The 144,179-nt window shown below is 39.1% G+C and overlaps 1 protein-coding gene across 1 annotated transcript; it reads left to right on the forward strand.

The window, feature by feature from the left end:
• Nucleotides 1–28,857: 28,857 nt before the first annotated feature.
• On the forward strand, nt 28,858–108,497 carry TLK1 (tousled like kinase 1). The gene is made up of 21 exons (XM_014073601.2): nt 28,858–29,539; nt 61,701–61,819; nt 63,072–63,143; nt 70,442–70,517; nt 71,616–71,662; nt 75,523–75,609; nt 77,258–77,347; nt 79,195–79,287; nt 79,625–79,735; nt 80,433–80,569; nt 81,296–81,484; nt 83,315–83,381; nt 88,609–88,706; nt 90,032–90,113; nt 95,245–95,336; nt 95,429–95,518; nt 95,643–95,812; nt 98,636–98,771; nt 102,906–103,017; nt 103,423–103,530; nt 106,668–108,497. Exons 1-21 carry the CDS (start codon nt 29,344–29,346, stop codon nt 106,842–106,844), a joined length of 2,349 nt encoding a protein of 782 aa, XP_013929076.2. The 5' UTR covers nt 28,858–29,343; the 3' UTR covers nt 106,845–108,497.
• The last annotated feature ends 35,682 nt before the right edge of the window (nt 108,498–144,179 follow it).

The following is a 144,179-nucleotide window of genomic DNA, read 5'->3' on the forward strand; positions in this document are numbered from 1 at the left end:
AAAGCCCTTCTAGCTAAGCCATCAACGATATTGATTTTCAACCTTTCTATCCTGTTTGTTTTTTTTAACCACAAGACACCCCAAGTTTACAAAATTAAAAGCCAAATCAGAAACTTCAGTTAAACCGGAAGAGCATAAGCATCAGAGAAAAGCCACAATATGGGATGAAAAATGTTATTATTGAAGCTTCACTTCCAGGAAGTGGGATATAAAAACTTGTGCAATCTATCTGCAAGCAATTTTTTTTTGGCCAGCCTAGGGCGTTACGAATTTTGATGGGCAGCTGAGAAGGAGGATCTACTGATAGTTTCTCTCTAGCAGCAAGCTTCTTAAGGATTCCTTCCCAGCATTTCATCCTAGTCCTTGCATCAATTGATATACTGCTTGCTTTATCAAAAACATCTGACAAAGTATAGTTTGACAACTATCAGGCTTAATGAAAAGGAACCACTGGGTTGATCAAGATACCTTTCCAACCATTAAAAATACAAAGCATCAATAAAGGATCCCAACTGGAAGAAAGAGTGAGGTGGGCAGTCCTACCTGATTCTTCACTATCGACTTCAGGAGTCTCTACTATAGCTACTATAGCTCCAGAGCAGTTTTTCTTAAACTGGTACCATCAGAGGTGGGTTGCTGCCGGTTCGACCTGGATCAGCCGAACTCGTAGTAGCAGTGGTGGGAAGCTCCACCCACCCACCTGGATGCTTCTGCGCATGCACAGAAGTGTTGCACCTGCGCACTCACAAGCGTGCACAGGAGCGCTGCCAAACTGGTAGTAAAAAAATTGGGAACCCACCTCTGGGTACCATCCATATGCTTTAGACCAGGGCTGCGGTTGGATGCATCATGTGCTGGCCACGCCCACACCTGGTTTAGCAAAGGGGGGAAAAGTCACGATATGTCACGTGACATCACCGTGACACCATGAGTTTGACACCCCTGCTTTAAATGATAACGCTGGAGCTCCTTGGCTATGACAACTATAATTAATTTCAACATGAAGGTAATGTATTTTCCAAAGAAATCAATTCACTAATTATCTAGACTTAAATAATAAAATAACAAAAGGGAATGATCTCATCCTAACATATATCCCAATTATGAGGTCAGACAGGTCCAGATCCTAACGGATTGAGAGATTGAAGCCTACTAACTGTAAAGTCATAAGATGGTTTGTTTGATTTGGCTTAGTACGTTATGTTGTCCCAGGTATTAGATTATAATGAATGGCCTATATCTTCCACATGTATCAGATTTTTATGCTTTACACAGTGAAATATGGTATAATTTCAACTTGTGGTTTAGGATGATGTGCAAATCCAACTACTGTATATAGGGTAAAATTACTGTTGGATTCATATATCACACTAATCTATAGTTTGGGCAATCAATTTGCTTAATGCACAGTTGTCTGGAATATTACACCATGGTAAGCCTTAAACCAAGAGTTATAAACCACAAAAAGGGCAATACAATATGCTAATGTAAAACCAAAGAAAACTTATTACAGTTTAATGTGATGTATGATACAGATCCGTATGTGCATAAGAATCCATTGAAGCGCCAGTTTGGGCTAGTGCTTAAGGCACCAGGCTAGAAACCAGGCGATGTGAGTTCTAGTCCTAATTTAGGTTGAGTTACTTTGGGCCAGTCCATCTCTCTTAACCCAACCTACTTCACAGATTGCTGTTGTTGAGAAAAGAAGAAATAGTAGATATGTTCGCAGCCTTGAGTTATTTATAAAAAATAATGAAGGCAGGATATACAAATAAATAAGCAAACAAACAAACATAAATCTGGTAATGCAGTAGTATTTTAAGCTGTCCTTCCTTTCCTTTTTCTTCCTTTGCTGAGGAATGATCTTGCAAAAAAAGGCCCATCACAGCTTATAAAACTGCAGCTGATAAAAGTCTGGTATAATGTAGCAACAGCAGGATGATCTAACACCCTCCTCCCCCTCCCATCCCTAGAAACACAAATTCTGCACTTTTTCTATATTCCCATTAATCAGTGAGAAAAGGGATTCTAGAACTAATTTTAAAAGAGCTCAAATAAAGCCTGAATAATTTGCATTTAGAGAGAGTGGTCCTTTTGGTTTAATTGGGTTTACTGAATCCATTTTAGATGTTGGCGATTGCTGTACGGATTGAACCTCTGCAGTCCTTTCCCCAAATGAAAGAGTAACCCTTGGAAACTAGTTGGCATGTAATACATTTCAATGCAGCATAATAGGGCAGTCGTGCAGGACTCTGAACTGAATGCGACACATTTCCTTAGTCATTCGCTTGTAGCTGTAATGACCATCTTACCTTAGCTGGGATTCCAGGCGGATTCAACATTTGATACAACATGTATTAATAGATTTCTTCTCTACCTAAGAAGGGGTCTGAATACGGTGCTTAAGAATATAGTTAACCTTTACATTCTGCAGCTAAAGGAAATTGGTTTGCGTATGTAGAGAGATCTTGTTTAATTAGGACCTCTGACAGCAGCTGTCACAAAAGGCTTGAAGGACAAGCCAGCCAGGAGCTTTATTGTTCTTCAACGACAACAAAGCAGACACAGGGAATATTTGACACTAGATTCTCCTGCAATTCTGCGACAGCCGAGTTCAATGCCACCTAGTAGTGACTAAACTATGTGATGCAGGGTGCTTTCAAGGGGGAAACTCCTCGTGTTATCATTGTGCAATTATTCTTTCAGACTTTTCGGAGATTCTTGGACAAAGGTTGAGCCGATGCCCTGCTACCTTCCACATTTAGAGTCAGATCTTGCTCTAACCCTGGCATAAATGAGGACATCCCATCCCAACCTTTAGGGCAACTTAAGAAAAGCAAGGCAGGATAGTTGTTCAGTCATGTGAGGCTAGACAATGTGTGTTTTCCTGCCAAATGGATTTCTGAGGGATAAGAAAAGAAAGAGAAAAAAGATGGAAGATGTAGGAAAATATCAGATGTTAGAAACCTATTATCCCACCTCTTTAAATTAAAGTCTGAGGCACTATTCGTTAAACAGTTTTAATTTTACGGCGTTTCTAAAATCTGTTATTTTGATTATACATTCTAGCTTTGATAGACCTCATTAATTGACAATGTAATAAATTAGACTTAATGAGAAAGGAAGGAATTATTGATTATAGAGGCTAGTCAACTCTCAATGACTCTGAATGGCTTACCTCATAAAAGTAGGGAGCAATCGAATGAGAGGGAAAAAAAATAAGTATATCTGGAACAGGCAATCCAACACATCAAAAGAAAACTAACGGAGGCTCAACAATCATTCCTGGGACCAAAACCAGGTTTTCAAAGATTTGTAAAACAGTTGCAGGGTGGAAATTGCATGGCTCTCTGGGGAGTTGATGTTCCACAAGGCAGGCACCATGACAGAGAAGATGTACTTCTTAGGTCCCGACAGATTATACTGTTAATTGAAGGGTCTTGCAGCACAATTTGTAGGGGGAGGACAGAGAAAAATGGTCTTTTGTACCTAGGCCCTATGCCATGAAGGATTTATAGGTGATAATCAACACCTTTAATTGCATCTAAAAGCTTAAAAAGGAATAATGCCACACAGTATGCCTATCACTGCTTGCTGTGGTTTCTGAGCGGTATCCAAAGCAGCCCCCATGTAGAGTGCATTACAGCAGTCCATCCGTGAGATCCATTTGTGAGGTCACCAAGGCATGAATGACTGCCTGAAGGACCTCTTACTCTAGGAATAGGTGCAACGAGCACACTAGATGGACCTGAGCAAAGACCCTCATGGTCACAAGTGTCATTCTGCTCACTAAAAAGATCTAGGTCTTCGGTGAATACAGAACTTGTTTGTTTGTTTGTTTGTAGTTTATTTATAGACCGCCCTTTTCCCTGAGGGGACTCAGGGCGGCTTACAATCAAAAAAAGGAAAGGGAGTGTAGGACAATACAAAAAAAAGAAATGTGCACAAAGTAAATTAGACAATAAAACTCAACATTCACTCAGCATTCGGGAGGGGCAAAATAAGATTATCCCCAGGCCTGACGGGTTAGCCAGTTCTTGAGGGCTGTACGGAAGGCCTGGACGGTGGTGAGGGTACGAATCTCCACGGGGAGATTGTTCCATAGTGTCGGAGCCGCAACAGAGAAGGCTCTCCTCCGAGTAATCGCCAGTCGGCACTGACTGGCGGATGGAATACAGAGGAGGCCAACTCTATGCGATCTGATGGGACGCAGGGAGGTAATTGGCAGAAGGCGGTCTCTCAAATAGCCAGATCCACTACCATGGAGCGCTTTATAGGTGGTGAGTAAGACCTTGAAGTGCACCCGGAGACCAACAGGTAGCCAGTGCAGCTCACGGAGGATCGGTGTTATGTGGGCGAACCGTGGTGCGCCCACGATCACTCGCGCGGCCGCATTCTGGACTAGCTGAAGTCTTCGGATGCTCTTCAAGGGCAGCCCCATGTAGAGCACATTACAGTATTCCAGCCTAGAGATCACAAGGGCTCGAGTGACTGTTGTGAGGGCCTCCCGATTCAGGTAGGGCCGCAACTGGCGCACCAGGCGAACCTGGGCAAATGCCCCCCTGGTCACAGCTGAGAGATGGTGGTCAAAAGTTAGCTGTGAATCCAGGAGGACTCCCAAGTTGCGGGCCCTTTCTGAGGGGTTTAAATTTTGTCCCCCCAGCCTGAGTGATGGTATGGTGGTCAAATTTTTGGGAGGGAAACACAACAGCCACTCGGTCTTGTCTGGGTTGAGTATCAGCTTGCTCGCTCTCATCCAGTCTTTAACGGCTTCCAGTCCCCGGTTCATCACGTCCACCGCTTCATTGAGTTGGCACGGGGCGGACAGATACAACTGTGTATCGTCCGCATATTGGTGATATTTTATCCCGTGCCTTCGGATGATCTCGCCCAGCGGTTTCATGTAAATGTTGAATAGTAGGGGGGATAGGACCGACCCTTGCGGCACCCCATAGGTTAGGGGCCTCAGGGACGATCTCTGCCCCCCCACTAACACCGACTGCGACCTGTCCGAGAGATAGGAGGAGAACCACTGCAAGACAGTGCCGCCCACCCCTATCTCCCGCAGTCGTCGCAGAAGGATACCATGGTCGATGGTATCGAAAGCCGCTGAGAGGTCCAGGAGAACTAGGATGGAAGCATGGCCTCCATCCCTAGCTCTCCAGAGATCATCAGTCAATGCGACCAAAGCGGTTTCTGTGCTGTAACCGGGTCTGAAGCCAGACTGGAAGGGGTCAAGATAGTTAGCTTCCTCCAAGGTACGCTGAAGCTGGAGAGCCACCACCTTCTCAACAACCTTCCCTACAAAGGGAAGGTTGGAGACTGGACGATAGTTATTAAGAATAGCTGGATCCAGAGACGGCTTCTTCAGGAGGGGTCTCACCACCGCTGTCTTAAGCGCGGTGGGAAAGTACCCCTCCCGAAGAGAAGCGGTAACAACTGCCTGGATCCAGCCTCGTGTCACCTCACTGCTGTTGGCAACCAGCCAGGAGGGACACGGGTCCAGTATGCAGGTGGAGGCACTCACAGCTCGCATAGCCTTGTCCACATCCCCAGAGGCAACTTCCTGAAACTCAACCCAGAGATGGTTTGCCAAGTTTTCTCCTTGTGTCTCAGCTGGATCTACTGGGGTGGAGTCCAGGTCCGCTCGAAACCGGGCAACTTTGTCCGCCAAGAACTGGACATATTCCTCAGCCTTACCCTGTAAGGAGTCCCCCGTCTCCCTCCTATTTAGGAGGGAGCGGGTTATCCTAAACAGGGCGGCTGGGCGGGACTCGGCGGACGCTACCAAGGAGGCAATGTATGTTCTTTTTGTTGTTCTTAGGGTCCGAATATACTCCTTGGTGCATGCTGTCAAAAGTGCCCGTTTCGACTCGGACCTATCGGACCTCCACGAGTGCTCTAGGCGTCTCCTCCGGCGCTTTACCTCCCGGAGCTCCTCAGTAAACCAAGGAGGCCTCCGGGGGCCGCTGACCCGGAGGGGCCATAGCGGCGCAATCCGGTCGAGAGACTCCGAAGCTGCCGAGTGCCAGGCAGCGACGAGGGTCTCCGCCGAACTGTGGGCGAGGGTATCAGGAATAACCCCAAGCTCCGTCTGGAACCTAACAGGATCCATCAGTCGCTTGGGGCGGAACCAGCTGGTCGGTTCCTCCTCCCTACGGTGGAGGTTTGGCCTCCGGAAGTCTAGCCTCAGTAGGTAGTGGTCTGACCACGACAGGGGTATGATCTCATTACCCCTCAGACCAAGATCGTAACTCCACTGCTCCGAGAGGAATACGAGGTCAAGCGTGTGACCCGCTGAGTGAGTTGGGCCTCGAATTACTTGAGTCAAGCCCATGGCTGTCATGGAAGCCATGAACTCCTGCGCTCCATCAGAGTGTTCACCGAGCGAAGGCAAGTTAAAGTCCCCCAGAACTATAAGTCTAGGGAACTCAACCGCTAGCTCGGCTACTGACTCGAGGAGCGAGGGGAGGGCTGCTGCAACGTAGTTGGGAGGCAGGTACGTAAGCAGCAAACCCACTTGACCCTTGAGGTCCAGCTTCACTAGCAGGGACTCACACCCGACAAGCTCCGGAGCAGGGATCCTACGAGGTACTAAAGACTCCCGGACTACAATAGCCACACCGCCACCCCTTCCCTGGGCTCTCGGCTGGTGTAGCACCTGAAATCCAGCTGGGTACATCTCGACGAGGGGGACTCCTCCCTCAGGGCCCAGCCATGTTTCAGTAATACATGCCAGGTCTGCGCCCTCATCAGTTATCAAGTCCCGGATGAGGGGGGCCTTATGAACAACAGACCTGGCATTTAGCGACAGCAGCCTGAGACCAGGGTCCTGAACACCCGCGCCATCTGGCCTTGGAGTGGGACTCCTAGGGCCGGAAGGAGGGATCTCTATGACACAGCGAGCCCTCCTTCCCCGATGATGGCCTGCCCTAAAGTCCCCGCCGTATCTGCCTCTCCCTGTCATGACCGCAATGCTCCGACCCTCACCCGTGGTTGTGGTCCCCCCAACCACCCCGATGACCCCCGTATACCCCGGCAGGTCCTCCGAATCAGTCATACCCAAACTCTCACTCAAACAATCTGTATACAATCACCTTCCACTCCATCCACGCTATGATTAAGGAGGATCATAGGCCCAGGATTTTTCAAGACCTTTATTTTACATAATGAAAGCTGTATACAAGTCTGCAATAACTTAATCGCCTTCAACTACAGATGGGGAATGACTGCACCACAGGACATCAAGTGAGGACCTCTCTTTCCCTCAAATGGACCTGTATTTGGCCTTTTTCTCTTGCGGGAGAAAACGGGCCTATTTTTCTACATGTGAAGGAGCAATCGTTCATTGTTTTCTTCAGCAAGATAGTAGTAGTAGTAGTAGAGTTGGGACTTAATAGATGCCACATGACACTGCCCAATTTATTGGAGTTGCATTTATATCCTTAAGCCACTTAAAATCACCTTTCCAGGTATATAAATACTTCACGTTACAAGTCAGAGATAATTTCCTTTAATCCAGTTTCTTCTTGTTGCTTCTCTATTCATGCACTGGAATAGAATCTGCATGTTTTATTAAGGGATTCTGAAAATCTCAGATTCGAATAAATTAACCATCAACGAGATCATCAGAATGAATTCATCCAAATTTACAAAACACAGTGTTGCATTTACCACTCATTCAGAAAGAAAATCATTCATGTACTTATATTACAGAGACAAGGAACAGATTTTGCTCTTTTACTGATCAGTATGTCCCAGCTTATGCTCGCATGACAGTTATTGCAATACCGCAGTTGTTGGTACAAGTGAAAATTACAAAAAAAAAAGAACTAGCTTTTGAGGGGTCCTTGGTGCTCTCTGAGCTTGGTTGTTTTCTTGCAGACCTTTCATTTCCCAAACTAGGTAACATCATCAGTGCTTGACTAACACTGATAATGTTACTTAGTTTGAGTAATGAAACATCTGCAAGAAAACAACGAAGCTCAGAGAGCACCAAGGACCCGGCATTTCAACCCACAGCTATAATACATACATACATACATACATACATACATACATACATACATACATACATACATACATACATACCAGTCATAGGTTGTAGGCGATACGCCCTGGTATGGAGCCTGCCTGGAGCACCGGGTACCATTCCGGTATGGTGCTCCGGAGGGCCTACTCGCCCACCCGAGTTCCTTACCTGTCCTTTAAACCCTTTGGCGTTTCCGCGCACGCGCATGGCGCATGCAGTGCCTGCGTAACGCTCCGCCGAGCAGCTGTAGCATCATGGAGGCTTGCAGAGGCATCGATGGCAGGTATGATGCATGCACACACCATGCACCTTCATGTGGGCAGCGCCAGGCCTGCTCCAACCGTACCGGTTGAGACGGGATACGGAACCCACCACTGATACATACATACATTGCAACTGGTTTGTGTCTGAAGTAGCAAAATTTAATGATATTGTCAAATCTTGAGGAAGATTTTGGGTGGTGTTGCTCAAGATCCTGCAAGGGTTTGTAAAGGAATTCCAACTCTTGGCGAGTTCTTTGTGCCATGGTGCCCACAAGAACTACACTACCAACTCCTGCTTATTCACATGTTATCAGATGTTTTTGATTACCATGTACTGGTCCACATAAAAAAGTATGTTGGGAAGGACTACTGTAACTGTCAGAAGCACGCTAAAAGTGTTTTTATAAATATGTCTCAAATTACAGGTTGTTTTTTTAACCTTTAAAATGAAAATCTAGAATTGTGATAAACATGCAGATCAGGGGTGGGTTCTGGCCACTGCTACTGCCAGTTCACTCAGCGACACGCTTTGCACGCACTCTTGATGCATGCAATGTGCGCATGCACAGTACTAAAAAAAAGCTTATGCGCATGTGCAGAAGCAAAAAACAAGATGGCGATAGAACTGGTTTGGGGGCGTGGCAGGCTGAGTTACTACCTACTCGGCTGAACCGGTCCCAACTGGTAGGAATCCACCTCTGGTGCAGGTCCCTTTATTTTCTTATTTGCTTCATTCTTATTTCTATTACTATTTCCTTTCCTCCCCGTAGTTTTACAGCAAAAAGGGAAAAATAACATCTATGTCATGTGACTGGTATAATACATGCTAAAGATATATTTTCCAAGGAGCTTTTTGACAGAACACACACAGAGAGAAAGAGACAGGGAAGCAGCGAGAAAGAAACAGAGAGAGTGAGAAACAGAAACAAGAAATAGAAACAGAGAGAGAGAGAGCGAGAGAGAGAGAGAGAGAGAGAGAGAGAGAGAGAGAGAGAATTTTTACTATACTGAGCATGTGTAAATGATTTAAGTCGGTAACTTTGGCAAGGAGATAACATTATTCAGGTATAAGACTAAGAAATCAAGCTATGGTTGACTGTGATCTTTCATTAAGTGTAGTGTTTTATGCAAGAATATGTAATTCGATTATTTAACTTGTCACTCATATGATTTGTGAAAACAGCCAGAATGTTCTCAATTTGTACTTTATTTCTGATTTTTTTAAACAACCTTTTATATACAAGTTTTCTCTTTCTTGGTCTTTTTTTATATTATAAAACTGTTATTATATGTCGGGTGTTATTAACTCCTGACAAGGGTGTTTATGTGAACAAGGAGTGCTTATTATCAATCCTCTTATTATTATTCCCTTAAGACAGCATATTTGCTTCCCCATGTACACAACAATAACTGGAGGTTTAATTGCCACTCTGGGATGCAAAAAATAACTGGAAGCATCTACACCATCAACAAGAAATAACGGTAAATGCCATTGATATTTCTTTATCTACAGATTTTTGCACTCAGTCAAGGGCAGGCATCATATGGAAATACCTACGTTTTAACAGAGCCTCAATTCTGTAAATGCTAATAGAAATCTTCCCTTTAAATTATGCTGCTCAACCTGACAATGATAAAGGCTGATGTTTACATACTGTCTTTGTAGTTAACACCCAAAGTTCAATATACCACTAAAGAATTCTAGATAGGAAGGTGAATAATAGCACCCACATGGAAAAAAAAGTCTGGAGGAAAAGCTTTTAATTCATTAGGAGTAAAGAAGCTGGAATGAGTAGCAATATTAGAAGGTGCAAAATAACTCCACTTTTCTTGCTGGCAGTGCTTTGCATTGATGGTAAACACTGGATCCAGATTTTTCACAAGAAAAATGGCTTGGTAGGAGAAACAGGCTGAGAGCCAACAGATCTCAGGTTAGAATTAGTAGTTATGTAAACACTGGACAACTGCTCAGCTTCAAAGCTACTAAGCACCAGGCAATGAACGAGTCCATTAATTTAGGGGGAGCAGGGGAATTTTTTTAAAAAAAGGCAAAGTGGTGATGGCAGCCTTGTGGCAGAAGCCCTGCCCCTTTTTACAAGCATGCAGTGCATGGACAAAAAGGGAAGGTCTTCTATCACAATGTCACTTGTGCCAACTTTTTTTTAATACATACCCCTGCAGACACAACCAATGGGGGACGGGGAGGGGGGGCTGCAAAAAAAATGTCTGCAGCTTTGAATCATTTTTTTTCCATTTCATTTTATTAGGGTTTATAGGCCGCCCTTTTCCCTGAGGGGACTCAGGGCGGCTTACAATCACCAGGGAGGGGGTGCAAATCAAAATAAACAATATACAAACAAATAAAGTAATAAAAACACAACTTGCATTCAACATTCAACACTCGGGTGGGGCAAATTAGAGACTTATCCCCAGGCCTGTTGGGAGAGCCAGGTCTTGAGGGCTGCGCGGAAGGCCTGGACGGTGGTGAGGGTGCGTATCTCGACGGGGAGATTGTTCCACAGGGTTGGAGCTGCAACAGAAAAGGCTCTCCTCCGTGTAGTCGCCAGTCGACATTGACTGGCGGATGGGATTCGGAGGAGGCCCAGTCTGTGCGATCTTCTCGGTCGGAGGGAGGTAATCGGCAGAAGGCGGTCTCTCAAGTAAGATTCTCTCAAGAATCACTGTGGATGTAAAAATAAGTTTACATAGGTCATGGTCAACTGTTTTGCTTGCTTCATTTTTATTGCCTTTGGTTCTTATCTAGAATCTTATTATAGGTAGTCCTTAACTTACAACTACAATGGAGCCCAACATTTGCTAGGCAAGACAGTTGCTGAATTGTGCCCAATTTTACTACCATTTTTTGCCAAAGTTGTTAAGTAACTCATTGCAGGTGAGTTATTAGGTGAATCATGCGGTTGTTAAAACAAATCTGACTTCCCCTACTGACTGCTTGTTCAGAAGGTTACAGATGATAATCACATGACCACAGGACATTGCAGCTGTCATAAATACATGCCAGTTTCCCAGCGCCCCAATTTTGATCACATGACCATGGGGAAAATGCAATGGTCCTGTAGAAAGTTAGCACCCACCCCTCTTCTAGAAGAATGAAATGTTTTAGGAAGTATTAAAAAGGCAGAATATTATATTTCCCTGAATGACAATTAGCGAAGCATGTTTTTTTTAGAGACAGAAAGCAGATTCTCTCTTAATAGCTTCCACCTCTCTTAATGGCCGACAACAGATGTCAGCACTTACTAGATAAAGAGTTATTCTAGGTAGCTCTATTCATAGGCAAAATACTGCAGGCAAATACTGCAGGCAGAAATCCATTCAAGACATGTTATTTTGAAATTCCCTGCAGCAAGGTCTCAACTAGGTAGGGTTAGCCCTCATCCACAATAGGAATTGCCCAACAAGCTTCTTCATTGCATCAGCCCAAACTTCAACCAAACTTAGCTCAGACAAACTCCTAGGATTTGTACATGGCCCCTCGGGAGTCTGACAACAGCCAATAGAACAGCCAAGGAACAAGAAGTTCAAGTGCAAATCCCAAGTTATAAATTCCACCCCGCTCTCAACTCCATGTGGTCAGCTGCCCTGGACCATCTATGTGGTTCTGCTTCATCATTAAGCCATTTTTCTGATCAGCTTCCAGCCTCCATTTTGTCTCCAGTGCCTATCTCCCACCTTGGAACTGGACCTGGATATTTCTTCCACAGTCCTAAGTGTGAAAACTGGTCATAAATCATTTTTTTCACTGCCATTGTAACTTAGAATGGTCACTAAACAAAAGGACAATATAGAAGTATGTTTTTGGTATTTTTCTGAATCCTAATCAAGTGGGGTCAAGTCAGAGACATCAATTGTTTCTATTCCTTTTTTTTTTCAGTTTCCCTAGAATGTCTAACCTCATGACTGTATAATACCTCAACAGGCCAAAACCTAGCATAAATGTTATACAGTACTAGGAACACCACATAGAATTGTGGAAGGCTATACAAATCTCTAACCAAGTTTTCAAACCCTACAATCCCATTATACACTAGCAATCATTAACAATTCTTTACATGTTGGCAGTCCAATATTTTTCTAAATAACTAATAATTAACATCAAAATCCAATCTTCTTTCAAACAACCTCGACTCTTGATGATTGAATAGGCACATCATTTTTAGATTTTTTTGGCATCAATATGAAAATCTCCAGCTTTGGGCTACAAACATTTGAAGACCAATCAATTGTAGTAAAGAGAGTTTTATACCTCTTTGCTAGTGTTTTTTTTTCCATGTTTTGGGAGCTTTGTTTTTTAGTAGCTTAACTATATGGAAATGGCTTGCCATTGTTTTTTTGCAGGATAGTTTTTGGATCATTTAATTAACCTACAGCCTGAGTTTTCCTTGGTGATTTCCTGATAAATAATGAAAAACAAATGTCCAATGAAAGAACGCTAGCATAATTATACCGCAGAACTGTTAGTATAAAAACAAGTCAAGAGAAGCTTATGTATTCACTCTTTCATCCATTCATTCCTATCCAGATTTCTTATATTCATCTTTTCTATAAGGATGAAACTTAATGGGCCCCAGAAGGGTCAGCCTATTGCAGGAAAGGTCCTTATGGAATATGAGATGCTAGTCCCATTCAATTACCATACTATATAGTCAGGTAGATATGGTAAAAGATGCCTTGAAATAACCATTTAAGACTCAAAAGATTTTAAAGGTTAATTCCTTCTGGACTAATTACCTTATTGTAAGATTTGCATTGTAGTTCTGAGATGTTTCAATCCAACAGTTTTATCTTCTTGACTTGTTGAAATTGTTAGGTATGAAAGATTTGTAAAATTATTTTGTAGGGAATATAGAACTGTCCAAGGTTATTCCATGTCGTCACTGTAAAGGGGTTTCACCAAAATGCAAATAATTTATTTGATTTGTGTGGTCTGAGTATACATAGTTACTACTTCCATTTGCATTTGATTGGTTTTATAGAAACAGATTGCCAGTTTGGATATGCCTTTAATTTGATCCATCACAGTAAAAGTATAATGGAATGTGTGGAAGACCTTGGGGGATGAGGAAAAAACAGATGCTGCCTAGGGAACAATCAAGATGACAGAGGGAGGAGCCTGCAGTCACTTAACTTTCACAGGAAGAAATTTAGGTAGGACGCACCCTAATCGATCTGCCCATCAAAAGGGGTGGCAGGAAGGAGCTTGTACCTTCAGATTTGCAAGATTCTGTTAATGTAAACTTCTAATAAAGTAGATTTTGTTCATCTAGTCATGTCTCCTATCTAGTTTACCCAGGAATATATTTTATTTTAAAAATACCTAGTTTTTAGGAATGACTTCTCTAAGTAAATTTGAATATGAGTTCTTCACAATTCAATTCTTTATTGCTTACTAAGAGAAAGCTATCCAAATGACTCTAATTAAGCTTTTTCCTAGGTAAACAGAATCTCAATGACAATTTTTTCCTTCCAACATTGAAACATTATCTCATGATTTAAATTCTAAATCTATTCATCTTAAAATTAATGGGGGGGGGGATAATTCTCACAAGTTTTTTTTTTCCTAAGTCAAAGAATTATGGAAAATGAAAGCCAGCCTATTTTTCTCCAAAGATATTTTTTGGGGGAAAAACAATGGTCACAGCTTACTAGATTTTAAATATGCTCTTATCTGGATCTAATTATGATCCCATTTAATATTTTGCATTGTCTGCCTAAAATTCTAAAATAATTTGGTTATGAAGACTTCTTTAATGTATTTTCTACCTTTTAAACATGATTTTAATTTTTGTTTTCCTACAAAGAGTTTTTAAAAAAGGAAAATGGTCCCGGAGGAAAAAAAAAAAGAAATGCACATTGTAACAGATATCGAAAACTGTTCAGTTATGAAATATATATCCTTGAGTACCAAGCACTGCTTTGACTGTGATGGCAATATGTCCCATTTTACTGGAAATGGTCTTTTGAATGTGAATGCATATCAGAAAATAGTCTTGTGCATGAAGACATCCTATATTTGAAGGACTATCTGGGACAAATGGGATTTTACAATAAAGTACTATTAGGAGGGAAATCTACCTTCTTGAAATTTCTATCAAACAATACAACCTAGCTAGTCAATTAACTAAACTCTTACCCAACTTAGATAGGTATTTTATATTTGATTTTTTAATTGTGCTAATTATTGTTAAATGTTTGTCCAGGTGCATCCGTATAAATGAATATATATACAAACATCTAAGCAAGCTTACGCCCCATTCTTTTTTAACGATGGATTTTCTTTTCTTTAGCAATATAAATTGTTGTGGGAGGAATTCTGTATTAGTCTCTGATAGCAAGACATCAGGAGTCTGGTAGCACTTTTTTTTTGAATTATCAAATTGTATTAAAAGACATTGATAAGGCACTTGTAATCTGTCTCACATGTCCCTTGCATATGTAATAAATAACTAAACTGCAACTCACAAAAGCTTATGGCTTTTAATCAAATTAGACAACTCATGATCTGCTCAGTCATTCTTTCAGAGATATTTCCTTACCAGGTTCCTCAATGCTTTGAACAATGACAGGACTTCTGATGTGCTGGAAAAGTTGAGATACGTTCAGAGATGCATCTGCCTTGAAAATAGCCCGTGTTGAATTGTATAGCACAAACGCAGCGTAGGAAATTATGGCATTTTGTATTAGGTCATAATCTGTCTAATGATAATTTTAGGTCATAAAGTGTTTGCCAATTTTAAATCCCACAGGAGTCATCGATCCCGGGTTTTGGGCACATTCTGTAAACTAGCTCGTTTGAGGTACTTTGGTTCAAAAATTGTTGCCCTATGATGCACTTCTATACCCAATTAAATGTTATGGGAGTGAGAGATCTTGTAGAATATGGATATTAGTTGAAAAAGTTGCTAACAGATGTCTTCTGAAGTCTTGCAATGCTCAGTGCCTCACCCTATACATTTTTTAGTTTTCTTTTCAAATAGCATCTTTCAATTTATATAATGTGTGGTAATATATCTTTCTCTTTGGATATAATGTTTTTCCTCCCATCATACTTTGGCACTTTAGGAAGATTTTGCTATTTATTACGCAAGGCTCCCTGAATCTCTCTCTATAAAAACAGCTCTGTGTGTGTGTGTGTGTGTGTGTGTGTGTGTGTTTCAGCATAACTCTGGAACACCTTGAGCAATTCCAACCAAACTTGGTACACAGATGACTTATTCTCTGGAAATAAATATTGTGGGGATAAGCCACCCCTAAAACCTCTCGGTGTATGTGTTCTGTTAAGATACAGCATGTTGTACCTTAAAATGGATTCTACTGTACAGCACAGTGGAGTTGCCATGGTACTAGCTTAACAGTACTCCACAATGGGGCTCCCTCTGTTAAGGGGGAAAGTCCAACATTACAAATTACATTTGGTCTGGACATTTTGCCCTTATAAATAAATACCCGGGCAATGCCAGGTTATCAGCTATCTACTATAATCTTGCGCATCCATAATGCATTCACGAAATTGATACTGGGGCAGTCTCCAGGGATCTGATTGATTCTGTTTTGCTTTTTTTAAATTTTGGATATTATTCCAGGAAAGTTCTTAAATGAATATATGGAATCAGGTGATTTCCAATCTACATAAACAATTTCACAATTTAATTTATAACGAAAAGAACTCTAGAACTGATTTCTGGAAGGGAAATAAGAGTGAAATAACAAAATAAACCAAATTTAGTTCGAAGCTAGCTTGAAGAAACAAGAGGCAAATTAATCCAAAAATAGATACTTGCTTGAATTGAGGATTTTTTAGATTATTCCTGATGGCAGAGAGAAATCAGGTTGGGCTGAAGCCATTTGTAGAATTTCAGTGTGCCAATTTCTAAAGCTGACCAGAATTCTTATTCATATAAAGTTTCTATTACACAAATAATGAAAAGCAGATTTTTATTGTCCCTCTGGAAAAATATAGTTTTATGGACACAGATCTTTTCTTTTGAGTTAGGTCTCTCTTTTACTGTCATTTGGACTATGAATCCAGCAAGTAAAAAAAAACATGACAAATGCCTGTTGTGCATACACATACATGTATACATAACATATATGTATGCATGCAAAATTGCTCTCTTTTGTAGGCTTCCCAATTTCGGCAGGAAGCTGAATTAGAATTTAATTGTTAGTTGGAATACTTGGAAAGCATTTAGCAATATTTTACAGACAATAAAACACTTGACATTCCAAAGCACAGCTATTTGGGAGTTATAAGAAAAAAATGCTATGAAATATTCATGGAATGGTTTGCCTAGATTAAAAAAAACAGTGCCAAATTAAGTTGATGAATTCACTCAACATTTGATATCTGGGGGAAAAAGAAAAAGATTGGGACCTATACTGAACATTAAACCATCTCTTTGTTGTTGTTTATACAGAAGAGTGAACTTCAGACCACATTCTAAATCAAGATAGCACAACACTCAAAGAAGGCGTGTTGAGGAATCAAATGATCCTAATTCACCTCAAAGAAATCTCTCCTGGTTTCCTTTAGGTGGATTCATTTCCAAACTTAGATAAGGCATAGCTCCATCTGTTTTATTTTATAGAATTCTATTATCCATCTTTTTATAATTGTTATATATTATCCTCCAGCTAGAATTATTCTCCCAAATTAAAGGGTCTTGAAATTTAGAGGGGAGAAGGGTCTAAAACACACACACACATACAAATATGTTTTTGATTCTAATTTAAAAGGTCTTCAGGTGAGGACACAAACTCACAATTTCGGTGAACTCAGCCAAAACAGCAAAAAGCATTTTTAGCAATTAACCTGTGTTTAAAGTCTATTTAGGGATTAGATTAAAGAGTTTTTATAACAACCATCAATTGTGAAGGTTTTTATTTCCTGGAAGGGAGGGAAGGTAAGTGAATATATACTTTTTAATTTTTTCATCCTGTTCACTAACAACTTGGCCAAAAAGTAGCTTTGCATATATTATGAAATATGCCCCTCAGCCCAGTTAACAAGCACATGCACATCGCCATTTTAACTATTTGTAATTCAGAGTTTTAGGGCTATTACTTCAGTAAAATGAAGAGCAACCATTCTGGTTTTTCAGAATTTAAAGGTTCCATAAACTTTGATTCCAAATTCTATTTCCCATAAAGCAAACACTGTAGTTGCTCCATATTTTGATAATATGGTAAGTTTAGCTTTACTACCTTATCAAAATCTGAACCAATGGCAGTTTATGATGAGATGGTAGTAAAATAACAGTATACATACTTTTTAACTGAGCATTTTTGCTTAGTGTGTGATGCAAACACAGCTAGTGTGAATCTATTAGATCTAATTCCAACTCAGATTACAAACTCTGGAGAATTCAAGACATTATTATCTTCCTTTAAGACTTGCAATTTAGGACTAATGGCTGTAGCAGTTAAAATACAACCAGCATCTCTAAAGTAACTGTTTCTGCTTTCATATTAAATTTGGTGTTTTACCATGAGTTTACCAATGATGTGAGATATAATTTTGCAGATACGTTATTTCATAACGCTTTCTGTACATCTTGGTAACAATGCTTATCATGATAAACTTCTTTTGTTGTTCCTGTAAACCTTTTCACTTGTAACAATTTTGAACAATTTTGGAAGACAGTGATATGAGGAAATTGCTCAAAGTAACATGGAATGACAAATAACAGCAACAACTCAATATTCAAATAAGGCATGAATGCCTACAGAAGATGCATTAATATGATTTGGACTTACAAATCAATAATAACACCAAAGAGCATAAAAGATGGAGTGATGGTGGGTTTTTTGATGCCTTCAAGTCAACCTTGACTCCTGGCAATTTCTTGGACAAGTCTCTGGTAAGACTTTTGGTAGTGATTTGCTACTCCTTAGGGTTGAGAGAGAGGAACTGGTTCAGAGTCACCCAACTGGCTTTGTGCCTAAAATGTGAGTAGAACTCATCTCCTAAATTCTAAACTGGTGTTTTAACCATTACACCAAACTGGGTATCATAAGGGTAGTTACTTATACCAAGATATGAGTTTTTAATTACCCATGAATTGAGGAAAGCCCTCTTATACTTTTTTTGATAATACAATAATTGATTGAAACAAAGAATGGGAAGATATAATTGCTGAAAAACGTGGATGCTTTGAAAAATATCCTAATTTGTTACTTATGTCTCTATGTTTTTGTCTGTAAAATTGGTTTGTGTGGAAAATATAGGGGTCCAAAACTACATTATTAACAATTCAAATAGATCTGTGATGGTGAACCTATGGTATGCCTGCCACAGGTGGCACGCGAAGCCCCCTGTACAGGCACGCGAGCTGTTGCCCCAGCTCAGCTCCATTGCACATGTGCATGTGCATCCCACTAGCCAGCTGGTTTTTGGGTCTCTACCATGCCTGCAGGAGACGCGCATGTATGCGTGGGAGGCCGCACGCACCTGCACCTGTGAGAGACACAGTGTGCATGTGCAGGAGGCAGGGCCTGCTCACCGGGTGCCCCATTTTTGGTCCCAGGGGCTTCAGGCAGGCCTGCTAGGCCCAAAACGCACTGAGGGGAGCATGGAGGAAATGTCACAAGATGCTTCCAAGATAAGCTAACATATACATATCTTACAGGTTTGAGGAGTTAACTAATTGCTTAAGACTGACATCAGTTTATTTACACATGCTAAAGAAAATCAAATGCTGAAAAGTACATCTTGCTTGCTTCCAATTTGCTATTACATGTATCTCAATCTTCTTGGGCATCCATACAGTTTAAACACCAGATCAATAATCTATAAGGGCTGAATGAAAAGCAATGCCCTTGATTTTATACATTGCCAACTGATGCAGTAGATGAGTCTTTTACATCTGTTTTTACTTCAGCTGGCAAAAAACTGCTATGAGAAAACATTGTGTTGCTATTGTTTGTGACATGGAAACTCACAGTGAGTGCTTGTCAGTGTATCTTAAGGGACACACTGCAATTGAATTGATAACCAAAGTGATTCCTCCAACTGAAATTCACCCATGAATGCAAATGGTTTATGGGGATGAGCACGACGACATGAATACTGTTTTCCTGGACCCAAAAATATAAAGATGGTGACCTGATTGCATGTTCAAGAATGAAGTAGATAATTTGTGACAAGCCAATGAGTTTGACATGAAAAAGTTTGGTAAACTGATTAAGAATTGGTGGCTCACTCAAAAGGGAAGTTTTAGGAAGCGTGGTTTTTCACAGGAAAGTATGGCTTACAGATACTCCTCGACTTAGGACCATAATAACCCTGCCATTATGATCATTAAGTCATGATGATTGCAAAGTCATCATACAACCAATCTGTCTTTACAACCGTTTTTTGTGGCAGTCATTAAGCAAACCCATTGTTGGGGCATTTTTGCTGAAAACTGGAAGTATATATGCTAGTTTGTGCAAAAACATTGTAAATTGCAGTCATGGGGCCAAAGGATACTACAAACAGGTATAGATGAAGGCAGATTGCCAAATATCCAAAATGAGGTCATATGACTACATGGAGTGGCAACAGCCATTGGAACCAGGTCATAAATAGCTTTTGGAGGTCTGTTGTAACTTCAGTTGTTAAGTGACTGGTTGTAAATGAAGAACTACTTATACTTCATTGATGTTCAGTATTGGAAAATTTTGATAAGATAAGCTCCTTGAATGCTGATAGCAGAAGTGAAACCTTCAAGATTGAAATTCATCAGCAATTGTTACGCTATAAAGTTGAGGAATTTCTTTATTGCATTTTGATATCTCACAAAACAGCCTTCAATACTCTTTTATTATATAAAATCAATAAAGTAGAATTCTGGTATTTGTTATATCAGTTTCCTGGCCACGTTTATCTGAAAGGTTGACAGATGATGGAGTAGATACAAGTAACAACACTTTGCTTCTTCCAACAACCAGTTCACTAACCTGCTCAGAAAATTAACAACCAGCTCTCCCGAAGTGGTGCGAACTGGCTGAACCCCACAACTGATTTCTTTCCATTCAACCCACATATAGAATAGCACATCCTACCAGGTTTTAGGTTAATGTAGTTTTGAATTGTGTGACAAAGTAGGGGCATCTTTTGATTCAGTTATAGGTGGGGCTACATTTTAGGGTGGGTTCCCCTTTTTATTACAATAGTAGGGAGGTTTCTATAAAGGCACTACACTTCTGTTGAACAATGACATAAAAAGGCAATTTTGGAAAGTTTTTTTTTTAAAAAAAACCTCAAGATATAAACACAAACAAAATGCTAAGTTTCTCCACCTTGTCAACCTAAAATTGCCAAATCCAGCCAACACAAATAATTCTAGGGTGTTTGCCTCTCCCCATAAACTGTGGCTGAATAAGTATGTGTAAATAGTGACTAGAAGCTGGTTTTAAAAGGGGGAGAATCTGAAAAAGCTATTTATTAAAATGACCTGCCTATAAAATATCTGTATATACTGTATGTAATTAATCTCCTCTGAACATACTAGTCACACACGAACTATTATCCCACACATAATCACACAAATGTATAGGTACATTTTCCTCTCCCTTCTACCAATCTATTAATTTGTAATATATCTCACATAGGTAAACAAGAGCTTTCCAGCTTTTGATGATAGCAGTCCAGAGCCAATCTTGTATCCCAACATCTTACTATGTCTGGAGTCAGAAGCCAAATAAGTTCAGGTTATTCAGGTTGAAAGGGACACTGTCAGGAAATGCCACACCCTGAACAAGAACAGAAAGTTAGATATCCTGGATGAAGGCAATGGCCAATTACTTTTGTACAATTTTCAAGGAAACTGGCTAGATAAGCCGATGAAGTCATCAGGAGATGAGTCCAACAGTTGGGAGATCTCCACATTTCCATTTTTACTCTACTACCTATGCTCTCCTTCATGGGATGTGTTTCCTCTGCTCTCAGCTAGCCAAGTTGCAGCCACTTTAGCTTACAATTACTCCCTTCACTTCCTTTCTTTCTGCATTTAAACCCTGAATGTGCAACTTTAGCAGATGAAACAACATTGTGAAGGCTTAAGTTAACAGGGCTGGAATGAAGAGCTTAAGACCAGTTCATTTCAAAACACAATGCAGGTGGCTTCCATGTCAAGAAAGAAGGAAATGCATTACTAAGAGCAGGGGAAAAATAGTCTTGAGATTTAAACCCTGTGATTGTTATATATACTGAGCTGGATTTGGCAGTAGCTGAATTGCTTTATTAGTGGGACTTCTTGTTACTGCAATAAAAACAATTAAGCCATTTGAGGCTTGTCCTTGATGTTCCTGCCGCAAGATCAGGAAAAGCTCTTTGTTGTAAAAGAACTTAATTTCTGAGAATATGTGCAAAATGTTATAGTTGTTTGGAAGACTGATTGTTAATAGCCAGCAGTTGATATTTTCTCACAAGGAGTTAAATCAGTGGCAGATATTAGCAGATTCCCTTGAGGGTTAATCATCAGAACTATACAGAGGTAATTCCCCTGTTAAGGGGATGTCTTAATGTGAAGGCTTTTGAAAAATTAAAAAAAAAAACACTATAGGGAAAAAGAGAAAGAAACTGAATTCATGTGAAAGCCATAATGTGGTTTATGTGGTATAAGCTTAGCAAAACGTATGAACGCAGTCGGAGAAAGTGATCCCTAGCAGCTGGGTAATTAATCACTGCTTAAGTATCTAAAAATTAAAGGAAAATTTTGCACTTTCTAGACTGTCAAACAGTGCTCAATATTAATACATTTCCCCTAATGCTTAGTTAAAATGTGCTTCCTTTCCACTTTCAGTTGGTTTTTTGTATGTTGTACTGTTTCCCTAAGAAGCAACAGCACTATGTTTGAATTTTGAAAAGAAATAACCTTATTTATTATAAAGTTTACATTGCATATAGTATATAAGTTGATTTTGTTCTCCAACAGCCTCTCAAGAATCAGCTAAATTCTGAAACCAGTCTCATTCAATTCCCATTAATACATTATATATTCAAGTTTTAAAGGGATAGGGTACTATTTTTATCTTTCCTATAAAAAAAAGTAAACCTCACAGTAGTAGTACTCAGTAATTAGTATTCTACTCTGCCGATTGAGCTTGATCTCTGTGGAACCAATCAACACTGGTTTCTAACAATTTCACCCTTTTTTAGGCCTCTCATCCAGTTTGTTGTTGCTTCTTCAGGTCTCACATTCCTCAGGAGTAAGTTACAAATACCTTTGTTACATCCATGAAGCATCATTCTGAATTAGTACCTCATGAGTTTAAGGAACGATCTTAACAAAACACATCTGCTTTTTGAATCCAGGAATTGCCTCTGAAAATACAAATATAGATGGGTTTTTAATGCATGAAAATACTTCAGAACAATTATCAAAAGATTATTTTTGTTTCACCTGATTTATCATCCTAGATCCATAAAGCATTTCATTTGTTTCTATCTACCCTGATTTTTTTCAAAAAGGTTTTGAGCTATATATCATTGCAACTGAGCTCTCCCTCCCCCCTCCCTCTTTATATGAATATATATTAAAGCTAATGTTATTCCTTCAAAGCAGTAACGTTTTGCAAAATTATTAAAAATATTTTTTTTACTCGGTTTTCGATAAGCCTATTAGGCTACAGATATCTTGCACTCAGTGGTTTTTTCCCCCTTGGCACAATGATACAGCCACTCCTCTCCTAATTAACTCACTCACCTTTGTAAACAGGCATCATAAGTCTGAATACCTGGATTCTGAATGCTGGCCACTTTTATAGTGTTCCTAGCTATCCTAAGGAATCCTAAGAAACCATCGCTTTCTGGTTCACTTGCCTTTGATATGATCTGACCTGATTGTATTTTCTTTTTCTAGAAGAACTTAAAAATACTGTCACAGTTGTGGATCCTTTCTATTTCCATCCATTGCTGTCCATTTTCCACCCTCCCCACTAGGCAGGTTAAGGGAGGCAAAAATCACAATAACAGTAGAGAGTATGCTCTTATTTCCCATTGTTATAGAGCCTCTCTAGGATACTGTCTTGATTTCCCAAGCAGGAAGAACTAGTTAATCCCTTAAACACGTGTATGATAGCTATTCAGTGGGGTGGGGAATTACTTTAACCTCAAAGAAATTGTGTCTATTTGAAGGAAAATCTAACTTCTGTGGGGATAGTGGATACATCAATCAACCCCTTCTTCTTCTTTGTACAGCAGGTTAACCTCCCAATCAAGTGGGTCAGGTGAAGAGGAACACTGTGACATCCTTAATTTATAGTTTCTCTAAAGCAATTTTGTAAGGTATCCCAGGTTTAAGGAAAAATATGCCTGAATATCTTATTCTAACCTGTAATTAGAATCTCACTGTCCTATCTTAATAAGTAACCTTAATCTAGTAAGAAAAATAATCTAGAACACTGTTTTCTGCTAGAGCAAATATAATCAATCATTCTATACAATGGTTATTATATTGCATCACATACTAACAGTTTGATTTTTTTTGTTCTAGGGTTGATTTATTCAGCATATTTTACATTAATGAACATGTTCAAATTCAGTACTCATGTTTGGCTGGTACAAGACTTTCTGAGTTTCTCTTTCGTATGTTTTAAAGTCCTGATGACCCTCCTGAATCATATCATCTTGTTTTCATTAGCAATTTTGGGATGTAACATATTGAAACTCATCCACCCTATTGTCTGTTAACTAAAGATTTTACTAACCTTTACAATGCATATTAAAACAGAACATAAAGACAATACACTGGCTAGCTATAGTGGTGACTCTAAACAAATTTAAACCTACTTGAAATATGACTGAGTAGTTTAGTCATGGATATTATATGTAAGAATCAATTAATTTGATCAACTTCATTGGGCAAAGTTCTACAATTATCAAACTTTACCAGGATTAAAATTCAACTACTATAACTGAGAACACATTTATGTGAAATCTGAGACAAATGCTAGATAGGCATTTTCTTGCCATAGTTACCAAATGCTACTGTGGCCATTTTCAAACTTGAATATATAAAAAGTTGACTACACAAACGTAATGCTTTCCCCATCCATAGGCTGAGGGTGAAATCAGTTGTCAATGTTTCCATCTTTGTGACATTTCTATGCATGTTACAAACTTCCAATAATAATTTATACATGAATGTTATTCGAAAACTATTTTTAAAGGACAAAGGACAATTTGATCTATCTGCTATTGCTATCAAATTGCCTAAGAGTGGCAGTTGTTTCAAACAACTTTTTTAGCTTTGCAAAAGCCTTGCATCCATCCTATATTTTTTTTTGTCCCTTTCTTTCTTTAAATGAGAATTCTAAAGTTATTATGTGCTTTGGCAGGATTTCAATATATCCACTTGCTGGGGGTGATGTGTTCCAGATTACTCTTATTCTCACTAGATCAATTTGCATCCCATTTTCCAAGTATTATTTCCTCCAAGTAGGTGAGTCTTTTTCATTCTGAATGTACATTACTGCTTTTTAAATTTCAATGTCTGCTCAAACTCTCTAGAGTTTGTCATAACATCTGATCATATTCTTCTTTACTTTAGCTTCTACCAGAATATATTTATTCTCACAGCTGGAACCTCATCCTATATTGTACTTTTCTATAAAAAAAACTTCTGGAGCAAATTTTAAAGCAAACAATATCACAAGAAAATAGTGTCGTACAAATGATGTATTAAAGATCATGGCTTTGACCCATTTTATATTCAGGAGTATATCCAAATCCTAAAGTTGCACCCAGAACTAAAGAAAATGTTTTCCATGAATATTTCCATGAAAATATCTTGTTGGCAATGAAAAATGCTAGCTTTCTGCATATTAAATTTATTTATTCCTAGACATAGCATGACAGGGTTTTTTAACCTGTTATGACAAATGAATGTATTCTATTAGTGAATTCTTCAACTTGTCAATAGTTTCCCAAGTAACCATTTCCTTCCAGCTTTGCTTAATCTGCATATTTAATAAACATCACCTCTATACCCACATCTGTCATTTATGAAAAGGACAGAATCTATTTGATCTGAGGACGTTTGGCAGGTTGAGCCAAAGCCACCTAAAACTAATTTTGTTTTGACCACATTTTACCATGTTGTCAATAAGGATTTAATGGAAGACCTTGTTATAGGCCTTATAGAAGGCTCTGAATGTAGCAGACAGGATGGTATTGGAAATCAATAGGAGTTAGCAGTTTAGCAAGTTGTGGAAGTCCTTAGAATGGATTCATTTAGTAGGTCATCCAAGTATCTGGAAAAGTGGATATTTCTACCTCAACATGGGAGACTGGGCTACTTGTATGGGAGCATGGGCACGCATTCATGTTGGTTGTACAAAAAGAAGGCAAATCTATCTGAAAATGAATATATGTAACAGGATCAAAGAGCAAATTGTGGACAACAAATCGCAAACATGTTGTAGAATCTACAGGTTTACAATCAAGGTAATTTTAGACTGCGTGCCCTATAATTTGTTTTAACAGCTGTTATTATCAAGGTGATAAGTGGCAAAGCTTTGCTTTGGATATTTAAAAAACATCAGTAGCCTGTACATCAGTTGAGATTTCTCTTACTTTACTCATCTCTACAGTAGTACTATCTAGACTAGATTATAGTATAGAATAGAATAGAATAGAACAGAATAGAATTCTTTATTGGCCAAGTGTGATTAGATACACAAGAAATTTGTCTTTGGGGCATATGCTCTCAGTGTACATAAAAGGAAAAAAAGAAAAATACATTCATCAAGAACCATAAGATACAACATTTAGTGATAGTCATAGGTTACTAATAAGCAATCAAATCATACTAGGAAACAAACAATATAAATTGTAAAAATACAAGCATGTGGTTATAGTCGTAAGTGGGAGGAGATAGATAATAGGAAGGATGAGAATAATAGTAATAATCTTAGTAAATAATTTGTTGTGGGAATTAGTTGTTTAGCAGAGTGATGGCATTCAGGAAAAAACTGCCCTTGTGTCTAGTTGTTTTGGTGTGCAGTGCCCTATAGAGTCGTTTTGAGGGTAGAAGTTGAAACAATTTATATCCAGGATGTGAGGGTCTGTCGATATATTTCCCAGCCCTCTTTTTGATTTGTGCAATGTATGGTCCTCAATGGAAGGCAGGTTGGAAGCAATGGTTTTTTCTGCAGTTCTAATTATCAGTTGAAGTCTGTATCTGTCTTGTTTGGTAACAGAGCTAAACCAGACAGTTATAGAGGTGCAGATGAGAGACTAAATAATTCCTCTGTAGAATTGAATCAGCAGCTCTTTTATTGCTATATATTATCATATTAAGACTGTTCAAAAACTGCAGTTGATCTAAAATGTGGCAATATTAATGGGATTGGATTGCTACTAATCTGGGCTGCAAAAACCGGGAGGACAGTTAGATGGTGGAGAAGAAAGTAGCCATCCAGATTTTTGTATCCCAAATCAGGTAGCTCTAGTTTCATGGCTCATAAATAAACCAACTATCTATGTGACCTAGTGGTCTGCTTTTAAATCCAATTTAACTCTCTTTCTAACAGTATAATGGATTTCACTGGTAGAGCAATTATTTTTTTCCCTTCTCTTCCCTGAAGACACACATATCGTTCAGGCGACTCTTGGGAGCTTATTTGGAGTGCACATTGAGACTGCGCAGGGGATGAGAGGAACTACATTTCGAAGATTTGTGAACGTTAAGTCCATCACGTAACGTTGGATGGAATCTAATCTCATATTTAAACATACAAATGAGGTATGATAATTGAACTTGCCCTAGCCAGCAGGCTCTGTGAAAAATATCCTGGGGAATACAGTTCAAACATCTTTGCACTACAGGTAGTCCTCAACTTACAACAGTTCATTTAGTGACTGTTCAAAGTTACAATGGCACTGAAAAAAGTAACATGACCATTGTTTACACTTGCAGCATCCCGATGGTCATGAAATTTACATTCAGATGCTTGACAACTGGTTCACATTTATGACCATTGCTGTATCCCAAGGTCATTTGATAACTTTTTGCGACCTTCTGGCAAGCAAAATCAATGGGAAACCCCTGGTTCAATTAACAAGTTTTATAATTTAACAACTGCAGTGATTCACTTAACAAAATGTGGCAAGAAAAGTCGTAAAATAGAGCAAAACTCACTTTAAAAATTTGTCAGCTAGCAACATAAATTTTGGGGTCAATTGTGGTTGTACGTTAAGGACTACCTGTATATGGTTTGGGACTAGAAGGCACCCATGTTACATTACTTCTCCTTCTTTGGATAGATCTGCCTTTTGAAGCTTGACAGAGCAAGAGAGCTTTAGAGAAAGAATATTTTGCATAGTGGTCCCTAATATTTCTTACATATGTAATGCAATGTAATGTTTACCAGGGATATTAATTACTATTTTTAAGTCACTCAGCAAAATCTTATGAGCATGTAATTATTTTCTATGATTCTATCAAAACAATCCCCCTGAAATACTCTCCGCTCCTTTTGTTCCATTTTCTGTTAGGTGGTTTTAATAGGTACAGGAAAAATAATGTCATCAATTTTTGTACATAAATAAATCTTCCCATTTCAACATAGGCACAGAAATTAGTAAAAATCTGAATTCTGAAAGTGCAAAACTGCCTGTTATTCCAAGTTAATTATTGCAAAACAATGTGATTGAGAATCATATCTGCCCTATCAAAATTCAGTCATCCGGCAGTGATTTCTAAATTATCAGGTGAAAGGTTGGCTGAGTAATATCTATGCATCTAAATAACTATTGAGATAGTTGGTGGTAGTGTTTAAGATGCGTCAAGATGATCCTAATTGTTGTCCAACTAGGCCCCAAAATCTATTTTAGCATGCTGTTCCTATCAGTTGTCATAACAGATTTTTTGGTGGTCAAAAAACAGAGGAAATGGCAGCCTGCTTTTGTTGATCATAGCATATGGCATTCAAAGGTATACTGCTCCTGAACATAGCCACTCCATTCATGGATTGATCTTCTATTAATTCGTACAATCCCATTTTTTTTTAATGTGGGGCCCTCCAGAAATTGCTGGACATCAAGTCCCACCCAACAGCCAAGCAATTCAATCTCTGGAAAGGCAGATTTCCCATCGCTGCTTTTGTGTTTATTAAAAAAAATGACCCCTCTCGCCTTGGAACGTACTTCTTTCCATGCGGACAGCAACTTTGAACACCCTGGTGGGGGAGTGAGGGGGGGGCACATTTTATGGAAAACGAGTTGCCAAAGTTGCCCGCAGGGAGAGCCGCGCGGGCAACACGGCGACCGACTCCTCCTGTGGGTCCAAGCAAGGAAGCGGCTTCGGCTGCGGCGGCTGAACGGAGGGCGTGCGACGCGCGCCGGGTGGGAGGCGAGCCAGGCCAGGCACTGCGGGACCGTCTCAGCCGCCGAGCCGCTCTCCACCAGGCCAAAGAGGGCGCGTCGCAGGGCGGCGCGACGGCCTGCTGTATGGAGGAGCAGGGGGGAGGAGCAGGTGCCCCAGCCGACTGCGTGCGCCGTCCTTCTCCCAGGCGAGCTGGAGGGGCCGCCAGCGCTACCGCCGAGATGCACAGCAGCAGCAGCAGCAGCAGCGAGAGCGGCACGCCGGCGTCGCCGTTCCCTCACCATTTGCCAGCCCGCGGTCGTCTCTGCGCATGACCCCTCCCTGCCTCCCGCTCCCTAGCAGGGGAGAAGGTTAGGCGGAGAGAGGATTCTTCTCCGTCTTCTACATCGGAGGCTGCTCCGAGGCGACGCACTGCAGAGGTGTGGGCAGGTTGCTCCGGCCTGAGCAGCCGACGCCGCCTTTCCTCGGCCGCCTGTCGGGCGACACGGGAGCTCCTGCCCGAACGCGCGGCGGCCTCCCCCGCAGCCCCGCCGCCGTGTTCCCGCGCCCGGGGATCCCCGCTTCCCGCTTCCTCCGTCCCACTCCCGGCCATGACCGCGGCGGCGGCGGTGGCAGTGGCGGCCGGATTGCTGGTCGCGTCTCCGCCGCCGCGCCGCCTCTTCCCCAAGTGCTGCTGCCCCCGGCGGCTGCCGCCGGGCTCCAAGAAAGTAGCTTGATGAGTGTCCAAAGTAGCAGTGGAAGTTTGGAGGGGCCGCCATCTTGGTCCCGGCTCTCCACGTCCCCACCGAGCCTGCAGGGCTGCTCCGCGGCGGCGGCGGCGGCAGCGGCGGCAGCAGCAGCGACGGCGGCAGCGGCCGTGGCGGCCTCAGCGGCGGCCTCCCTGCTCCATAACAACACGCCGCTCAAGGAAGGTAAATAGATGGAGGGAAGGCGAGGAAGCGCTCCGCTTCCGCGGCGGGGAAGGGGAGGCGAGGAGGAGGAAGATGACTGACTGGCTGATGTGGGGAATGGGCCCTTAGGGAGGGAGGGGCACGGCGGTGTCAATAGCATCAGCAACCTCGGCAGGCGCCGCCGCCTGAGGGCCAGCGCCTGGCTTGTCGGGGCCGAGTGCGCGATGAGGGCAGCGAGAAGAGGCGAGAAATGTCTTCCTTCTGCATCAGAGGGTGGAAGGTCTAGACTCTGCCCCCCCCTTCCTCTCTCTAAGGCAGGCTCCTCGGGAAAACTCCAGCCCTAATGTAGCCATTTATTCCAGACTCCCACCCCTCGGGGTCGACTTAATTCCTCCCCCCCCTTCACTTTTCAGTGCTTGTTAGAAAGAGGGTAGATTTTGACAAATAAGCGTCTTCGATGGATAACCTTCCTCCTCTTTGTTTTTAAACTGATTTCTTTATTTTTTTTAACAAAAGGGAAATAATTTTGCAAATTTCTTTAAACCCCCTCCCCTCGTAGTTAATTATTGTTGCAAATTAAAAAAGGCGGCTCTTCCCCCCCTTCCTCCTCCGATAATGGTGATAATGGTGATGAACGTGGCTGTTGCTTAAATGGAAAAAAAAAGGGTCGAATCGTTCTGGCATCATGGAGGTGCAGGATGGTGGAAAAGAGACAAAGATCGACGCACTTATTGATACAGGGAAGAGACTTTCTTCAGCCGTAGGTTTTTCGAGAAGTGAAGGAAGATGGGTTTAAAATCCGGGGCGCAGAATAACTGCAACTTTCCCCCTTTTCTCCATTGCATCTTAGACGATTTTTCCCCCTTTCTTCCCTCCCTCTTTTCCTTCCCCCACCCTCTCCTAGCAGAACGACAGTGAGAGAGCAGGGTGTTGTGGGTGTTTGCAGGGAATATCTGTATGAAGGTTATGTGCAAACAAGTCTTTTTTATTGTTTGTCCATTCCCCCCCTTCTTTCTTGCATTAAACTGTGTTGCCACAAGATGTAGCAATTATACTGCTTTATGAAATGATTATTTTTACTTAAAATGTTGGTGAGCAGAGGATATAAAGGAACTTTGATTCAACAACATATGGTATACTGGAAGAATGAATACTGCATATTCATGATTTTTGGATTTTGATGGCTCTCTGACCACAGTGCTTACTCCAATGAATTCAGTGCCTTTTTGCCTTTTGTTTGTGTTTGTGTTGTATATGTGTGTTTCTAAAATAAGCAGTTCCTGAGAAGTACATAAACTTTAAATATGAGAAATATTACATTGTTTTTGAGAAACTACCGTAGATATTTCCTGTTCAAAATACATTTACATGGTAAACAATTTTTTTTGGCAATAGCATCTTAAAAGGTCTGATCTGAAAATAATTAGAATCCTGGCCCTACGTGGTGGAAGTATCTATCTTGTTTCCCCCATTTAGACGTGTATGAATTATGTCATTTTTGCACACGTTCCTAGATAGGAAGCTGAAAATGCTAAGCGCTGTTTGAAATGAAGGTAGTATAGAAAATACCTGAAATTGTTTGGTTTATATCATGAATGGTATGACATTTGGTTCTTTCTGGTTTCTTTGGAGAAATTAAACTTTGAAAAGCTAAAGTTATACAGTATCAGGTATGAGTTTGAACCAGGTTTATTAAGCTGTTGCTAACGCACAGTTGGATAACTGGTTAACTCCATTAATATATAATAATCTTTAATATTGGGTCAGTCTTTATTTTTAGATCAATAAACTTGTCTAACTACTTGTTTATATTGTTTGAAATACATAAATAGACACCCATTTTCTGGCTGCATTTCCTATTTGCAGTACTTGCTGTACCTAATATTTATCTACTGTGCTGAGATGTTGGTTTTCTCATTTTGTTAATTCAACTTGCAAGGCCATCATGGATAGTAATTGCTTCAGTAACTCTTTCAGAAGACAATTTACTGGCATTAAAGTTTATCTCTGGCATTGGGAGCTAGAAATATTACTTCAGAGATACAAAGATAATTTCCATGTCACATGAGAACTTTAATCCACCCTCATCTGACCTTTAGTACTTGTTATAAACCTATGAGTTCCCCTTGCATCTTTCATTTAAATAATAAACGTTATGGGAAAAAAGTGACACTGTAGAGCAGGGTGAACAATCAATAGAACTAAGACCATATGGAGGTCTCAGATTAATTTAACAAAGACCTTGTACTAGAAGAAGAAATAAAAATTGTATAATAAAACTCATTAACATAAAACAGGCTGCATGGTTAGGTGTAAGTGCACAGTAATAATGTTGGCCTAAATTCAAAAGTTATCTACAAACAGTCATTTCATGCTTTGGAAATAAAAAGAGCATCTTGTCCTGACGTGCAGATTGGTGGGGTGGGGGATATAGAGAAAATCAAAATAAAATATTAAAAAGAAACAAATGGACATGAGAAACAGAAAGGAGGTTTAGAAATAGATAACCTCAACTTTTATCTTAGGCCCTGCCCACTGCTTGCTTAGGCCTCACCCACTGTTGACATGCTATCCTCAATAGATCACTTCCAGAGGAAGTGGCCATTGAACTAAAATAATTGCCTGCCTTTACTGTGTCATTTTTAAAATTGGGCAGCATACTTTTAAACTGTAATTCTTTCTAGTTACTCTGTGACAATAACCCTTTAAACTCTCTGCATTCACTTTTAAACCATTTGAAGTAATGAATATAAAACAAACATACAGACAGTCCTCAACTTATAACCATTCATGTAGTGACCATTTGAGATTACAACAGCACTGAAAAGTGTCATGACCATTTTTCACACAACCATTGCAGCATCCCCATGGTCATGTGATCAAAATTCAGATGCTTGGCAACTGACTCATATTTATGAGAGTTGGAGTGTCACGGATCATATGGTCACCTTTTGCAACATTCTGACAAGCAAAATCAATGGGAAAACTAGATTCACTTAACAACTTTGTTACTAATTTAATTGCAGTGATTCACTTAACAACTATGGCAAGAAATGTCGCAAAATGAGGCAAAACTCATATAACTTTCTTGCTCAGCAACATAAATTTTGTTTGTGGTTGTAATTCGAGGACTATGTTCAACAAAAATGAACACACATATAAAGCCTAGCTTTTATTTCAGGATTTCTAAAAATCATTAAATATTTGTAATTTTTGGAGAGCACATGAGGTGGCTAGATTGGAAGATGCAATTTGCTAAGAAGATCATTGGGATACTTAACAAATATGAAATATTTCACTAACTGCAGAAGTAAAGATTTAGAGTATTGTAAAATATTAGACTTTGAGAAAGAGGTAGTATTTTAAAAAGTGAGATAATTGTGTTGAAAATATCAAGCATACAATTTTATGAATGCAGTACATTTTTGACTAGGGCCTGCAACTCTGTTCCTTGACATGTCACAGGATGTCTTTCAGTGATAATGTTTTTTAATCCTGGTATTTTTTTAATCTGATTTTTGAAGGAAGTTTTCTTGTGGGAAGCATTTAGAGGTATAATGGGAAGTGGTAAATGAGTGGTAAACTGCTTCTTGTTCTCACCTTTAAAGTACCTCAAAATCATGCATTTTTGTATGATTTAGATATGTTTTCTGAGGGCAAGTTAGTGGAAGGTATGTATCTGAGTGATTTTCCTTTCAGAGAGCTTAATTTCTTGATTTGTGAAGAAAAGGAAATCATGCTGTCCAAAATGGGCCACTTTCTCACTGAATGTCAGAATTGGGATTCTGACAGACAATCACTTAATATATATTAATCCCATGGATGATTACTCAAAAATTAGTACTACTGTTTTTAAAGGAATGTGGTCTCTATCAATTGAGGCTATGTACTATGCATTGCCAACAGTATCACCAGGTATTTATAACCTATAAAGTTATCATAAGAACTGCTGTATCTTATACTACAAAATTATAGAATGCATCCGTTTAAATTGTCTTTATGGCTCACGTAGTCCTGAGCAGGAATCAATTGAACCCTCTGTATTCATCCATCCCCTTTTTGAAAGTTTTCTGCCGGGCGGAATTATTTTCTATGGCCATTTGTATGGAGATGAACAAATGGCAAAAACGTAAGTGACAATTTAGAAATCATGATATAAGTACATGAGTTGGTTTTACATGATGACATCACCACATATATGTCATTTTGGCATAATTGCTGTGTACATACATGCCGTTTTCATTGTTTTAGGCAAAGTGTACCAGTATTTATTATCTGTTACCAGTAGAACATTTCTCTTAATGCTCATTAATAAGGGACAGTATTTCTTTTATCATATATCTGTATTTATCTAAGACAGCCATATTGTTTTTATTGATGTGAATCTTCTGGTTCAGTGATACCCATAGTACCATGAGAAGGCTATCAATGAATGTTATTTATTTATTTTTGATGAAAACGGGTTGCACATTTATTTGATATTTTATGCTATGGATTGTGATTTTATGCTATGGATTGTGATTTTAAAATTTATTAAAATTTATGTAACTGCTGTTATGCAGCATAATCTTGGTCAATTTACAAACAATAATAAAAGCATAGAGATAGCCTAAAACGTTCCCCTCAGGGAAAAGGGCGGCCTACAAATGCAAAATAAACCTCATAATGCAACAACACAATATCACAATATCTATAAATGATTTTTCTGCACTTCAGCCATAGAGTATCCTAGTACTTGTAAGAAAAAACAGGCGTGAGGGTTTTATCAGAAGGCCCAAATCTCAAAAGGGAATGGTGTTCCAAAGGGCAGGGAAGCACATTGTGTCTAGTTTTTGCTAGACTAACATTTATTATTTATTAAATTTATATGCTGTCCATTTCACTGTACAACGGTGATGGTAAACCTATGGCATGCATGCCACAGGTGGCACGCAGAGCCCTCTCTGGGCCACCAGCCGTCGCCTCAGCCCAATTCCATTATGCATGCCTGTGCACCTCCTGCCGGCCAGCTGGTCTTTATTTATTTTATTTATTTTTGAATAAACATAAACAAAATCATCTTCCATTACAAATTGTAAAAAGTGTGTCAATTGGTTACAAAGAACTTTCGTGCATCCCTTCCACAGTCATCACCTATGATTCATATCAAGTTATATATTTTACACCACATATATTTATATATATTGCTATCATCATACCTTATCCTTCATATGACTATAGTTGTTTTAACGTCCCTTTATAACAAACATTCCAAAATTTAAAAGAAAACCGCATAGTGGCATTCCCCTATCTATTTTCAATATCATCCAATCACATTATATCTTTATAACACATTCAAAATAAAAATTAATTATGTTTAATAAAATTTTAGACCTCTTTTCTTAATCATTGTTTACAATTTATATCCAATTTCCCTTTTATCGTGTCAATACAAATTATTACATTATCATTATCAGTCATTTATTTAACAATAGTTTGACAAAGTTTAACTTACTTTTCCCCCATTTTTTTCACCATTTAAAATTTATACCAAATTTCCTTTTATCAAACCAATACAAATGTATACATTGTTACCATTATCAATTATTTACCTGACTTTATTGTTAATACATTTTTAACAATGCTCTAATTTTAACTAAATTTAACTAGTGTTTTATTATTAATTTTCATATCTCAACCTGTGTCTTTCCAGTAATAGTGTAATCCTATTTCTTTTGCCATTTGTGGAATTAGTCTTCTGGTTATTTCCTTAATCAAATTTGTTTGGACTTCTCTTCGCAACTTGTTGCGTGTTACATATCTTGTAAAATCTCAAAACCTTCCATCAGCTTCTTTAATCAGTTTATCTTTGGTTATCAGTAGGTTGTCAAAATTTCTCCCCTTAAGTCCTCCATTCTTTTTTTTCTTCTATACCTTGAAATCTGTAGTAAAGCACCTTTCCATCTATCTCCCCTTTCCTTGTCTCCAACCACACTCAGTTCACTGTCAATATCCATGGTTATCTTGCCTCTTTGTTCCTTTCCCCCCTGGGTTTTTAGGACTCCAGCCTCCACTTTTTCCATTTGCTGAATATCTTCTATTTTTCCATCAGGTTTTACCACATTGAAGTTTATATTTTCAATATTTTCCAATCTCTTCTCAATTCTCTCTGCTGTTTCTAATAATTTTTGAATTCCAGACATAATCTGTTGTAATGTTATGGTTTCTTTTTGAAGTTGTGCCATCCTTCCAATTAATAAACACTGCCACTCTAGTTTAAAAACAAATCTTTGTTTTCACTTCTTTTCGGCTAGTAACAAGCATCCAGAGAGCACCTGCATAAACAACCCATGCTCTTCTCTCTAAATAAGTTGAAGCCTTTGAAGTGCAAGGTCAAAATGATCAAAGGGGAAAAAGAAAAAGCAATGTTTCCAGGTCTCAACCTCCAACCTCCAAGTGGCAGTGCAACTTTTCCCTCTAAGATTACTTACCCTCTTTATATATCTTTTAAATCTTCTTTTTGTTTCAGGCTTAAAAGAAACAAAGTTCTTAAATGAAACAAAATGAAAAGAAAAAATCCATCCCAATCAGTATTGTAGAAATAAAGGAAAATATTTAATCCCTAGGTAAAAAAAGAAATAGAAGAAGAAAATCCGAAACTTTCACTTTAAAAAGTAAAAAATATTCACAAAACTTCCATCGATAGAAGATGCTCGCATTGCATTTTGGGGGTTTGCATGTCACCTCCAGCCCCCGTTTTGGCTTCCAGGTTGGTGCAGAAGGCCTCCCAGGCCCAAAACAAGGCACGGGGGCGCCACATGAACTCCCAAAATGCAATGCGAGTGGGGGGGGCTCCTTGAACCCCATTTTGGGCCTGGAAGGCCTCTTGCACCAACCTGAAAGCCAAAAATGTGCAAGGGGGTGGGGCGCATACTCAGAGGTGGGGCGTGTGCATGGGGGGATAGTGCCTACATTACATTATGGGTATGGTGCGCGCACTGTTGCGAGTGTGCTTTAGGCACGCAACAACAAAAAGGCTAGACATCATTGGCTTACAATATTATAAAACAACAATATTGTATAAGGATATAAGGAAAAGGACCAGGGACCATACTACCTGATCTGGTAGAATGGCAGGTAACCTCAGGGAAGATATGATCCCACAAATTTTAAAAGTGATAATTAGTACCTTGAATTGCATCCAGAAAGAAACTGAAAAACAAGTGCAGCTTGTGCAGCAACAGTGCAACATGGGCAGACTTGGGGCACCCAAAATTATTTGCACTTTTTTATACTGGACCAGTTGTTATTTCTGCATGGTTTTCAAGGACATTCCCATATAGAATGTGTTGCACTTGTTCTGTTTGAATCTGCCACTCATTTCTGTACCTAATACAATTTAAAATTATTGTGATAGCTTATAGAAAAAGCTGAAAGTAACATAATGAAATTAGAAAGAGACACATGCATAATCTTTCACTTAAGAAACAAAGCAAATGTGCAAGTACAAAAGATAAAGTAACCTGTTTTAGTAATGATATGAGAGAAATACTATTGAAATCATAGTTGATTGCAAAATAAATATAAGCCAGCAGTGTGAGGTGACTGCAAAAACAATCAAAACAATTTGATTTTGCATCAAAAAATGAATTTCTAAGTTAGAAGAAGTAATTGTTCCTCTGTATTGTATTACAGTTAGATTTGCATATTACATATTTAATCATTTCTGTTTTGGGCATCATATTTTAATGACTCAGGCTGGAATAGATGCAGAAGAAGGGCAGCTAGGATAATTATAAGGCTAAATGATAAGTGTTATGAAGAGAGATTGGAGCTGAGCAAGTTTAAATTTGAGAAACAATGACTGAGCAGAATGTGATAGCACTCCTAAGTCTTTGAAATAATGTTATATAAAAGAAAGTCAAGGCTGTGTTTCTCTTGCGCTGGAGTGCAGAATATAAAATAATTGATTTAAGTTGCAGGAAAACAGATAATTTTTGACTTTACATTTTTTAAAGGCAACTCCTTGCCCTGTATTTCAAGCCTGATTTGGAAATTAGAAGCTGGCCACATGTTGTAATACTAGAACCACAGAGTGTGTTCACAGGTACATGGCAAAATGGTATAACTGTAGGGTCCTTTTGAATGACTAGGATGTGGTATCTGAATTGTATTTTGTAACCAAGCTAGCTAGGCAATGCTTTTATTTAGCCTTATTATGGTATATGAACCTCACACACAGATTAGATTGTGATTTACTTACTTTTTCTTAACCATAGTGTATAACCTTATTGTATGTTGATTATTTGGGTGTGTCAACTAAATCAGGAGTAATAGTAATTTGTGGTTAAGCTAGTCCACTGGGAAATACACATAGATTGCATGAGTATCTGAAGACTTTGCTGCTCCCACTTTATTTTCATTCCCCATGGACATGCAATGGTTTTGTTTTGTAAACAAAGGGAATGGAGGGAAGAGCAAGTCTGTCCTTATCCAAATTGTCATGGAAGTGGCTTCAGTCAACCAGTCCATCACAGGCTACCTTAGTTGATGCTTGCAAAAGAAAGACATTTGCAAAAAAAGAGTGGAGGCAAAGCAAAGGTTTTTGGAGTACTGATCAGAAAAAAGAGGGGGGATTAATGAAGCTGTGGTTTGCTTTGGGATCTGGTATATATTTATTGTTTGAAAGTTTTAACTATTGTTATAGTAAAGTTATAACTGACATATAAAAACATGTAACACTAAAATGATCAGTGCATCTTAGAATGTTTAAAAAAATATTTTTATCTTGAATTTAAACTTTGACATTTTGTGTTGTGAGTACTAGATATATATTTTTATTAAACTATATTGCAGTAGTCACCTCATCATCCATGTATGGAGTCACAGGAATCCCTTTAATTTGTTATCAGGAATTGGCAAAACCTATTTAAGCAAGATGTTGGTTGAATCATACATTGCACTAAACGTTTACTTAGAATCTTGTGATCCCAACCATTGTGATTTGTAAATAATATTTAATGGTTTAGTATATTGTTTGTTGTGTGTCAGTCCATTGTTATTTAGCTTGAAAACCCAAGTTATACAGCACGTGAATCTACTTGCATGATCACTTTTATGGAAAAATCTTTCTATATCTTTGGCATATGGTTTTCTCTTTAAAATATTAAAACATATCTCACTAAATTCTATAAATTGTTTTTCAGGTTGCTTTTTTTGTAAACAAGCCTACCTGTTTAGATTGCCTGTCAAATAAAAGTTCTAGAATATAGAATAGTTAGTGTCTTCGCTTATACTTAAATCTGAATCAAATTCACTGATACGATGCTGCATAATTTGAATTATGAACGATTATAATGACATTGGGAACTCAGAATGGGCTCTCAAAACAATTTTGGCTAATTGTGGTATACAGAGTTTGAATCTACAGAATAGCATATTTTCATATTTTTTTCTTAATGAAAAACAAGGGTATAGTCATTTACATTTAAAATATATCCTGTGATTATTTCTTTTCACAGATTGCTACATTTCTTACATGATAGATGCATCTTCTAGCACAATGGTAGCCTCCCCAGACAAGGGACTTGGCAATAATTTATAGACCTCCTGATTTTACTTGCCTAAATTAAGCTCCTGTTTGGGACTCATTTGAAGTCTTTCATACATAGCTTGGTTTGATAATTAGCTTTGTTGCAAACAAGTATAAAGCCAAACTAAACAGTTGATTGCCCATTTCCTGTATGGATGATAAGTGCCTTATGTTTCCATATTCTTATACATAAAGAAGGTCAAACTGTAGCTTTTTCTTCCCATTCTTATTACAACTTAATGGACTTTTATTATTCACTTGAAGCTCATGAAGCTGAGCAGCTGGTGTTAGAATGATGCCAGCCTTGACCTGAGGACCACTGGCTCTCTGCTTATTTCTCCCAACATTAGAGATGAACAAATCATAGGTTGTTTAACTTCTTGATTATCGCCCTCTTAAACTTTGTTCCAAGTGAAGAAAGCTTGCTAGTTTGGTTGATGATATTTGCTTAGTTAAAAGAACACAAATTGGGACTATTATATTTTTAGTTTCAGTGGTTGCCATGCATGAAGGGAAAGTATGCAGATATTTTCACTCTTCATAGATACAATGTGCTGAACTTAATTTTTTTTTGTCCTGGGAGAATTCAGTACCTCAAAAATGCTGCAGAATTAGTTCACAAGGGTAATAGTCATTAGTATTAAACATTAAATGGATTCATTACAAATTTTACTTACAAGAAACCATTTTTAACGAGCTTAGGAAAAAAAGCAAGAATTTAGCATAAATATATTACAGCCTACAGATCGTATTGCTTTCTGTATTATATTATCTCCCCCCTCTCCCTCTTGGATCATTGCAGACTACCTATGGTCTTTAATTACAGGTTGAACTTATTAATATAATTAGGCCATATGTTTTCTGATATTCTTATGTTATGCCTTATAAAATGCAGTCACTTTTCAATTAATGTATTTAATTTAAATTAAATATATTTTAATTTATAAGGATATATTTTCCTATTACAAAAAAGCATCAGTTTTACCCAATATTTAGCAATTCTTGAAAATCTTGATGACTTAGCTATGTTTATATGTGCGCAGAAATTTAATTTAATTCATTGGGGATTGTTTAGAAATAAATATGGATAAAACTACTGTGAGATTTCAGATTGATTATTTTGCTTAATATTTTTGCATAGCTTAATATTATTGTAAGATACTAAAATCTCTTAATATCTCTGTGCAACATTTATTTATGATCCAAAACCAAACACAGTAAAAGACCAATATGGAACAAAATCACTATAAAAATTTAAAATTGCAAGAAAATCCTAAAGCAATTAGCAGCTAACAATTAATAGCATGAAGGAAGAACCAGAGGGTTTCTAACATCTATAGCTGTTGCTAAAATTTTACAATATTCTTAGAAGTTTCTAAGTTTCTTAGAAATTTCCAAAGAGTAGTCACTCAGAACAAAGATAATCAGCCTCCTAGTCACAATGGCAACTAGAGTTGTTAACAATTGGAAGTATTAAACCTGATTGTTATTTGGGTGTTTAATAGCATTTGTGAGACAGGTTCTACCTCTGAATCTGAACAGAAACCAGTTGGCTTTTAGTTGTGATGCTTATATGTCTGCCAACAGTTGTGCCAATTAGGGCCAAAGTAAATAATTTCTCATATGGACATATAAGATGTTACAGAAACACCTAGACAGACCATGGAAGAGGAGCTATTGTGCTATAAAAGAGAACGGGAGACTTTGGCTCTGACATTTTGGATGTGTACTTCATGTGAAACAAATATTTTTAATCAGCCATACATTTTGCAGTACAATTGATACTCAAATTGCATCATCTTGGATTATTGGTACAAACCAATATTTATATCTTGATTGTTGTAGAAACTGGTGGATTGTAAGTATCTACATTTAAATCAGTATTTTTCCTTTATGTTTGTAAATGTTCTATTCAAGTTAACCCATGTTTGCAGTATATCTGATTTTATTACTTTCAATATATCTAATCTATTGAACTTTGTTATATTTTAAATGCTATTATGGTTCCATTTTCCAGCATACTCTATTAGTCAATGAATTGAACCTTGCTAATCTTTGCCAAACTTTCTAGTCCATCATTTGCTTGCATCGCAAATCCAGAATATGTTCCTGCTTGTTGAGCATCCCTACAAAAGAAGAACCAGTCTTTATTTGTTCCAGGATTGACTCAGTGGTAATCCATTATACTCATAGTGATTATAATAATCTTCAGATTTATAATTTAAAGGTCTATTTTCTCCCTCTTTCTGTGTGTACAATTTTAACAACGGAAAGAATATTGCTGCTGCTGCTGCTGCTTGTAATAGACTTATCAAAACTTCATTCAGATGGGACTCCCCGCCCCATCCAACAAGACTGCCACTGAACAGGGTAACAAGGAAACAGTCAGACCAGGGGATCCAGGCGCAGGTCTTTTTAAGGAGACCTCCCCCTCAGGAGCTGATCCCGGCACCACAGCTGTTCCTGGATGTTATCCAGTGACAATGGGTCCAGCCTGGGTCGATGGCTAATCCCAGTGTGGTGAATAAAAAGCTCTACTCTATGGAGAGCGCCATGGAGGATCTCCTGAAGCTTCCTCAAATAGATGACCCCATAGTGGCGCTACCCTCCAACTCGGTTCTCCTAGCCGACGCATTGAAGACAAGCGGAAGACAAGAAGGTGGAGAAGGCCTGTCATAAGACTCACATGGCTACTGCATGGGCCATGAAGGCCTTCTCTTCTTACTTCAGCAGGGCAGCCCTATTTTGGCTTCGCAAGCTGCTAGCCAACCTCCCTGCCGGAGATACTAGATCGCGCCAAGACGTGAACAAAATTATTGCAGCGGTCGAATACTCGGCTGATGCTTCCCTTAACGCCACCAAATTTTCCTCTAGGGCTATGGCATCTAATGTGACCACTCGCCGCCTGCTGTGGCTACGCCACTGGCAGGTGGACATGAAGGCGAAGTGGAAGTTGGCCTTGGTCCCTTTCAAGGGTGGTAAGCTCTTTGGTGAGGCCTTGGACTCAGTCTTAATTGAGTCGAAGGACAAATGCAAAATCTTGCCAGCAGTCAAGGGTCGCTCCTTTTTTTGTAGGCAGCCCTTTTGGAACACTGACTCCCCTTCCACATCTAGGGGATTTACCAGATCCTATCCCCAAAGCAGGACCGCTCCCAGGATAGAACATCCTTCAGGAACAAAACCAGACAACAGGGTAACCGCAGGTCCTTTTGAGGAGGGTTCTCCAACCGCTCCTTTCGCAGAACCAAGTGACCGTCACCAGTCGCCTCCCATCTAGTGACTCTATCCCAGCTACTGGGGGAGCTGATCTCGTGCATCGCTTTAGTTCCTTGGGCGCAGCTGAATGCACGGGATCTTCAGTGGTTCCTTCTTCCCATGCAGCGGCGCAAGGCCAGCAACTCCAAGAGGGTGGTCAGCATTCCCCCAAAGGTGATCCGGTCGCTTGGGTGGTGGCAATCTTCACCGCTGATGCGGGGGTCCTTCTTCAAGGAACCAAGAGTGCCAGCTTGTATGTCTGGGGCACCCACCTACAGATACACGTGACGCAGGGCAGATGGTCGCAGGTAGAGCTTGGCCATAACATAAACTGGCTGGAGCTCAGAGCCGAAAGACTAGCCTTGCGCCACTTCCATCAGTTCATCGAGGGTTGCCATGTCCTCATACTGATGGACAACATTGCCACCAAGGCCTACATCAATCACCAGGGCGGAACTCGATCAATGGCCCTGATGGCGGAGGCGGAGGCCATAGGACGATGGGCGGAGCGTCACCTCGAGTCCTTGAGAGCAGACCACATCTTGGGGGAGGACAAGGTGACAGCGGACTGGCTGAGCAAAATGACCATCAGCAACTCGGAATGGCAACTTCATCCATCTCTGTTCTACCAGCTGACCCAGAGATTCGGTCTTCCAACAATAGACCTGTTTGCCAGTCTCAAGAACACTCAGCTCCTCTGGTTCTTTTCAAGATTCCAATGCCCCGCCACCGAAGGGACGGACGCTCTTTGATGCTGTTGGCCTCCCGGACCTCAGGTGATCCGGGAGATCTTACTGGAGGGCGCCGAAGTACTGCTAGTCGCTCCATACTGGCTAAGGAGGTCCTGGTTTGCTGACCTTGTCAGCCTGTCAGTGACCAAGCATTGGCGCATACCTCAGGAACAGGTCTCCCTCAGTCAGGGGGCCATACCTCACTCGGATCCTCAATGGCTTCAGTTAGCCATTTGGCACTTGAGGGGGGCCTCCTGAGGCAAGACAGTTTTTCTGACAATGTCATTCAAACCATCCAGGCGACATTCCACCGTTCGGATCTATGATGCTACTTGGTCTATCTTCTCCTCTTGGTGTCAGTCCCATCACATCGATGCCACAGCACAAATCCTACAGGAGGGATTGGACAAGGGCCTCACCCCCAACACCCTTTGGAGAAAGACAGCAGCCCTGGCCACCATCCAGAGACGATTCTCAACCGCTCAGCAGACACCCAAGGGTCCTCAGTCCCCTTAAAGGGGACTACCAACATACGCCCTCCGACAGTACACTGTTATCCAACTTGGGACTTATTGATTGTCTTACAGGCCTTAACATTGCCTCCATTCGAACCAATTCGTTCTGCTAGCCTATGACATTTGTCGTTCAAAACCACCTTTCTCGTAGCCATCACCTCAACGCGCAGAATTTCAGAACTAGCCGCGCTATCAGTTCGGGAGGACCTTTGTATTATACATTTGGACAGAGTCATTCTGCGATTGGATCAGCCTTCCTATCAAAAATTAACAGCTTATTCCACAGAATAAGCTCCCCCACTTCTGCCCGCACCCCAATCATCCCAGGGAGTGCAACTGGCACAAATTGGATGTGCTCCGCGCTGTGCGGGTGTACAAAAAGTGGACAGCCTCTTTTCGCAAGTCAGAATCATTCTTCATATCATTCCAGCCCACCTCCATGGGCAGGAAGGTATCATCTTCCACCATAGGGCATTGGCTGCGCGCTTGCATTAAACTGGCTTACGAGCAACAATCCAGACCTGTTCCTCTTCGTATCACAGCACACTCCACAAGGAGCACTGCGACTATGGTCGCTTGGGCTACTCAAGTGCCTATTGAAGAGATCTGCAGGGCGGCTACCTTGTCCTCGCCATCACCGTTCATTCGGAATTACAGACTGGACTCCTTTGCCTCTGCAGAGGCTTCATTTGGAAGGAGGGTCTTATAGCGGGTACTTGCGGCTCCTGCTAACCAGGACATTCCTTCTTCCCACCTGGGACTACATAGCTTGGGTGTGTCCCATGCTTGGACACTCCAAGCAGCGCCTAGGAGAATGACCGTTGGCTTACCTGAATGGTCGTTCTCTAGGCGCTGCAGGAGTGTCAAACCTCGTCCTGGGGTCTCCTGAGGGTGCGTGACTTATCACCTCTATGGCATAGACTTTTTTCCGTACAGCATCCTTCTGGGTCTCATACCTTCGTTTTTTAAACTGAGCCTCTGAAGGGAGCAGGAGGCGTGGCTACACAATCTTTGAACTCAGTCCTTGGGCAGCAAGCTGAAGTTAACCCATGCTTGGACACTCCTGCAGCACCTAGAGAATGACCATTCAGGTAAGCCAACGCTCATTCAGCATGATTTGGGGAGCTATGACCCAAAACTTTTATAGGGTCCCAGATGCTGATGTAGAATAGTAGAGAACTCATGGACAGGAAAAGAAAGAAAGAAAAAAAGAAAAAACATGTCAGATATAGGAAAAATTGAGGACAAGTAGTTAGAATGATTAGGAAAAAACATAATCTGAAATATTTAATCTTGATTCATATAATACTGTAAGCCAAACAAGGTGTATCGTGTAATAAACTCAACTAATTATGGGTTATAGAGTAAATCAGGATTAAATAATGATTTAATATACCTAGGTCTATGACTTCTGTAGATTTGATAATAATGTCTTCTATTTTAACATATATATGTGAAAAGTATTGAATTGGAATTAATCCTTATGTCTGACTTTGTGGAGTTTAATCTTAAATTCTGAGTAAGACCAGCACCTGACCCAACAGAAAGTTATCCTCCTCTAAAGTTGCAGTTATATTGCTGATCCTGCTCCGTCTGTCACCCTGTGGCTCCTAATCGAAGAAAGATTATACTGTAAGATAGACATTTCACTCATCTAATGCAACTACACTAGAGTCTAAAAACGTATGCCATAATAAGAATTTTATGACAGTTAACTTTTTAGTTAGTGGTACGGTTTGTATTACCATTTCTTGAATTGTTTAATAGACCTAGTTCTGACTACTGAATATTTGGTGAACCCTGAAAGAGCAAAAAGATATGAATGTCATAAAAGAACATTGTGATGTCAGCACATTAAACTCTATTACCCAGTGCAAATTTCAGTGAAGGGAATTTATCTTTGTGATAGTTGGCTATAGGTGTGTTATTTTAATACACAATGTTACATTTATCCTGGTTTGCATGATTTTCAGAACAATAGAGCAAGGTGCATGGTGAATGCCATCAGACCCTGAGGTTAGTGTACAGCATTTTTGAAGTTTTTCATGTTGCTTACTTAAATTCTTAAAGTCAACATTTTATTGTGTACCCTTAGATCATTTGAAGTTATATTTAATAATCTGATCGCTTTAAATGCTGCTGTACTATAGAATATGTTTACAGAATCAGTAAAAATACAGGCTTGTCTTGAGGAACTTATAATTTAAAATTCAACATTGGAAAGCAACAGGAAGAAGTAAAGAACATGGGAATCAATGCAGTAGGATAAAGCTATGCATCAGAAATGTGTATATGCAAAATGTTTAAGTTGAATTCTGCCTATAGAAATAGAAATGTTTTGATATCAGATTGTAGTTTCTTCAGGAAGCTTCCCTAGAATCCTTCTGTCTTCTTCCTTTAGGTGAAGGTTAAGTGTAGCTTTTGCTATCCATATTTAAAATGGTTACATGAAATGTCATTTGAAAACCTGAGTTGTAGCTAGTGCTAATCTTAATATTTCAGTAAATCATTATTGAGTGAAAACCAAAAGTTAAGGAAGGGTTGAATAAATCCACTAGGACATTTTAGAGCACCATATCATGGATCAAAGTTGGGTCTCAGTTAAATCATATCAGGATACCAGAATTTGCTTTTTCTTGATGGCTTGCATAAATTTTATAATGCTGTTTTGGAGATTTGAAATTCTCGTGATCTTTTTTATTCTATACATTATGTTAGAAACTTCTTGATAAGCAGTTGAAAAATTCAAAAAGAATACTATTATTGTAATTTTCAGTTTTGTTTATTTAACAATAAATTAAATAGTTATTGTGGGGATGGGGGTGATTTTATTGTATTATATATTTATTTGATTCTTTTTATTACTTTTATTATTTTAAATGAGGGTTCATTTTTTCTAAGCCTCGTTGAGTCACCTTGGGTGAAAAGGCAATATAAATTAATTAATTAATTAAATAAATAAATTTTGGAAGTGGATGAAGAAGACACTAGAGCAAGAAGAAAATTGTAGTTGGGTATCCAAAATATATGTAACACACATAATTTATCCTCTTGATTTTATTTATTTCTTTTGGGCGAACCGGTAGTGAAAAAAAATGCTTTAAAAAAGTAAAAATAAATTCTGACGAGCAACTGCGACAGTCAGCTGTGCCGCGCGAAAGCAAATCTAAATCGTGCAGCACAGTCCCCCCCCCACCCCCCTGCTGTTCTACTTAACTTTGCAGACTCAGAAAAGGCTTTTTAGCATCTGCATGAAGCGAACCGTAGAGACTTCAGAGCATTTCAACCCTGGTCTGATCACCTGACCATGGGGATGTTGCAACGGTGTAAGTGTGAAAAATGGGCACAAGTCCCTTTTTCAGTGTCATTGTAACTTTGAATGGTCACTAAATGAACTGTTAGTCAAGGAATACCTGTATAGTAGCTGCATTGATGCTCTACAATATAAGAATATGTAAGAGCTTATCAGGCATTCACTGATGCCTTTTTTAATGTGGGATATGCTAATCAAATCTTTCTGTTTGGAAAAGAAAAAAAAATTAAAAAATTCAGAGAAAAACTAGAGAGAAATCTCATTAGTTATCTATGATAATTACTGCAGTGTTGAAGGTGTTAACAAATGGTTAAATCTGGAAGAAGCCAATACTAGATTGCTGCTCTTTGCCTGACACACAGCCAAGAAAAGTTATAACACAGTTAATTTTGAGATACGTAACATTCCTAACCATTGATACCCTGTGTTACAATTATTTCCTTTGGAAATATGTCTTTCAAAGATCAAAGAACATAAATATTAATCAGCGGCTTCTCCTATGAGACATAGTATGTGAAATATATCACTCCAGCTCCATGCTTTCCAAAGCTGGCAAATAATAAGTGCTTTTGCAGGTTAGTATAAACCACCTATAGTCAAGCTTGTACTGGCTTGCCCAGAATTCCAGATAAAATTTTTACAACTTGGGAGAAACATGTAGTGATTTGGTTTCACTAAGTTATCTCTGAGAAAACAGCAAATCGAAATTGGTTATTTTCTTTGTCACAAAAGATGTAATAGAATCACAGGCCTCTTGTTATCGTTATAGACAACAGCATATTCGTCATGCAAATGTTTGCTTGGTAAAATTACCTGTCCCAGTAGAGATGTCTGTGGGTGAAAGAGGTACTTATCATAGAATGGGTAACTGGAAGAAACGACATCTCAGTGCCTTCTGGAATTGTTGTCCAGTCAGTGTAAACAGTCTTTGGCATACTAAAAAAAATTGAAATTACTCCATAATTAATCTGTTGTGTATTCTATCTAGGATACCTTTCCATTATAGAATAAATTTGGGAATTAAGAGAACCTGGAATCAGAACTAAATAAAAATGTAACCCTGATTACTGTATATGAGAGAATGTATTCTATTTTGGGGACAATTGGTCTTATTTGATCTGAATGGCATACAATTACATTGCTATCAACGTATTTAAATCCTTTTTTAACAAAAAACAAAAAACCTAGATAATAAAAAACGGGCCAAGATTTTGAAGGATCAATTCTTGCTTGATTTTTTAGGAAGAACAGTGTTTATTGTTAATGTTCTATTGAAGTAATTAAACTTGGTAGATAATTTTCTGATTTAGATAATATTTATTAAAACTAAATTACACTATAATTAGGTTTTCATATGATGAATACTTTGAAGCTTGCTTTGACCTGAATCCTTGAAAAACATTTTTGAGATATAGGTAGATGAACAATAGTAACAATACATGGAAATTACTGTTATCTGTGTAGTACTACCTAAAATTATCCGGTCCATAATCTTAAACTGGGAGAAGCAGTGCATAATAAGGCAAAACTTTGTCAACAAGGGTACCTCAAATAGACTGACTTATAGAATGTTGGGATTCATTCTTCCTGAGGAAATGAAATTTGGGGAAGTTGTGGCTTCAATGCTCTTTGCCTACTGCAATACATGATCAATTTTAATTTTCTGTGATGTTTCCCAACCACTCATAAAATTCCTTTTTTCCACCCCTGCCCAACTGTAGTTGCTTACCTGTCTTCTGGGAGGAGGAGGAGGAAGAGGGAGCGAGGGAAGAAACATTAGTCCTACCTGATATGTTGCTTCTCAGTGGGTTGCAGGAGGGTCCAGGAATGGGATTATCATGTCCTTATCTGCCCAGAGACTGAGTCATGATTGTAGCCCTGCCTCTCTGATTCTCTCCTTCACTCCAGTTTTGACTAGGTCACAGCTATGTAAAAAAGACCTGGTAGAAGAAAAAAAATCCCTCCCCCATCGGGCCAAACTATGGACCAACTGACTAAAGGCTGGGTTCAGACCCTCCTGCAACCCACTGAGAAAAAACATGGCAGGTAGGACCAACATTTCTTCTCCAGTATTGGTTGCAGGAGGGTCCAGAAATGGGACATACCAAAGCTGGTGTCCTAAGGGGAGAGAACTGACTTGTCTGGAGTTAGGAGAATCACCTCTGCCTCTCTAACGCTATCTTCCTGAGTACTCCTGGGATCAGAGGAAGGGGGGAAAGGCGTAGAGCAACCCCTTGGGCATTGGCTCCTTCTGTTCTCGGAGTTGGAAATCAGGAAAAGAATCTGGGAAGTTGAGCATTAATCTGAATTGCAAATAAGGTAGGTGAGGTGTAGGTAAGGTTTCTTGCAAGTCACTTGCTCCTTCAGAAAGGATGGCCGCTAGCTCCACAAAACGGCTGTTTGTCCTGTGACTGAAATCTAGGCCTGTCACAGAAGGAGGATCTGTCAAACTGCCTATCAGCTCAGGCTGGAAAGAATCTTTGCTGCTGGAAGTCATTATCCCGGGCTTGGAATGTAGGTCTCTGGAAGTATGGAGAGGGGCAATGATCTGCCAGTCTAGTCATAGTTGGCAGAACCTTATGTTTGTCCTTATTTTCTATTAGGATTGGTTCCAAGGATTCGTCGAAGAGGGAAGCTCCTGTAAATGGAGAAGCGGCTCGCTTCCATTTAGATTTGGCGTCCGCTTGCCAATTGCGAAGCCATAGTAAACGTCTGCATGTAACAGAAGAAGAGAGAGCTCTGGACACATATTTTACCGCATTCAGAGTAGTGTTTGCGGAAAACTGAGTGGCTTCCAGCAGCTTATTTATATCTTGCTGTAGCTGAACCTCCTGAGGGGAAACTCTGCTGTAGTTGATGTAGCTGGAGAAGGGTTGTGCGGTTAAAGAAGGAAGCCAAAACTGCCGCCCTAATCAGCTGACTGAAAAGTTTTCCGTAGTGACAATTCAGCTTTCTTGTCCTCTGCCCTCAAATTGTCTGCTATGTCACCCGTTACTAGGAAGGAAGAGGAAGCCAGAGCCGCCATGGGTGCATCTATTGGCAATTGAAGGTCCTGAGAGAATTCAGGTTCCATATTGTAAAATTTTCTATTGTTCCCCCCCCCCCCGGAGTGGGAAAAGAGCCTGGATGAACCCACTGCTTTTTGACTATACCCCCAAAAAGTTGAGAGACTGAAATCTCCTCCATTTGTGCCATGGGCTCAGAAAAGAGTCCACTATCCGGGCCCTGATTACCCATGGGTTGCGCCATAGCCGAGGTGACTGATCCTAATTTAGTCATGGTTCTGGCCTTGTGAAGCAAGGACCTGAACAAGGCCAGTGGAAATAGTCCTGTAAAGGCCGGAGGGTCTGGGGTTAAACCCTCATCGTCTGATAGGTCAATATTCCTCTTATCCTCTTCACCCAAGATAGAGACCTCGCTCCAGAGGGAAGGTGAATGAGGCCTGTTTCTCTGAAACTCTTGACATATCTTCATGAAAGAGGCTGCCTTGGGACTACTCATGGATCATGGCATGGTTGGATTCCTCTGCTATAGGCCCTATGCCATGGGATATGGCCTGGGAGATGATCAACCTAAGATGTTTAGGGAACTCAGGCAGCTGTAGGCGTAAAAGTGGCCTGGGGAGCAAGTCCTGATGCCAGGATTCAGGTGCAATGCACTCGAAAGGGTCCTCAGAAAGGTTTTCTAGTGCATAGGGGAGGGGACATGGAAACATCACCCCTAAGAGATCCCCTGAGATGATCCAGGAAATCTTGGGGAGAAACAGGCTCTGCAATCTCTTGGCAGGGAGGTTAGATTCTGTCCGGAAATGGACTTGGCCTAGCCCCCTGCTTCTCCTGCTCCTTTTCTGCTCTGGCTATCTGTTTGTACAGGGCCTTCTGCCTTCTCTCATCTCTCTCAGTGGTTCTGGAAGAGCTGCTGGTAGAGGCTTTCTTCTTTTGTCTGGAACCATAAGGCTTGCTGGAATTCCTCTGGTTTCCTAGTTGCCCTTGGGGAAGTAGATGGGCTTCCCACCCCTACTGGTGTAGCATCCACCATCTTGAGGGCCCTCTATACTCATGCCCTATGCAAAACTTCAGAAGCGACTCGGGCCTATCACCACTGATGAGGTGAAGTTCTGAGCCTGGAGCGCCAGCCGTGCTACTGCCTGTCACTTCTGATTCAATTGCCACCAGTGGCTTCAGGCTTCCCTCTAATCCGCGTGGTCAGCCCCAGTATCTTCCTGCTGTCTGTGGCGATCTCCGTCATAAAAGACTGATATTGGTTACTATTTGTGGTTTGCTCAGGCTCCAAAAAACAAGACATGCAGAGTTATTTCTAAGTAGTTTCCCTTATTCCTCACCTATAGACAGAAACCTTGCCAAATTAAAGCAACTATCCTGTTTCCCTAAAAATAAGACCTCCCCGGTTAATGTCCAATCAGGGTTTTGAGCGCATGCGCTAAAATAAGTCCTCCCCCCAAATAAGCTCTTGCTGAAAATATTGCAACATAGCAGCAGTCACGAGGTGACCACACTTGCCGCCTCCTGCACTTCAAAAATAATAAGACCTCCCTGAAAATAAGGGGTCACAAGAAAATAAGACCTTGTCTTATTTTCGGGGACACACGATACTACATTAAAGATACACTCTTGAGACTTCTAGAGAGGAACTATCTTAACTCTCTACCAACCAGAGTACCAAAACTTTGCCCTCTCTTGGTCCTTTCGAATGCAGCCCGCCCCTCCTGGGAAGCCAGACTACATTCCACCACAGTTTCTATTTTTTTATTTTTTGTCTCAAGGGAAAGGGGTATAAACAATAAATTCATTTCTATTCAAAAGGGATATAAACAATAAATTCATTTCTATTCAAAATCATGAAAACAATAGGAAGGCTGTTAAAACACAATATTATATATAAAAATAGGAAAAATGGTTATTTAAAAACTAGATGCCAGTATAGTACCTATCATTTTAAATTTGTATCTTATTTGGAGGGAGGGCAAATAGAAATCTGCTTCTACAATTCAAAATTTAAAATGTCTACACTGATTCTTTTTAATATTTAATCCTTCCTTAGCTTGGAATACCCTGCTGAGCACAGGAGAACTCACTTTTAAATGTTTTTTGGTATTTGAAGCACTAAACTTTGTTTCAGTGAAGAATACAATATACTGTTTGGTATTCCAAGAATGGAATTACATTTCTTTTCTTGTAAGTTAATGCAGCAGTAATTATTTACAGTCTGTACGATAATTGTTTCACTTCTCTCATTCCTGACATAACCAGCTATGAAGAGAGTGCAAGGAACCAAATCTTACATACAAAAATAATGGTAAAGGTCATGGATTGAACCTAGGTCGATGTTTAGCTTTGTGGGTCATGGAAAATATCCTTATCCTTAGTGAAAATATTAGTAGCTTTCTTTTCTTCAGTCCCAACAGCAGTAGCTTTAGGACATTATCAGCTGTACTTTGAGATGGAGCACCTTAGGGGGCTTATTTAGCTGTTCTTATGAAAAAAGTATTTTTCTGAATAATGAACATTGGAATATTTCATATTGCAAATGATATGAAAGCAGAAAGCAAGGATTTATACTCAAGCTGTTCTGGGACAAAATTCTACAACTGCACAAACATATGATTTGGTCTCTATGGCTAGGAAATGTTCCAAAATAATACAGTAAGCTTTAAAATTCCATTTCTATCTACATTATCTAATTATGAATCAGATTTTAGAAAATTTTAATATGTATATATCAATAACATGCATTTTAAAATGTTACAATGAAAATAGGTTAAAGCTTGGTTATACATAATTCAATATAAATCTTGTTTTGAATCAGCTAGTTGCAAAGAAGCTTGCTAAGATTTTCGCAATGTAAGAACAGAAATTGTCACAGCTTTAAAAAAGTTGCAGTGATAATCCTTGGTGAATGAGAACACAAATTTTTCGGAACAATTACTACTAAGAAAACTACCAATTATTTGTATACTTAAAACAAAAATTACTATGATCTTTAAATCTTGTTCTCTTATGTGAGATTAAATGCTCATTATACTTGAAAATTGTGTATGAAAGCTGGCAAAATCGTTAGACATCATTTTATCCATGTCTAGAAAATATACATGTTCTATTGTTTTCTTTGTATCTAGTTGTGTTTTTGTATCAGTTTTATATATTTGATATAGTCAAAGAACTTAGTTAAAAAAATTTAAATCTAGAAAATGTAGTGACATCAGAATTCAATAATCTTTAGCTCAGAATAAATCTGTGAATGAATTATTGATTACGTTTGTATGCTGCCCAGCAACTCTTAGGCCCCAAGTAAAATTGAATCAGTAGAAGGAAGCTTCATGTTGTAAACTGTATAGTAATAAATAGATGCATATGTGAACTTTACCATTGAGAATGTTAGAAATCCTCATATCTGTTCATTTTGGTGGAGAAAGCATCTGTGGAATTTCTCGTGTAAACAATGATAATTTCAACAAATCTGCATGCTGATAAGCCTATCTCAAGATCACACTATTTTAAGAGATGGGCCCTTGTAGGTATCTTCGCTGTTAGATTTGAAGGAATGTGCAGACACATCCAGAGAAACAGACTTGAAAGTAGCCAGGTTCATACCATGTAAGCCTTTCAGAATAATAACCAAAATCTGGAACTCTACCAGGAAGCATGCTGTGAGCCAGGGGTCACCAACCTTTCAGACCTCAGGGACCACTAAATTAATAATTTTCAATCCTGCGGACCACTAATATGATCTGCCTAATGACCAGCTGGGTGGGTGTGGCCCACTTGATGTCACTCACATCAAGGGGCATCTTGCCAGCCTTGCCCCTCCCCTCCCAGCCTCTCCTCGCCTGCCCGGGCTCGTTAGGACCCCAATAGGAAGCAGTTGCTGGAGCTAAGCAGCCACCATGAGAAAGAGTTGGCAAAATAGCTGGCTCAGTTCAAATTGGATCTGGCCAAGAAGGAGGCTTAGTAGAAGCACTTCACTACAAGCATAGGCTTTCCAAGCAGGGGGAAGACCTGTGGGAGTGCAAGGCCAGGTACTGGCCCTTGGAGACTCACTGGGCTGAGATGGTCAGCCAGTTCCAGGCTATGATGCAGTCCCACTGGAATAAAGTCCTCTGGCTCTTCACCACCCACGGCTCTTCCCTCCAGCCTTCGCCCAAAGCTCCGCACCAGGAGGCTGAAGCAGCCCCAAGTTGGAATTTCTGGCCCCCTCCAACCTGCACAAAAAGACCCTGAGAGGGGAGACTGCAGCAAAACAAGCATTCATTGCACGTATCCGGCCCAGTGCAATATATTGTTTTAGTGCAATAAAAAAAATACAAATACTTTTTCTTTCGGCCACAAAATTTTTCTTACGGACCACCAGAGGTCCAGGGACCAACAGTTAGTGACCTCTGCTGTGAGCTATAGTACCTCACACAGCAGTAGTGTTACATGGGAAAACCTCAAACCCTCCAAGATTGTGCAAGACCACCTTCTGTAGTTGAAGCTTCTGAATATTCTTCAAGAGCAGATCCCAGTGTTAAATGCCAGCTCATCAAAGAGGTATCAGAGACATCTTCAAGGGCAAGGATGGATGCTCTATATCTATCTAGAGGTTACCCATAAACATAACCAATGTTGGTATTATAAACCTGTCAGAATCTTGACTGGAAAAAATCCAAATCTGCTTCCTCCATATATTTTTATATTTAAAAGTTTACATTTAAAAGTTTTAATACTTTTTCTATCCTGCTACATCAGGGTCCGTCTTTTGCTTTCATAGAATGTCATAGGGAAAACCATTCTCCATAGTAATGGGAGGAGTATCCAGGTTGGGTTGACCTTGTCCTCTCATTGATTGGGCTGAATCAGATAAGCTGGGCCACGCCCTGGTCACCAGATACCACCCAGTTATCGACTCAGCCCCTCAACGGGTGGCTGTGATCATCCCAAGCTCCTGGAAAATTTTAAAGAACTGGCTCTTGGCTGATTCCCTGGCTGGGAAGAGAGAGAGAGAGAGAGAGAGAGAGCACGCACAGCAAGCCCTTCAGGACAACGCTCAGCCCAGGTCATAAAGAGAGACCTAGGGCACTAATCGAGACTGCGGGCGAGGGGACGCTTCATGTTTCTGATTTTTGTAAGTATGGTATTTGAATATATTATTCATGGTATCTGAATATATTTTTCAAGACCAACTTTGCTACTCTACCAAGTGCTAATTTGTGGCATGTGTCTTTGGCTGCTGATTCCTATATTGTTGATAGTTTTTATAAAAGGCAGAAACTATCTCCCACTTCTCAATTCTAAAGCTGATTGGCGTATCTGTTGTCATGAGTTCCATATTTTTTAATATTTAATCTTAGGGCCATTTCGCTGTACTCCTTCACTTTCATTCTTAGAGTTTGTATTTTCAGCTAAGTAAAACAAAGTATCAGGAGGATTAATCCAAAAAAGGTTGTTGTACTCATAAGCTATATTTTGTACATTAAAACTATTAATGTTGCAAATCCTGACAGGAAAACCACCATGCGTTGTGAATATTAGTGGTTTATTGTGAAAATCGAAACAACATCCACTTGTTACACTACACAGCAGCTATAACAGTTTTAGTTTCAGAGGGAGAGAATCAGTTGAAAAGGGAAAGACTTCTTCAGTCTTGCAGAAATAGCACCTCCCTCAGGCTTGGCCTCTCCCTGAACTATAAACAGCTGGCATTATTTAAGAACTAACATTTCCCTTTGTAACTTGGATTGGTTATTTTTCTCCTCCCTCATCTCTTTTATTTTTTGTGTCATGTTTCTTAATATCCCTGTTGGTAGGAATTAGTTTTTTTCATTGATTTTTATATATGCTTCTCTGAGAGTACTTCTGCCTGAAGAGCAGGATAAAAAAAATGCTATAAATAAGTTGCTCTTTCAGAGAGACAGTTCACTCTTTAAAGTCCTGTGGACATAAAGCATAATGATAAAACACCTTGTCACCTTTTGATTTGGATATAGCTGATCTGGCAGGCAGTTCTGATGGATCGTTATACTACTCCATAGGTTTCAAAGATCGTTTATCAACAAGGATGAGAGATTGTTTGAGGATATAGCAGTGGTGGGTTACGGCCGGTATGCCCCAGTACGGGCGTACCAGTGCCTTCTGGGAGCAGCAGGCACTGTTCCGGTATGGTGGTTTGGAGGGCCTGCCTACCCGCGTTCCTTACCTGTATTTGACCCAAATGGGCATTTATGCACACGCAGCATACGGTGCCTGCGTGATGCTCCGCCGAGCAGCTGGAGCATCACAGGGTGGTGGGTGCGCATGCATGCGCAGCACACATGCACGTGATGGAAATTCTGCTCCGTCACAGCGTACCAGTTGCGACGGGATCTGGAACCCACCACTGGGATATAGGTAAGCAGTAAGCACTAGAATGTTCTTTTGTACTTGCACAAAGCACTGCAGAATGAACTTTTGCTAAATTAAGAATTATTGAAGTTCAGTAAAATAGGTTTGTCCATGAAAAATTTATTTATTTGTGTACAGAATAAACATTGTGAAGACAGCTATTGCAACTGGGTCACAATCCAGGAAACTGAAAGCCAAGGTGGTTGGTGGTTCCAGATTTCAGCTGAGTAAAATCCAGAGGAGTCTTTACAGGGCGATTAGCCCAAGATTGATGCACATCACCCCTTTCTCCTTGTTGTGTTTATATGGCCTTTGCATCTTTTGCATGACCTTTGCTTAGTGTCCATGCTTGAATTCCACTATAGCATAATTGATTGTCCCACCTGTTCCTTGACAATATCTTCTACTGGGATGGCATGCCGCTTTATGGTATAAGAAGAATAAAATTCACAGATACTTTCAAATCACTACATAAGAAACTCTCTATTATCTGTATGGGAAAAAATAAAACTAAGATCTATTTGAGAATTTCACAATGGCTGTCAATGATGAAAGCGTTTACATAGCCAAGTCTGGGGAAGTTTGAAAAAATTGTGACATATAAAGACATTTTGGACACTGAAGGGAAATTAAAATCTAAACAAGAGCTTGAAGACCAGTTATCATGGTGGCCTCAATTGCAAATGCAATCTAGATATGATAAAGACATAAAAATGTACAGCTTTTATAAAGGCCAAACAGCCTTCAATCAGCTATTGAATTCTGATGAAAAATTAATTAAGAAAATATATATTTTTTACTAAATTTGAAAATGGAGGATAGACAATACCTTCTTTCTCTTGAGCCGCCATTGCAGTGCTTGAATTCAAGCATAGCATACGTAACCCACAACCTTCGGAGTGTTTTCATTTCCTTTATGTCTGTTCGGGTATGTGTCGTCATTGTACTTACCATTACTTTTTCTTGATTGTCTCCTGTGTGCATTTTTGGTTCAAGCCTGGATAAAACACACGTTTTAGGCCACATACAGACCAAATGCACTGCTTGGGTTTGAGCATGGACTATTCCATTTGTTCCATGATGTGCACGCAGAATATTTGCACAGCCTAGAGTAATAATATTAGAGTAGCTAAATTAGCATCTTGTGAAAATCGATATAATTCTCAGCTACTTATTCAGTTTGCTGGGACAGTGTTAGGAGGAGTTTAACATTTTGGTAATGTACCAAGCTTCATGCATGTGCTAATTTTTATATAGATATGATATATAGATATACAGTTTATTGGTGCTTTCAATTTGGCTTTTGACTTCTACTGACCACCTGGATTAGTTCCTAAAGTTTTTTTGGCAAGGTTTTTCAGAAATGCTTTACCATTGTCTCCTTCCTCGGATTGAGAAAATGTGAGTGGCCTAAGGTCAACATCTGACTGGTTCTAGGTGGGACTAGAATTCTCAACCTCACAGTTTTTAGTCTGATGCGTTATAACCATGTATTAAAGTGGATTTATTTTATAACACAACTTTCTGCAATTTTATTACAGCAAGTGAATATTTAGGGGGAACTCATTTAAAACAATATTCACGTACTATAATCTGATACCTCATTGTGTTTCATGTTCATGTTGACCCTGATTTGATAAGAAATGTTTCATATTTAGGTTTAGTCGCCTTATCTCTTGAAAGAAGCCATAGTGTTTAGAAAACACTGACAGATAGAATAATTTTTATACATGGAATGCTGAAATTTAGCTGAAAATTAACACACACAAGCAGTAAATAAAAATAGGATTCTGGAATATGTAGGATGCATTCTGCACAATATTACTTCTTTTTGACATTCAAAGGTTAGAAGGCTTCGGAAGAAGAAATGATACATTTCATGAAGATACATAAAAATAAAGCAGTATTGATTCATTTATTAGAGCCTTGCATTTCAATGATTGTGGGCGTTTGAAAGAGAAGAAATCCTGATTGAAAGAAAATTGATTGAAAGGAGATACTTCTCATTTGAACCATAGCATTCAATAATTATTTCTTCTAAGCCTGTAACAATGATATAGAATGTAGTGCTGTCTTTCAGATAGATCTTGGTAACATTTAAACATTATTTAATTAACATTTAAATATATTTAACCACCGGTGGCACAGTAGTTAAAGTGCAGTATTTCAGGCAAACTCTGCCCACAGTCTGGGTTTGATCCTGATGGGGCTCAAGGTTTACTTAGTTTCTAAGGTTGGTAAAATGAGGACACAGATTGTTGGAGGCAGTATACAAATAATGCTTACATTGTAAACCACCCAGAGAGTGCTATAAAGTGCTGTAGGGCGATATATAAATCTAAATGATAGCGCTATTGGTAAATAAAGCTAATGTAATATAATTGTGGAGTCCTTGATGCTTTCTGAATGTGGTGGTTTTCTTGTTGATATTTCATTACCACCAGTAACTTCAGTGCTAGAAGGGAGTAGGTTTTGCTCTCATTTTATACACTAGTGACTGGTTCTTTCAGCATTGGTGGGAGTGGTTTCAGTGGTTCGTTGATTAGGCTGTTGTTTACTGTTAGCTTGTTTGTCTGAGTTGGTAGTTCCTTAATGGGGGTATTGTTTAGTTCTTGATTGTTGGTCTAGTGTTAGTTTTATTGTTAATTTCTGCTCATCTGGGTGTTGATTGCTGTTGAGATGTTTAGGTCTTTCTATTTTCTTTTTGGCTTTTTGATTGCTTCTTTTGAATGATATGTAGGTTTCTTTATCTCTCTATGCCTGTTGATGACTGATTTGTCTGAATGCCAGGCTTCTAGAAATTTTCTAATGTTTTTGGACTTGACTTGGTCTAGGGTGCTCATGCCAACCACCAGAAGACATGGCAAAAATTCCTTAATTTCATAACACATGGACATTAACCATAATTTCAATCAGGAAACTATGAGCACTCAAAATAATATTACAGCAGCTGAGAAAGCTAACTGTCACTTACATAGTCAGTAGACAGCACCTACTGGAGACCTTAGAACTGAGCCCAAAGCCAGGCCTTCAAGATCTTATGAAAGGACAGGGACCAATGTAATCTCCAGTTGGAGAATATTCCAAATTGTGGGCAGAAAAGTCTTCTGTGCCTTGCCGGCCTGCATTCCTCAGATGGCAGAAGTGAAGGCATGCCCAATCTGCCAGATTGGATGTTGGTCTGTGGTTGGTGAGATCTAAATTTAAGTCCCTTAGAAATTCAAAATGCTGGGAAAGGTGGAAGGAAAGAGAAGGATGACTAGTAGCAAGGTGGATGGGCTTGTTTATTATGACAATGAGTATACTATAAAAAAAAATCTAAAGGGCCAGACTGCCGACAAAGGCCTATGTGTGATTACTAAAAATTAACATCTGTCTGATGACATGTAGTAAACCATGGAAGCACATTAGGTGTGAGAGATGGTGGGAAGTAGGGATGAGAGAACAAGTTCAGTAGCTGTTTAAAGAGGCAGCTAATTGAGAGGTGGACTGTGAGAAGGAAACATTTCAATGAGACTCAACTTTAATTCGCTTGCTTTACGATAGCCTGGGAAAATTTTTAATATTATTTTCCTCCTTAAATAGCATTAAATATGCCTTTCTGAATTGGTTCTTGTTTCTTGAATTTATCGAATATATGGGACTTGCACAAAGTGAGTTTCAAAGTCACTTATCTTTAGCCCAACCTTATTCTGAATTGTAGAGAAAAAATTAGGAAAGGAATGCTGTACATTGTCTTGATCCCATGGGAGAAAGTTAAGATATAATTCTAGCATACATTAAAAACAAATAAGTTCAAATAGCTATTTGCTACAGGGCTATATTCTGTGTGTGTGTGTGTGAGAGAGAGAGGGTGGGGGCAGGCAGGCAGACAGGGTAGCAGGCTTTGGCATAGTTACAGGTGAGATAGAAAAAGTTTTGTGTATTTTAATCTTTGCTTTGTGTGTATAAATTAGAAAAAAATAAGACATTAACTTTTTTTAAAATCAAGGTGTTGTGGTGTGAAAATTTAGAACAAACAATATTGAGTGTTCCAGTGAAGATCTGTGACCTTAAGACAATAATTAGATGTTGAAATGTTTGAAAGAGCTTTCTGTAAAACAAATATTCATTATTCTGGATATTAAATAACAATTCAATTGCAATAACAAACTTTAGAAACTTGCAAGTACCTAGTGAAAATAGAGTAATACTAATATAAACTTGTTGGTGTTTTAAATTATTGTAAATTCTCCTAAGTGCTTCAGATGCAGTGATACTTTTATAGTTGGACACTGATAGATATGATGCTCTTTTCTAAAACTGAAGTGGATGGCTTTATTATATTTTTAATAAAAAAATTAATAACACTAAAATAAGATATATGGAAGCATTTAGCTTGAAAGGGTATATATTTGTCAATAAAAGTTAAACTTTCATTATACCTTGAGAATAGATAGTTGTAGGTCTTGTTAGCTTGCTAAATTAAAAATCAGCAATTTGCTTCTATTCCTTTGAAAATGTATTATTGAAGTTGTAAGTTTTTGAAACTAGAAGTAAGACTGCTGTATTGAGGTATAGATCTAAGTTGGAAGTACGGGAAATATACGACATTGCATTATTTAAATTTAGCTACTCTTGAATTTTTCTCATGTTTTATTCATTTTTCTTTTTCTTCACATTAAAATTACATTTGGAATTTAGGGATGTGTCCCATGATTTTTGGGAGGGTCATTAATTTGTGGGGCCTCAAATTGTAGACTTATGCATAATGCATACTGCACAGTGGGCCACTAGGTGAATCATAATGAAAAAGCTATTTTAAGCTAAACAGACTGTAATTTCCTGGATTCCTTTTTTAAAATTTGACATATTAATCACTTTCTAATTCTCAAAAATATATTTTGAACAATTGTTAGATCAGCAATTTTGTGTTTGAATGCTTTTAGAACTATGAATAAATTCCATCTGGATCCATTTTGTTTTCAATTTGTCAGTAAATTTTAGAATTTATAAACATTATTTACCTCAGGCCCTTGGAGTTCTTTGATTAAAAAACAATTATTATTTGTGTCACTAGAGATCTCTACTACATCTTCTGCAAAGGAGGAAAATGCAGATAATGTACTTAACTTTTCTATAGTCTTGCTTTTTTTGGTTCAACTGCCTACTTCCCACTGTTGATATATTTGAAGATTTATATATTATTGAATTTCATATTATTATGAATTTCCTTGTTTCCAGTTTGCATCTTTTTCTTTTCTTTTCTGAAACTTTGTGTTCTGCATTTAACACATGTATTTTTACTGGAAAAAGGTATTTCTGGAGGAGGACTACATAATGCAAAGTTTTGTTTAATTTTTTTTGGGGGGGGGGAAATAGTAGTTCATGGTTACATAAAATCATTTGCAGTTGTGTAATGAATTAAACATGTTTTATAGGTGCAATGGATGAGCTTCATAGCCTGGATCCAAGAAGGCAAGAACTGTTAGAGGCTAGATTTACTGGAGTTGTGAGCGGCAGTACTGGAAGTACAGGAAGCTGTAGCGTTGGAGCCAAGGTAAGAAGGAATGTGGACTACTGTATTCAAAATAAATTTAGAGGGTTTATACTTTGCTTTATAATCAATATGGATTGTGTGCAGTTGTGCGTGTGATTGCAACTAACTCTGAACCATGGTGGCACAGTGGTTAGAATGCAGTATTGCAACCAAATTCTGCTCACAGCCAGGAGTTCGATCCTGACGCGGCTCAAGTTGACTCAGCGTTCCATCCTTCCAAAGTCGGTAAAATGAGGACCCAGATTGTTGGGGGCAAATGCTGACACTCTAAACCACTTAAAGTAGTCTGTAAAGCACTATGAAGCTGTATATAAATCTAAGTACTATTGCTATTATCAGGTCTTATCATTTAGAAGCACTTATGTATCAATCAAAATGATGCAATGAACAACAACACCTCACTTTAGTGGAGGAGGGTAAGAAGATTGTGATCTTAGTAGTTTTTTAAATAATTTCATCAGCTTTTAATACTATTAACCATGGCATCCTGGATCAACTGATGTTGATAAACATGAGCAAGTGTGATATCTGGTGATCTTCATTGGTTTCTGTAGGACAGTAGTAAAGTGAGCAGATAATGAAATAATTTGAGCATCATAGCACAAATGTCACGCTTTCATACTTGCGTCAAATAATGGGAAACTCTACAAATATGTAAGAGTGAGATTTTCTATCAAGGCATTATTGGGTGTGTTCTCATTTTTGCACCATTTTGGTATGTTGCAGATTTCACTGCTGACCAAACCATGGGTGATTGTTGAGAATTTTATCCAATAAGTTGCTGCCCAACTTATTGGATAAAATTCCAGTGAGACTAAGCTTGCTCTTATTATGGAATGTTTTTCACAAGAAACTTAAAATGTTTTTATTTACTTAGCCCTTAAATGATTGTATTCATTGACATAATTGTTTGCTTATTTTTAATTGTTGGTTTTAAACTCTTAGTTTTTTATTGTTAGTAAATGATATTTCATTATTTCTATTTATCATTATTGTAGGCAATTTTCCTTCTATAATGAAAAATAGTGTAAAATATAAATTAACTAAATGTGACATATTGAAATCTTATTTCTCACATAATCCTCTATAAACAGTTGTAATTGTTACTGCTTGTTCCACAACGCTACATATGCGATAACCAAAGTATGTGTGTATAATCATGCATTTTTCAAACCATGCAATCTATTAGTAATGCATTATTTGATTTATAATTAGCAATTTTACACATTTATTTCTTTTATTTATTCTTTAGGCTTCAACTAATAATGAGAGTTCCAACCACAGTTTTGGTAGCTTGGGATCTCTAAGTGACAAAGAATCTGAGGTATGAAGTAGTTAAAATATTTAAGTGAGAATTTTTTAACCTGTCATTTATATTACTAAGTTCAGTAAAAGATCTACACATTTAGGAGGGTTTCCTAGTTAATTATAATTAGAATATTTGCATTAAAGATATGGAGAAAACTGTTGCACATCCTGTCAGAATTGATGCACTTACAGGAAGATTATTTCAAAATGATGTATTGTTTCATTGTGAATTAACTGATATTTTTTTTAAGCAAATGAAATTTTTGGATGAAATTATGAGCCATTCAAATTTTCTTAATAGTTATGTAAAAGAGAATATACACACACAGCATGTGGAGAGAATAAGATTAATAAGCCATATATCTTAAGCTTGTTTTACCCTATTAGGTAAATAAAAGGATATGTTGCTTACAAGATAGTTGATTTATTCAGGGTACTATTATGGATACAATCCAATCTGATCAAATATCTGAACATTTTATTTTAAATTGATAACATTTTATCTTTAAGAATTGTAAATAAGAGAAGTCTGTTTTTTGTATATCTGCATTTCTGTTGTGATAATTTGACACTTTTTTCAACCTATTAACTATAGGGAACTTTATTTTCACATTTCTAAAACTGAAAACAAGGTATTATATCCTGTATCTTCATGATTTAGAAATTACTGAAAATGCTCTAATTAAGCAGTCTGATTAATAAATGGTTCCACCTTAGTTAGGTATTGACCATGTAGGGTTATATGTTAAAATCAGACTGCTTGCCTTGGTAAACTTTCTTCTTCCTGTTTCTTTACTCCAGATTTGTTCTAAAAAATTCCCAAATCCTGTAGGAATAGATGTTGATGTTGTTTGTGAAGTTGTAGAAAAAGAGACAACCACCCTTTATCCCAGTTCAGCTGATAGAAAAAGTTCTATGAGTTGAAGCACTGAGATTCAAACCAGAGTAATAATTTGAAAATGGCAAGAACATTAATTTTTTGATGACTTATGATTATGTTCAAACTATCTGAAAATTAAATGTAGATAAGGACTGCATTTGAAGAATGAAACCAGTTCTATTTGCCGTGGGAGGGCTTTGATTTATTTTAAACAACTCCTATGTTCCAGTCAGCAGTTGGGGATTAAAAGATTATTTTCGGGTGCTTTACCAACCACGACACCAGAGAAGGGGTGGGGGAGTAGCAATGGTTGTCCGGGAGTCGTTAGCTCCTCGCAGGATCCCTGCCCCGGAGATTGTGGGGTGTGAGTCCGTTCTCTTGAAGTTGGACCTAGGGGTTCAAGTGGGCCTGTTGTTGATGTCCCTATCTCCCAGCTGCATCACAACAGCCCTGCCTGTGCTGTTGGAGTCAGTAGCCATGTTGGCGGTGGAGTTCCCCAGACTAATGGTACTGGGGGACTTTAATCTACTGTCTCTTGGTGAACACTCTGAAGGAGCGCAGGAGTTCATGGTCTCCATGACAACCATGGACTTGACTCAAATAGTTCAGGGCCCAACTCATAGAGCGGGACACACACTCGACCTTGTATTTCTCTCAGGGCAATGGAGACGTGATCTGGAATTAAGGGGAATAGAGATCTCGCCCTTGTCATGGTCAGATCACTCCTTGCTGAGGCTTGATTTCAGGACAGTACTCCCCCACTGCAGGGAGGTGGAGCTGATTAAGTGATTCCGCTCCAGGCGCTTTATGGACCCTATGGGATTTCAGAGGGAGCTTGGAGAGATACCTGACTCCCTTGCCCGCAACCCGACCGAATCCTTAGTCGCTGCTTGGAATGCTGCGGCAACTGAGGCACTAGATCGGATTGCGCCTTTGAGGCCTCTCCATGGCAGTGGATCCAGGAGGGCACCTTGGCTCACGCTGGAGGTCTAGTAACTCTGAATCTGATCGAACACTACTAAGAGCCTTTATTAGGACTTATTTAGTGGCGATACGGGTGGCAAAATGCACTCATTTTTCCACTCTTATTGCATCCGCGGAATCTCGCCCAGCCGCCTTGTTCAGGGTGACCCGCTCCCTCCTGAAAGGCGAGGGGGTGGGGGAACCCCTGCAGGGAAGAGCTGAGGAATTTGTTCAGTTTCTGTCGGACAAAATCACTCAGTTTCGGACAGACCTAGACTCCACTTGGGCAATACGTGCCGAGGACAAGTCCAAGTCGGTTTTCCTGGGATGAGTTCGATTTAGTCACCCCTGAGGAAGTGGACAAGGCCATGGGAGCGATGAGTGCCTCCACCTGTTTCCTGGACCCGTGCCCCTCCCGGCTGGTTTCGACCAGCAGGGAGGTGACATGCGGCTGGCTCCAGGCGATCTTTGCAGGAGGGGTCTTTCCCGCAACCATTAAAGGAAGCGGTGGTGAGGCCCCTCAAGAAGCCTTCCCTGAATCCAGCCATCCTGAAAAACTACCGTCCGGTCTCCAACCTCCCTTTTTTGGGGAAGGTTGTTGAGAAGGTGGTGGCGCTTCAGCTTCGACGGACCTTGAATGAAGCGGATTATCTGGATTCCTTTCAGTCTGGTTTCAGGCCTGGGTACAGCACAGAAACCGCTTTGGTCGCTCTGACCGATGATCTCTGGCGGGCTAGGGATAGAGGGCACTCCTCTATCCTGGTGTTTCTTGACCTCTCAGCGGCTTTCGATACCATCGACCATGGTATCCTTCTGCGACGTCTGGAGGAGGTGGGAGTGAGAGGCACCATTCTACGGTGGTTCTCCTCCTACCTCTCCGGTAGGTCGCAGTCGGTGTTGGTCGGGGGGCAAAGGTCGACTCCTAGGCCCCTCAAATGTGGTGTGCCACAGGGTTTGGTCCTGTCCCCCCTCCTATTCAACATCTACATGAAACCGCTGGGTGAGATCATACGATGGCACGGGATAAAGTACCATTAATACGTAGATGATATGCAACTGTATCTATCTGCCCCGTGCCAGCTCAGTGTAGCGGCAGACGTGATGTGCTGATGCCTGGAAGCTGTCAGGATCTGGATGGGGGTAAACAAACTCGTACTCAATCCCAACAAGACCGAGTGGCTGTGGATGCTGCCCCTGAAGGACAGTTCAGACAGTCCATCCTTGATCCTGGGGGGTGAAAACTTACACCCCTCAGAGAGGGCCCGCAATTTGGGGATCCTCCTGGATCCACAGCTGACACTGGAACACCACTTGTCGGCTGTGACCAGGGGGGGCCTTTGCCCAGGTTTGCCTGGTGCATCAATTGCGGCCCTACTTGGATTGGGTTGCACTTCAAACAGTCACTCACGCCCTTGTCACCTCAAGGCTGGATTATTGCAATGCGCTCTACATGGGGCTACCCCTGAAAAGCCTTCGGAGACTACAGCTAGTCCAGAATGCAGCTGCGCGAGCAATATTGGGTGTACCAAGATACACCCATATTACACCTATCCTCTGCGAGCTGCACTGGCTGCCAATTGGTCTCCGAACGCAATTCAAGGTGTTGGTCATTACCTTTAAAGCCCTACATGGCTCAGGACCAGCGTATTTGCGAGATCGCCTACTGCCACACACCTTCCAACGGCTGATAAGATCCCACAGGGTGGGCCTCCTTAGGACGCCGTCAGCCAGACAGTGTCGGCTGGCGGGGCCTCGGAGGAGGGCCTTCTCTGTGGCCACTCCGACCCTGTGGAATCAGCTACCCCAGAGGTCCAGACCTTGCCCACCCTCATGGCCTTCAGAAAAGCTGTTAAAACCTGGCTGTTCCGGCAGGCCTGGGGCTGTTGACCTTATTATATAGGGTCCAGCCCCAATTTGAATGTATGCGTGTTGGAGAATTTTAATCTTATTTTACTTTTATTTTGTTTGTTTTTTTTCTTTTCTTCTTCTGTGTAAGCCGCCCAGAGTCTTCCGGGATTGGGTGGCCTATAAATCTAATAAATTAAATTAAATTAATTAAATTAATCCTGCCTGTTAGACCTGCCCCAGCTTGGGGATTTAGGAAAGAATAGGCCCTCAACTCTATTCGTAGCAAACAGTATACTTTTACTAAAGCCAAGTGGTTACAGTGTATGTAAACGCAGATCTGAGGATTCCCACATAAAGCTGATAGTTTTCCCCTTCTCTCACCCCCCGCCCCCGTGCTAATGTCCAATAATGTTCAAACTGGTGGTTTTGGATGGTGTTTTAAAAGTTTGGTGCCTCTTTGGTTCGCATTCCTATCACATTCCATTCCCATGCCTATATCTTTGCATCATTCAACAATTGTCTTTGGTTGGCACTTTTGGTTCCTACCATTCCCCTTCTCTATTTCCTCCCTCCCATACTTTAGGGCAGGCTGCCATCAAAGTGAAGCTGGCTGAGGTGGTATGATAGTAGATCTAACACTGCCTTTAATATTTTTATAAGTAATTCAAGGAGGCAAACATACCTACACAATTTTCTTCTCCTGTGGGATGAGTTGGGCTGAGAGAGAGTGGCTCAACAAAAGTCACCCAGCAGGTTTTCATGCCTAAGGTGGGACTACAACTCGGTAGCGGTTCTGTCATGAATAATAGTTGACCTCTGAAATGTGGAGACAATTCCCCCTCCCTGCACTTGTCCAGGAGAGGAGTTGAGCCCAGGTAAGGTCTGTCAAGATCATCTTACTTAACTCTCTATAGTTGTCTACCAGCGTGAGAGTGCTGTGTTGCCTTGATGGTCTTAATTGTGTGGAAGCCATATAAACCTTTTAAATAAATAAAATCTGACACAGCTTCACTCACCACCTCCAGTTGTGCCCTCTCCTTGACTCCTTGGGTGATTCCATGATGAACTATGAATTTAGTGAACGGTGGGCTAGAAACCTGCCACCTGGTTCTATCAAGCAATGAAAGTTGAGAGAATGATTGGATTTGGGACATGATTAATGATTCTTTAAGAGAGGAATATTATAGACTTGAAAGATGCGGTGATGTACCCCTTCAGGAATATCTGGCCTGGGCAATAAATGCAATGTTTGGAATGCCTTTTTAGGGAAGATTTTACAAAAGGTGGTTGGAACGCAGATACAGGAGTGCTGGATAAGAAAAGGATTACCCTGATTTGCTGCTTTCAGAACTGAAGGTGGGATGGAAGGCACATGGCTCCCTTTTGTTGATGTTCTCTGTCAAGACTTAAATAAAGGAAGTACAGCTATTTTGGTATTAGATTTCTCATTGGCATTCAGCACCATCAATCATAGTATTCTTCTGGATCAGCTGCAAGGGCTGAAATTGGCATAATTTTATAGTAATTACTCTTACCTGAGTGGACAGTTCAAACAGTGGTAATGATGGATGAATGAAAAAGACATTGGCTGCTCCTATATGAGCTTCTATAGAGTTTCATTTTTTTTTGTTCTCTGTGTTTTTTTAAAACTATGTTAAAATGCTGAGATAGCTTGTCCATCAGTTTAGGGTGAGATATTCTTAGTTTGCTGATGGTACCCTGTATTATATCTTTATCGTAGGCCAAGGAGGAGATACAGTAGATCTCGATTTATTATCTAGAACAGGGATGTCGAACACAAGGCCCGTGGGCCGGATCAGATCTGGCCCACAGGGCCGTCTTGGAAAATGTAAAATGTAAGCCCATGTCGCTTCAGCCAGATCTACCCAATGTGAAGAGGAAACATTGGGGCCAGTGTAGCTTCGGCCCGATCTACCCAATGCGAAGAGGAAACATGCCAGCAGTTTGGGGAGTGGCATCACGCTGGTCACACCCACTCAGTCGGTCACCCACTCAATCATAGCCCTGTTGCGGCCCTCAATGAATTGAGTGTCAAGGTTCCAAGTAATACATCCCATTCAGTAAGAATTCCTAGGCAAACAAATTCCTCAAATAACATTTTTGGGGCATTTCAAATTGGCACATTCCTGGTGAAGAACTGGCTCTAAGTTCCCACCGGTTTTACACCCAATTAAAAGTAAAACTTTGTCACTTCCCCCCAGAGTCTCCAGTCACATGGTCCAGTCAGCATATAGTCCAGTTGCTAGGTGACTATCAAAAAGAAAATGGTCACAGCTTGGCCAACTTCAGGGTTGACATTGAGTTTGACACCCCTGATCTAGAAACTGTAAAATATGAAGCTGTAACTAACTCCCAAAAAGTTGGTTGCTGTTCATCTAGTAAGTTTGCTTGTATCTGGCTCTAAAAGTGTTGTATCTTACTTCTCAAAGGGTCAAGTGCATAACGTGAGGGTTGTCAAGGTAATGAGGATTTAATAGCTGCCAGCTGATGAAAGGTTGTAAACTGTAATCAGCAAGGCTGATGCAATGAGGCTGATTCATTGCAGCTATGGTACAACCCTTTTAAGACTCTGATGGTGGGGTCCACATAAGTCATTTACTGTTTTAAGAGCAGTCTATAGGTGGTCACTAGAGGGTGTTTCTTCAGCGTGTATTCAGTTCTCTTCTTGTATCTGTAGAACACGGTAAGGGAATTTATCTCCTGCATGTATATGTCTGTATATAGTTGTATATAAACCATTGTTAATTGCATAAAGACTCTGTGCTGTGTTATGCTCCTGGGTTTATACATAATACTTGTCACACTGCCAAAACTCTGACAAGGGTTCTCATAGATTCATGGCTCCTATTGGAGCACCAGGTAGAGGCTATGGCTATGGAACACTTTGCTTATTTCCAAGCTGGTTTGCCTATTATGTCCACTTTTAGAGCTGGGGTTCTCAGGGACAGTTATTCATGCCTTCATTATTTTGTGGTTTGATATCTGTGGTGCAGTGTGTATGCTGGTAATACCTCTATTCTGGTGCTTCATACTTTGCCAGATGGTATATTTCCACTTTTTCTTTCCTTGGTCAAAGTTAATGTATAATTTCATTAACAAACAGAAAGGACTTTAAATGAACTATGTGGAAAGGCCCTTAATGGTTTTTTTTTTAAAAAACAAAACAGAGTACATGTATTTGTTTAGAGGCCAATATTTAAGGATATATTCGGTATTTCTATACAAGCATTTTATTTTTTTGTTTAAATTATCTGAGATAAATTCTGTGTAAATTCTAATACATGATGTAATCTTGGTAAATATGTAATTTTACATATGGTAAATAAGTAATTACACAGTTTTGTGTTACAAAAGTAATATGTGAGTTATAGAAATAAATTATGCTTTTTTGCTTCTTTTTGGTACAGGTTTAGGTTTATTAGATTTATATGCCGCCCTTCTCCCAAGGACTCAGGGCGCTGTACAACATAAGAGAAAACACATATTACAAAAATTAAAAAGGGACATTAAATAAAGCATCCAAACAGATATACAGTATGTAGATTAATTGCTAACTTTTCTTATTTATTGAAAAAGCATGTTTTAAATTTTTTTTTTGCCAGACTCCTGAGAAAAAACAATTGGAGTCTTCAAGGGGTAGAAAAAGGAAAGCAGAAAACCAGAGTGAAAGTAGTCAAGGTAAAATATATTATTATGGAATCAATTTGATAGTATGAATGGAAGTTGCCAGTTGATCAGAATGCCATATTCAGTAAAAGTTCAAACTTTTTGAAGTATTAGAGATTGTGGTGAGTCTCTTTCTGTTTTGTGATTCCTTTAATTATTATCCACATTTCATAGGTGCCCAAAACAAACACCCCTCTAATTAATAAATATTATAACAAAAATGATATCTATTAGAGTTGTTAATAAGTTATTGATGCTAACAGTATTTTGAACAAGATAATTGTTTGAAAGGCTCTATACTTTTATGGTTGTCAGGTACATTATTAACATTGTGCTCATATTTTTCCTTCACATGTTTTAAATATTTTGTGAGACAAAATAAAAACTTAAGAAAAAAGCTTGTTATGATGGCTTTTAGTAAAGATTGTTCTTACTTTATAGACTTTCAGGCCTTTTAAGGGAACTCCTTTGGAAGTATCAGAATAAAATGTTTTCAAATTAAGGACTTTGATTAGACATTTTTAATTTTATAATTGGTAAATAATATTTTAAAACTACAATGTTTTAGTGTTGTAAGACCTATAACAATAAATAAGTAATCTATTTTTTCATGCTGCTAATTTCCTCAGCTAGTGAAATGTTGATAGGACATTTTCTTTGCTTCCTAAATTGATTCTGCTAAATATATTTAGAATCATAGAAAAATCATAGAATCAGTTTGAAAAAATAATATGAATAAAAGCTAAATATAATTATTATGACTAGAAGATATAAAAACAGTAAGTGACTCCATATAAAAAATCATGCCATTATAAATTTGTTAGTCATGAATTGCTCTTTTGTTTTCTGCAGCAAACTAACAGGTGCTATTTTACAAACTTCAGCTAAACTTTATTATACTTAAATCAGTAGTAAAAATAAATCTGGGAAAACTGGATTGTTTCTCATGCTTCCCTTTCTCAAAAAGATATGTTTAGGCAAATTTTATTTAAATACTTGCAAAATTAAAAGAATATGCTGTAAGGAACTATTTAGGAAATATAAGTGACATTGTTTATGTTTTTTTTAAAAAAAAATTCCCCACTGTTTTTTTCTTAATCTTTTTTTCAGGGAAAAACATTGGGGGACGTGGGCACAAAATTAGTGACTATTTTGAGGTAAGTTCAATTTTAATATAAATGATTTTGTTGATATGATCTTTTATTTTGATTCTGATTAAAAGTATTCATACATTAAAGTGTACTTCATTTGATAGGAAATGGCCTGGTATCTATTTTTAAAAAGTAGTTTAAAAATGGAGCTCATATGGTTTCATACCAGAAATAAATATTCATGTGCAATAAGTGCCTAGAATACAAAATTATACCTATTATTTTAAGTACTATCAATCTAAACCATTGCCTGCTGGCTTCAAACTATTGCCTTCTGACTCTAAATTTTTTCATTATTAACATTTATTGTGCCATATCAGAGAACGGTAAGCACAGTAGGTAGTCCTCAACTTACAACCACAATTAAGCCCAATAGTTCCATTGTTAAGCAATGCAGTTGTTGTAACCCTTTCTTGCCACAGTTGTTAAGTGAATCACTATAGTGGACTGGGGGGGGAGAGGGAATGGTTTTGTGCTTGCGCACTGCTTTCACAAATGCAGCTTTGTACGCATTCGCCCACCACTTCCGTGGTCTAGTTCCAAATGGGCCACGGTCCAACACTAGGCTACGGACCTGGGGTTTGGGACCCCTGCTCTAGAACAGTCTGCTCCACCAACATACAATTGATTCCCAATTCTTTTGGCCATTAGTATACCTTTTAAGCCCAGCTTTGTATATTGGAGTCAAAATGGTTGGATTTCCCATCATAAGACAATAATTTTAAGTTACTGATTGCCATTTAAGGGCTATTTATTGTTTGTTCTTTATCTTTTGTTTTTTGTTTATTGAAGCTACCTAGAGTCGCATTTTTGAATTTAAATAATAATGTATATATCCTCCACCCCCATTCTTTTTCAGGGTATCTGCTTGGTACATTTTAATGACTTTTCCATAATTAAGCATGTAATTGATTGCACTCCATTATTGTTTATAATAGCAGTGGAGCCCTTAGTGCAAATAATTGTTTGGGGTTTTTTCAATTAGCTTATCTTCATTCACAATCCAAAATTGTGAAATTATTTTTTGGCTTTCAAACAGGCAAGCTAAAAACCAAGGCTTTCTTACAACATAATGCTAAACACAGATGAGAGTGGATTGGGTATTCTGAACCACAAATTGTATTATTCAGCTCCATAGTTGAGAGGTATTTTAGGAATTGTAGCCAATTTTGAACCTACCTTCTAGCTTGTTTTGGTCTGAATAGCAAATATCAAAAGGAGGATTAAAAGTTTGTTGTTTTATGCTGATTGTATTAAAAAGATTATCAAAATCTACTTCCACTCTATTTTTAAGTCAACTATGGAAGCTTGAAAAAGATAACAAACTTCCTTAATGGTCTTCTTTTCATCATGTATGTTAATTATAGACAATCTTTTCTGCATAAAAATATGAAAGGCAAGCTATAGAGACTTGTAGTTTTAGTTTTGCTTTTCTATTTCAGTAATCCCAGTGTGCAAACATTAATCAAGGATCCTATCAATCTTAATGACCCTACATAATGAGGTTTTTTTTAAAAAAACGTGGATGTTATCCTAGATGTTATGCTAGAATAACAGTTTAGGAGCTGTGTATTGTTCCTGGGAATTTCCTTCCCTTTCACTACATGTTCTCAGTTTTCTCTCCCAAAAGTTGATATTTTCTTACATTTTTTATCCTGTTTAAAACCAGGTCCTTATAGCAATTTGGGGTTCAAGTTGGATTATTATTTTTTCTCACCTGAAAAGTTATGGTTCCTGGTGATAAAAATACAGCTTCTCTTTGATTTAATTATGGCACAACATTTTCCATACAGATAGAACTCGCACTAACCCTAACATTTCTCTTACTTACCCAAGCTGAGAAAAAAATAATCTTGTTGTATTAGGCATCCAACTTTTGGATGTTTGGTGGAGAAGGTGGCTAAATTAACACAACTGTCTGCATGAAATTAATTAGAAATCCCCAGCTTTACAAAGACTTAATATACAAATGGTTTGACAGAAAGTATTAGCATAACCTAAATGTTCCTGTTAACTTCCTGTGCCCACATTAAGAGAGGAGTGTGTATTAAAAATGTATAGCTTACTTTTCCATTTAGGCATTGATAGCCTAATAGTGTTGGGCTGAATCCAATGGTATATAACCAGACTTCCCTTTGCACTATGTGGTTTTCCTTTCATCTTTCTCTCCCACTCCCTTCCCTCTGTATGTGCCTTGAAATCAGCTCTGTAAGGTTTTCTAGCATATTGCACAAGGAATATATTCCTATTGATGGATCTAATCTTCTTGTAGAATCATATTATTAGTAATTAAAATTCAGCTATGTTTTAATTGTGCTTATTTCATATCCAGATGGTACTTGATATCAAAAATTATAGGTCTTGATTTACCCACTAGTGTTAAAGAAAATTTAAATGGGACATCTGATATTAAATTTAATAAGGCTATATTCTTGAGCTATAACAAGCTTCCGAAAGGCAAATTTGTCTTTGGTTTTTTTAACCATACAGTTCTGATTTTGTGCTATTGGTGCCCTTTCAACATACATGAATTGAAGGCATAGAACTAAAAGCTTGTTCATTGGATGGCTCACATATGCTAGCAGTGATAGAGTTGAGCCCATGGAAAGTTTGATAAGCCACATTATTTTTTAAACTATACATGTGATTTAAAGTAAAATTTTCTAACGGGAGTATTTACGCAAAATCTACCAATACGGGATTGCGGAGAATGTGCATAAAGCTGTTCTACTTCAACCTTATGCATTACGAAGCCATTGATCTATGGCAATTTCTTCAATTTTATTTCTATGTTTATAAATTTGAGGCAATTGTTTCAGCTTATTTATGGAGTTATGATGGCTTTCTCCTTTGTACTATTTAATAATAGTACCTGACTCACCGGAGCAGTAAGGCAAGGAATGTTGCAGATCCCTTCTCCTTAGAAGGTACATCTGGTAGGACCTAGAAGAAGGGCTTTCTCTGTGGTGGCTGCCTCCCTTTGGAACATTCCTGCAGAGATTAAATTGGCCTCCACTTTGACATTCTTTTCCAAGACCCTGAAGTCCTGGCTTTGTCAATGGGCCTGGGGGTGGAGTGAAATGGAGCCCATCAAGTGGCTTGTCTGACTGATTTTGTCGCTAGGGGGATGGGGGAGGTTTTTTTTTTTTACTGTTTGTAGATTGGGTTTTAATTTTTGTAAGCCACTCAGAGTCAATGAGAGCTAGTGGGCGGCCATACAGATTTAAACAAACAAACAAGAAATAAATAAATGTTATATAATGCAAAAACTGGAACAGATGGCATTCCAGAGAACCTTTAAGATTTAGTTTGAACCTCAAGCCCTGAGCTAGAGTCTCTGAGGTCCCTTGTGAGAAGTGTTTTGATATATATTTATATGTCAATATATAATTACTTCTTTGTTTATATTGCTTCTAGTTGTCTATATTGTACTTTATAATATATGTTATATAGTGAAATGCCCAGTGTCATTCTGGAGTCAGACCTAAATCAAAGAAACAAAAAACCTTACAAGGCAGGTTGTTAACATCTCTTGAGGAGCTATTTGTTTCTTCAAAACAATTTCTTTTAATACTTTTACTATGTATAGTTTAGGCATGCCTAGAATTTAGTAGCACTCCGAATTTAGCAGAAGTGAAGTTAAAAAAAACAAAAACTGTTGTACAAAGCTGTCAGATCACGTTATTGTTGTTAGTGTTACTTTTTGCAGAAATTAACATCAATAATCTAATAATCATATTAAGAATAAAGCTAACAATACATGGAAAGCAACCATTTTACCTTAAATAGGGAATTATAAATAGATAAGAGTTGATTGTTTGCCATCATTGATGCTTCAGTAAATATGCATCTTTTTTTTCTCTTAGTATCAAGGTGGAAATGGGTCTAGTCCAGTGAGAGGAATGCCTCCTGCCATTCGTTCTCCTCAAAATTCACATTCCGCCCCTTCTTCTGTAAGTGTAATCTATACACATCATTAGTCAGCATCCAATGCAGAATGTCTCGTGCACTTTTGAAACTAGTATTGCAGCGGCTGTTTTTATATTATGTTCTTTGGGCAAAATTGTTTATCCTGTTGTTTTATGTCTTTACTGACCAATTACTTGGCAATAAACCTGTACAGAAATAGAATTAATTTCCTTTGTTTATGATGTCCGGTCTGAAGTTAGCTGGAGATACTTGCAAGTCAATGCTTATAAGAAATGCCAAAAATCATATTATGAAGGGCCATTGCAAGGAAATGTAAAGAAATAAGTCTAAAAATAAACTAATATGCTAGATGTTGTTCCATAGCTTAAATAAATTTAAAGTCCTGAATGTTCAAATGTGGTCCATTGAGTCCTACTGCTACTTCACAGTGGCACAATTTTGGAAGATGAAAGCATTTTTTAACCAAGGAAATTTGTGGTTGCTATTGCTTCATCAACTGGGGAAAAACATTGATAAACTATTAAAAAAATAAAAAACTGAAAATTCAGAGAAGCTGCAATATCCAGGGGAGGTAAACAGTCTTTGCATTTATATCACTTATATATAAGAGAAAGTATCCATTTTTAAAAAATAATAATTGTGGTTTCCAGTTTTACTTGGGGGAAAACATTCACTGAGAAGAATCCCCATCCCATTTTTTTTTCTTGTCCTGGTTATTTTATTCAGCCCTGATAAAAGATTTCCTCTTTCATTATTATCATAAAAGAAAACTATATTTCACTATATATTTACCAATTACTTAGAGCACCATTAGCTTTCTTTCAGATTCATCCAGAAGCCTGAAATTAGACAAGCTACTTTAATGAACAGGAGAAATTTTAAAATCATACAAATTGTTACCATCTATATCTGTATCCATGGATAGTGCATCCTTTCTAGCCAACAATCTAGCAAAGTGACAAGCACTTATTCTTTGGTGAATTCTCTGGATGTCCTTATCTGTCCCTTGGGTTGTGGTTACATAAAGCTTCAGACAGCTAAAAATAGACAAATCAACCTAGTTCATCAATAGCAATAATAAGGTTTCCTGATTATTGTGTGGTAAATGCCTTTCATCCCACATCCATTTTAGTTACTTGAAGTTGCTGCATTGTTTACTGAAACTTAACACAATTTCTACTTGCTGTAATGGACGATAGTTGCTACTGGAAGAATTTGAAACTAGCAGATGCTCTCAAGTGTTTTTTTCCATTGTGTCCCTTGATAGTAGGGGAAATATAAGTCAACCAGCTATTGTCCCAAAAACAGTATCATGGGGAAAGCCATTGTCCAACAGTGTTTGGAACTTTCATGTCATGGTTATTGTATTTATATAGCAATCTGTAAAGTGTTTTTTTCTTCAGGAGTAATTATATTCAAGAAAAATCAAGTAAATTTCTTGATCCTCTGTGCTGTTTCTAAGATGCTTTATTTTTATTGATTTTAAAAAAAACCACTTTGCATTAATATCTCATGGATCTTGTGTATCATGGATACCTTTAGATTTACAGAATGAAAAATAAAATTCTTGCCTATTGTGTAATTGTCACCCATTGAAAACCCTAATGCAAAAATTTATAAAGATTTATTCCAGTGTTCTGATTATATGATAAATTCTTTTTGTATATCTAGGTTCGGCAAAACAGCCCCTCTCCTACGGCATTGTCTTTTGGGGACCACCCTGTTACGCAACCCAAACAGTTATCGTTTAAAGTCACTCAGGTGTGTTATTTTGAATTCTCAGTATCTATTTAGTGCTAAGTAAATGAATAAATGAAGGCGTTAATTAATTTCATTCACCTTTTTTTTTCTCCATTTCTATCTCCATATTTCTAAAAGTGCCTTTGCAATGAATCTGTAGGTCTCCATAACTAAAGTGAAGCACGTGGTGCAGTGAAATGCTGGCGATACCTAGAAACAAAGCATTCTTAACGTCCGTGTTTTCAACTCTCTCCACTGTAATATCAAGTGATCTGCTAGGAGATATTTATTTTAAAAATATTGAAAATATTTCAAAACATTTGCTTTGGGATTTAAGTTTCCACGACTCATAGATAAACTGGAAACATCAGGTGATGAATGAAACGGAAGAAAGGGAGGGAAAAAATGCTGGTCATTACTATCAGGATTATCTATTCACAATAACAAAAACCAGGAAGAGACTCATTGAAGATGTGGTAGAGCCACTGTTAACGCTTACCTGGTGGTTAATGTGGTGAAATGTCAGAATTTATTGCCTTTATATCATCTTCAGATTGCTGTCCTGCAACCCTGTTTCAAGTGAGACAAATGCTCTTGGGTAAAAAGGAGAACCTCTTAACAAGGGATATCCCCAGCATTTCACTTGGATTTATTCCCTGTTGGATGCTAGCCTTATTACAAATCCAGAGGAGATTCCTAGGGTGGAATCTTGCCCAGTTATCTGGAAATGGTTTGAACCTGTTGGACCTGAGGAAGTGGACAGGGTCCTCAGGACTGTGAGCTCAGCCACCTGCTCTCTAGAGCTATATCCCTTCTGGCTTGTTAAAGCAACCTGGGGGATATTGTGTGGGTGGATTCTGGGACTGATTATTTTTTTCATTAAGGAAGGGGATTGTTACTTTACCTCTTCAAGAATCCTCAGTTCACCCCCTCGTCTAGAAGCCACAGCTAGATTCCACCGATACTAGATAGTTTTGTCCAGAATCTCATCTCCCTTTTGGGGGCTGGGGAGAAGGCGGTAGAGAAGATGGTTGTACAGCTTCAGAGGACCTTGGAGGAAACAGAGTATCTGAATCATTTCAGTCAGGAATCAGACCTGGGTATAGGATGAAAATGGCATTGGCCATGCTTTTGGATAACCTCTAGTATGGGCAGGATTGGGATAGTTCATCCATCCTCACTCTACTTGACCTCTTGGCAACTTTTGATGCCATCAATCATGATAATCCTGGGTTGGCTCAGTTTATTGGGATTGAGCATCATGGCATCATGTTGACTTGCCTCCTTCCTTCAGAGTCTGTACAGCATATCCAGCTCTGATTACAAGGCCATTTCGTTTTTGGTAAAGATTAGACCTAAAAATCTATGTCAATGGACATTTTATCTTGGATCCTCTTCATTAGTACTTTGGCATTTTTTTTAATCTCTGAAAGTTCTGTTAAAGTTAAATTTTTGACTGAACCTGGAACTGACTTTTTTGTGGACCCAAATCATTTATGTCACATTAATTTGTTTATTGGTTGTTCGAGTAACAAAAGCCATTAAGATACATTTGCACAAATAGGGTGTCGGGAGAAAGCTTGCCCTTTCTTTTCCTTGGGTTTGGAAGGTTTTGGACTTTCTCTTGTAAATTTTAAGGCTTGTAGTTTTTAATACATAAGCTAAGCATCAGTCAGTGCTTTCTGAATAAAACCACAGAAATGTATATAGTGCTCATTTTTTCTCTGTCTTCCTAAGGGAAATTGTTACTTTGCTTGGGTTAAAGAGGTCAATAATTACTTAGAATGGTCTGTTATGATATGCATTTAATTTGCTGGGTTTTTACATTCTCCCATCTCTCTTCCCCCACCCCCATTTTTTTTATACAGACTGATCTTACAATGTTGAAATTAACTGCACTTGAAAGTAATAAAAATCAAGACTTGGAAAAAAAAGAAGGTCGTATAGATGATTTGCTCAGGGTAAATGTGATAATAAGATTAATAGAAATATTGGGTTACCTGTGCTAAATTAATGGAGTAGGAGAGATTATATGCTGTTTTAAAATGGTAACTTATATAGTTGTATTTGACTCAAAATACAAAAACAAAATGGCATAAAATTTGCTTATCATGTTCTAAATATATTGTCCTCCCACGTTTCCATATGCTTAAAATTAATTCTTTAGCCTCACTTCTGCTGCAAATTATTTTATAAATAAATGCCAAGGTTTTCAAGAGGCGATACAACTGTACTTTTATTTATATGCAATTTATAATCCATACTCATAATATGTACATACTTTCATTTAATTCTTAGGCTAATTGTGATTTACGACGGCAAATAGATGAACAACAAAAGTTACTTGAAAAATATAAAGAAAGATTAAATAAATGCATTTCAATGAGCAAGAAACTTTTAATTGAAAAAGTAAGTTGGGTTGTATTTTATTTGTATTTAGAATGCTATAGAAAGGAAACTTTCCTTTGACCTTATAAATAGAGAATGGGACCAGAAATAGTTCAATCAAAAATGAGTTAGTAAGAGAATCCTTAGATCAAAATACTGACAGAATTGCTGTGATTGACACCTTGTGAGAGAGCTCCACTTTTCTGTCATAGTCAGTCAGATGCTCTAATATCAGGGCAGCTGATAGGTGGAGCAGTTTCCAATCATTGAATAGAACAGTTTGTGGCTACCTTGACTGAATAAATGGGTATCCTGTGACAGCCATATTGTGGTGAAGTCCATAATTATTTTTTAACAATTCTGATTTTGAAGTTTTTCAAAAAATGTGTGATCCTGTACCATGGCACTTGAAAGTTACTGAAACAGGATATTCTGTTTAGCTTTGGTGATTTCAGCTGATATACTAAGTGGTAGAAGCAAGCTGTTGTTTCTAATCTAAGAAAATATTGAATAATGCTTGAACAAAGATTGCTGAGTTGTACACAATAAATAAAAGCATTAAAGTCAATGTTTTAGGAAAAATAAAAATAATTGTATAACATTACAAAATGCCTTAAAAATGTCACAGGAACATATCTAGATTATATTTTATTAGTAGATAAAATTGCCTTTTCAGAAACAGTTAAGTCACACCTCTTGAATATTTTGGTTTCTTTAGAGCACGCAAGAAAAGCTGGCAAGCAGAGAAAAAAGTATGCAAGACAGATTACGCCTTGGGCATTTTACAACTGTTCGACATGGTGCTTCATTTACTGAACAGTGGACAGATGGCTTTGCATTTCAGAATCTTGTAAAGTTAGTCAATGTTTTGTTTTTAAATTGCTAGTAATCATCAGTTCCCCGGAGTGGTTGATTTATATTAGTTCAAACAGCTAGTGCTGTGACTAGTTTTATATACAGTATTATTATTCTGTTTTAAAAATGAAAGAAACAGAGTACTTAATCATCCTTCCTTCCTTCCTTCCCCCACCCACTTACCTACCTACCTACCAAACATTAGTTGAGTAATTCAAAAGGAGAGTATTGACCACTTTCCATAAAGATTATTATAAACATAGATCACAGATTTGAGAAGTTTGAGAAGTTTATTTATATGCCGCCCTTTTCCCTGGGGGGACTCATGGCGGCTTACAACTCGAAAAGGGGGGGGGGAAACAAACATTTAACACGTAGGACAGTACGTCATTAAAAAACTCAATATTCATACCATTCGGGTGGGTTACAGTCTTTAGCCCCAGGCCTGACGGGATAGCCAGATTTTGAGGGCTGTGCGGAAGGTCTGGAGGGTGGTGAGGGTACGAATCTCCACGGGGAGATCGTTCCAGATTTCAGATTGGCGATTGTCTATAAATAACTTGCTGGTCTTTTGTGAAAAGATCTCAAATCCACAATATAAGCAGGTCTATAAGTAGTCTGCCTGGTTGCAATAAACCAAAAGCAACAAGTAAGCCAGAAGTTAATAAAACATGTAACTTGTTCTTGAGAAGTTCTGCAGTTTAAAGGTGATATTTTGATTTGCAGGCAACAGGAGTGGGTAAACCAACAAAGAGAAGATATTGAAAGACAAAGGAAACTTCTTGCAAAACGGAAACCTCCAGCTACCACTAATTCTCAAGCACCTTCTGCCAATTCAGAGCCTAAACAGAGGAAAAACAAAGCCGTCAATGGAGCAGAAAATGATCCATTTGTTAGGCCCAATTTGCCACAATTGTAAGCTCAGAACATTTACTTAAAAACAAATGGATGTATACAGGGGCATCTGTGGCAGGGTCAGCAATGCCAAATGGCAGGCATAAGCGAGAGATCAAAGTGACCCCTTCCCTCCTTTAACAAGGTCTAGAAAAGGAAGGGTGTTTGATCACCTGGTCATGCCCAGAGTTTTGGTATTGTTGACACACATAACACCCCACACGTGCATGTGTCAATACATACAGTATAAATAGATAAAGCAGTACAGCTCTGTGTGGGAATTCATTAGTATTAATGGCAAAGGGGCCATGTATAAGGACACTAGAGAGAGGAATTATATTTTCTCCCAATTTTCAATGTGTACTGAGCACAGGTTATTTTTAAGGTTATTTTTGTGTGTGATCAACATTTTTGTTACCTGCCTGCTCTTCCCCATAAAACTCATAAAGAGACTAGGAACTTTTGATCATGCTAATTATAGCTTCTCCCATCCCCTGTGAAAAAGAACTTGTTTCCTACATGATCATTTTGGTGGCAGATGTGTAATAAAATTTGTTTTGTATAAATATCCATATTTAAGGAAATGCATAACTTGGACTAGATTTTAATGGTGGATGAATTATGTTTATACAGTTAAATACAAGATCTGAATATACTTTTAAAAACAAATTCATAGAAGGATTTTATTCTGGACGAGTCTTAAAATCTTGTTCCTGATCTGTAAAGTGTAACCTCTTTGAAACTACTATTTTTAGGGTAATCAGTGGTTTAGTGTTCAAATAAAGCATACTTCTTAATGGGTAATCCCACATTATTAGATCTTCAGTATTATTGGATTTCCAGGATCACTTCTAGACTGGATTAAAATTCTAGTGTCACCATTATTAGAACTCCAGTACCACTTCTCAGTGTTGGAGAGAGAAGGGGGGGGAGGGGAGGGAGAAGGAGAGAGAGAGAAAAGGAAAAGGAAAAGTCTGAAAAATAGGGCTGGGTACACTTCAATATTGATTTTTTTTGGGAGGGATGCATAGCTGTTCAGGTTTGTTAAAACACACTGATCTTTTTCAGTGTTCTAGGTCAGTGATGGCTAACTTTTTTGCTGTTGGGTGCCAAAAATGCGAGGGCGCATGGACATGCTGGAACCGATAATGGAAAACACGCCCCCACATGCGCATGCGTGCATAACAGCTCGCCCCTATGCACACCGCACTATTCTCCTCCAAGCTGAGCTTGGTATTTCCTCCAGGGGGAGCAGGGGAGGCCATTTTTGCCTTCCACAGGCTTCAGGAAAGCTTCTGTAGCCTGGGGAGGGCGAAAAACGGGCCCAACGGGCCAACTGGAAGTTTGGAAACGATCTATATTCTATTCCACATTCTATTTGGAAGCGAACTTCCGGTTGGCTTGTTGGGCCAGTTTTTCAACCTCTCCAGGCTCCAGAGGCTTTCCTGAAGCCTGCAGAGGCTGTTTTCGCCAATTAGTTGACCAGTGTACACATGTGCACTAGCTGACGGCTTGCATGCTGGCAGATATGGCTCCATGTGCCATAGGTTCACTGCCAAGGTTCTAAGTGAACCTAACAAAACTTATGGCTGCTTTATAAATTGCTTGAACTTCAGTAAGCAGATTTCCTAAAACAATTGCATAACCACACCAAAATCTGTAAAATGTCAAACTATTTTAATGAATTGCATGGAGGTGCTTAATTTGTATCAGATCAAAGCACAAGCTTTGTTACCTATCATTTTCAAGTCATGTACAGGCTTCTTTATATTTAGAAGAAAAATTTGTCTTTATATGCAATTATTTTCCATTTGATTTTTAAAATTGTATTACTTGTATTTACCCTTGTAGGCTAACACTAGCAGAATATCATGAACAAGAAGAAATTTTCAAGCTTAGATTAGGACATCTCAAAAAGGTATGTAACATATTCAGTTTTTCCTAATCCACTCTTAGTTTTGATTATTTTGAAGTGCTATAATCACACAAGAAACCACTTTGTTAAACTTCATCTCCCATGTTTTTGTTCCTTTCTAGAAAATCAGTTGTTCCCTTCATTCCATATTGTGCATATAATAATTATTTCATTTTAAATGCTTGTAAAAGTATCCACAAAACACAATTATCCATAGGACTGTGTATAGTGAACATAGACAAATAAAAATAAATGTCACCAAACCAACCTGCAGTGTTTCACAGATACCTGATTTCGTTAAATAATTTAAAAAGCTACATTTTCCTCAAAATATGTGTTCCACAATTCAAAGAAAAGATATGGTTTTGAAATCCATGTTAGAATTACACTTCCCTTTTTTTGAACATACTAACTCACATTTTTTTCCGAAATTCATTTAATCAGTCTCTTATTAGTCATAATCAGTTTGAATTAACAAACAAACAAAACCAGGAATATGCACAAACAAAACCAAAACAAACATTTTTGGATTCGTTTCCTTTTTCCTCTCTTTCTCTGCTGTTTTGTATCACTACACATGGATAAGTATGGTTAAAGTGCCTTCAATATTTAAAATAAATTATGAAAAGTTTTGCAGAATTTAACCAATCATACTGGATTCTTTTGTTATTTTTTGTACCATTGATAAGATGATGATTGTACACCTGTGTCCATAGCCCCTGATATAAAACTATACACTATGTTGTTTGAATGGGCTTCAGTTTGCATTTTTTCTTTTGGTTTCCTTTCCTCTAACTTAAATGTATATCCCAATTGTGCTATAGATGATATTCTAGGCCTCCAGAGCATATTTGAAAATTTGGATACAGATAGAGAAGAAGAAGGTATCCATTTTAATAGTTGCTATAATGTTCCATGAGCTGGCAGGCAGGATTGGTTTAGTTACCTAGGATAGTAGTTCCTAAACTGTTTGATCCATTTACCGCCTTTCCTGGTCTCAAAAAATGCCAAACAGGCTCTGTTGTTTTATACAAACATCTCGGTAGCAGCAGTCCCATACTGAATCTTCAACTCTCAAACAAGCATTTACCAATTGCTCCATTACTCCTAGGATACGCCAAAATTACCCTTGGAGATAATTTCCCCAGTTTAAGAACTACTGATCTTTAATGTTAGAATAACATTTTGGAATATTCAGAACTAAGAATGATAAATAACACAAATCATCCTTAATATGAATATTTTCAAATAGGAGAATTGGTACCCGAATACATGAAATTAGATAAATAAAGGATGGGTATGAACATAGTATGTCATTGAAAAAACACAAAACAGTTTGTCATAGGGGTTTACTGTAGTTTCTCAAGATTTTATACACAAGACACAGAAAAGCAAGGATTTCTTTAGCGTTCACTTGTATTTTCTTTTCAATTCCCAGTCACATTTCTTAGCAGAGCTGGCATGATTATTTACAGTTGGAGATAGCAGGCTTGGGTACATACATCTCCTTCTTCCCATTCCTAGATAAAGCACAGCTGCTTAAGATTCTAAATTGCAGAGTAACTGGAACCCTTTTCTCTCTACTTAATATTATGGAACATAAATGTTTTCTGTCTAGATATGAATGTAGTCTATATTGTTGACATTATATAAGTGCATTGCTCTGCAAATAGTAGTCAGTTAGCAACCACTTATTCAGCAACTATTCAAAGTTATAATGATGCTTAATGAGTAGTACTTATAACCTGGCCTCAAAGTTGTGGCCATCATAGTATCCTTGCTTGTGGAAAGAATAAAAGGTTTCCCACTAATGTTACATTTTTATATTATCTGAGCTCTTTAAGATCAGCAACATCCAAAGAAAATGTAGATCAAAATAGTTAAGAGATCTATTACTTTGTTCATTGTTTAAAAGTGGTTAATTTTTAATTTCTTGAAGAAATATTGATCAGTTTTAAGCAATGAGTGTTTTTTGGATTGATTATTACAGTATTATTTGGATTGGTGTCCAAAGTAGATATTTATTATCCATTGTGTCATATCAAGATTGTAAATGAGAAACATGCTGGAGAAATTGGCACATATAGCAATGTATATATTTCCTTGTCATGCCCAATGAGTAGGACTAATTTTGATTGGTCAGTTAGGGAAGCTTTTCATTTACTTAGGTTTGAAACTAGCTGCAATTCAGTTTAATTTATATTCTTGTACTATGAAAAAAGTCACAGAACTGGAAAGAATAATTTAAGCTATTCAATACAACTTCTTGTTCAATGCAGCTATCTAAATTAAAATATTCCTGACAGATGCTGTCTGACATCTGCTTGAACACACCCACTGAGCAAGTTCCTACTCTTTCTCTCTAATTTGTTCAAAAGTAAAACTGTTTTTATTGTTAGAAAATGTTTTCTAACAATCTCTTGCTTTCTCTAGATAAATCCATTTCTCCGTGTTCTCCCAAACTCTTGGCCTTCCTTTATGTAACATACTATGAGTTATTTAAAAAGTGTTGTCATATCCCCTCTCATTCTTTCCTTATCAACATTCTCAGTTTCTTCACTTTCTTATCAAGTAGTTTAACTTCTAGATCTGTTTGTCTGAATCCTTTTGCAAGTTTCATCCTGACAACTGAATAGAATATTCAGAGCTCATAGGCAGGAAAGGAATGATCAAGACAGTATAAAGTAGAACAGGGGTCCCCAAGTGCCAGGCCGTGGCCCACTACCAGGCCGTGGCCTATTTGGAATTGGGCCATGAGAGTGGGCCAACCCACCATTCTACGGCTGCGTGTGCACTGGCCTGCCACTCATGTGATCCAGTTCCCCTCTCCCTCCCCCCACGCCTGGGCCACAAACCGCAAAGATTGGGGACCACTGAAGTAGAATGCTTATTTCATTTCCCAGAAATCAGAAACTAGTTTGCTTCTCTTGATACAATTAAAACTGGTTTTGCCTTTTTTTATAGTCATACTTTTAATTTTTCATATTTTTTGTAATTTACTATTAGGCATCCCCTATTCTATGCCCATGCATTTGATTTTTGTTTTCTAAATTAATTTTGCTTTAATTGCTATTTACATTTATTTGATTTTTGTTTTATTTGTAACTCTTCTCTCTAATCTATTTATTTAGTGATACTACAATTTTGAATTTTATTTCTGTCTTTTAATAAATTAGCTATTCTACCAAAATTTATGCCATCTGTAAATCAGACTGGAAGTGTTTCAACCTCCTCCTCCTCCTCCTCCTCCTCCTCCTCCTCCTCCTCCTCCTCCTCCTCCTCCTCCTCCTCCTCCTCGTAATTAATAAAAATATTAAAGGGGGCTGGACCAAGGATAGATTTTTGTAGCACTTCATTCCATTTTTGTTCCAGTTTAATGTAAATATGAAACACATGATTGTGTGTGTGTTTATGTAAAATATAAATATATTTTTCTAAAATGTCTATATCCATTTATTCTAATGTCAACCTGTTTCATTAGTTTGCTAATCAGTATATCATATGAATTTGGTAAGAAGTTTGGCAATCAATGAAGGAATTTACTTGATCAAAAACAAGATAAGACACAGTTTTGTTCCTGACAGAACCATTTAGTATTATCTACTTTAGAATCTTCCTGAATATCGACAGGAGCTGATGTCGCAATGGTATGACGTGCGATTTCGGAGCTCCGAGATCGCAGTCAATTTTTTTTGCCTCTGGATGGTCCTTTTGGACCTAAACCGTCCCGAAGAGACGGTGACAGGAAAAAGTACGTCTTGTTGATCTCAGGGATATCACAAAGTCCCTGATTGATCCAAGAGAATGTCTTCCTGCCGGTGAGAAAAGCTGCTGAAGTTGGGACACAACGGGAGGAAAGCAGAAAGAGAAAGTGTGTCCATCTGGTGAGGAAATTTTATTGTTATACAAGAGACTGCTCCAAAAAAAATCAAAGCTAAATTAAACTTGCAAAGAAAAGAAAATAAGCGGTGAAATTAAGCTATATTGGACAGTGTGTTATCCTTTTTTTTCATTTTCTTTTATGGATGGAAGTTTTGCAAATATTTCCTACTTTTTAAAGTGAAAGTATTGGTTTTTCTTCTTCTATTTCTTTTTTTACCTATGGATTAAATCTTTTTCTTTATTTTTATAATATTGGTTTGGATAGGTATTGTCTCTTTATTTTGCTCCATTTAAGAATTTTGTTTCTTTTAAGCCTGGAATAAAAGAAGATATAAAAGAAATATAAAGAGGGTAGTAATATCAGAGCGAAAAGAAGTTGCACTGCCAGTTGGAGGTTGAGTCCTGGAAATATTGCTTTCTCTTTTTTCTCTTTGATCATTTTGACTTTGCCTTCAAAGGCTTCAGCTTGTTTATAGAAGAGATAAGGAGAAGAGCATGGGTTGTTTATGCAGGTGCTCTTTGCATGCTTCTTTGGCAGCTGGAGTGAAGTGAAAACAAAACCTTGTTTTGAAACTACAGTGGCAGTATAAATTGTAAACAGTGATTAAGAAAGGAAGTTTAGAAACTTTGTTATTAAACATAATTAATTTTTATTTAGAAAGTGTTATAAAGATGTAATGTTGCTGGATGATATTGAAAATAGATAACAGAATGCCATGTGGTTTTGCTTTAAATTTTGGAATATTTTATATAAAGGGACATAAAAACAATTATAGTCATATGAAGATTGAGGTATGATGATAGTAATATATATAAATATATTTGATTTAAAATATATAACGATACGAATTGTAGGTGATGACTGTGGAAGGGATGCACAAAAGCTCTTTGTAACCAATTGACACACTTTTTACAATTTGTAATGGAAGATATTTTTGTGGTGTTTGTTGTGTTTATTCAAATATATATATATATATATATATATATATATATATATATATATATATATATATATATATATATATATATATATATATATATATATATATATATATATATATATATTAAAAAAGAATCTTCCTGAATATCAATGCAGATGTGTCTGTTGTACCTTTGTCCTACTTTCTTTCACCTTTTTTGGAAGAACATTAGCTCTCCTCTAATCCAAATTGCTGTTAGTTTGTGCTCAAAATTGGTTGAAAGTTGTTAATTGGGATCAGTAAAAAAAATGGGTCCAACAAATGAAAGTAGTAGTTTGTTGCTTTATTTTATCACCATTGCAGTTGAGATGTGGATAAAATATTGTTGTTTTTTTTCCCCTTGTTCATTTTTGTAACATTTTCTGCAGGAAGAAGCTGAAATACAAGCAGAACTTGAACGTTTGGAAAGAGTTAGAAATCTTCATATACGAGAACTCAAAAGAATAAACAATGAAGATAATTCTCAGTAAGGTTCTAGATTTTAATGTTCCATATTCCATTTTCTCAATGTTTACTGGCTTTGGAAAAATGTGACACAAAAATAAGCAAAAGATACTGTTATTCTACTTAGCCAGTTTTTGGCTTTCTTTTTCACTCTTGTTTTTCTTGAAGTAAACATAAAATAACACAAAATATATATTAACTTCCTTAGATAATTCTGAGAATTTTTTTCTTAAAAAGGCAGAATACACATTAATGATGATTTTGAAAAGTAGAAAATGTACTCTTGTTCATTTGCATTCTCACCATCTTAAAATATCACTAAATAATGCAGGGAGCAGACTTTTGTTACCTCACAACCCTCCTTCCTTCAAGATACTTGAAAATTCACTATTAGATTTAACCAGCCAATTCATTCCTTTTCCCTTTCTAATATCCCTACCCCATTAAATTCTTTATATCCTGAAAGTTTGTGTGGTAGTTCATAGTAATTTTTTAAAAGCTTCCAATTTCTTTTTATGCATCTCAAGAGTCCTCTGAAGTAGTAGAAAATCATATCTTATTTTCAGATAGTCCTTGTTTGCTGCCAAACTGATTTGGCATTTGACCATCTGTGTTTGATTTTGGTGGGAATGGCTCCTCCTTTCATGCAAGGACTGGATTAAGTTCCTCCAATTTCATGTAGAGCCACTCCCAAATGTCATCAGGTATTCGAGGTTGCAAAGGAGAGTGGAAAAAAACTATATTCCCCAGATATGCATCCTGTTCTTTTTGTGGAAAGGATGACCCATAGCAATGATTAGCTGAGGGTTTTTTTAAAGCATAAAGAATCAAACCTACAGGTATTGTACCAGTGGTGGGTTTCAAAATGTTTTACTACCGATTCTGTGGGCAGGCTTGGTGGGCGTGGCAGGGTAAGGATATTGTAAAATCCCCATTCATGGATCTCTGGATAAAAGTAGAAGCAATTCATGAAGCAGTTATTTGGGGTCCCTTCCATAGTGTCTTAAATGCCAGTCTTCTGATTGAGCTCATAGCATAATGGCTCTGATCCCCATCTGCCTCTGTAGTAACCAGATGCAATGACTCCTGCCAGATGCCATTTGTTGCATAACTTATGATTCCTTCTTATTTGTAAACAGAGGAGCACAGGCAGCTGCATACTAATGTGATCTATCTTAGACTCCCTGCATTATACAGAGATGAAAATAAGTGCTTACATCTGCAATAAGTAGCTTTCTTCAACTTTTTCTTTTCTTCCCCTTGCTTGTTTAAACACTTACTGTAGATAGCACTAACTTTAAAGTTCTGTCTTGTTTATAAACCACATTTGTGCTTAATTTTTTTAAGGTTCAAAGACCATCCAACATTAAATGAGAGATACTTGTTACTTCATTTACTTGGTCGAGGTGGATTTAGTGAAGTATATAAGGTAACATCTTCCCTTTTTTTGTTATAAGTATACATTGATTGCTAACACGCTTCTAAAGAAATCCTCCTAAGGCATTGTTAATATGTTTAAAGCAATATATTTCTTTTAGCATTATTGTGACACGCTTCAAAACTTTTTACTTTCATTTGTATTAACAACATGCTGTTTCTGCTATTCTTATCAATTGTATAGAGCTGTGGTTTATTAAGTTTTGGACCATAGATTATAAAATTACTTTGGTTCAGTTAATTATAGTTAAGATTGTGTATGATCTCAGATAAAACATTCAATTGATGGTAATTAAAACATATTTTAATCATATAGTTAACTACTTCAACTTCAACCACAACAATGCAACAATATACAAGCACACAATTCATACAAACTTAAGGTAAACCGCTCCAAACTTGACTGCAGAAAATATGATTTCTGCAATAGAGTGGTCAATGCCTGGAATGCACTATCTGACTCTCTGGTTTCTTCCCCAAACCCCCAAAACTTTAACCTTAGACTGTCTACTATTGACCTCACCCCATTCCTAAGAGGTCTGTAAGAGTAGGCATATTGGTGTATAAGCGCAGCAACATGCGTACCGTCCCTAATATTACTTTTTATTCATATCCATTTCATGTATCCAAAATCATGTTTATGCATATATATGCTGTCTAATACATGCATAATAATAATAAATATAATAAATATAATAATAATAATAATAATAATAATAATAATAAAATTAATAATATTTTTATTGTTTCTAATTAATCTAATTATTTTAATTGCCTGTCTATTCAGGAACGGCATTTTAGCTGGTTTGCTGGGTGTATGAGTGTATGAATGTGAGAGAAAATGTGCCCACTTTTAATTTATTGTATTGTATTTTAGTAATTAGTGTGGGATGTGTCTGAAGAGAATGTTTGATCGGTAAGTATGGTAGGATCAAGGATGCGACCTGGAGTCCCCTCCACTGAGTGCAGAAGCAGAAGTGGATGGGGGCCCAGACTCACCTCCCATCCTGGTGTGAATGGAATACATGACCTGCCGGGAAGAAGGGGGGCCATGGGAGAGGGGGAGGGGTCTATGGGGATAGGGGGACGTCATAGCATTTCGGTCATGACTGGGAGGGGCAGATATGGCGGGAGCTGTAGGGCTAGCCATTACCGGGGAAGAAGGACTCGCTACATTACAGTGATTGCTTGTTCTGGCCCCTCAGGCTCAACTCAAGGATCTGGTGTCAGAGGTGTACAGGGCCCTGGTCTCAGGTTGTTGTTGCTAAATGCCAAGTCGGTTGTGAAAAAAGCCCTCCTCGTCCGGGATCTAATATTGGACGAGGAGGCAGACCTGGCATGTATAACCGAAACCTGGCTGGGCCAAGAGGGGGGTGTCCCCCTCTCAGAAATGTGCCCAGATGGGTTTCAGGTGCTCCACCAACCACGACACCAGTGAAGGGGTGGGGGAGTAGCAGTTATCGTCTGAATGTCGTTAGTTCCTCGCAGGATCCCTGCCCCAGAGATTGTGGGGTGTGAGTCTCTCCTCTTGAAGTTGGACCTAAAGGTTCAATTGGGCTTGCTGTTGACGTACCTGCCTCCCAGCTGCGTCACCACAGCCCTGCCTGTGCTACTAGAGGCAGTAGCCGGGTTGGTGGTGGAGTTCCCCAAACTTATAGTATTGGGGGACTTTAATCTGCTGTCTCTCGGTGAACACTCAAATGGGGCACAGGAGTTCATGGCTTCCATAACAACCATTGACTTGACCCAGGTAGTTCAGGGTCCGTCTTACAGGGCGGGACACACGCTTGACCTTGTATTTCTCTTGGGGCAGTCGAGACGTGATCTTGATTTAAGGGGAATAGAGAACTTGCCCTTGTCATTGTCAGATCACTCCTTGCTGAAGCTTTACTTCATGACACTACTCCCCCATTGCAGGGAGGCGTAGCCGATTAAGTGGTTCCGCCCCAGGCGCCTGATGGATCCGGAGGGATTTCAGAGGGAGCTTGGAGAGATACCTGACTCCCTTGTCCGCAATCTGGCCAAGTCTTTGGTCGCTGCCTGGAATAGTGCGGCGACTGAAGCATTGGATCGGATTGCGCCTTTGAGGCCTCTCCATGGCAGCGGATCCAGGAGGGTACCTTGGTTTACCGAGGAACTCCGGAAGATGAAGCGCCAAAAGAGATGCCTAGAGCGGCATTGGAGGGCTAGTAACTCTGAGTCTGATCGATCACTATTAAGAGCCTTTATTAGGACTTATCTAGTGGCGATACGGGCGGCAAAATCTATGCATTTTTCCGCTTTTATTGCGTCTGCGGAATCTCACCCAGCCGCCCTGTTTAGGGTGACCCGCTCCCTCCTGAAAGGTGAGGAGGCGGGGGAACCCTTGCAGGGAAGAGCTGAGGAGTTTGTTCAGTTTCTGTCGGATAAAATCACTCAGATTCGGACAGACCTGGACTCCGCTTGGGCAGTACCAGCCGAGATGCCGAGGGGTAGTCTTAATCAGATTTTTTGGGATGAGTTTGAATTTGTCACCCCTGAAGAAGTGGATAAGGCCATGGGAGCGATGAGTGCCTCCATCTGTTTATTGGACCCGTGCCCCTCCTGGCTGGTTTCGACCAGCAGAGAGGTGACACGAGGCTGGCTCCAGACAATTATCAACGCATCTTTGCAGGAGGGTTTTTTCTCCACAACCATTAAAAGAAGCAGTGGTAAGACCCCTCCTCAAGAAGCCTTCCCTGGACCCAGCTGTTTTGAAAAACTATCGTCCCGTCTCCAACCTTCCTTTTTTAGAGAAGGTTGTTGAGAAGGTGGTGGCGCTTCAACTCCGACAGATCTTGAATGAACTAGACTCCTTTCAGTCTGGTTTCAGGCCCGGGTACAGTACGGAAACCGCTTTGGTCGCCCTGACCGATGATCTCTGGCGGGCCAGGGATAGAGGCTATTCCTCTATCCTGGTACTTCTTGACCTCTCAGCGGCTTTCGATACCATTGACCATGGTATTCTTCTGCGACGCCTGGGGGAGGTGGGAGTGAGAGGCACCGTTTTATGGTGGTTCTCCTCTTACCTCTCTGACAGGTCGCAGTCAGTGTTGGTTGGGGGGCACAGGTCAACCCCCTAGGCCCCTCGAATGTGGTGTGCCGCAGGGTTCGGTCTTGTCCCCCCTCCTATTTAACATCTACATGAAGCCGCTGGGTAAGATCATGCGACAGCATGGGGTAAAGTATCATCAGTATACCAATGATACTCAATTATATCATTCTGCCCCTTGCCAGCTCAGTGAAGCGGTGGATGTGATGTGCCGATGCCTGGAGGCGGTTAGGATCTGGATGGGGGCGAACAAACTTGTGCTCAATCCCGATAAGACTGAGTGGCTTTGGATGTTGCCCCCGAAGGACTGTTTGGACAGTCCTTTCACCCTGGGGGGAGAAAATTTACGCCCCTCAGAGAGGGCTCGCAATTTGGGAGTCCTCCTGGATTCACAGCTGAAATTGGAGCATCATCTGTCGGCTGTGACCAGGGGGACCTTTGCCCAAGTTCATCTGGTGCACCAATTGCGGCCCTATTTGGACCGAGATGCGCTTCTAACAGTCACTCATGCCCTTGTCACCTCGAGGCTGGATTATTGTAACGCGCTGTACATGGGGCTACCCTTGAAAAGCGTTCGGAGACTGCAGTTAGTTCAGAATGCGGCCGCGCGGGCAATATTGGGTGTGCCGAGGTACACCCACGTTACACCTATCCTCCGTGAGCTGCACTGGCTACCTATTGGCCTCCGGCCTCAATTCAAGGTGTTGGTTATTACCTTTAAAGCCCTACATGGCTTAGGGCCAGGATACCTTCGAGACCACCTGCTGACACATACCTCCCAGCGGCCAGTAAGATCCCATAGATTGGGCCTCCTTCAGATGCCGTCGGCCAAACAATGTTGGCTGGTGGGCCCTTGGAGGAGAGCCTTCTCGGTGGCTGCTCCGACTCTTTGGAACCAGCTCCCCCCGGAAATCTGGACCATACCGACTCTGATGGGCTTCAGGAAAGCCGTAAAAACTTGGCTGTTCCGGCAGGCCTGGGGCTGTTGACCTCACTGTTGAGGTCCAGCCCCGACTAGAATGAATGTATGAGGGCTGTCTGTTGTTTTAAATTGTTTTGTCATTATGTGCTTTTTATATTTCTTGTAAGCCCCCCGGAGTCGTTTGGGATTGGGCGGCATATAAAAACTCCAAATAAATAAATAATTATTATACAATTGTATCACAGCGGCCAGTTGTTTCGCCGGATTTGGCATTGGTTACTAGTCGGGCCCCACCCAGATCCAAGCAGTGCGGCTTTTTGCATTTGACTGATGGTGATTTTGTCAATTTTTAACTGTTTTAAATGTAATTCCAGCACCCAGTGTGCCAATTACCACTGGAATTACCACTGCTGGTTTGTGCCATAGTCGTTGAATTTTGATTTTTAAGTCCTGGTATTTTGCGATTTTTTTCATGTTCTTTCTCAGCGACCCTGCTATCACCTGGTATTGCGATGTCTATGATTGTGACCTTATTTTTCTCAACCAGTGTGATGTCTGGTGTATTATGCGCCAGTATTTTGCCTGTTTGTATGCGAAAATCCCACAAGATTTGACCATCTGATTTTCGATGACTTTTTCAGGCTGATGTTCCCACCAGTTTGTTGCTGTTTTAATATTATATAAAATAATAATAATAATAATAATAATAATAATAATAATAATAATAATGTCGCCTCTACTCCTTTGCAAGGTATTACAAGGTCATTAAAAGGGGGGGGATCATAGTTTGCAAAGCAGTTTACAAAACGGGGCCTATAATTAAAAAAAAACAAGATTGTAAACGTGATCAATTTTCCTTTAGAAAAAAAGATGTTTTATGATGAATCATCATAAATCATAAATCACACACAAAAAAGAATGGCAAATTTTCAACCTCTTCCCCATTATAATTACTGGAAGAAAATATCTCCAGAGCTCTTTCAACATTCCAAATTCAACTTATCTCCATTTTACATGTTTCAATTAATAAAGTCTAGAGACTCATATGGTACTGGGAAGTGTTAGGAGCTGCTTCCTTGAAACTTTAACAGTATTTTTCTGTTTACTAATGTCATCTAATGGGTCTTGCAGGCATTTGATCTTTATGAGCAAAGATATGCTGCTGTGAAGATACATCAACTTAACAAAAGCTGGAGAGATGAGAAAAAGGAAAACTATCACAAGTAAGCATTTTTTTAAAAAATCTTTCTGCTGGTGGCAAGTTAAAATGATACTCCAGTATTCATGATTAATGATTCCCATTTTTTTTCAAAAGGCATGCCTGCAGAGAGTACAGAATACACAAAGAGTTGGATCATCCACGGATAGTAAAACTTTATGATTACTTCTCCTTGGATACAGATACGTAAGTATATAAAATAATACCTCTTTATTTAAGAGCAATTTGAATTATATTAATATCTTTAATATCCAGTTTATTTCATATTTTTATTTTATGCTTAAATATATCTTTGTTTCTACACTTGTAGGTTTTGTACAGTGTTAGAATATTGTGAAGGCAATGATTTGGATTTCTATCTCAAACAACATAAACTAATGACTGAGAAGGAAGCTAGGTCCATTGTAATGCAGATTGTAAATGCACTGCGATATCTGAATGAAATTAAACCGCCCATTATACATTATGATCTTAAACCAGGTAAGTCAGAAATATTAATAGAATTTCCTTTATATATAGATTTTTGCAAAATATATCATTCGCTTCATGCTTATTAACAAGGGAATTTTCTATTTTTGTCCTTTAAATCCATCAGGTTTGCCTTGTTTAAAAACAGCATAGGATAGGGCTTAAAGTGTCAGACTAGGACAAGAAGAGGCAGATTGAGTCTCACCTTGGTCCTATCATTCTCTCAACCCATCTTACCACACATAAACATTGGAAGGGGCTGCTAAGTATAACATATTGCTGAAATCATGACCTAATTTAAATTACTATACATACCGTGTTTCCCCGAAAATAAGACATGCCCTGCTAATAATCCCAATCTGGCTTTTCAGAGCATGCACCATAATAAACCATCCCCTGAAAATAAGCCCACCCCAACTATTTAAGCGCATGTGAAACCGGTCCCTGCCATTACCACTGTACCACCTACCAGTACAGCTTGTGGGGCAAAAAGAGGGCTCGCCGCAAAAACAGCAGCAGGTGAAGCAAAGTGCTTCCATCTCCCGCCCTTCCTTCCCACACAAAAGAGCCCTCTGCAAAAACAGCGGCAGGCCAGCAATGTGATCACCCCTTCCCGCCTGTTCCTTCTCGCGCAAAAATACACTACCCACTCCAATGCTAAAGGCAGCCTGCCTGGTTCCCTTCCCTGCCGTCCCTTTAACAAGGGTTGGCAGGTGGGGGGGGGAGAAGCGAGACGCACCTCTTACCTTTCCAGGTCCATTGTGTTCCTCATCCTTTCGCCCATTGAATCCCCTTGTAAAAAAAACCTCATGAGTTCAACTCTCAAGGTTTTTTTTACAAGGGGATTCAATGGGCGAAAGGGTGAGGAACGCAATGGACCTGGAAAGGTAAGAGGCACGCCTCGCGGCCCACCTCGTCCCAATGGTAAAGGCAGCCTGTCTGGTTCCCTTCCCCGCCATTCCTTTACTGAGGGGTGGCAGGTGGGGGGGGAGAAGCGAGACGCGCGTCCTAGCGCTACCAAAGACTGACAGCTCCCCTATGTTCCTCGCCCTTTCACCCATTGAATTCCCTTGTAAAAAAAACCTCACAAGTTGAACTCATGAAGTTGAACTCATTTTTTTTACAAGGGGATTCAATGGGCGAAAGGGCGAGGAATGCAATGGACCTGGAAAGGTAAGAGGCGCACCTCGCTTCTTCACTTCTTCGCAATTTTGGGGAAACACGACATATATATATTCGTAGATTTTCACGGGTGTAGGTATGTTGGTCTTCTTGTATTCGGGTCTTTTCCTGTGTAAGATTGAGATTGTCTTGGCAATGTTTCAGTGAGGTCTTACTCGCCATCTTCAGGCTGGAGTTTTCGGCTTAAAGCGTGGTCGGAGTTGCCGTCTTTCTATAAATCTTTGTGGGGGGGTGGGGGGTCCTGGCGTTGTTTCAGTAAGTGGATTGATTGGCTGTGTGGCTGTATCATGATTGGTACATTGGTGCTGGCTGTGTGTCAGTTGTTGTTTTGTGTTGTAACGGCCTGAGTGGTGGGTGGGGCTCGTTGACTAGGGCTGGTTTCCAGATGTCTGGAAACAGCCAATCAATCCACTTACTGAAACAACGCCAGCACTCCACCCCCCACCCCCCAACCAAGATTTATAGAAAGACAATCTCAATCTTACACGGGAAAACACGCGAATACAACAAGACCATATATCTATATCTATCTATCATCTGTCTGTCTGTCTATCTATCTAATCTATGTATTTATATATTACTTATTTTATTATGTAATATAATCAACATTAGAGTTTTTATTCTGGAATATAAAATAACAATAGCCTAACTTGCTTCCACTGTGTAGAAACATAATTTTATTTTTGTTTTTGAATAGGTAGGAAATAATTTTATTTTGTTGCTTTATTTTTGGATTGCTTCTTAGTGGATACTCAATATAATGTACAAATAGAAATAACAAAATAGAGCAGCTACAGAGCTTAGTCAATCAAGAAAAACTGAAATGTAACAAAATTATCGTGCAATTATAATTGCAGGCATTGTTTTCCAGTTCTTGAAACTTTTGTTTTTCTATTAAATGCTTAATACATGAAAACAATAAAATTCAGTACAAATAGTATGCATTTATACAATACCCAAAAGTGCATTATTTTTTTAAAAATCCATAATTTGGATTTGAATTTATGAAATGTATACTAATTCTTATATAAAGTTTTATAGGCTTAGTGGTAAATAACTAAGTTTGCATGCATTCTGTGACTTGAAATATAGGAACTTAAGATGTTTGAGATATGGGAACTTTATCTTTTTCCCAGATGTAAGTCATCCAGCATCGTCTGACAGGTGAGATGGGCAGCACAAAAATTTAATAAATAAAGTAAATAAATTGTCTTTCAAAGGAATAGTTTGCTACGTGAGATAGTTCTATGAATAGTTTATTTGTGATTTATAACATGCCTGTTAGATATTTCAGTTCTGTAAAATTTTTAGGGCTGTGCAATGCAATTGAAAGCGGAGTATCTCAGAATAAGTGATTCACTGAAGTTGTAAAACTCATTGGTTGCTTTGAAAGCTGTATTCTGTTAACTCTGTGGGTCTGTGTAAGCGTAGACAATACTTTTCCTGGGTTCACCAATGAAGCAAAGTAGCTAAGCAAATGTGTATACGCATTGAGAATGTAATCGTTTTTAGGGTTGAACAAAGACTACAGATGTGTTTCATGATTTGCAGAACTATGAACAAAGCACTTCTCTTTGAATCATTCAAATACCCACATCTTTTAGAGTTCATGTGGCTGCTTCAAAAGTTGTTCCAATTTTCTTCTTTTGATAGGAAACATCCTTTTGGTTGATGGAACAGCATGTGGAGAAATAAAAATCACAGATTTTGGCCTGTCTAAAATAATGGATGATGATAGCTATGGTGTTGATGGAATGGACCTAACTTCACAAGGAGCTGGGACTTACTGGTATATTACTTTCCATTTTGCAAACTTTCCTTTTATTAAACAAAAAAAATAAATTAAAATGACATCTTAGTTATTCTCATGAATAACAAAGTTTATGTACAGCTTCCCTATAGTTATAGTAAAAAGATTGGTATCATGCCTAATTCAGTTCATATCTTAATGGTACAGAATTTATCTTTTATCATGTTGAATTTAAAAACCTGATATGCAAATACAAACTGAGAAATATTCACTGAAGACATTCTAATATTCCACATACCGTATTTCCCTGAAATTATGACATGTCCTGATAATAAGGCCATGCCATATTTTTCCTGTGGGCAAAAAATATACAGCCCTCTAATAATAAGCCCCCTGTACAACCCCCCTCCAGCCAGGCAGAGCGCCACTCACCAACCTAGCAATATCCCCAAGGCGCAAAGCTGCAGGAGCCGGGGGAGGGGGGCAAAGGTGCTCACATTGCTTGACGCCTTTGGGATACTGCTAGGTTGGTGGGTGGTGCTGTGCCCAGCTGGAGCGGGGGGTTTCCAGGCAGCTGCTCTCATGAGCAGCCTCCCGGCAATACCCCTTTCCAGCCTGGCAGAGCGCCACTCACCGGCCCAGTAATATCCCAAAGGTGCTAGTCGCGTGGCACCCTGCACGGCTGGAAAGAGAGGTTGCGCGAGTACTTGTTCTGCCTCCAGCTCACGTGCCTCCCAGCCTCACCATGCCCAGCTCTCCCTGCAGGGCTGGGCCAGGGCGCTGCCGTGGCCCTGCTGCCACCACCGCCGTCCAAACCCCAGAGATCCGCTGCTGGAAGACTCTAGCGGGACAGAGAGTCTTCCCACAGCCAGCCCACAACCATAGAGCATATCCCAGAGCGGCCGCTGCCGGAAGACTTGGCAGCAGATCTCCGGAGTTTGGAAGCCAGTTATGCTTGGAGAATTGCGGCAGTGGCGGGGCCACGGTGGCGGCAGCATCCTGGCCCAGCCCTGCAGCGAGAGCTGGGCATGGTGAGGCTGGGAGGCATGCGAGCTGGAGGCAGAACAAGTGCTCGCACAACTTCTCCAGCCGGGTAGAGTACCACGCGGCTTAGCGCCTTTGGGATATTATTGGGTCAGTGAGTGGCACTCTGCCAGGCTAGAAAGGGGGGTTGCCAGGTGCCTGCTCATGAGCGTGGTCACCTCATGGTGGCTTCGTTGCACTGTTGCGATAGCGCAACACAGCCGTTTGCCCCTGAGGCTGTGCCCAGCTCTTCAGGCGCCGGCTCGCAAGAGAGTAGCCACCCGGCAACCCCAAACCAATAATTCCTCCTCCCCTCCCCGATAATAAGGCCCAAGCAAAATTTGGGTCGGGGGCAAAAGAAAATAAGGCCCTGTCTTATTTTCGGGGAAACACGGTATACATTCGGGCTGAGAGACAGCCACCTTCTTTTTACATAGAGCTGTGATTAAAATGCAGTATTGCAGGCTAATTCTGCTGATTGCCAGGAGTTCGATCCTCACCGGCTCAAGGTTGACTCAACCTTCCATCCTTCCGAATTGGGTAAAATGAAGATCCAGATTTTTGGGGGCAATGCGGTGACTCTGTAAATCGCTTAGAGAGGGTTGTAAAAGCACTATGAAGCGGTATATAAGTGCTATTGCTGTATATTTCTTAAATGTAATTGGTTCTAAAGGGAAGCCAAAGGAGATAAATTTGATTTGTGAATTGTGGTGATCATTCATGTTTCACTGTTGAAATTATTAAAGTTTCAACAGTATTAGTACTATGCAGATACTTCGGGAAAAATGCTTTGCAACAAACGATAGCATATGAAAGACAGGGTTGTTGTTTTTTCCAGACCCTTAAAGCAGCATTGTATTGTGGTTATAGAACATTGTAAGCTGTACAAAATGACATGTACAGGCAAAGCCATTTTCCATCATGGCGGGTGGGGGGGGGAAGTATCATGATTGCAAATATATGAATATGTGCTATGTTTTAAATGTACTTGATCTATAAAATTGTAATTTGTGAGCATTTCGGAATGGCTTGTATTCATCTCAGTTGTGTATCTTATCAACTTCCAACCTGGGTTTTGAATTCTCTTTTATCAATTCAATTTCTAGTTTGGTCTACCATAATCTGTTACAATTCATTAAATTTACTCTCTGAGTTAATTGAGCTTGCTTGCTAATCCAGAACTAGAAACCAATGTTTGTAATAAGATATTATGATATATCCTTACTTGTCCTCCCTGCACTGAGAGAAGTAAAACAGGTGCGTTTTGCCTTTGTACTCTAGAAAGATTAAAAGGATGGGATTTTTGTTCTGCTAAAATAGCTATTAAATATGCTGTAATCATATTCCTTACTATGATACCATTTGTTATAGAACAGAAATTACTTTGAGGAGAGAGTTTAATGGTTTTATACAATATACAGATATTGAGATGAAGATTAATAATTCAAGATCAGTATACTCCTTTTTGTAGAGACCTAAATGTCAGTGATGCTATGGCTGAGTGGCTAAGACACTGAGCTTATCGATTAGAAGGTTGGCAGTTCAGCAGTTCAAATCCCTAGTGCCACGTAACAGAGTGAGCTCCCATTACTTATCCCAGCTTCTGCCAACCTAGCAGTTCAAAAACACATAAAAATGCAAGTAGAAAAATAGGGGACGCTTTGGTGGGAAGGTAACAGCGCTCTGTGCACCTTCGGCATTTAGTCATGCCGACCACATGATCATGGAGACATCTTCGGACAGCTCTGACTCTTCGGCTTTGAAACGGAGATGAGCACCACACTCTAGAACCAGAAACAACTGGCACACATGTGCGGGGGAACCTTTACCTTTAAATGTCATCAGCATCACTGGTCTGTAAATGAACAAGATATTGTGCAGGTCCAAAAGTTCAAACATCTGGGAAATGTTTTTCTTCATTCTAGAGTCTGAAACATACCAAATATGTGACTCAAAATGTACAGTTCATCAGTGCTCTAGTACTGAATTTCCTTTCACCTAGAGGTGGCTCATACAGTACATTCCTGCAACCTAACATAGTTCTCTGTGGAGCCCAGTGTGATTTATATTCTAACCCCCCTGTTGGTCCAATCTAAATTGTAAGAACTATTTTCAAGAACCCGGATACCGTCTTAAGTCCAGACTATTAAAAATAGAGCTAAGGATTTGGACTGTTTGCTTATGTTTGTTAAAATTAAGCCTAGCCATACGAACGTGGTTCCTTAAACATTGGCTTTCCTTCATGGTGCCACCATTAAGCTCATTCACACGGCTTTTAAACGGGATTACTCCTGGTCGAGTCAGTGATTCAGAGCACCAAATAGGCCTCTTTGCTTCTGATTTGTTTTCGAAGAAATAAATTGCTGACATAAAGCAACTTAGTATGTTTATGTCTTTTAACAACTCCTACACATAGAAGAGCACGCTCATTAGTAAGATGAAATGCCTGACCCTCTGCAATGCTGTGTAGAAAACAGGAAATTTCAATTCAATTAAGAGAGTGTACCCTTGTGGATCTGGAGCCGTAGAGTTAGTAAACCATGTGCTCCAATGCTCTGTACTGTTAGCTTTGCAACAAATAGTAGTATTAATTCCCCATTCTAATTGCCACATTTCATAACTTATTTGGGTAACTCTAATTGCTTGCTTCATTTTACTTTATAGCTTGGATATTGAGATATGCATAAAAGTAGCACAATTTTATGTATAGTGTCATTCACAAATCAGAGAAGAAAGATATAACTGATCCTAAGATGCAAATTTTGAATGTTTTAATTTTAAGAGTTTGTTTCTTACTAGTATGACAAGCTTATAAGGCAATGATTTTGCATTTTTATATACTTATGACTATATTTTTTTGTTTTTCTATATTCTGACTAAAATAATATTATTTCTACTCATAATAATTGAAATAAAGGGTTTAGATCAACAATATTAGGTCCGAAAAGCTTTTAATAAAGTCTTAATATAAATATAATAAATAAATAACTTTGTGTTGTTATGAATTGCCTTAACAACATACATGCTGTTTTTATGTTTGTGCTTAACCATTTTGACTAGATTTTTTAAAAAAGAAAATCAGTATTCTGGTGGACAGCATATGCCTGTTTAACCTGAATGATTTTCTTTTCTTTTCTTGTTTTCGTTCAGGTATTTGCCTCCAGAGTGCTTTGTTGTTGGAAAAGAACCACCCAAAATTTCTAATAAGGTGGATGTGTGGTCAGTTGGAGTAATCTTTTTCCAGTGTCTATATGGCCGAAAGGTAAGCATGTGCAGTAACAGCAATTTTCCGTACAGAAAAGTTTGACTAGCATACTTCCATTAATCAAATATGTACAGGCAAGTACACTTTTTTTTTTCTTCAGTTCAATTGTGTCCAAATCTCAGAGACTGCCTGGTCAAATCCCTGGCAAAAGAATTTTCAAGTAATTTACTGCCTCCTTCCTAGAGCTGAGAGAGTTGACTGGCCAAAGGCCACCCATCTGGCTTTATGCCTAAGGTGGAACTAGAACTCACAGTGTCTCAGTTTCTAGCCTAATGCTTTAACCACAGTCAGGCTCTCCATGAACTTATACCTGATTTCATTTCTCGTTGTTCTAAAAAGATTTTAAAAAATAAATATGTGGATGTTTGGTATAATAAACTGAATTTTTTTACCTCTTTCCAGCCATTTGGCCATAACCAATCACAACAAGATATACTTCAAGAAAACACAATATTAAAAGCCACTGAAGTACAATTCCCAGTAAAGCCTGTTGTGAGCAATGAAGCCAAGGTAAAGAGTTTCAACCATCAATTCTGGTAGAATGTGTAACACATCCTGGCACAAGAGGTTCAGTCAGACAAAACATTTAAAGCTAACTACAAGCCAATTTTAATTTCACATGGGAATTCATACATTTAAAATCAAATGCATTTTTTTTTCAAACAGTTTCTGTGTTTCCCTAATTTATGTCCCAAAGGTGCTTTTTTTCACGAGGCAACTGGACTTTCTGTTTTTTCTTTGAAGACATTTCACTTCTCATCCAAGAAGCTTCTTCAGATCTGACTGGTTGGTGGGGCATGGAAGGATTTATACTCCTTGTAGACAACTAGTGATTTCCATTCTTTTAGAGCACAGGTGTCAAACATTGCCGTCACATGATATATCATGACTTTTTTCCCCGCGTAGCTGGGGTAGGCACGGCCTGCGCATGATGCATCCTGTCCACGGGCTGCCACTTCGATACCCTTATTTTAGAGAGGTGTTGAGACCACCTGGAGGTTTTTCTGTGTCATTAAGGTCACCTGAGTAGTGCAAAATTCCACACCCATTTGCACTACTCAGGTGACTGATGACATAGATGAACCTCCAGGTGGCCTCAACTACTCTCTAAAAGAATGCAAATGACTAGCTGCCTGCAAGCAAAACTTCTTGGATAAGAAGTGAAACATCTTCAAAGAAAAAACAAAAAGTCCAGTTGCCTCTTGAAAATCACCTTTGGGACAATAATGACCTGGATGACTAAGAATTCCCCAATTTATGTAAATCTATTATCAGATGCTGGAGAAAATTATCGGATATTGAAAATTATTCTCTGGAATCCAGAAACATTGATCCTGTTGAATAGAAAATAAATGTAACTAAAGATGAGTGACATTAAATATACTTTGAACATCAATAATTGCAGAAGTCTTAACCAGATAAGCCAATTTGTCAATTTTAGAAGAAAATCCTAAAGTACAGTTATATTGTCCTAAATCCTAAAGTATAGTATCACTTTCATCTGTTTTAAAATTATATTTGCTATTGTGAACTAGGCATCATGTAATGCTAAATCAAACATGTAGTTTAAAATGAACACTACTCCTTTCCCGACAAGCCAGCTTCAAGCAGTGCATTATAAACCTTAATTTAATTTAAAATTTTAATTTAAATTTTAATCATAGACTATTTCAAACATCACTGATTTAAAAGAAATTACAAATCTCCTGAAACAAAAATAAGGATTATCCAACCTAAATCTTTGATTTATCTAATTGGGGTGCTTATATAAATAGTTCTGGACAAGTTTTATATATTTCTTCCAAACTAACCTAATGAAATGGTTTGTTTTAATGGTGTTGGTTGGGGAAAAAAGCCATGACATTCTGGTTGGTTTAACCATAATTTCTGACTAAATAGAAAGTTTGTTTCGGCTTGTTTAACCATTAGTCCTTGTGTGGAGGCAAGTGAAAACTTATTCATAGAATAATCTAAAATGACAGGCTGATATCTGGAGTTAAGTTTACCACATACTTACATTATCCCATCTCAACAAGCAAAGTGTTCTATGTATATTACAAGTGTGCAAATCGCTGAATAGTTGTACTTATTGGATAGATTTTTGCAGGAGAGGAATTCTGGAGATAATAATAGTACGTATAAAATGGAGCATGATTACAGAACCTCTTAATGAATCAAACCTTTCAGTTTTAGAAGAAATAGGATTTTTGACCCAAGAAAATTCAGTTCTTAATCACTACAGGAGATCAAATGAATTGTACCCAGAACGGTTTAAGAAAGTGAGACTTTTGCTAGTTGTATGTCCATAAAGACTACACAGTAGTTTTGAACCAATGTTGATTTCTTAGCTCCTAAGCCACTAAATTCATGAGTGACTACAGGAAAGTCAATTTCTGTGATCTATTTATGAGGAACTGTTATCCAGACTGTAACTGGGTAATCTCCCAATATCTCCTTCTCCAGGGAATTTTGTTGATCAGAACTTGCTGTCTGGTTGCCATAGTGCTGTCCTTGCTTACAGGGATGTCTAATCTGCCATAGATCCTCACCCAGAAAATAAGAATGATTATTAACAGAACAGGAAGAACAGAGTTGTCCTGGCATCAAGTAGCCCCAACATCTAATTAAATGTTATTTTCATCCATTCATCTTTTCTTTTGCATTTCCATATTTGTTTCCAGGGATTGGGTAATCTCTTCAGTCATCACAGGAAGGAAGGAGTTGAGGTTCCAGCGAGGACAGTGAATTAGCAAATTCACTTTTCTCCCTGGTAAATTGATGGAAGCCCCTCCTGAATCAAAGAGATTTCTATAAATTAGAAATCTAGTTAAATTTCTAATTTAGATGCACATTAATATACACATTTTTCCTACAATCTTTATTGCTATACTAATTTGCTTTCTATATTTTCATTGAAGATTATTATGTAAATGATGATGGGGAGAAGTAAGTAATTTCTGCCTTGTTGAGCATTATCTACATATCTCCAATAACAAGGTTAAAATATTTAAAAGGAAAAACAGGGAGAAATGACACAGAATTAAAAGTTTAAAAAAATTAATTGGCAGTACAATATTATGTACATCAGTAGCTGATTTTGATTTCCCATCTCTTTACAATGATTTACTCTTAAATTAGAATTTAGTAGATTTTAGAACAGTGTTACTCCCACTATTGTAATGTGGCTATTAAAAATTCCTAATACAACATTGTTGAGCAATTCATTTACGGCTGGCTTGTATGTTCTTAATAATACTTCAGTGGGAAAATGTTATTTATAATTTGTGTATCTGATTACTTAACATTATAGTTGACTATAAATGAAACAGAAGTTTTGAATTTGTTAGGCGGTGCTGAACAAATTTAGTCAAGCGTGGCTTGTTGAAAATATCTGCTAAATTCAATGTAAACTGAAATTTGAATCGGAGATTTCAAATTTGATGTTATGCTCCTTCAACATTTACATGAATGGGTTTCCACTAGAATAGTGGGATTTTCACCTATATATTCTTCAAATTGAGGTCGCCCAGCCTCTAGGACACATTTCGGAGGGGGAAGAAAAAGGAGGGATATATTCTGTTAGTTGACATTCCATCAGCAAACTGCATTTAATTCCACACCATGCTGTCTGTTTCTCCCCCTTCTAGGCCTTTATCAGGCGTTGCTTGGCATACCGTAAGGAGGATAGGTTTGACGTCCATCAGCTAGCTAACGATGCTTACCTACTTCCACACATGAGAAGATCAAACTCTTCAGGAAACTTGCATATGACTGGACTGGCAGCCTCTCCCACACCACCAATATCAAGCATTATTCCTTACTGAAGCTTCTTCACCAAGATGGTTCGCTTGATACCCTCATGAGATTCAGCTGCAGTGGACTTTCATTTGAAAGCATCCTGTTAGCGTTGTTTACACAGCAGGACAAATTTAACGATGGTGTCTTTATACTGTGGCCCTTCAAAGAAAAGTCGTTTCTCTGAGGAGACTGGATCATGATCTGAGAAGGGTACCTTTATTTTAGATGTTCACTTTGAAAACTTGGAAGGACAGCATTGCCCGCTGCCTTCCAACCAGATGTACTGTGTTATTAAGACTGAAGAAAATGTGTGTTTGGACTTCTAGGGAGGGAATACTGTAAATAATCTTTTTACTTTAAAAAAACAAACCTTTTGGTTGATACTGGAGAGTTCTTATAAAGAGGGGTAGTTTTCATTATTTCAATAAAGAAGAAAATGGAGCACAGAACAACAACTCAGTGCCTGGACAAGATAAAGAAAAAAGCTAAATAAAAGAATCTTTCTTCCCAAGAAGTCAACATTTCAAAAACCAAAGTCAAGTTGAGTGACACAGCTTTGTTTCTTAATTTCAGTGGATAGAAGGGATTTAATATCAGGGTGGGGCGGGGGTAGGGCTGGTGCGAAGTTTTTAAAAATGTGTTCGTTGATTGAATGACTGTATTTTCAAAGGGATAAAAATAACAGTTCCAGCGAGGGAGCAAAATCTAGTTTGAAACTAGCTCAACTATTTAAGTGGCATTTTGATACTTAGCAGAGTTGTCAACTGATTATCTGCTATCCAGGCTTTTTGTGGTGGATTTACAAGGCCGTGTATGTAACCAAAAGCAAATTGGTCATGTTTAATGTTTCTATGCAGGATAATGACAAATTCCCTTCTAATTTTATTGTAAATGTATTGTACAGATGTCATATTTTCAGTTTTAAAAAAAAAATTCAGCAACTTATTTCTGTACAAATGTTTAAAAAGTATGGCTTTTTCTAATTGGATATTGTATTTTTTTTAAGTCTCATTGAAGGCGCTTTTAATTGCTGCTAAATGATGTTGCTTTTGCTTTTGCAAAAAACAAAAACAAAACAAAAAAATCAAAACAACCTCCTTAAGGTGCAAGTCAGCTGAAAGTCCTAGAGAGACTGAAAGTAGATAATTCATTAACAATCAAGGCATGTCAAACCAATCTGTGTTGGAACTATACAGTTCAGTTCAAGTCAGTTTCCTGAACTGGAGCACGTGGATACTAGATGTAGAAGTTGTTTATGGTTATTCTCGGTTTCTGGAAGTACTGTCTACAAGGTGGGAAGATGTTCCTCTAAAGAGATGTCTCTTGTGGCTTGTACAGATATTTTGAAATGTGAAACATTTTCTAACTGCCTTGTATGGTAAGGTTTTTTTTTTCCTTTCTCCAAATGCAGTATCTCTCTTCCATACAAGATTCCTCTTGTCATATTCATAATGCTGAATACTTGTATGTAACTTTGTCCATGTCGCAGAAAGGGAGGCTGTATTACCACAGGTTTTTCATTTAATATTGTACAGTTAAAATGTGGCTCTTGTTTCTGATGTTGCAAGCCATTTTGTTTTTGTTGTACATAGGATACATTAACTGTCTCTTCAAAATGCTGCTGAAATTGTAGAGAATGTAGCCAAAACAGTAATAAAATAATGAGAGTTGAAATTTAAGCTGGTTTTCAAAGTCTTATTTTGGAATATAAAAGACAGTTTACAATGTCTTTTATTCTTAATACAAGTAGTTTCTCTAAGTCCCTCAGTATAAAACCAATTGTTTTCTGTCCAATTGCATTTGAATAGACATTCTGTCTTGGAGCTGGTCCATCTATTATGTAGAATAATGCACCAAATTTAGAATTGCCTAATCACAAATTGAAGGATTCTTTCTGTTGATGGAGACAAAAAATAAATTAGTAAAAGCATCCCATTGGATGAGCAAGCAATCTGGTATGTTTTGTGTATTTATTTCCTTATCTCTGCAGCTCCTCACCCTATTTTACAGGTCCTGCAGTCCTCCCAATGCAGTTCTGTGAAGATTGGGGGATTTAAGAAAAAGCATCTGCTTTTGTCCTCCAGGATCATATGAAGACTTTTTTTTTATTGTGACACATTATCTGTAGGAGATGACCAGGCTGACCACAAGTCCCTGCGCTCCCGCAAGAGAACTAAGTCCAGCCCACCTTGAATGCCTCTATTATCTCCCACTCATTTCCCTTGACCAACAGTTGGTCAGATTCCTGTAGAGAACTTAAGCTTACAAATAAATCTTCATACTTGGTTGAACTGCCCAAAATTCCTGATTCTCCCAGGACTTGACATTATCCAATCCAATCAGAGCAACAGTCCAGGTGACTATTAACTTTTGCAATGGCACATGAAGGGAAGAATTTATATTTTTTGCCACAAGTTCTAAACGCTTCAGCCTACAATTGGTGAAATGTATATGCACTTTATCATACAAGTCATATGTGGTTACATCTCTTGTAAAGTCTCTTGTGAAATGATTCCTGTTATTCAAGAACTTTGAACACACTCTGGTTTGTGACTGGAGTTCTGTTTTTCGGCGCTTGTATTATTGCTTCTTAACCTTTCTTGCTTTTCAAAACTTGCTCCACATTTCTTCATTTTAATTTTTCTGTAGAAATTAAAATGAACATCATCACAAAAAAGTGTAGTGCCTATGCTGAGGTGTGGGGGGAAGTATTAAGAAACAATAATTTGGCCAGCATAATAAGCTGTAAATCATATGTACATAATAGTATTATGGTTTATAAAGCATGTTTTTCCTGCTTTTTAGTTTTAGTGTGAACCAGGTTAAATTCAATTTCTTCAACAGCTCACAGCTAAAATGTACCATAGTTTACTTTTTCAAGTTTCGCACACAAGTCTCATTTGAACTGGGTATCTTCATTATTTTAGCAAATTATTGAGAGAGAAAGCAACTTAGAGATAATATTTGCTCATTCCAGTCATCTGGCATTTCATCTGTTCTCAAAAGATTTCTCAAAAATAACATGTAGGAGTTCAACTATACATTATTACCTTCTAATTCCTTAGTCCCTTAGGATGCAATTAATCTGCGCCTGGAGACATAAATTCCTTCTACTGTAAGTAAATATCATGATCCCTGATTGCATTTCTATAAATCTCCAGGTTCAATCAATCATCCTACTAGTCCCTTAAGTAAAATGCCTGGTTTTTGTTGGAGGAAACAACATTTACTACTTCAGTAGCTCTACCGATGTTGCTGTCAGCATTCCAAATAACATCCAAAATTAAATCAATAGTCCAAGGCAAAGTATTGCTCTAAGTTCCAATTTATTAAGAGAGTCATGTTGGCACTTATGGGCAAACCCAAATCTGGCTTCCTGGTTTCCCCAAGGCAATTGAGAGTTCATGATCTTGCCCCACACCCACAAGTCCATCACATGATCCAATCTCCCACTGCCATGTTGGCAGTTCCACCCATCCAATTCCGGTCAGGTGCAGAGGTGCAGAGACAAAGGATGAAAGGAATTTTATTTTGACAACATCACATTCTACTCCTTACTATTCCCCCTCCCAATTCCCCACTAATCCCAAAAGGAACCAACTGCAGGCCTGACAGTTGCCTCTCAACATTTTGCTTTTTTCCTGTAGCAGCTGATCTGCCAAATATCTCTTTTATTTGGAATACAGGTAGTCCTCAAGTTATGACCACAATTGAGCCCAAACTTTCTGTTGCTAAGCAAGATAGTTGCTAAGCGAGTTTGCCCCATTTTCAAGATCTTTCTTGCCACAGATGTTAAGTCAATCATTGCAGTTGTTAAATTGGTGACACAGTTGTTAATTGAATCTGGTTTCTCCATTAGCTTTGCTTGTTGGAAGGTCACAAAAAGTGATCCCATGACCCCAGGACACTGCAACTGTCATAAAATATGAACCCATGGTCATGCATCTGAATTTTGATCACATGATCATGGGGTCATAAGTATGAAAAATGGTCACTTTTCCAATGCTGTTGTAACTTTGAATGGTCACTAAATGAATGGTTGTAAGTCAAGGACTACCCGTATAACTAAGGAAGTCCTTTTTTATTCTCGGCATCCTACACTCAACTCAGCTCATTCTGAACATCTGTTTTCCTTCATCTATTCTACAGTTCTGCAGAATATCTGTATTCCTTTGTAACCCGTCTCTTTCTATTTCCAGCATATATCCTTTGCAGATCTTTAATAAGCTTTTCTTTTTTGAAAGCTGATGGATTTCTTAAGATTATCGTTGGCAGAGTTTGCCTTCTAACAGATCTTAGGAAAATTGAAATGCAACCCTCCCCACACACATACACTCCATACAACTTCATGCCTCTTCGAAAGATCCATAATTTGCTTTTAGAAGTCATGATCTACATATGCTTCCTTGGAAGGGTGATAGTTGATAGAAGAGAAGAAGACCCATAATTTGCTTTTAGAAGTCATGATCTATATATGCTTCCTTGGAAGGGTGATAGTTGATAGAAATCAGAAGATCCATAATTTGCTTTTAGAAGTCATGATCTACATATGCTTCCTGAGCATATGGTGGCACAGTGGTTAAATGCAGCACTGCAGGCTACTTCAGCTGACTGCAGTTCTACAGTTCGGCTGTTCAAATCTCACTGGCTCAAGGTTGACTCAGCCTTCCATCCTTCCGAGGTGGGTGAAATGAGGACCCGGATTGTTGTTGGGGGCAATATGCTGACTCTGTAAACCACTTAGAGAGGACTGAAAGCCCTATGAAGCGGTATATAAGTCTAACTGCTATTGCTATTGCTATTCCTTGGAAGGGTGATAGTTGATAGAAGAGAAGAAGACCCATAATTTGCTTTTAGAAGTCATGATCTATATATGCTTCCTTGGAAGGGTGATAGTTGATAGAAATCAGAAGATCCATAATTTGCTTTTAGAAGTCATGATCTACATATGCTTCCTGAGCATATGGTGGCACAGTGGTTAAATGCAGCACTGCAGGCTACTTCAGCTGACTGCAGTTCTACAGTTCGGCTGTTCAAATCTCACTGGCTCAAGGTTGACTCAGCCTTCCATCCTTCCGAGGTGGGTGAAATGAGGACCCGGATTGTTGTTGGGGGCAATATGCTGACTCTGTAAACCACTTAGAGAGGACTGAAAGCCCTATGAAGCGGTATATAAGTCTAACTGCTATTGCTATTGCTATTCCTTGGAAGGGTGATAGTTGATAGAAGAGCAGAAGATCCATAATTTGCTTTTAGAAGTCATGATCTACATATGCTTCCTTGGAAGGGTGATAGTTGATAGAAGAACTCTACCTGTTTCTTTTAACTCCTACTCTATATAACATTGTCTGATCATTCATTTCAACTTCTGAGCAGGAATGGAACTAGCTCCTCCGAGGCAATTGTTTCTGCTGCTTTTGAGCAAGGTGTATTTTAAATTGCTACACTTCAGTCAAGGAAGCCCTTTTGTGTGGATTGATCAAGCACATCTTGCTTATTTGCCATATTCTGGGCATGTTTATGTGACCAGCATGACTAAACGCCAAAAGCGTATGAAACGCTGTTACCTTCCCACCAAAGGTGGTTCCTATTTTTTCTACTTGCATTTGTACATGCTTTCAAACTGCTAGATTGGCAGAACCTGGGACAAGTAACGGGAGCTCCCTCTGTTACACAGCACTAGGGGTTTGAGCTGCCGACCTTTCTGATCAACAAGCTCTTTACCAAGACGTTTGTTTCTACCACCGTCTCCTTCTAATTTACCTCACTCATTCGTGGGTCAGATATATTTTTATCACTATTTGTGAGGCGTAACTCTCTGTAAACAATCATGAGGCCATTGCCTCAGAAACAAAATCTCTCTGTCCCCATCCCTTGCAAAGGCACTGGCCGGGTGTGGTATTCTTTCCTCTTCAATGAACGGGATGGGTAGATTAGAAAAGCAGCTGAAGCTCCAACATTTTGAGCTTCAGACTTTGTAGTGATACTATGATAGCTATTCTTCGTTGGCATTGTTTGTCCCTCCCAACATCAGCAGTAAGAAATAATTGTCAGGGGACATGATAGATAATTGGAAGTTGTACTCTTATATCACTAAACCCTGTTCCTGGCAGACAACACACTTCCTAAGCTGAGGGGGCTGCTTTACTACCTTGTAGCAGTGAGTCATCAAACTACCATGACTTTTCTCTTTGTCTTGCTATCAAGCACAGTTGCCCTTCTGTCTGATCTTTATGGATCTGTCATCTGTCCAACTCAGCAGTGTGTCTTTCCGCAAATACTCAAGCCAGAAGCGACATTAGACATCCCGCCTGGATGATATCAGCTCCTTAAGAGTGGGATTTTTCTATACATGATGTGATTTTGTTTACTGTCATATGTGTGTGGGTCTGAGTCTTTGTTGTGTATGTGTGTTTTTGAACATTGCATACCCCAGACAATATTTGGACATTTTAACTTTGATGACAGAAACTTCTCACTCTTTATATTTTCTTTCGACTCTTTACTTTAGTCACTGCACCAAATTAGAAACCGTGGGAAAAAAATCTTTTAAACAGAGTGGTTTTGATTGCTTTTCTGTTTGCCTATGTAACTTTCCTGTCTATATTTGTCACTATATTTGTCACTCCTTTATTTCTGGTGGATCCACACTGTCCAATGGCCTAAATCAGCAAGATCTCATGAGACTTAACTCTTCCAAAAGATTTTGGTTATTCAATTGTGGTTATTTGGCTGACAGTAATGCCCAATGTACACAACGTTGAAATTTTTTGCCCTAAGCGTTGTGGCCCTATGCACCATAATCTATAGATAAGATATAGATAAGATAATTTGCTGTTATTTCCATGCACAGCCATCACTTTATGAAAGTAAGCAAAGCATCTTTTGCACTGAGAACTGGTTCTGTGGGCAGCCAATATTGCAGCAAAAATTACTTTCCACAGAGGTAAACATGCAGTTCCAAGACTTCTGGTGCCCTTTAATTGGTACAAGACTCCATGCAAGCAATACTATCTCAGCTATACTCTATTCCAATGTTTGCTCCCTTTAATATGATCGCCAACTGGATACTATCCAGTGTGGCATTTATGCTGTCATAATACATTGTCACCCTTGGGTGTCTTTAGCTTGGGATCTGGTGAGAGCATAGAAGAGTTGTAATGTATCTTCAGTGTCTACATTTTACGAAATGGTATGTTTTGTTGGGAAGACACAAGATGTTAAAGATACAAGGAATCTCCAGGACGAGCATGGAGATCTATCATGATGCATAGGAATACATTCCTATCTTACTAACAAGAACATCATTTGAAGAACACCTTCTCATTGATGAGGCAGACATGTTTAGGATCAAGGGCAATTACAGAATTTAAAAGTATTTTATACTTACAGCCTGATAGTTGAGAGTAGGTATCCAACAACTATCTCACTTTTACCCTTAATTTGGATTACAATCCAGAGATTATCCCAGCATCCAGTTTCATAGCTGAATATCCTTTTTAGAATGATCTGTGTAACCAAAGTTTGGTTTATCTGTTACCATGAGATTATTCACAAAGTCAGACACACAATATGTAATTAACAACATGCATTTTGTTTTTACTTATTCTTTACCTTGTATTTCTTTACTTTGATCAGCACAGGATGAGGGAATTCTGTCCACTAAATGGCACTTTAGGCCTATAAGTTACAAGTAGCCTCCTAGTGTTCAGCTGATCTTATTCCTACCTGTAACAGGTGAGAAATATTAGGACACACAACAATTTGGAAGAGAAACTAATTAATTTTCACTTTTAGTTGACCTGATTTATTAGCATGTAGGCAAGCTTAATCTTATTGCGTTCCTTGTATGAAAGACTAGAAAAATCTAGCAGACAAAGAGCTTGACTGTGTCAACCTTGGAATAATTCACATTTCACCATGTTTTGATACATCGCTTCTTTCGCAAGTAACAGAAACTGAGGACAGATTATGCTGAAGGAGAAAGAAATGCTGTCCAAACCAAATGCAAGCATATGAAAGTTGGATCCAAGGCAAATGCTTATATACTAAAAGAGAACTGAAGGACAGTAGAATGAATTCCACAATGAGAGAAAGCAGTTTTATGTGATATTAGTTGATAATCCGTCATTGCTTGGGTATTTATTTATAGGGGGAAAATATCTGGACCAAACATAATTTCTAATGTTGGATTTTCCCCCCTACCAGAGGGAGCCCCCTTGGGGAGTACTATGAAGCCATTATCATGGCAACTCCACTGAACAGTAGAAACCATTCTAGGGCTGTACAGTAGAAGCCATTTTAAGGCACAACAGGCTGTATCTTAACAGAATGCACACCCTGAGGGGTGTTAGGGGTGTCTTACCCCCACAGTATTTGTTTGCAGAGAGTAAGTCATCTGTGTACCAAGTTTGGTTGAAATTGCTTGAGGCATTCCAGAGTTAAGCTGCAACATACACACACACAGCCATTTATATATATATATATATATATAGATGAAGTTAGGAAGCAAATTAATGAGAAGGAGAATATTGGACTTCCTCTTTGCACACCTCTAAAAATATTGATAACTAAAGGAAATAGATATGCAGTTAGTTAGCAGAAGAATTTTTCATTTTTCTTTTCATTTAAAAGACTTACTTTGTAGTTCTTCACACCAGATATTCCATGCTGGTTATTTAATATTTTCTGTGCTTCCATTGCTTCTTTCTTTCTTCTCACTTATCTTTTTCTTCTGACTCTGACCTCAGATATTTACCTGACTTCTCTTTTTCCACGCAGGAAGAGATCACAAAACAGGCTTTTAAATAACTTATCTTAAATTACTTGGGTTTACAAAATTAGACCTTTCTACCGTCAGGACATTCCCTAAATTAAACCTTATTTTCTTTCACACCTTCATCATTCTCCAATAAATTTTCATACAAAAATTATATTGTTAACTTGAATGTTTTTCTGTAAAAGCCTATTTTATGCTGTACAAAGCTACCTGCAGTCCAACCAAAAACCAACAACATCAAACTAAAGCACACCAAAAAAAGATTTATGTTACCTTCATTTAACTATAATAGATTTCTACTCTACATGAGGTAGGTCTCTTTTTGAAGAGCTATCCAGTCCCAAACTGATTTTTAAGATAAATGATCTTAGGGAAGGACTTTAAAGTTGTCTATTAATGGTTTGCACCTGGACAATATGTTCAATAAATACAGAGGTCCTTGTCACAGGCTGACTACTATGGTGAGATGCATTGTGTTTCTTTTTCAACTATAGTACTGTATTTCAGCATTTGTATCCTGATATATATATATATATGTGTGTGTGTGTGTGTGTGTGTGTGTGTGTTTTGTATTTGTGCTGATAAATAAATAAAGGCACAAATAAATAATCAGCACAAATACAACACAAATGTAACAAAGGCAACAGTAAAAATATTGGGTTTCTGTCTGGATGGTCTCTTGTGACGAGCCGATAGACAGAGAATGGAAGCAGTGAGCTTCCTCCCATTTTTGGGCATACCAGGGGTTGTGACACTAATTACACACACACACACACACACACACACACACACATATATATATTAGCTTATCCTTAATTTACATCAATCACCATCCTTTTTGATATTTCTTTCTTTTTTAGTAGCATTTCCTATTTTTGTCTTTAAGGAGAGGTGCAGAACAAAGCGACGTAAAAAAAATGAAAGGTTTAGATTTTTTTGAAAAAGCCAATTAATTGTATGAAATACAATAAACAGCATCTGAGGGCAGAGCATATGGGAAAAAAATGTGGATTAGGAGAGTTTCCCATAAAACCAAAGCCACTGAAAGAATTCTGTAAATGATGAATGTAATGTTGACAGTTGAATTAATTTTCTCTTTAAAAGATGGAATCTACCTGGAAAAAGATTATTTAGAGATTGTGTTTAGAAAGCTCCCATAGCACTATCTCTGTATACTGAAGATTTTTCTACTGCCCCAAGCTTTTAAAATGTAAACTATTAGATTTTATCTCTTATTTTAATTTGCCCCAATTCCATAAATTTAGAGTCGTTTTCTTCCAGGATTCCGTAATGTTAAAACGATACGGGTAAGCTTTTGAATTCTCTACAGTCGCTCTATAGGCAAAGGTCAAATAAACAAAGGGCAGGCAGGAACAGTGGAGGACTGGGAATAAAAAGGTGAGAAGGTGAGCCTTGTTTTTTGTTTTGTTTTCCACCAACGCTTGATGCTAGAAAGGTTGGCACCAAGTGTTTTGGCACAGCTGGCTTCCTGTCCAAATGCTGTTGTGAGTGCACTTTATGGGTATACAAGTGAACTGCATAATAAATTGAACTTTAGAACTACCCAGGACTTCCTGGTTTCATTAATTATGCAACTTATCTGCTCTGCAATTATACCTGATACTAGGGGAGAACCACAGACCCCACACTTAAACCTTAAGCTACAACACTTAAGCTACAAATAGTCCCTCCCATTGGCATATCTGATGGGATAAGGTTACCTTTGACTAAAACTGAGGCTTTTTAATAAATTAATGAGTGAGAATGATCAGCTTGTCAACTCTTTTAAAAATGCAGTGCTAAATGCATCATCATTTTAGTCAGTTCTGTAAGGCAGGTCACACAGATTTTGGGAAACATAACCTCTAATTTTTACATTCCATAATGTTAAAATATTTTGTTGTTGAACTGATAAGTTTCTTTCCCAGTTAAGCATTCACTATCTCTGGGAATTAGTCAAGATATAGGATGCCCTCCCTACAGGGATGGGATTCAGCCAGTTCAGACCGATTTGGGCAAACTGGGAGCTCTGACAATTAGCTGGGGAACAAACAAATTGGTTCGCTCCAATGATCAGGTTGGCCTGCTCCCTTGCCCCTGCGCTTTACTTACCAATATCCTCTCAGCTGATTCACTTGGCAGAATGGATTGAAACGCCTCAGCTGTGTTACTCCCCAGAAGTAACATGGAAGGTAAGTTTTGTTAAGTTTTACAGAGCGCATGTCAGGTGGGGGCGCCTGTGAAGCATGCGAACACTGAACCAGTAGTTAAACTGGCAGGATCACACCACTGCGTCCCTATGTTGTTCCCATAATACTATTATTGTCTGTTCACAACAATGTGAAGTCACAGCTGCCAGTTCATTAACCAAGCCAAGGTGGCGCAGTGGTTAAATGCAGCACTGCAAGCTACTGCTAGATCAGCAGTTCAGCGGTTCAAATCCCACCGGCTCAGGGTTGACTCAGCCTTCCATCCTTCCGAGGTGGGTAAAATGAGGACCCAGATTGTTGGGGGCAATATGCTGACTCTCTGTAAACCGCTTAGAGAGGGCTGAAAGCCCTATGAAGCGGTATATAAGTCTACTGCTATTGCTATTGCTATTGGTGTTGGCCTTCATACACATCAAATTCTTCCCAAGAACTTAGGATGTGCGAATGTATCAGAGTAATATAAGCCCTGGTTGCCCAACTATAGCTCCTGAATTCCATTATCCATTTGTTGATAGATGCTTAGGAATTCTAACACCTGATATGGTCCTTTTGACCCCGGGCAATGACAAATTCTGTATAGGATTCTTTCTGTTTTCTTACCATAATAAATTTGTTAATGGATGCAATTATTCTGATTCTTCTAAGTCCTGTGTAGCATGGATGACCCTTCTGGTAGAGACACCACTTAGCATCATAGTACCAACCTCATTAGGGCATCACAAGCCTCTCCTCAATGAAAAGAGGGCATCCATGGATGGATTGTAATTGTTGTTATTTATTCAATACGTAAAGCCACCCATCTCATCTAAGCAGCTCTGAGAAGCTCACACAATAAAAATCCAATTGAAAACAAATTGGAAATCAATATGCAAACAAATGAAAATATTCACAATCAGTGTAAGATATTTGATAATCAAATACTAAATCATAGCTGTTCTACTTCCTAAAGCTATATTTACTATTTTGAGAACTTTCCAGTCTTAACTGTTTTTTATGTTTCATTTTAATCAGAATTATTTTTATTTTAGGTTGCTGCTGGAACATTTTTCTGTAAAAAGCTCTCAGTAAATTAATTTAACTCTTGAGTACAAGTAAATTAATCATTACAGTATGGTTGCTGGATCAAGGTTCATTTAGGCAGGAAAGAATTCCAACTGTGAAATATCCCTTTGGGGGGGGCGGAGGGGGGGACAAGATATGTTCTTAAATTAACCCCGTTATAAGCTGACTTTTAAAAAATAATAATTCTATTTTACTGATTCGTTTTCTAACTATGATTCAGTAAGGAATCTAATCTATTTTTTTTAATTTCTCCATTCATGTCAGCTTTTGTTTATTATTCAGGTCCTATAACTGTGATGGTGAACCTATGGCACACGTATCACAGGTGGTACGCAAAGCCCTCTCTGTGGGCATGCAAGCTGTCATCTCAGCTCAGCTCCACCGCGCATGTGCGTGTGCCTCCTGCCAGCCATCTGATTTTCCAGTCTCTGCCATGCATGCACAGGGGTGGGGTGCATGTGGGACGTCGCGCACACATGCACAGGGGGCAGAGGGGCACTCCCCCTGCAGCCTGTTTTTGCTCCCAGGAGGCTGCAGGGAGGCCTACTAAGCCCAAAAATGTGGGGTCACATCAGTGGTGGGTTGCAGGTGGTACACCCCGGTACGGGCGTACCAGAGCCTGCCTGGAGTACTGGTTACCGTTCAGGTACAGTGCTACGGAGGGCCTGCCCGTCCACCCGAGCTCCTTACCTGTCCTTTAAGCCTTTGGTGCTTTCGCACACATGCATGGTTGAGCAGCTGGAGTGTCGTGGAGGCTTGCAGAAGCATCGCAGGCAAGTACGATGCATGGGCGTGTCACATGCGTCCATGTGGGCGATGCCAGGGCCATTCCAACTGTACCAGTTGGAACAGAATCCGGAAACCACCACTGGGTCACATGCACATATATGGGGGGTCACATGGACATGGGAGTGGAGCATGTGGGGGGGGGTCACATATGCATTGCATTATGGGTGTGGGGGACACGTGTACTGTCACATGGGGATGGGGGCATTTTTGGCACGTGACAACAAAAAGGTTAGCCATCATTGTCCTATAATCTCTTCTATAGTCATTAAAAGTTTCACGACTATTTACTGAAATTCAGCAACTAGGCAAGATTTTGGACTACCACAATATGCTACAAAGATTGCAATGACTGCTGAGTGATGCAGATAATTGAGTGTCTTCTGACTCTTCTGACTGCTATCATCTTCCAATCATCAACCATTTTGCAACCCAGATTTGGTAGCCTTGCTTAGTACTCTGCCATACTGATCCAGAAGACACAGATCAGCATTAGACAGGCCAACTGAGAATTCAGCTTCTGCTTTTGATGGATTAAGTCCCTTCTCCACAAATAGCATTAGCAATTAGCAATACCAGTTAGCCTTACATGCTGCTGCATAGTGCTTTATAGCCCTTTCTAAGCGGTTTACAGAGTCCGCATATTGTCCCCAACAATCTGGGTCTTTATTTTACCGACCTCGGAAGGATGAAAAGCTGAGTCAACTTTGAGCCGGTAAGAATCGAACTGCTGAACTGCTGGCAGTCAGCAGAATTAGCCTGCAAAACTGCATTCTAATCACTGCGCCACCATGGCTACAAAATAAAGTTTTGTAATTTCAGGGCATCATACCTTGGATATTTCAACAGAATGACTAGGTATAAGGAATAGGTTGAAGTACACACATTGCCATAAATAATTTGCAGATGGGATGTTTCATCAGAAGCAGTGGTGGGTTCCAGATTCCATTGCAACCGACATGGTTGCAATGGGGCCTGGCGTCCTCCACATGAACATGCGTGATGCGTGCGCACGAGCATGCAGATCATGCGTCTTACCATCTGGTGCCGCCTCCGCGACACTCCAGCTGCTTGGCGGAGTATCGCACAGGCGCTGTACGTGGCTTGCGCTTGTGCGGAAACACCGAAGAGTTTAAAGACAGGTAAGGAGCGCGGGCGGGCAGGTAGGCCCTCCGGACTGTACTGGAACGGTATCCGGTGCTCCGGGCAGGCTCTGGTACACCTGTACCGGGGCGTACCGCCTGCAACCCACCACTGATCAGGAGTGATATCTACACAGCATCAACATTTTTCTGATATTTTTATTTATTTATTAAACTTATATGCCACCCATCTCACTACCAGGAAACTTTGGGCAGCTAGCAATGTAATAAAAACAGAATATTAAGCCATGAAAAACATTGAAAATGATCAGGAATAAGAATTAAAACATTAAACTTGATGGTTGTGAAATGTTTAACAATACATAGCGAATATCATCCTACCCAGCAGTGCAATTTTCCTTTTAAGTAAATGGACTTGAGCAACTCAGACTTCATGAATGGGGCAATAAATAATCCGCTTGAATGGCAGAACAATTAATCAGCAGAATTGGTGGTGAAATCTCTGATAATTAAATGCTTAACAAATTTAATACTGAAATGATGCCTTTTAAACTAATGCTTTCCCACTCAGCGGGTCTTGGTTGGTAATTAGACTTGTCTTAGTATAATTGGAAATGAAAAGCTGCTATAGAATTTATCTTTGTGAAAATATGACAATAACTGAAAGTCAAAGCTCTGATTTGCAAAGATTTTTTTCCCAAATATCTTTCAGATGAGACTTTTTTCCTTTTCTTTCTGCAGGTGGGATGGAGAGAAATGACCCTAAGCGAGGCCTGATCTCCCTTTTCCTCATCACGTAATTTTCAAATGAATCAGCCCAAAAGTATAAGGAATAGAAAAGACTTCTGGCTTTAAAAAGGTGATTTCCAGCCATTTTAAGCCCCAGAACTTTTTTTCTATATAGAGCCAATTCTGCACCAGCAGCTGTACTTGAAATCTCTACAGAAATTATTTTTCAATGTTATTTATTTACAGGTAGTCCTTGACTTACAACAATTCATTTAGTGACTGATCTAAGTTACATCACTGAAAAAAGTGACTAGAACATTTTTATTCATGACCATTGCAGCATCCCCTTGGTCACATAATCAAAATTCAAAGCTTTGGCAACTGATTCATATTTATGACGGTTGCATGTGATGGATCACCTTTTTCGACTTTCTTTTTTTTCCAATTTTTATTTTTATTTTTGAATAAACACAGACAGACAAAAAACACACAAAAAAACACACAAAACCATCTTCCATTACAAATTGTAGAAAGTGTGTCGATTGGTTACAAAAACTTCCATGCATCCCTTCCACAGTCATCACCTACAATTCATATCAAATCATATATTTTAAATCATATATATGTGTGTATGTGTGTGTGTGTTGTATTTGTGCTGATAAATAAATAAAGGTGCAGCACAAATCAGCACAAATATAACTATAATATACAAATATAACTATAACTATATATATTACTATCATCATACCTCAACCTTCATTTGACTATAATTGTTTTTACGTCCTTTTATATAAAATATTCCAAATTTAAAGCAAAACCACATAATAGCATTCCATTAGCTCTTCCCAGTATCATCCAGTAACATTACACCTTTATAAGACGTTCTATATAAAAATTGGTTATATTTAATAACAGAGTTTTGAAACCTCCTTTCGTAGTCATCATTTGCAATTTATATCAAATTTCCTCTTATCAAACCTATATATATATTTGTGCTGATAAATAAACACACACACATACATACATACATACATATGTTTGTGTGTGTGTGTGTGTGCGCGCGCGCGCATTATTATCATTATCAATTATTTAACTGTATCCATTATCACTTCATTTTATACATAATGCTCTAAATTTAACTAAATTTGACTTAATTTTTTATTATAAGCTTTCATTACATCAACCTGTGTCTTTCCAGTAATAGTGCAGTCTTATGTCTCTTGCCATTTGTGGCATTATTATTCTGGTTATTTCCTTAGTAAGTTTTGTATGGACTTCTCTTCACAACTTATTGCTTATTGCATATCTTGTATAAGCTCGAAACCCTCTGTCCGCTTCTTTAATCAGCTTATCTTTGGGTATTAGTGGTGTTTTTATCAAAGTTTCTCTCCTTGGATCCACCAATTCTTCTCTTTTTTTTTCTTCTAAACCTTGAAATCTGGGGTAGAGCTCCTTTCCATCTATCTCCCCTTTCCATATTCCACTCTTTCAATTTCCAACCATGCTCAGTTCATTGTCAGTATCAACAATTTTCTTATATCTTGGTTTATTTTTCCCTTCAGTTTTTAGAACTCTGACCTCCACTTTCTTCATTTGATGAACATCCTCAATTTTTCCATCAAATTTTGTTGTTCTACGATCTATGTTCTCCAATCTCTTCTCAATTCTCTCTGTTACTTCTAATAATTTTTGAATTTCAAACATAATATTTTGCAATGTTAAGGTTTCTTTTTCATGATGTGCCATTCTTCCAACTTGTAAACACTGCCACTCTGGCATTCAAAACTTTTTATTAAATTTAAAGCAAGTTCATTTATAATCTTTCAAGACGAGGCTTTGTTTTTACTCCACTCCAGCTACCAATGAAGCTCCCGAAAAGCACCTGTATAAGCAACCCATGCTCTTCTCACTATCACTCTCTGTAAACAAGCTGTGGAACCTTGAAATGCAAAATCAAATGATCAAAGAGAAAAAAAGAATAAACAATATTTCCAAGCTTTCCAAGCCCCCAGCCACTAAGTGGCAGTGTTACTTCCTTTCCCTCTGTTATTACAGCCCTCTTTGTATTCCTTTTATATCTTCTTTATATTTTAGGCTTAAAGAAAACAAAATTCTTAAATGGAGCAAAAAAAAAAAAAGAACCATCCAATCCAGCATTATAAAAATAAGGAAAAAGATTTTAATCTATAGATATTAAAAAAAGAATATAAAAAGTAGTAGAAGAAAAACTAATCCGTTCAATTTAAAGAATAGGAAACATTTGCAAAAGTTCCATCTGTAAAAGAAAATTTAAAAAAAGGATAACACACTTGTCTAATTTCGCCGCTTGTTCTCTTCTGTTTTCCAATTTAATTTAGCTTTAATTTTTTTGGGGGTAGCCTCTTTTATAATAGTAAAATTTCCTTACCAGATGGACACACTTTCTCTTTCCATTTTCCTCCCATTCCAGAGCTGTCCCAACTTCAGCAGCTTCAATGACTGCACATTTGTCATCGGCAAAAAGAGATTCTCCTGGATCAATCAGGGACTTTGCAGTGTCCCTGAAATCAGCAGGATGTACTCTTCCCTATCACCATCTCTTCGGGATGGTTTAGGTCCAAAAGGACCATCCAGCGGCAAAAGTATTGACTGTGATCTTGGCGCTCCAAGATTGCACATTGTCTCGTTGCGACGTCAGCTCCTCCTCCACCTTTTCCGACTTTCTGACAAGCAAAGTCAGTGAGAAAACCAGATTCACGTAGCAACCATGTTACTAGTTTAACAATTGCAGTGATTCATTTAACAACTGTGGGAAGAAAGATTGTAAAATGGAGCAAAATTCACTTAACAAATGTCTTGCTAAGCAACATGAAATTTGGACTCAATTGTGGTTGTAGGTCAAGGACTACTTGTATTACATTTATATGCCACCCCTCTCACTGATTAAGGCAAGATATCTATTTACAGAATTCATGTAACGAAAATTGCTGGCTTCTGTACAAAAATTGAGACCCTGAGCAACTCCAGTGGTTATTTCCGGTGGAGGGGTTGGGTGGAAAGGGACCTCAAGGTCTGCAAAGACACAGTATCATTGTTCTGAGTAATGGTCCCAATCAATTCAGGACTCTGAGGCTGTAGATTTTCTCAAAGATCCATTGTATTGGGTGCATCATATCGGCACGTTCAAATGTGAAACCAACTCTAAATATTTCCCACATTTCATTACAATAAAAGAAATAGACATCTCCCACCCCTAATGTCACAATTCATGATAACCAACCGGGTAGATGGCAATCTGCTCAGCTACTCCCTCCAGCCCAGATGTGGTATTCAGCTTGTTCTGACCAGTTTTGGAGAACCGGTAGCGGAAATTTTGAGTCGTTCGGAGAACAGGTAAATTCCACCTCTGACTGGCCCCGCCTCCATCTATTTTCTGCCGCCCAAGTCCCAGCTGATTGGGAGGGAATGGGGATTTTGCAGTAACTTTCCCCTGAAGTGGGAAGGGAATGGAGATTTTACAGTATCCTTCCCCTGCCACCCTACCAAGCCATGCCATGCCCACAGTACCGGTAGTAAAAAAAATTGAATTCCATCACTGCTCCGGCCGTTACGAGACACGTTTTTCTGACGTGTCTCTAAACATTTCGTTCTTGCCCTCGCCCACAAGTGAGCCATTTTCCTTAATTATACCAGCTTCTAACACCTTCCATGCTATGTAAAACCTCTGTTATCCATTACTTGGGGAGCAGTTTGGGGACAGCATTGACTTGAACAGGGACGTGCAGTCACTAGAGGCAAGGGAGGCAGAGCCACCCCAGTCTCCTGAGAGAAAGGAAAGAGTTTTAATTTTTTTTTTTAATGAATTAAAGCCAGGATAGTTGCTATCAGATTTCAAGTCACAGTGGCTTGGTGTCTGCTCTCAGTGTTAACTAGGAGGAGGCCAGAGAACTCAGGGCCTCTTTTGCTTAAGGAATTTTTCGCCTTTTAAAAGTTAAGGCGGAGTTAAAAAGCAAAAGATTTAATATGCAAAAGAGGCACTGATTCTCCCGCCTCCTGATCTGGGAGCAGCGAATCATGTCTTGCACTTGAGCAACTGCACAAGTGCAAGGGTGATTCTGGAGAGGTTTTTCTTTCAACAGCCGCCATTTCTTCTGCAGCCAGCCCAGCACCGAGCGGGGAGGACGAGGAGGAGGAGGAGGAGAAGAGCGGTGAGCCCTTGTGGCTGGCTGGGGAGGGACTCACCGCTCTTCTCCCAGCCAGCCAGCCACTCACCCCCACCCGACCTGTTCCGTGCTTGGCCGGCCGGCCTGCCGGCACAAAGACTCACCGCTCCTCCCAGCCAGCCACCCACCCACCCCCACCCGACCTGCTCCCTGCCTGGCCGGCCAGCCGGCACAAAGACTCACCGCTCTTCTCCTCCCAGCCAGCCAGCCACCCGACCTGCTCCCAAGAATGTCAGCGGGGACGGAGGAGGTGGGGGGCGAGGCGGCAGAGCGCGGCAGCGGCGAGAAGCAACACCCCCACCGCTGTGTCCGACAGGCATCTCGCGTTTATGTCCATCATAAACGTGAGACGCCTGTCGGACACAGCGGCGGGGACGTTGCTTCTCGCCACTGCCGCGCTCTTGCCTCACCAACGGTATCCCTCACCGCACGTCACTGGACTTGAAATAGTGGCAATAGACACCAAGTCAGCGAATAGCACCTTCAGGCTATTCATTATTTAGTCTCTACCAAGGTGTTGAGCCACACAAGTTCTTCAGCTTTCTCTAATTTCTACTGTTTCTTTGCAACAATAATGCAAGCAAAAATAGCTAATAATTGCTCTGTTAAAGAGATCTGGGCATTCAGTTCTCCCTTCTCTGGTCTCTTGCATTTTGTGATGATCTTGAATTTAGGCCACGGATATTCCTGTGGCTTATTGCCAGGACTTGTTACATGTTTCTCTTTTTCGCTTTTCTTACACTTTCAGGAATAGACAGTATGTATGTACCGGTATGTATGTATGTATGTATGTATGTATGTATGTATGTATGTATGTATGCTTGTATGTATTGATTTTATGATACATTCATATCACATTTTGATTTAAAAAACCCATCATTGACCTGCTATAAAAATATTTTAAATTGACTAAAGGAGAGCATTAAAAAAATCTTAATCACTGTCTGGCATGGGGTTTGGGCCCATTTTATGCGGGTTCTTGGGCAGAAGGAACAATTGGGATTGCTAGCCACTCTCCAGTCTTATAATTTAAAAAAAACAAGATAACATCTCTATCTGCCTCTTGATAAAAATATCCCAAAGGTGCTTTTTTCAAGAGGCAACTGAACTTTCTGATATCAGAGTCCAGTTGTCTCTTGAAAAAAGCACTTTTGGGACAACCATGACCAGGATGACTGAGAATCTCCACAGACACTTGATAAAAATACTTTTGCTAATGTTGAATTGAATTGAATTTATTGCATTTATATGCCGCCCTTTTCCCCGGAGGGGACTCAGGGCGGCTCACAATCCAAGTCAGGGAAGGGGATACAGATAAGGGATAAAAAGACAAACAAAACAATACACAATTTAAAAGCACACAACAACCATACCATTCGAGGGGGGGGGGGCAAAAGCTCTTTAGCCTCAGGCCTGTCGGAACAGCCAGGTTTTAAGGGCTTTGCGGAAGGCCTGGAGGGTGGTGAGGGTTCGAATCTCCACGGGAGCTCGTTCCAGACGGTTGGAGCAGCCACAGAGAAGGCTCTCCTCCGAGTAGTCGCCAGTCGACACTGGCCGGCGGATGGAATTCGGAGGAGGCCTAATCTGTGGGATCTAATCGGTCTATTGGAGGTAATTGGCAGCAGGCGGTCTCTCAAAATGTTTCCATTTTTTTCAGGATATGGAGTGATCTAAGATACGCAGGAAAAGTTGGTGCCCTCCAAGACTGGTGGGGCAGAGGCAGCTGCCGAAGACAAATAGTCATGGTAAGCAAAGACTACTAAATGCTACATGCAGATCTTTTTCTGAGGGATCTTGGTTGTTTTCTTGCAGATATTTCATTATCCAAACTAAGTAACATCGTCAGTGCCAGATCTTTTTCTCTTTCCCACTCTTGAAAGAACCTATAAAGAGAAGTAGAGCAAAGTGCAGTTATTACCGCTGCATAACTCAGAAGAAAGCTGAAGAAATGGAAAATATATTCTAAAAGAATACTGTGGCAAACTATTTCTGCATGGCTGCTAAGAAAACCAATGTAGTCATTAGAAAGGAAGTTTGAGCTTAAGAAAGGTTTACATTTATCCAGAGTTTAGAAACTTATTTAACAAGAAGCTTGGGATGGGATTTGTCAGTGAAACAATTTTCCTCCTCCATTACACTGGTACCTTGGTACTCATTGTTCATTGGTACTGGATGAGTACCAAACAAAATTTTCCCATAAGGAATAATATAGCAAGTAATAAGGCAGCCTCCACTGACAAGCTCTAGCTTGTGCATTAGTACCAAATAAACGATGAGAACTGGGACAAAATGTTTATGTCAAAATGTGTCGAGTACCAAATTTGATGAGTTTCAAAGCATGTGAGTACAAAGGTACCACTGTACTATTCCTTTAGGTGATGTGTTTTTCAGAGTGTAGATGTATAGCTTTTCAGTTTGTAAAACCAACATACAACTGATTTTTTAAAAAAAACAACATTTGAGAAGCATAAGCTAAAGACAATAAATAAGCGGAATTCTGGCCTATAATGAAGGTTAAAGGCAGGAAAAGCAAAAACCACTTTAAAAAGTATTAGCAGTTATCAATTGCACACAAAAACCAGGGATATTTCCCACTTTAAACATCTATCCTTGGAAACTTATCCAGTTTCTCTGATCCAGAAATCTCACTGATAGAAATCCTGGTTCTGAAACATCTGTGAGATCCTGAATGCAATGGTGTACACATGTGCACTCACACCTACATATTTTCTTTTTTCCTTTCCTAATTTCATTCTAATGGCAAATTAGACCCATGTGTCCAGGAAGCTATTTAAATGATTCCACTTATTTTTTGTTTTTGTTTTAAATCTAGCAGAATGTTAGATAAGAATTGCCTTTGTGTATGTTTTGGTAGACATAGCCATAATAATACAGTAGTACAGCAATTGCATTTTAAAAATTAATATGTATCATTTATTTATTTATATATTAGATTGATTACCCACTGCTTTCTCAAGACTCTTGGCGATTTCTCGTAATGAGAACATTAAAAATAAAACACCCATGGTAAAGATAAAAATTACAGATTTACAGAATCATAAAAACATAGTTACAATTATCCATTGTTGATGCTATGCATCACCATAATCTCCGGGAACGATTCTGTTTTCAGTATTTCCTGGAATGCTAAAACGGTAGGGAAAATTTCCCTTCCAGAAATTCCAGAGTGTAGACACTGCCACAAAAATGTAGCAGGACCTTATAAATACATTAGGTTGATTTTATTGGAGCACATGGCTCTGGAGATACTTTGGTATTAAGCAGGGGTAGGTTCTGGCAGTCACTACTGCCGGTTTGCTTGCGGCCGTGCACGCTTGATGTGTGCTACATGCTCTTGCGCAGTACAATAAAAATTCTTCTGTGGATGCGCAGAAGCAAAAAACAAGATGATGGCCTCCCGGAGAACCGGTTTTGGGGTGTGGCAGGCCTGGGTCGCTGCTGGTTCCAGTAACCCAGGCTGTCAAACCACTATTGGTTCATCCAAACTGGTCCAAACTGATAGGAACCCACCACTAGTATTAAGCCATATAGACCTTAACAACTAACACCCTGAATTACATTCAGAAGCTAACTGAAAATCAGGGCAGGATTCAAAACACTAATATATTTTCATGGTGACAAGTGCTACCACTCTATGGGAGCCATTATATTTTAGATCAATTAAAACTTCCAGGTGACCCTTTAGGACAGATCCATGGGTAGCTCATAGCAGTAACCCAGCCACAATATGTAAGGACATGAGCTACTATTGTGGGATCCTATCACCCCAGGTAAAATCCCAACTACTGTACCAGATGAGCATAGGCTTCCAAGCGGAGGGAAAACCTGTGGGAGTGCAAGGCCAGGTATTGGTACCTGGAGACTCAGCGGGCTTAGATGGTCAGCCAGTTCCAGGCCATGATGCAGCCCAACTGGAACAAGGCCCTCTGGCTCTTCACCACCAACGGCACTTCCCTCCAGCCTTTGCCCAAAGCCCCACATCAGGAGGCTGAAGCAGATCCCAAGTCAGAATTTTTGCCCCCCTCTGCCCCGCACAAAAAGATACTGAAGGGGGAGACTCTCTGCAGCAACACAAATGTTCATTCCACGTATCTGGTCCAGCGGCCATAGTTTGAGGACCCCTGATTTAGTGCAATATGAAAAATGCAAATAATTTTTCTGCTGACCACCAACATTTTCTGATGGACCACCTGTTGGTGACCACTGCTATAGAATATATGGTTTCATTTAACAGTAGATTCTATCCCTTTCTGTGATTGTAGATCTGCAGGAAAATATTTCATGTTTCTAATAAAATGTTCAATGAGCAGACTTATTAATTGGGTCTTAGGAATAAATTAATTGAGCTATTAATTTATGCAAAGCATTTGGCTTGGCATATATTTAGTGTACAATTAATTTTATTCCTAAACTTTTCTAGTTCATTATTAAGGGTGTTTATTGCTTTTTTTAAATTAATAATATTAAATGTTGTGGGATACATTATAAGTTACACAAAAGGAAAGTAATTTTAGTTCATGTTTTTCAGAAAATCACTGTTGCTTAGAAATACTTAAGGGATGTGGCAAATCCAACAAAATGCCCTTTGAAAGCAATATCAGATTGAGTTATGCTGCATGACATTTTCATTGTGAATTAGATATTTGCCATTATAATAGTTGTTAAGGTGGACATAGTTACTAGAGACCTTAATTACAGATGTTTTCTTTTTCTAAATGTATATTTTTAATTAAAACATTTATTTAGTGCAGCTACATTTTAACCTGCCCATAATTATTAATACAAGCTCTTACCATGATGCTTACCTCTTATATAAGTAATGAGATCTTACCTTTCCTTGCAGAACAATAATTTACTTCCTTGGTTTGTATCGTAGTGGATTTATCCGAGAGTTTTTCAAGCAGAGTTGTAAGACAGGTCTTACCATGTCATCTCTCTACTGAGATTTCATCGAATTATTTCCATTAGGTAGCAATTAATTTGAATGCAAAAAATATAAAATTATTATTTTTATCATTTTGCAATTAATTATTCTAACTGGAAAATATGTACAGTAAGTCTAATTTTGGACATAGTTCAATCTTCTGTCTAGTTTTATGTGGTTTAATATTTCCTTCCAAGAATCTAAAACTTTTATCACATTCCCATTAGAGATGAAAGTTCCCCTTCAGTTTGCTGGGTTGCCAGACAATTATTTAAGATTTAGAAGATATATATGAGATTCTTACCAGGATTTTATGCTACCAATATACAACAATTAAGATGCATTTGCTGGATAGATGCTAATATAAGAATGATCCTGCTGCTATAGAGGTTGCCAAGTATTATTATCAAATGCTTTTTTCTCTGAATCTAAGTCCAGAGCTTCTTTTAGCTCTGAGATAGATTCATTATAATGTATTGCAAATATTATCTTTTTGGAAGTAAAGATATGTTACTGAAGTCATTAATTTTTCAAAAAGAGAGGTTATTTGTAATCTCTATCGCCTTTTGATTTTGTAATACTGCGCTCGGTCACCAGGAAAACCACTGTACTTTTTGTTCAAATTGCTCTAAGTTGCAAGATGCAAGATTCATTAAAGAATCTTTTTTACTCTGTAAAGATATTTCTTTCTCTATGGCTTGAATTCTATGGTTTTAACCTTTACTGAAATCTGGATATATTGTTAATGGAATTAAGGGAGAAATGTATGGAATAAATCTTGAACACCTCTCCATATTTGGCATATTACTTATGGGCAATAGCTATCATGATCATTTGTATGAAGGTCTGCTTGGGAGAGAAAGGATAAGTTTAAATTCTTACCAGGATCTGAATATTTTTCAGCTCAACCTACTGTTTTCTTGAGTCTTTTATTATAAAAGAAATAATATGAAGCATGCTGACTGAATTACTTGATTATATTTTTAAGCATGGTACACACTATCCTCCTTTATTTTGCAGCAAAAATAGAATATTTGTTTTATTCTATTGTATGTTGAATAAAACAATAAAATTTGCTTTGGTCAATTTTATCCAGACTTTTAAATGAAATTTGCACTACTATTATAAAGGACATGAAGTTATGTCAAAAGAAAACACAATGGATTTTCTGGAACATAGTAACCTAGAGCAAGCAGAGTAGTAACATGCACATGTAATGATGGCATTTGTGTGCTTTGAGGAGGATGAATGCTGTGCCAGTGCCTCAACTATCCTGGACATGTCATTTCAAAGGAGCAAGAGTTTTATTCTCATAAACAACATGATGAAATGTATCTTATGAAAATCCATAATACTAAACCTAGGGAAGTATTGTTGATATGAATGTTGAAATATGTGGCAAAAGAAGAACGGTGTTGCACAGAAGTGTTTGTACCCAGATGACACACTGCATAAGGAAAGATGGAACATTTATTTTTGTAAGTAAAAAATAATTTAATTTTTTTTAAAAAAGAAAAGAAAATCTATACCAGATCAACCATCATTCTGGTCAACAAGGACTGGACTGTGTTTTGGAGTTCTTGGATAAGTAGGTTACAAGACTATGGACTGTTGGTTCAGCAACCCAGGCCAGCAGCTGCAAAACTACTGGAAGGATAGTCATAGTCATCCTGGGGGGGACTCAGGGCGGCTCACAGTTCAAAAGGGGGGGGGAGGACAAACAATTTACAACATAAAGACACTACATCATTTAAGAACACAACAGTCATACAATTCGAGTGGGGTTAGAGTCTTTAACCCCAGGCCAGCCGGGACAGCCAGATTTTAAGGGCGGCGCGGAAGGTCTGGAGGGTGGTGAGGGTCCGAATCTCCACAGGGAGTTCGTTCCAGAGGGTTGGAGCAGCCACCGAGAAGGCTCTCCTCCGGGTAGTTGCCAGTCTACACTGGCTGGCTGATGGAATTCGGAGGAGGCCTAATCTATGCGATTTTATCGGTCTAGTGGATAATGGTTTAATATTGCAAATTCACCAAGACTGAAAACAAAGAAAAAGTGATCAATTATTACAGATCAAATCCAATGAGAAGAGGATATCTAAAAAGAATGCTCCATGAAACGTACAGTTTAAAAACATAGATATAGGAATAATTAGGAATGTATAAGAATGTATTTGAATAACAAGTGGTTATGTTAGTACCCTGTCGAAACGGTCAAAAAGGATCGTAACTTATACACAATTATTTTTAATGTATTTTAATGTTTTAAATTTTCAATAAAGTTTTTTTAAAAAATAAAAAAATAAAAAGAATGCTCCATCTCTGGAAAAAGCAACTATCCTGAATGAGAAATAACAGAATAGAGTCTAGCAGATCAACATTGATTTATGATATGAAGTAAAGTATTTGCATTCCAATAAAGAATTGGAAGAATTGCAAAGGTTTATCCAGGGGAAAGAAATTGAAGCCTTGCCAGAAGTAGCTCGGACTGCAGAGACCAAACAGGGGAAGCCAACATAACTATTGAATTGTTTTCATTCCCAAACCAGGCACTCTCTCCTCTGCCTTCTCAGAAGGAGCAAAGTCCTCTAATTTAAAAACAAGTGGAAAGGAAACAAAGAGTAACTAAGTATCTAGAGCAGTGTTTCTCAACCTTGGCAACTTGAAGATGTCCGGACTTCAACTCCCAGAATTCCCCAGCCAGTGAATGCTGGCTGGGGAATTCTGGGAGTTGAAGTCCGGACATCTTCAAGTTGCCAAGGTTGAGAAACACTGATCTAGAGCACCACAAAAAACAACAGAATATGGTTGTTTGCATTGAAGCTTGTTCCAAAAAATCAGCTAGCACAAGTATTAAAAGGTGGTGAAACTGTATATCATATATAAGCACCAGCTAACATACAGCACAGCTACAGAAATAACCAAATACCTGGGATGCAAAATGAACAATAGGCAAAAAAAATGGCAAATATTGCATCACCAAAATAGAAGACCACGTTGGAAAGTAAGATCAATATGCTCAGATCAAATGGGGAGAAGAAAGCAAGAAAAGATGAAAAAAAAAGCCAAAGAACAAGAAAACCAAATAATCTTCAATTTCAGTCAAATCAAAAACATTTCCATTAATCCACCAATGAAAAGACTGTAGTGAACCAGTTAATGTTGGACAAAGAATACACAGTGCAATTCTGGGTGTGGCTATGGAGCAACCCAAAGGAATAAAACAAGAATGCAGCTTCAATCAAGGAGATGGCTAAGAATAAAAGAGAAACTGAAATAGCAATATAATAACAATAGAAATGATGAAGAAAAAGACAAGGGAGATCAAAAATTGATCAGCAGCAGATAAGATGAACTATATGGTTTTTGGTTAAAACATCTGACTGGTCCAACCCACTCATTGCCAAGCAGTTTAGCAAACCACAAGAAAGCGAATTGAAGATTGGTTAACATCTGATAGAATCTACCTGATAATGAAAAATCCAATAAAAGAGACAACTGCAGGACAATTACCTGCTAACCAACAATGTTCAAATTACTACTTGATGTGGTAGCTGACACCGTCCAACAAATTCTAGTATAATAAAAAATAAAGTTAGTAAAATAAATACAAACACAAAGGAAAGAGTCATCAGCCACCCACATCAAACATGCCTTTCATATGATTCACTGAGTAAGTGGCTTCCTCCAATGATGACATTCACAAGAAGAATCACTCAACAGGAGTCAGTTGTGTTTTGTTACTTTCTGAATGGATGAACAGCAATGTCAGCAGAAAAATAATCCACCTTCCCCATGGATAAGGATGAAGATGAAAGCTGAATCAATCTAGGGAGCTCTTTTGAAGAGTCCCATCTTCTCTTTTTCTTGTAGACTAGGGGTGGGGAACTATGGCCCTTTTATGATCGGTGGACTTCAACTCCCAGAATTCCTGAGCCAGCCAACCATGATATCTCAGGAATTCTGGGAGTTGAAGTCCACTGGTCATAAAAGGGCTGTAGTTTCCCACCCCTGTTGTACACTATTAAGTGATAAGACAGGCAGTATTAGACAACCATCAGTCTAAGAAAGAATTTGATTCCCAGGCAAAATTATTATTGTATCTATACTCCCACGCAATAATGGCACTTATATTCCTAGCAAGATTATTATCCCAGGCAAAACCCAAAACAATTGTTCTAGTTTTATTTTTTATTCATTAATTACCATCAAGGCAATTGACACCTAGACAATTGCAATCATAGCATAAACAACTGAAATAGTGGATTTATATGACAATGAATCGTGCCCGTCATCCACACAGTGACACTGACAGTTTCTACTTAGTAATAAGGAACATTGGTGGGTGTAGAATATTGAAAGTACACAAGACAGTTGAAGAAGAAAAAAAGGTCATTGGAAGAATTTCTGAAGGACCATGCACTCAACCTAGTATGCCAGAAAGGCTTACTGAGTTTTGAAGAGACCTAACTGGTCTACAAGAAAGTCCAAATAAAGAACAGAAAAGAGACACAGAGAGGCAAAATGTTATACAGCCAGAACTTTAAAAAATAGCAGGCAAAGTAGATAACAGGTTCTGGCAATGGCTCAGAGCAGAAAAGTTAAAGAAAGAGACAGAGGGCTATTTCTAATTTTGACTTAGATCAAGATGAAGCCTTAAGAGCAAATGCATATTAACTCAGAATTGAGAAGACAGCTACAGACAGCAAGTGCTGCCTCTGCAAAGAAGTTGAAGAAACAGTGGACTTCTTAGTTAGCTGTTGCAAGAAGATTGCACAGACCAAGTGCAAACAATAGCATGGCAAACTAGCAACAATGGAAAGTGGAATATCCACAAGAAATACCATCTGCGAGAACTGGTGGGACCACAAAATAGATAAGAGTAAGAGAAAATGAAGAAGCTAAAGTGTTCTGGAACTTTAAAATTCAAAGCTGCCAGGTAATTCTCCAGACTTAACAGCTATTGATAAGAAAGACAAAAAAATAAGTCTGGATAGTGGATGTTGCTGTACCTCCAGATAGCAGAATGGAAGAGAAAGAATCAGAGAAAATAACAAAATACGGTCAATTGCCCAAATAAGTCTAGATAGCAACAGAAAGAAATGTCAGCCTAACATCAATGGAAATGTCTCCCTTACTGTTAAAGTGAGGGGTTTTGGATTGGGTGACCACAATATTGTAACAGGTTTATTGATTTTTTGTTGTTGTTGCAAAGAATGTTCTTTGTTTATATTATTTCAGGTGATATAAATGCACATTCTACACATGCATCAGAATTACAATACTGTAATCAAATACTTTGTATAATAAGAAATGGCAAATGAAATATCCTGAAAAAACTGAAGGAGGAGGAGGAGGAGGAGGAGGAGAGGGAGGAGAAGTTTTAAGTGTGAGCAACTCCATCTCAACAAGTATGGAACAGGTCTGTATGGCTTAGAGATCAAAAAAGATTGATGTAAACAAGTATTTCCTTTTCCAGAAAGCCTTTCCTGGTCCCAAAGTTGTTTTTTATGTAAGTCATAATCTAAATCAATGCTTGTCAACCTCCATTCCCACCCAGCCATCTTGCAGAAACTGTTTTGGCCTGGAATTTCCATTTGCCATTGTCAAGGCTGTATTGCTACCCTTTCATTCTTTTAAGCCTGCTGCCCACCTCATCTAAAACACCAAATAGCCATCCTCTTCCTAAAATGTTGTCGTTATGCAAAAATAAATAAATAAAATAAAACCCCATAGTCAAGTTTAAATCAGCTCTTATGTACCGTACATAGCATCAATATCAGAAAGGAGATACGCACATACGCATTTTTGAACCAAGACACTAATTGCTCAGACAAGCAAACTTGTGTTTAAGATCTCACAAAGAATAGAGCCATTCATGGAAAGAGAAATGCTACATAGACAAGATCAGACACAAGATCAGATAGCTAACATAATACGGATAAAGTAGAGCACGAATGATGTAACAAGGAAGATTTATCTTTGCTTTTCTAGCTCAGGAAGATGTTTGACTTGGTTAGATAATTCCAGAATGTGGAATCTATTAAGGTTAATAGATATGCCATGAAATTGATAATTCTTTTATGGAATCTTTACCATAAAAGAAACTCTGTTAAAAAGAAATATTTAAGAAACAGAGTGATTCAAAATATGACAGAGAAAGAGATAAAAATGTATTTCCCCCCATAGTCTGCTTAATCTATAGTAAATGTATTATAAAATTGGCAAGATTGGAAGAGATGACAGTTGGAATAAAACTGCTTGAGATAAACAAACAACATCACTTTGTTAGCCAGAAGTAAACAAGACCTAGAAAAGCTTATTATGACAATAAATGGAAACTTAAAATGCTGAGTTTATGTTAAATATTAAGGAAAATTTTCAACCGACATGCTTAATTACATTACAGCATTTTGAACATTAGAGCTAATGTTGAAGAATTGAAGTAGTTGTATTTCCTAGGATTCAAAATAAATATGGACACTGTGCTGAAAAAACAAATAGAAGATTAATCTTAAAAAAGAAGGCATTGAGAAATACATATTGCCATGCACAGAAGATCAGATATTTAAGGAAAGCTTGAAAACAAAATACCAACAAAATTAAGAATGGTGTCTTCTAATTATGGATCTGAAAATAGTTATTAAATATACCATCTTCTATAAGAAGGAGTTAGTAAAGATTGTACCAAATAAAGACTGATTGCTTTCTTGAGGTGATAATCAACAAGCAGGAAGTCACATACTTACATGAAATGTGAGTGGACATGGATTGGAAAAAACTTGGCATGGTTAAGGGAACTAGAAGGGAAAAATAAAGCAAATAAAGTGAACAGATTATAAGAAATTACAGAACTATCCCTGGTATAGCTATAAATTATTATTAAAGGCAGGCTGTGGTAGTCAGCATTATTCCATTCCAAGAGCTGATTTGATGGCATCTGTGGAAGACATGTTGAATAGTCTTTTGGCGGATAGCAAAGAAATAAATCAAGGGACATCCTCTTATCACAAAGAATGGGAAGTGTAAAACAGGGTTTCCATCAAGCTATGGAAAAGTGATGACGAGGAGATAAAATTAAACTTTATAAATAATAGAAGAACAATCAGAAGAAATCAAGTATAGAAAATGTCCAAATCAACTAAGGGGAGCTTAATCCTTTATTAAAGGCAATGGTCCCCAACCCCCGGGCCACGGACTGGTACCGGTCCATGGATCAAATGGTACCGGACTGCCCAAGGAACATTAAATTATTTCCATTTTATTTACTGTGGTGTATATCTCTAGAGTTTGTTCGACTTTCCATGGACAAGAGGTTTACCAGGAGCTGAGAGACCTCACCTAAAGCCGCACCAATACTGCGCATGCGCAAAATATCATGATATCAGGGAGCTCTTCTCTCTGTTCACCGGTACTTTCTCATGTTTAACAGTGCTTGGTGCATGTGTATATTGTGTTTGCTCAAATTTAACCCACAAATTAGCAAAAATGAGTATGAAACAGACGTCATTAGAAATTTTCCTTGGGAAAAAGAAAAGGCCCAGTGAAGAGACAGAAAAGTCTTTGTTTTTAAAAGAGTTCGAGCGCTACTTCCCAACCACAAAAGAGCCACGAACTGGTAAGGAATGGATCTGTGACCCATTTGTCAACAAACCAGGCGAATCTAGCATGTCTGCGCAAGAAGAAGATCAACTGCTGGAGATTGCAAATGACAGCGGCCTTAAAACTATGTTCGAGACAACAACTCTGCCGGTGTTCTGGATTAAAGTCATGGCGGAATACCCTGAGATTGCCACCACAGCACTTAAATGCCTATTGCCCGTGGCACGACATAACCGCGAAAGTCAAAAGCGTGCCGACAACACCGCGGCGCTAAAACCGCGATGTCAAAAGCGTGCGACAACAGCGCACCGACAACAGCGCGCCAACAGAAGCGCGATTTAACTTAAGATAAGGTTTAGGGTTAGGTTTAGGGTTAGGTTTAGGGTTAGGTTTAGGGTTAGGTTTAGGGTTAGGTTTAGGGTTAGGGTTAGGGTTAGGTTTAGGGTTAGGTTTAGGGTTAGGTTTAGTTAGGTTTAGGGTTAGGGTTAGGGTTATTTTTAGGGTTATGTTACAGCACGCTTCTGTCGGCGCGCTGTTGTCGGCGCACTGTTGTCGCGCGGTTTTGATGGCACGGTTTTGTCACCGCGCTTTAGTGACACGCGCTTTAGTCGACCGCGGTTTTGTGGTGGAACCCCTATTGCCATTTCAGACATCCTATCTGTGTGAAGCGGGGTTTTCTGCAGTGACAGCAACTAAAACAAAACAACGGAATAAACTGGACATAAGCAACACACTTCGGTGTCATTGTCTCCTATTACCCCCAGATGGAACCGTCTCGTTGCAAGGAAACAAGCTCAGGGTTCTCATAGATTTAGCGTTCTAGTGAGTTAAAATGTTAAATCACTTTATATTCATTTTTTGATGTAACTGTATTTTATTTTGAAGGCATGTTTAAATACAATTAAATTAAAATTATTAAATCAAAACAATCTAAAATATAAACAATCAACGTCCCCCCCCCTCAGCGGGCCGCGGTAAAATTATCAAACGTTGACTGGTCCGCGGCGATAAAAAGGTTGGGGACCACTGATTAAAGGCTCCAACCTCAGACAGTTTCTAGGTCTGAGTGTTGGGGAAGTTAGCAGGCCACAGATCCTATGAGTCCAACCCCAGCTGTCAAGTGTGGGAAAATTAGAAGCCCAGGGAATTCAAGTGAATATAAAGGCTTATGCTCTCTACAAGAATCTCAACTACTATTGGTCAAAGCAAATTGACGATAAGTATCAATGGAATTCAAGGTGAGCTGGACTTAGATCTCTTGTGGGTTTGAAGGGACTTGAGACTGATGACATGTTTGACTCTTCCCTCAACCTCAGCCTGGTCATCTCCTACATCAGCTCTATCACACCCACAGAATGCTACAGATATTATTTCAGAATCATTAAATCTGATACCTAATGTTGAAAATCCCATCTGATTCTTTCAATGCCCTAGTCACAAATTATGTGAATCTTTGTAAAACATCAACATTACAATTTATTGTCTTACCCTTTGATATTCACAGCTTTAAGCAAGGTTTTCAACGGTTTGTTATTTCCTTGATTTCATCATTTTCCAAGGAATCTCTCCATGGGAGAAGAGAACTGGCAGCTCCCCACCATTTCTGTCTCCACTGTGTCAGCCTTCCCAGGTAAACTGGACAGGAAACCATACCTGAACTATGGTGAACTATGAACTAATTCTACTTTATTGTAAGGCTACATGAACAGAATCTTGTGTGTCTGAAAGCATAAATCTCCTGCCATCACATTTTGCAGTCTAAGAAGGTAGGGAGGATCCTTTTTGAGTTTCTTTCTCTGCCTGTTATGCAGTTGCGGGCTTCCCAACCCCTTTTAATTGATTGTTTCCTAAGTAGAATCTCTCGATGGATATGGACCCTTCAGGCTGTACCCATTGCTTACCTGGTCCAGTTCTAAAATGGGGTTTGCCACCTTCTCCTAGCACAAGCCGTGCTGGAAAGTCTGCCTCTGGTCCTCAAATGGCAACTTGTGAACCGGGGGGGGGGGGGCCTTCAAAAATTGCAGCAATGGATTCGCTGCCCTGTTGCTGGGAGGACATGGCCTAGTTGGCCTCCTGCATCATGGCGGGGGGCATTTTTCACCCTCCCCTGGCTCCAGAGGCCCTCTGGAGGACAGAAACAGGACTGTATCCAGATTTCTGGAACCACAGGTACGCCCGTTTCCCCCCCTCCCCAAGCCTCCATGCAAGCCCTGCATTTACTTGGCATGATGAACGGGACACGTGGAGACTCCTGGGATTCGCGGGGTAGGGTGGGAGTGGTCAGCCAGGAATGGCATTTGGGGGTTAGCTGAATTGGGCAGAATCCTAGGTAGAGGATCACCCGAACCTGTTCAAACCTCCAGCAGCCCACCCCTGCTTTTGGAGAAGAATAGGTTCCTGGTCCTAAAATTATCACAGATATTAATGACCAGGGACAGATTATGCAGGAGGGCTTGTGCTAAAAGAAGGTGGCAAATCCCATTTTAGAACTGGCAGAGGTAAGACACAGGTGGTATTAAGCCAGTTCTGACAGATTCTGGAGAACTGGTAGTGGGAATTTTGAGTGTTTGGAGAACTGGCAAATAGGTTGCTCCCGCCCCTGCTGCCTCCCAGCTGATTTTCTTTTGTTGCCCTGCACAGGAGAATGGAGCTGGAAAGCAGGTTAGTGAGGTGGGGTGTCAGGCCTGCAATTATATTCCTTTTAGAATTTTGGCCTGCCACACTTTCTCTTATTTCAATATGCTGTTTTATTAGTATAGTCGATGGGAGGAGGGAATAGAAAGGAGTAGGATTGTGGAATGTGTTGTTATCATTCCTTCCTAGAAGACCAAGGTCATCTTTTGTCTCCGCACTTTTACACCTGACCGGAAGCAGCTGGGTGGAGACGCCAACGTGGAAGAAGAAGATTGGACCACGTGATGGATTGTGAGTGTGGGGACAAGATCATGAACTTTTAACTGGGTGGAATTCTGATGTCATTTCCAGAATTGGGATTAACACAGATGTGCTAAGATGCCTGCTTTATTAAATTGGAACTTTAAGGATCGTTTTGCCTTGGACTCTGATTTAATTCTACATGATACTTGGAACGCTGACATGGGGAGGGAATGGGGATTTTTCAGTATCCTTTCCCTGCCATGCCCACAAAGCCATGCCCACAAAGCCACACCACGCCCACAAAGCCACGCCCACAGGATCGGTAGTAAAAAAAATTGAATCCCACCACTGAGGTAAGCAATGGATATAGATGGAAGGATTAGAGTCAAGTGAAAGGCAATTCTATCCCTTTATATTCTCAAAATATATGACTGAGGCATCTTCTCTTTCCCCACAGCTGGATAGTCCTTTTTCACTCACCCCACTATACCAGATCTTTCCTGAATGGCTGTCAAGATAGCTTTGACTTTTTAAGAAAAAACATCTCTATCTAAAAAGGGGGGAGAGGGAGAAATTAATTTACCTGGTAAACTAGTCAGCCTGCTGCCCCCTTTATTTTTATGCCAATTGCACAGCTGGGATGAAAGAAACATCCTTCCGATGCTTAGGAACTAGTCATTCCATAAGACAGAGAAGATTTCAACTGCCTGTTTATATAAATACCGCAGCATGGCAAACCTGTTAAATTATTCTAATTAGCAGCTTTTGCGCTTTTAGTCCTTTTGTTGCATTGCATGAGGCATTTTAATCCATTATTTGTTTGTGGAGCAGCTGCGCTTGACATGAAATTCCGGGGAAAACAGTGCATTAGTGACGGCAGAAAGCAGCAGGTGAAGAGTCCCTGCTCTCCGCCGCAAATCCCCAATTCTTTGTTAAAGCATCTTCTTTTGTGCCATGGAAGGGGGGGGGCGCTAAATCAGCTCTTTCTGCTTCCTTTTGGGCCCCCTCAAACCATAACATTTGCTTTCTGAGGTGAGAAGGCTGTGGAGGCCTTCCTGCTTAGGTGAACAAATGGGCAATTCACCATGCGTTGCTCACATTTTCTGAGTGAGGCCTTGTGGTGGTAGTAGGGACGTTGGCACAGCTGGGTACCTGCGAGACCACCTACTGCCACCAGTAGCCTCCCATCATCCAGTGCGATCCCACAGAGTTGGCCTCCTCAGGGTGCCGTCGGCCAGACAGTGTCAGCTAGTGACCCCCAGGAGGAGAGCCTTCTCTGTGGGAGCGCCTTCCCTCTGGAATGAGCTGGCCCCGGAGCTTCATATAATCCCCGACCTCCGGTCCTTCCGACGCGCCCTAAAAAATTGGCTTTTCCAGCAAGCCAGCCTGGCCTGAACAAAACAAAATAAATTATTTTCCTCAGCAGAGGAAAATATGCAAATGTAACAAAGGTTAGAAGGGAGGGAAGGAGGACAGTAGGGAAGTCAGGATGGAGAGGAGAAAGGAGAGGAATAGGAAAGGCAGAAGAAGGGGGGAAGGATAAAGAGGAGGAAGAGAAAGAAGAGAAGGGAAAGAAGGTGGGAAGAAAGAAGGAGAGAAGAAAGAGAAGAAACTGGGGGAGGAAGGAGGGAGGGAAGAAGAGAGGGTAGTAAAGAGGGAAAGAGGGAGGGAAAGAAAGAGAGAAGGAGTGTTGAAAGGAAGGAAGGAGGGAGGAAAGGAGGGAGGTTAAGAGAAAAGAAAGGAGGAGGGAAAGAGGAAGGGAAGGAGGGAAGGTATGTGTGAAGGAGGGGGAGATCGAGGGAGGGAAAGGAGGGGGAAGGAAAGGAGGAAAGGAGAAAAGAAAGGAGGGAAGGCAGGGGAGAAGGAAGTAAGGGGGGAGGGAAGAAAAGGGTATGGAAAAGAAGAAATGAGGGAAGAGAAGAGGGAGGGAAGGAATAAGATACCTAACCTTTGATGTTTATAATGATTTGATAGTATGGGAATATCTCGAAATGTAGTTGTATTGTTTTTTACAAGTTATGGATGTTGTATTTTCTTTTTACCAATAAAATCTTTTTTTAAAAATTAAAAAAAAAATTATTTGATCACTGTTAATTTTAATTCGATATTTTTTTTAAATGTCATTGTCAATTTTAATTGGGTTTGGGATATTCTATTTAATTTTTTTAAAACTTTTGTATTATGTGTTTCTTTTAATGTTGTACGCCGCCCTGAGTACTTGGGAGAAGGGCGGCATATAAATCTAATAAACCTAAACCTAAACCACAAGAAGAAGCACAAAACCTGAGCACCCCCTCAGGCACATCTTTCTTATTTTTCCACCATCTTTTTACCCAACCATTTGGAACCATTTTTAGCTCTTAGTACTTCAGAGATTCATTATTTATTAAAATAATGTTTATATATACCAGAGGACCCCTAGTAGCGCAATGGTTAAAGTGCAATGTTGCAGGTAAACTCTGCTCACAGCCTGGAATTCAATCTTGACAAGAGCTTGACTCAGCCTTCCATCCATCCAAGATCGGTAAAATGAGGACCCAGACTGTTGGGGGCAATATACAAGCAATGCTTACGTTGTAATCACAGAGGGAACAATGGAAAATATATGTCTGAAAGGACTGATGTTCCTATTACAATTTAAAAGATAACTTTTATAAATGATGTACCCTTTGTATGTGATACTAGAAAAACTATCTAGAATATATAACAGTATTTCAAATTTATGTTCGAAATGTGTAAAACATTGTAGGAAGTTAAAACCCATCCCTCTCCCAGAAAAATGAAATATCCTAGGAAATATTGAAATGGTAGAATATTATATTTCCCTGGATGTGAAAAGGAAGAAACGTGTTTTAAAAAGACAGAGTAGCTCCCTGCAGCTTCCTGCCCATTTCACTTTGTCAATGGGCCATTAAGAAGGCCAAGCCAGTCCCTTTACATAATAAAGAGTTCTTCCCTTCAGCTCCAGGGAGATGGGATTAAGGCATGATAATATTGGCCCTTTACGTAATTCACCACATGGCATCTGAGAACTCAACCAAGCCTGGATTCAAAACACAGCCTAGAGAGTTG

The sequence above is a fragment of the Thamnophis sirtalis genome, unplaced genomic scaffold (genome assembly GCF_051295495.1).
Source record: "Thamnophis sirtalis isolate CommonGarterSnake01/CBP01778 unplaced genomic scaffold, rThaSir2_p1.2 scaffold_1, whole genome shotgun sequence".
In the NCBI taxonomy this organism is placed as follows: domain Eukaryota; kingdom Metazoa; phylum Chordata; class Lepidosauria; order Squamata; family Natricidae; genus Thamnophis; species Thamnophis sirtalis.

Bases quoted from the DNA above. Each gene is read 5' to 3' on its own strand.
- TLK1 (XM_014073601.2), top strand. From the start codon at position 29,344: ATGAGTGTCCAAAGTAGCAGTGGAAGTTTGGAGGGGCCGCCATCTTGG. The intron at 83,382-88,608 runs GTATGTAACATA...CATTTTCTGCAG, and splicing joins GATTAGGACATCTCAAAAAG to GAAGAAGCTGAAATACAAGC. The intron at 95,337-95,428 runs GTAAGCATTTTT...TTTTTTCAAAAG, and splicing joins AAAAAGGAAAACTATCACAA to GCATGCCTGCAGAGAGTACA.